This window comes from Betta splendens, chromosome 1 (genome assembly GCF_900634795.4).
Source record: "Betta splendens chromosome 1, fBetSpl5.4, whole genome shotgun sequence".
NCBI lineage: Eukaryota > Metazoa > Chordata > Actinopteri > Anabantiformes > Osphronemidae > Betta > Betta splendens.
Window position 1 is genome coordinate 14,717,560 of NC_040881.3, and position 102,427 is coordinate 14,819,986.

General features: G+C 45.3%; 12 protein-coding genes and 2 long non-coding RNA genes across 38 annotated transcripts; 7 read left to right on the top strand and 7 right to left on the bottom strand.

The window, feature by feature from the left end:
* Window positions 1–7,649: 7,649 nt before the first annotated feature.
* Window positions 7,650–18,303, bottom strand: LOC114860719 (myelin-oligodendrocyte glycoprotein-like). 4 transcript variants are annotated; one of them, XM_029159524.2, is made up of 5 exons: window positions 17,932–18,303; window positions 9,135–9,473; window positions 8,974–9,045; window positions 8,763–8,858; window positions 7,650–8,556 (listed from the first exon to the last, which is right to left on the bottom strand). In XM_029159524.2, the coding sequence occupies exons 1-5, from the start codon at window positions 17,981–17,983 to the stop codon at window positions 8,474–8,476; spliced, it is 642 nt and encodes a 213-aa protein (XP_029015357.1). In that variant the 5' UTR covers window positions 17,984–18,303; the 3' UTR covers window positions 7,650–8,473. The 4 variants fall into 4 exon arrangements, with proteins under 4 accessions (XP_029015357.1, XP_055367012.1, XP_029015349.1 ...); XM_055511037.1 differs by lacking the exon at window positions 17,932–18,303 and adding an exon at window positions 12,752–14,133; XM_029159516.2 differs by lacking the exon at window positions 17,932–18,303 and adding an exon at window positions 11,722–12,600.
* A 4,494-nt stretch (window positions 18,304–22,797) lies between these two features.
* Window positions 22,798–24,685, bottom strand: LOC114856836 (myelin-oligodendrocyte glycoprotein-like). The gene is made up of 5 exons (XM_029152629.3): window positions 24,554–24,685; window positions 23,481–23,819; window positions 23,320–23,391; window positions 23,109–23,204; window positions 22,798–22,921 (listed from the first exon to the last, which is right to left on the bottom strand). Exons 1-5 carry the CDS (start codon window positions 24,603–24,605, stop codon window positions 22,836–22,838), a joined length of 645 nt encoding a protein of 214 aa, XP_029008462.1. The 5' UTR covers window positions 24,606–24,685; the 3' UTR covers window positions 22,798–22,835.
* A 1,943-nt stretch (window positions 24,686–26,628) lies between these two features.
* LOC114860229 (prostaglandin F2-alpha receptor-like) lies at window positions 26,629–27,574 on the top strand. Its single transcript, XM_029158667.2, has 2 exons — window positions 26,629–26,979; window positions 27,265–27,574. Exons 1-2 carry the CDS (start codon window positions 26,803–26,805, stop codon window positions 27,340–27,342), a joined length of 255 nt encoding a protein of 84 aa, XP_029014500.1. The 5' UTR covers window positions 26,629–26,802; the 3' UTR covers window positions 27,343–27,574.
* Window positions 27,575–28,234: 660 nt separating this feature from the next.
* LOC114858595 (interleukin enhancer-binding factor 3-like) lies at window positions 28,235–36,569 on the top strand. Of its 4 annotated transcripts, none has more exons than XM_055510359.1 (20): window positions 28,235–28,310; window positions 28,823–28,968; window positions 29,407–29,518; window positions 29,783–29,976; window positions 30,058–30,253; window positions 30,367–30,520; window positions 32,258–32,352; window positions 32,806–32,901; window positions 33,037–33,148; window positions 33,225–33,322; window positions 33,393–33,501; window positions 33,591–33,731; window positions 33,958–34,148; window positions 34,321–34,440; window positions 34,577–34,708; window positions 34,982–35,137; window positions 35,246–35,366; window positions 35,440–35,478; window positions 35,578–35,928; window positions 36,054–36,569. In XM_055510359.1, exons 2-20 carry the CDS (start codon window positions 28,856–28,858, stop codon window positions 36,161–36,163), a joined length of 2,640 nt encoding a protein of 879 aa, XP_055366334.1. In that variant the 5' UTR covers window positions 28,235–28,310; window positions 28,823–28,855; the 3' UTR covers window positions 36,164–36,569. The 4 variants fall into 4 exon arrangements, with proteins under 4 accessions (XP_055366334.1, XP_055366333.1, XP_055366336.1 ...); XM_055510358.1 differs by having other exon boundaries at window positions 28,255–28,352; XM_055510361.1 differs by having other exon boundaries at window positions 28,255–28,352; window positions 32,261–32,352.
* A 1,131-nt stretch (window positions 36,570–37,700) lies between these two features.
* On the top strand, window positions 37,701–39,935 carry acp5a (acid phosphatase 5a, tartrate resistant). Of its 2 annotated transcripts, none has more exons than XM_029162345.3 (6): window positions 37,701–37,833; window positions 38,439–38,529; window positions 38,605–38,804; window positions 38,911–39,035; window positions 39,126–39,471; window positions 39,548–39,935. In XM_029162345.3, exons 2-6 carry the CDS (start codon window positions 38,439–38,441, stop codon window positions 39,785–39,787), a joined length of 1,002 nt encoding a protein of 333 aa, XP_029018178.1. In that variant the 5' UTR covers window positions 37,701–37,833; the 3' UTR covers window positions 39,788–39,935. The 2 variants fall into 2 exon arrangements, with proteins under 2 accessions (XP_029018178.1, XP_029018169.1); XM_029162336.3 differs by lacking the exon at window positions 37,701–37,833 and adding an exon at window positions 38,182–38,299.
* Window positions 39,936–45,514: 5,579 nt separating this feature from the next.
* Window positions 45,515–47,293, top strand: syce2 (synaptonemal complex central element protein 2). Its single transcript, XM_029159256.3, has 5 exons — window positions 45,515–45,554; window positions 46,002–46,097; window positions 46,289–46,386; window positions 46,505–46,619; window positions 46,792–47,293. Exons 2-5 carry the CDS (start codon window positions 46,020–46,022, stop codon window positions 46,993–46,995), a joined length of 495 nt encoding a protein of 164 aa, XP_029015089.1. The 5' UTR covers window positions 45,515–45,554; window positions 46,002–46,019; the 3' UTR covers window positions 46,996–47,293.
* gcdha (glutaryl-CoA dehydrogenase a) lies at window positions 47,214–50,842 on the bottom strand. 2 transcript variants are annotated; one of them, XM_029159238.3, is made up of 12 exons: window positions 50,532–50,842; window positions 50,229–50,337; window positions 50,078–50,110; window positions 49,822–49,962; window positions 49,572–49,634; window positions 49,316–49,486; window positions 49,092–49,221; window positions 48,790–49,006; window positions 48,580–48,683; window positions 48,272–48,397; window positions 48,035–48,195; window positions 47,214–47,818 (listed from the first exon to the last, which is right to left on the bottom strand). In XM_029159238.3, the coding sequence occupies exons 2-12, from the start codon at window positions 50,329–50,331 to the stop codon at window positions 47,745–47,747; spliced, it is 1,323 nt and encodes a 440-aa protein (XP_029015071.1). In that variant the 5' UTR covers window positions 50,332–50,337; window positions 50,532–50,842; the 3' UTR covers window positions 47,214–47,744. The 2 variants fall into 2 exon arrangements, with proteins under 2 accessions (XP_029015071.1, XP_029015080.1); XM_029159247.3 differs by having other exon boundaries at window positions 50,447–50,842.
* A 660-nt stretch (window positions 50,843–51,502) lies between these two features.
* slc44a2 (solute carrier family 44 member 2) lies at window positions 51,503–62,584 on the top strand. Of its 3 annotated transcripts, none has more exons than XM_029162170.2 (22): window positions 51,503–51,698; window positions 55,441–55,489; window positions 55,586–55,659; window positions 55,801–55,885; window positions 56,008–56,092; window positions 56,199–56,312; window positions 56,416–56,476; window positions 56,560–56,686; window positions 57,054–57,137; window positions 57,341–57,453; window positions 57,523–57,654; window positions 57,737–57,836; window positions 58,266–58,358; window positions 58,466–58,550; window positions 58,636–58,898; window positions 59,013–59,107; window positions 59,187–59,290; window positions 59,371–59,444; window positions 59,553–59,623; window positions 59,730–59,818; window positions 59,910–59,994; window positions 60,223–62,584. In XM_029162170.2, the coding sequence occupies exons 1-22, from the start codon at window positions 51,662–51,664 to the stop codon at window positions 60,726–60,728; spliced, it is 2,526 nt and encodes an 841-aa protein (XP_029018003.1). In that variant the 5' UTR covers window positions 51,503–51,661; the 3' UTR covers window positions 60,729–62,584. The 3 variants fall into 3 exon arrangements, with proteins under 3 accessions (XP_029018003.1, XP_029018182.1, XP_029018099.1); XM_029162349.3 differs by having other exon boundaries at window positions 51,504–51,698; window positions 62,005–62,584; XM_029162266.3 differs by lacking the exon at window positions 51,503–51,698 and adding an exon at window positions 53,887–54,338.
* A 123-nt stretch (window positions 62,585–62,707) lies between these two features.
* On the top strand, window positions 62,708–66,483 carry LOC114862472 (outer dynein arm-docking complex subunit 3-like). Of its 2 annotated transcripts, XM_029162838.3 has the most exons (12): window positions 62,708–62,925; window positions 63,141–63,253; window positions 63,340–63,417; window positions 63,550–63,726; window positions 63,797–63,898; window positions 64,054–64,179; window positions 64,303–64,422; window positions 64,505–64,644; window positions 64,713–64,869; window positions 64,966–65,091; window positions 66,068–66,140; window positions 66,270–66,483. In XM_029162838.3, exons 1-12 carry the CDS (start codon window positions 62,895–62,897, stop codon window positions 66,341–66,343), a joined length of 1,317 nt encoding a protein of 438 aa, XP_029018671.1. In that variant the 5' UTR covers window positions 62,708–62,894; the 3' UTR covers window positions 66,344–66,483. The 2 variants fall into 2 exon arrangements, with proteins under 2 accessions (XP_029018671.1, XP_029018765.1); XM_029162932.3 differs by lacking the exon at window positions 64,966–65,091.
* Window positions 66,484–67,872: 1,389 nt separating this feature from the next.
* Window positions 67,873–78,575, top strand: rgl3a (ral guanine nucleotide dissociation stimulator-like 3a). Of its 6 annotated transcripts, none has more exons than XM_055507522.1 (18): window positions 67,935–68,212; window positions 68,843–69,092; window positions 71,558–71,841; window positions 72,699–72,743; window positions 72,815–72,984; window positions 73,078–73,223; window positions 73,311–73,619; window positions 73,716–73,819; window positions 73,966–74,050; window positions 74,645–74,713; window positions 75,066–75,152; window positions 75,236–75,268; window positions 75,392–75,513; window positions 75,591–75,686; window positions 75,778–75,913; window positions 76,023–76,286; window positions 76,578–76,692; window positions 77,089–78,575. In XM_055507522.1, exons 2-18 carry the CDS (start codon window positions 68,910–68,912, stop codon window positions 77,250–77,252), a joined length of 2,412 nt encoding a protein of 803 aa, XP_055363497.1. In that variant the 5' UTR covers window positions 67,935–68,212; window positions 68,843–68,909; the 3' UTR covers window positions 77,253–78,575. The 6 variants fall into 6 exon arrangements, with proteins under 6 accessions (XP_055363492.1, XP_055363501.1, XP_029018304.1 ...); XM_055507521.1 differs by having other exon boundaries at window positions 67,940–68,212; window positions 72,815–72,993; XM_055507526.1 differs by lacking the exon at window positions 74,645–74,713 and having other exon boundaries at window positions 67,917–68,212.
* Window positions 70,908–71,604, bottom strand: LOC114862775 (uncharacterized). Its single transcript, XR_003787061.3, has 2 exons — window positions 71,464–71,604; window positions 70,908–71,267 (listed from the first exon to the last, which is right to left on the bottom strand). It is a non-coding gene; the product is annotated as an uncharacterized LOC114862775 (long non-coding RNA).
* Window positions 73,694–86,753, bottom strand: LOC114862557 (uncharacterized). Of its 8 annotated transcripts, XR_008694267.1 has the most exons (7): window positions 86,681–86,733; window positions 85,485–85,524; window positions 85,296–85,409; window positions 82,383–82,521; window positions 82,114–82,280; window positions 75,995–76,270; window positions 73,694–73,831 (listed from the first exon to the last, which is right to left on the bottom strand). It is a non-coding gene; the product is annotated as an uncharacterized LOC114862557 (long non-coding RNA). The 8 variants fall into 8 exon arrangements; XR_003787039.3 differs by lacking the exon at window positions 85,296–85,409 and having other exon boundaries at window positions 86,681–86,698; XR_008694264.1 differs by having other exon boundaries at window positions 85,296–85,524; window positions 86,681–86,694.
* A 1,554-nt stretch (window positions 86,754–88,307) lies between these two features.
* Window positions 88,308–97,029, bottom strand: nfil3-5 (nuclear factor, interleukin 3 regulated, member 5). Of its 2 annotated transcripts, none has more exons than XM_029155830.3 (2): window positions 96,345–97,029; window positions 88,308–92,183 (listed from the first exon to the last, which is right to left on the bottom strand). In XM_029155830.3, the coding sequence occupies exon 2, from the start codon at window positions 91,673–91,675 to the stop codon at window positions 89,828–89,830; it is 1,848 nt and encodes a 615-aa protein (XP_029011663.1). In that variant the 5' UTR covers window positions 91,676–92,183; window positions 96,345–97,029; the 3' UTR covers window positions 88,308–89,827. The 2 variants fall into 2 exon arrangements, with proteins under 2 accessions (XP_029011663.1, XP_029011673.1); XM_029155840.3 differs by lacking the exon at window positions 96,345–97,029 and adding an exon at window positions 95,672–95,916.
* A 2,317-nt stretch (window positions 97,030–99,346) lies between these two features.
* LOC114862188 (uncharacterized) lies at window positions 99,347–101,852 on the bottom strand. Its single transcript, XM_029162287.3, has 2 exons — window positions 101,694–101,852; window positions 99,347–101,145 (listed from the first exon to the last, which is right to left on the bottom strand). The coding sequence occupies exon 2, from the start codon at window positions 101,058–101,060 to the stop codon at window positions 99,825–99,827; it is 1,236 nt and encodes a 411-aa protein (XP_029018120.1). The 5' UTR covers window positions 101,061–101,145; window positions 101,694–101,852; the 3' UTR covers window positions 99,347–99,824.
* Between the last annotated feature and the right edge of the window lie 575 nt (window positions 101,853–102,427).

Below are 102,427 nucleotides of genomic sequence, written 5' to 3' on the forward strand. Positions count from 1 at the left end.
TTTTTCTTTTGGTTAAGTCTCTTATGCTCATTGCATTAAGAGAAAGACCTGAGTAGCATTGTGTTACTTACCCTACATGTCTTTGTTTTATACACGCGCAAAGTCCACTTTTTGCGCATTCTGCACAGCCGTCTATCGTAGACAGAAACGGGCTCCGGGACCACAGAGAGCTGAGCAGCTACTGCCGTGTTACAGAGTGCTGTGTGGCCTCAGGTTCTTTACAGTGTCACACTCTCCAGCTATAACCATGAGGTCCATTCACCGCCATTTTTTGGCTGTTAACAGAACATTAACAGGCTGTTAGCCGTTAGCCGCTAGCTTTAGCTAGACGTTACTAGCTTTAGCCCTGTGACGTCATACACGCTTCCACATAGAGGTGTGGTGATCAACTTCAGGTGCGACAGACTCCTAAAACAGCGTTTTTTCCAACAGGAGGCTGGAAATATACACTGACCACCGCGACGACGAACGGGAACCAGCGGCGTCCTCCTTGGACCACCGCGACGACAAACGGGAACCAGCGGCGTCCTCCTTGGACCACCGCGACGACAAACGGGAACCAGCGGCGTCCTCCTTGGACCACCGCGACGACAAACGGGAACCAGCGGCGTCCTCCTTGGACCACCGCGACGACAAACGGGAACCAGCGGCGTCCTCCTTGGACCACCGCGACGACAAACGGGAACCAGCGGCGTCCTCCTTGGACCACCGCGACGACGAACGGGAACCAGCGGCGTCCTCCTTGGACCACCGCGACGACGAACGGGAACCAGCGGCGCCCTCCTTGGACCACCGCGACGACGAACGGGAACCAGCGGCGCCTTCCATGGACCACCGCGACAAACAGGAACCAACGGCGTCCTCTTTGGACCACCGCGACGAAACGTGGCCTCCACTGGACCACCAGGAACCTCAAGGGTCAAACGTGGCTTGGCGACAGGAACCTTACGATGTGCTGCCCTCAGGGAAACAAGAAGCAGCCCCACCCTCAGAGAAGCGCCCTTCTTGGAGGGCAAACGTGGAGCCGGAACCGGAGCCAGAGACGAAACCAGACGTGAAGCCGAAACCAGAGACGAAACCAGACGTGGAGCCGGAACCAGAGACGAAACCAGACGTGGAGCCGGAACCAGAGACGAAACCAGACGTGGAGCCGGAACCAGAGATGAAACCCGACGTGGAGCCGGAACCAGAGACGAAACCAGACGTGGAGCCGGAACCGGAACCAGGAGTGAAGCCGTACCACGCAGATCGATTGGGCTGGGAGGCTGAAGAGCCGCCGCTCCCAACGATGAACCAGAAGAGTGGAGAGCCGCCGGGCTAGAAGGTGTAGCTGCGCCCGGCAGCGAGTCCTCCACTGCAAAAAAAGTCTCAGAAGTGGGCGTCTCGGCAGGCCAGCAAACAGAATCCAACTCCACAAACAAACACCCCATACCCGGGATTGAAACGAGCCCAGGAGTCTCCAAGATTAGGTCCATAGCTTCTAGACAAGCCCTTCGCTTGGTCTGCATGTTTTGACTGTCAGTAACCTCCATGACCAGCTCACGCAAATGAACCCAAACCATAGGGGAAATCGCCCTCATGTCACTGTCCAAACTCAGTTCAGGCAAAACAGGGTAATCACTAGGCACTGGCTCCGCAAAGCGGAGCACAGGAACATGAACCGGTTCAGCGATGCAGATCACAGGAACGGGAACCAGTTCTGCAACCCAGACCCCCGCAATGGGTACCAAACTTAACCTGCCTTCATCAGCTGGACTGCACTCAAGACCCGTTGTGGTGAGCTGAGCTGCTTCCCTGCTGTCACCATCCGGCACAAACTGCGGTACCTCAACCTTGATGCGGTGATCAGGGGCAACTGCAGCGCTCTGGGAGTTTACTGCCTTACCAGAAGCGAGCTCCAAACGCTGCGGACTACACGCCGCGAGCTCAAAGGCAAGCTTCTCCCTTAAAACAGGAAACCTGGTTACAGCCTCCGGTACCTCTGGAACAAGGAGGAATTCAGGAACGATTTTAATTCGATCCTTCAGCTTATTCAGCGCTACCAGTCTGACCAACGGATTCACACCCGTACCAATCCTGTCCAACAGTTCATATAATAAATCCACCCAACGAGGGTTAATTTCAGGAACAGCTGATCCCTCCTCGGCAAACTGGGCGGGACCCACTGCGCGCTCGGCCGTAGCGCTACCAACGGGCCGGGATTGTGACGCGGCCGTGATCGGCTGCTGCCCTTCCGTATCCGACGCCTCCTCCCATAGACGCCGTTGTAGAGGACTGTGAACGGCAGGGGTGGACTGCCGCATGACGCCGCACGGTGCTTCCGCCCCAAAGCACCGTGACACTGACCTGGACGCAGAGGTGACTATCCTCTGCGACGACGAGGCGCGCTCCCGTCTCCTGGAGCGCGAGGTCGATCTGTCCCCTGCAGCGCTGGCCTTCGGCTGACAGGCGGACTCCGACGCATGGTCCTCATCACTCCGTGGAGCAGCGTTCACCACACGCTGCGACTTCGGGCTCGGCACCTCCCTCGGGGAGAACCGCGAGCCCGTCTCCGCCGGAACGGGCACCACCCATTCACTTGCGGACTCCAGCACTTCGTCTGCGAAGCACCGGGCAGGGAGGATAAAGTCAGCTGTGTTCCCCAGCTGACTTCCCGCGAATCGCGCTCTCTTTTTAGAGCGCCGGCTTCTCGCGGTGTGAATTGCCATAACCCGGCCATGGCTCAGGTGAGCCTTGGTGTTTCAGCTCCTGCCAGATCTGTCGCGCCTCCTCCGACGACAGTCTAGTTTCCGGCTCGGACGAAGCGTCCCGTACCGGCGTTCCAACGCAGACGGGGCTATTAATTTGGGCGGTGAATGACGGCGGTGCCATCGTTGCTCCGACAAACAAAACAAACAGTCACAAGCACAAGACGATCGCAGACAGACACTTAACTACAATAAAACACACTGAGCTACACTAAACGGGCCGACTGGGTCCAAAGTGGTTGGTGCATTCTGTTACTGGCGAGGGTCAAACTAGACTGAACGGTTAAAACGAGCGTCGAACTGAACTGAAAGGTATTCTAAACCACGCTCCTAGAGCGGGGAGACAGACTACAATGACCTACAAACTGGAGGTAGGACCCAAATGCACGACCCATAGACAGGACTGACAAATAATGATTTAATATATTAAACATGTAGACAGAGGACAACACGAACTAAGGACGCTGCGTATGCAGGATAAGCCAGAAAACAAAACATGCAAACTAACACATAAAACTCACAGGTAAACTAAAGGTCGCTGCAGAGCAGGAAACTAAATAACTATCCTAAAACACAAAACATGCAAACAACAGTATCTAACGTAATCAGCAAACAAACACACAAACCTGGACAGAGCACGATGGCACGGTAACAGGTAACACATAATGTGACAAGTAACGAGTAATGCACCAACAAAGACTGTGCACCAACTGAGACCTTAAATACCAGACAAGACAGGTGAACCCAATCAAACTAATACAGGAAACACAACACAGGAAACAAGGACACAAAGCCAAAAGGGTGAAACCAGGCTGCCCCTGGTGGCGTGGAAGCCGAGTCACAACAGAATCAGTCTTATTCGCCAGCTTTGCACGAGGCAAACACGGAATTGCGTTCAGTCTGACTCCGTCTTTTCATACCCTTATACTGAACATTAATTATTAAGATATTAATTACATGCATTATTTGTATTAAAAAATAAAATAATGTGGTGGTTCACCAACAAGATATTAAAACTACACATCTGCGTATAAAACGCAGGTTATTAACCCCACATCTGTACAACACTAAGAAAACTCTGTTTAATGAGGCTGTTCGCCGCTGTCCAGCTGTCCTTTTTTATATTTGCATGAAGCCATCAGTCTATCTAATCAGTATAAAACACTGATTCCACGTTTGAAGAACAAATCATTTCAACTCACCCACTGCAGCCTCTGCTAAAAAGATCAGAACAAGCAGATGTACTAAGTGCATGCTTCAGCATGAGCGTTAGGACTGAACCTGAGCGGCTGCAAATCATGCAGACGGCTCTACTTGAGTTGACTTGACGCAGTGTGGCAAAAGGGTGTTAAGTTTTAAAGCTAGTGTGGGTGGTTAAGATAACAATGCTTTGTGGTTAAGTTATCTGGCTTGTTATGTGGCATACTGTACTCATAGCGAGATACTTTGCAGCGTGGGACTTTTTGAACTTTTTACTTGACTGCGGTTTTCTTTGTTTTTGATGAGCTGGGTATCTTGCGATCGCGACTATGCGTCTACTACGTGACTACACGAACGTACAACACAGAGACAGACAACCATGCACACGGGCGGATGGAGAGAAAGGCACCAGGGCCTGGTGGAATCGAACCCAGATGTGAGGCGACGGTGCTACCCATCTATGGGGTGCCAAATGTAAAAGTAGCACCTATAACTAGTTTTCTCACATTTAACTAAATGACACAACATGTTTCTCACATTTAGTTAAATATGCAAAAGTCTAAATGTAAATGTTAAATATAAATGTAAATGTTAAATGTTAAATCTAAATGTTAAATATTAAATGTTAAATGTAAATGTTAAATGTTAAATGTAAATGTTAAATGTAAATGTTAAATGTTAAATGTTAAATGTAAATGTTAAATGTTAAATGTTAAATGTTAAATGTAAATGTTAAATGTAAATGTTAAATGTTAAATGTTAAATGTTAAATGTAAATGTTAAATGTTAAATGTAAATGTTAAATGTTGGCCGAGTGTAAAACTGAATATTCATGAATGGGCAAGTAGTAGTAGTCTCAGATCAGAGACGCGAACTCAAACATGTCAAACAGTACGCATAGCTCCGCCCACATCTGACTCTGGATCGGTGCACGAAAATACTGGAGAGAAGCCTGAAGTCAAAGCCATCATGGCCGCCAGCTCCGACTCCCTCCCGTTGGGGGAGATTGAACGGGCTGTAACGGCAGGTGTGCGGGCTGAGGCTCTGCTTCAAACTGCCGTTCTGTCGTAAACACCATTAATGAGGAGTCAAGTAGGTTTAAAAAGAATATTTCTGTGGCGCCGGTGGAGAATTAGTTGGTTAACTATACTAGCTAGCCGAAGTTACGTCCAGGCTAAAAACAAAAGTTTCCAGATCAGATGTGGGCGGGGTTTGCGCGCACTGTTTGAGGTGATTGAGTTCGCGTCTCTGATCTGAGACCAGCGCTGTTTGAGGGTAGGGATGGAGTCTACTTGCCCATTCATGAATATTCAGTTTTACACTCGGCCAACATTTAACATTTACATTTAACATTTACATTTAACGTTTAACATTTAACATTTAACATTTACATTTAACATTTAACATTTAGCATTTAACATTTACATTTAACATTTACTTTTAACATTTAACATTTACATTTAACATTTAACATTTACATTTAACGTTTAACATTTAACATTTAACATTTACATTTACATTTAGCATTTAACATTTAGCATTTAGCATTTAAAATTTACATTTAACATTTACATTTAACATTTACATTTAACATTTACATTTAGACTTTTGCACATTTAACTAAATGTGAGAAAACATGTTGTGTCATTTAGTTAAATGTGAGAAAACTAGTTATAGGTGGTCCTTTTACATTTGGCACCCCATACCCATCGCACCACCTCTTGTGCCTCCTGCAGAACCACAGCAAGCTAATCAAATAACAACCCCTCCTCTCCAGCCGCATTCATGAATGGGAGCGTCTGGTCCCCTTTACGTCTTTCACATAATGGCATGAGTCTAGTTTCAGTCTCGCTCTTCTGTGCGTGTTTTTTTAACGGACCAATAGCAGCTGAAGATTGTCTACATTTACTGTATAGTTTAGGATTTAGTAGTATTTTAAAGTACCATTATTAAGGTTGTTTACGCAAAATCTACGACCACTAGATCCGCGTAGCGGGTAATATTTACTATTTATGGCAGTTTAAGCCCAAAGTAAGCAGCTGTAGTCCAGGACAAACCGAGCTAAACGCCTTAACGAGCGGTGCGCGCTCCCGCGTACGGCAGTCGACATCTGGCAGACACTCACTTTTTGGCACGACACCTGTCACCTGGTGTTTCATCAAAGTCCTCTGTGACACTGAGGAGGTGGACGTGGCTTTCGTGGCGCTGTTCTCTGGACTTGGAATGACCTGTCTCGCCGTGGCTCTGGTGTGTAACAACATCAGCGGGCTGACGCTGGTGCTGGCTCGGCTCAGGAGGCAGCCCGGCTCCAGCTGGTCGGCATCATGATCACCTCCTGCGTCTGCTGGTGCCCTCTGCTGGTCAGCATCGGTAGTTGCAGTGCATGTCTCCTACATACAGGGTCCATGACGACTGCTTGCCTCCGTGTGCTCACAATGTGTCATTGACAGCTTCAGATTGTAATCTAACTTGTTAGGGTGCAGATAGGCCGTTACACATCAGGATATTTAAGGTTTTTTCCAATTTTTGTAGAGATATTTAAACCAAATTGATTACAATGCTGACTGTGAGCACAAAATTGTATATTCATGATCAAAACCCACATTATTCCATTACCAATTACAAACAATTCGTGTAAGAGCTTTGTTAATTTTACATTACAAACTAACAAAATGTTTACACTGTGATATATTTTCAGAGTCTGAGACAGTGATCTCTTAACACGTTGATAAAAGGGTTTCACAGTACCGAGAAGAAAGAAGTCCATCAAGTGTGAAGAGTCTAATTGTGATCTTATTCTGCTGAACGTATTTTAGTTGTTGACATTTAAAGTAACTGTGGAGTTTACATGGTTTAATGCATGTAAACTCCAGCGCCACAAGGGGCTGTGCAGCTACCGCCGTGTTACAGGGTGCTGTGTGGCCTCAGGTCCTCTACAGTGTCACACTCTCCAGCTACAACCATGAGGTCCATTCACCGCCACCCGCCCGGTGTTATTTTATATGGCTAATGTCAACGGGCGCGCCGTTAGCCGCTAGCTTTAGCCAGACATCGGCAAGCTGGATACTGTGACCCCTATGACGTCATTCACATAGAGGTGGTGATCAACTTCAGGTGCGACAGACTCCTTAAACAGCGTTTTCCTCCAGGAGGCTGGAACTATACACTTCGATGCCTCAATAAGGAGTCTGTAAGTTTTCATTTCAAACAGCCCTGTAGCTCAAAGTACAATTCCTTGGCATTATTTGGCATTAAAAAAGCATGTGCTAGAACCTTTAAATTATATCCGGTTAATATGAAGAAGTTAGCTTTTACTACAAGTACTGAAGGTCATAGGTCTGTGAAGGTCGGCCTATGGAGGTGGGGCTCTGCAGTCTCATCCACTGTCCCACAGTAAAACACCCCTCATTTGCACCCATCCAGGACATTGGAACCTGCCTCCCTGGGCTACCAGTGGGTAGAGTCTACCTCAGGGTCTCTCATAGTTGAGCACATGAATGTAAAGGCTTGTCTCTTATGAGGTCCTGAAGAGGAGACCAGCTGTGATCTCACTCAGCAGCTGTAGTAGAGACGATCACACAATTTAAACTAGGTGATGCTATAATATCAAAGAAAAGCAGAACAACTACTGATTTCAGATCTTTGTTGTATTTATAATGTCATAATATTAACATGTGACAAGTAACTGACAAGATAAAAGGATGCAAAATGGAAAGATTTATTAAGTTAAAACAAAGTTTATACGAGGGTAAATACCCTGATTTACAAACATCATAACTTGTTATAGATTTGTATCGTTGTTCATAAGGACTTCAATAAAAAATAGTAAGTAAAATGCAGAGTGAATAAAACCTTCAGAGTCAGTTTGTTGTAATTCAGCAGTGAGTTCATAGTTTGACTCTGACTCAACCCAGTTAAAGCAGTTCTCTCTGATCACTGTTCCTGCTCTGCAGTGATGAGTGCAGTAGTTTCCTTTGTGATAATATTACTCAGCAGAGTAAATTATTACTAAGTAATAAAGCTGCTAAAGGATTCAGTGGTAAACAAACAGAGAAAACAACTCAATGACAGCTTAGCAATGAACCTAAACAGCATCAGATGCTAAAGAGAAAAAAAATAACGACAAAGAATCACTGAGGATTGAACACAGTTCAACACATCACACACGTTCTTCAAGGTGCAGTTATTTATTCTCACCAGCAGAGGGCGACAATAATACTGAAGCTGTACTTCAGTATTAGAGGCCTATTACCTGATCACTGAGCAGGTCAGCGTCAGTTCTGCCTTCACAGTAATAACACATTTACTGGAATTAAATTTGATGCAGTAACAACATTAATAATGACATTAATAAGAGCTACGACTCAGTCACTCACATCATCTGGAACCTGGACGTTTGGATAAAATTCATAACAAGCCATGGAACTAACTGATAACTGCTAAAGACTGTTGCCGTCACCTTGTTCCCAGTAGAGCCCACTTATCCTCACTGTGTAACACGTGTGATCCTGTTGGTTTAATAAAATCTATGGATTAAGTGATAAAACCACCACTTCGTGGTTTGCGTTCAGCATCTCTTCTCTTCTTCTGATTCTCCTTGAGCAGTGACCTGTATTAAAAAGAACCTCAGTTTGAGAAAGTGATCTGGTTATAAAAAAAACCACTGAGACCACAGCAGCAGTGTGGTCTCAGTGGTTTTGATCAAAGCTGATCCAGGATCAGTCTGCTTGTTTGTATCTGGTTACTCAGACATGAGGAGCAGATGTAAAAACCTCTGCTCTGTGGTTCCAAATGCAGGATTGATTAGTAACTTACGGACTGATCCACACGTTACCAGCGTCAGGACGACGGCAGCAGCGATGGAGACACAGATGACGACAGGGACCTGCACTGGTTCACCGGCCGACACACCTGAGGAGAGGAGGAGTTTAGGTTCACCTCAGGTGTTTTATCCTGGGACGTGCTTGTTTCTGATCCCATTTCCTGACGTGATGAATGACAGCACTGAACTGATCCTATTCATTACCAGGGGTGTGAGGCTCGGTGGTTTTTATTGGTGGAGCTTTGGTGGTGCTGGTACCGTCTTCATCTCGTTTCCCTGTTTCAGGAGGAAGACAAAGCTGTGGAGGTGTTCTGGAAGGTCAGAGGCCTTATTGGCCACTTTATTAGGTACAGCTGATGACTTACCCACAGTGACGGTCTGGGTGCAGCTCGCTGACAGTCTTGGGACATGGCATCTGTACTCTCCAGCGTCAGACAGGTGAAGTGAGGAAATGTGCAGGTCCAGGACTCCTCTGCTCAGGTTCTGATGGCTGAGCTCGGTCCGGGTTCTGTACTGCTCCATCTGTGGACCGGTGTCATCCTTCCTGTGTCTGTACAGATGGACCACCTGGTGGAGCTCCACTCTGGTCCAATCCACCGTGTAACCAGTCACATCGAAGGACGGACGCAGACGACAGCGTAGAGTTACATCATCACCTTCTACCACCTTCACTGGCTGCGTCTGGCAGACGGCGTCATGCTGAGCTGTAAACAAACAAACAAACAAACCAACAAACAATAGCTGTGTGATTTGCATTTTGGACTGTGTCAAACAATCAGTTCATTTAGTTCTGAAACGTTTATCTGCAGTGATTCAAACCTGAACTCTAAGATGTGGCTGTAAATTTTACATTTTGGCTCAACTTTTATCAACATTACGAAACACCTTTTTGCACAAAAGTAATAAGAATGAAGTACTTCTTATTTTTTTTTTAAATGAATACTTGCTTTTGAGTTGCACAGGTTCTGAGATTGAACGACAGGAGTAGCACAGCACAAACAGGACTTGAATAAAACTGAGGTTTTAATGATGACAACAACAGAGCAGGAGGCAACAGGATGGTCGGGCAGGCAGTGATCAAAACCAATAACCCAGAGATCCAGCAAAGGTAGAGACAGGGACACGGCAAGAACAAGATCAGAAAACAGGCACGAGTCAAAACCACTGACTTACTAGAATTGATAAACAAAACAACACCAACGGGAAAAAAAACAGGAAGTGGTCAAAATAATACGAGAAAAAAACCCAAACAAAAAATGGTGCTGGATCCGTGACAGAGGGCTGAGCTGACGGAGTGAGGACCGGAGGAGGGTCAGAGCCAAAAACAAGGCAAAACAAACAAGAACCAGACAACAAGATCAAAACTAACCAACAAGAGTCTAAGAGTCCATAGCTGGGAGACCAAACAGAGTCCAACACTTTATTCAAAGCGGGTGGAGGTGAGGAGAGGCTCTACCCAGCAGCCGCTGGGCCAAAACGGCACACTTAGTGCCCAGGAACCACCAAAGAGTTCTAGGAGGCCAGCTTCGAAAGGAGAAGCCTCAGAACGAGGACGGTCCAAGAGACTGGAGGGTCGAGGCGGCCGCCGGGAACAAAGCTAAGCTTGAACCGGGCACGATGAACCGTGCCTGGTCACTGTTTAACTCTATGAGCAGCAGGATGCTGGTTTTATGTTGCCACAAAGTTATCGAAGTCAATATCTGTTTAATGAAAGTGTCTTTTTCCCTTATTTTAAGTTCATGAAGCTCTGCTGGGTTATATTAACAGATATAATGAGTATCCAGTACATCTTATCACTTTGTATACCTGTTTAAGACCAGTTAAACCAGTAAAATGCTGAGTTCACATTGCCAAAAAGTGATTGATGCAAATACCTTTTAATGAGGAGCTTTTTTTCTGCCTCATTTTAACTTCACTGTCCTCTTCTGGGTTATAACAATGTGTATACCTGTTCAGAGATTATAATATATAGTGTATAACAATATATTATAGCGTCTGAACAATTACTGTACAATAACCCAACAAATGTACACTGAACATCAGAATTATTTTAAAAAATATAAAAAGGCATACCATAAGAAGCAACAAAGCTTAACAATTGCCCCCTGACAGGCTCTGGGTCAAATCCTCTCATTCGGTGGTGGACACTAGACTTCTGCTGCTTGTCAGCGGCAGGACGTGCTGCACGTGGGCTCTTTCCTCTACTTTGAGTGTGAGTAGAAGCTACACCGGCTGCTACTCGCAGCGGAACAAGTGTTGTCACCTTCAGCACTGGAAGCGTTTAGAAAACGAAGACATTTTTGTCTGATTTTCAGGCTGATGCGACATATTCTTTGACGCGCGGTCTCTGTCTCCTAGTAGGTGAGCGCGCGCACGTCTGTGTGCGCGCGCGCATCGGGGCAGAACTCCGCGGTGCGCGATACGGAGGAAAATTGTAAACGCACGAACGTGGAGACAGAAATTAGATGACTTCGTATAAATAACATAAGGCTTTTTAGTTTAATAAAAGAAAAAAAAGCACAGACTTGTTATATAGAAAAAATGATCTTAAATTACTTTTGTTGTTATTCTACAAAAACAAAATTAAATTACCTTGACCTTCAAGGGGGGGCGGGGCGACCCCCCAATATAATGGTACAGTAGTGGAAACCCTGGAGTTGACGCTATTATTTACGATCAGTAACGTAAAATAAAATCACCAATAAACTAACCTGTATCACGTTTAATGGGAGCCGTAATAATTTAAATGTGAACTATTTTAAACATCAATCCGTTGCTGGACACAGCATTTATTTCAGCCTGACGGAGTTTAAAATGGAAAATGCAAAGCCTTCAGCTCCACCACCTGTGGGTCAGTCATTACACACCGCAGTCTGAGCACCCGTTAACCGGTAGGTGTTGCTAAAAAAGACCTGCAAAATAATAAATAAATAAATGATGATTTCAACTCACCCACTGCAGCCTCTGCTACAAAGCTGAGTACAAAGAGAAAAATGAAGTTCATGCTTCAGCCTCAGAGTCAAGCTGCATCTGATAAGCAATGACAACTTTACGGAGTTGCCATAAGTTACATCCTCAGACCTCGCCCACATCCTGACAACGCTACAAAACCGATAGAGCAGTAACTTCCGCTATTTTACAGAACACTGAGCTCATCAAAAAAGTTACGTCATATTTTATTGTCATTGTTTCAGATATTGTGAAAGGGCAGGAACCTAATGAGACTGAGCTTAGCCTTTGTGTCCAGTTCTGTGAAGGACATATTAAATGTGCGGTCTGAGGAGCGGTGATCGGTAAATTTAGAGGACGCGCTCAAAGTAGAAGTAGGAGACGCACAGTGCACTCTAAGGGAATGGCTGCTGACATAAGCGGACTCTGAATGTGTAGGGGATTGCTGCGAAGCTCACGTTTGTTGGAGTGTGTTACACTTGTTAGGTACAGTAGTTCACTGCTTGATTACTATGTTTAAAATAGTTTTGAATGTGGATTATTGAATGTTCTGATAGTTTGGTTTATTCACAACAACCAAACGTTATCCTGTGAAATCTGTATTTTGTACAGCCACTGTACACTGTATAATAGCCCTATGTTATTATAGTATTGTACCGTCGCATTTTATTTTATTTTACCCTGAGTGTGGTTTATGCAGCTGTGCTTTGAGTTAATTTTTCTGTTTTCTTTTTATACTTTTGTAAATCATTTACTTTAAAGTGACCACCAGAATTAAATACGGGAAACAAAGACCCCACAATATTTTTGTACTGAAAGTCCTGTGTGCCATTTTATCCCGGCTTCAAAGTAACTCATCCACTGTTCCATCCAGAGCAAAACACCTCTCAGACTCAGACCCATCCAGGACCTTTGGAAGCTGCCTCCATGGGCTACCAGTGGATAGAGACCACTTCCTGGTGGCTGTCTGCTGGACCCCTCAGGGGGACGGGTGGTCTTCCAGTGTTTATCACATTTAAGCACATATACTCACATTTAGGGGAAAAGGGGAAAAAAGCTGTGGTCCCCTCCATCGGCCCTTGTAGAGATGGTCACACAGTTTTAACTAAACAATGAAAGAATAAGGAAAAGCAGGACAACTACAACACAGATTTCTGGTCTTAACATATGTGACAAGAATTAAAAAAAAAATATATGCAAAAAGTAAAGATTTATCAATTTAAAACAAAGTTTATAAAAGTGTAAAATCCCGATTTCAATCATTTTAACTTGTTACACTGATTTGTATCATTGCTCATAATGACTTCAAGTAGCAAATATAAAGAGTAAAATGCAAAATGAATAAAAGCTTCATAGTGAGTTTCTCATAATTCAGCAGTGAGTTCATAGTTTGACTCATTTGTCACATGGACACGTTCTTCAAGGTGTAGTTATTTATTTCAAACAGCGGAGCACGATAACCTTTCACTGGTTCACCGGCCGACACAGTCAAGGTGTAGTTTTGTAATCTAATCAGCAGAGGGCGATAACAAGCTGTACTTCAGTATTTAGAAACCTATTACCTGATCACTGAGCAGGTCAGCGTCAGTATCAGCCGTCACAGTGAAAATAACAACATTCTAGTTACCGGAATTTAATTTGGTGCAGTAACAAAATTAATAATGACGTTAATAAAAGCTACGACTCAGTCACTCAGATCATCTGGAACCTGGACGTTTGGGTAAAATTTATGACGAACCCAGCTTTTAACGTTAAGGTTAAGTGGCGAAACTACAACCTCGGTTTCGGGAGCGTAATGCACTAAGTACCAGACAGTTGATAAACTCTGTCCGCTCCACAACAGCTATGTGGTTCCACTTTAAATTGTGTCAGTTGCTGGAGTACGAAATGGGGATTTATTAGTTCAAGCCTGTCGGAATGTGAAAATGAAAATTATTTTCTGCACTAGGTCTTCGAGTTGTATACGACCGCCACTTGAGTCTGTCAGTCACGCACCGCAGTAACGTGAGCCGCCGATCGCTAGTTGAAAGTGCGCTATTCATACGATGTTTACGGTAACGGTGTTCAAAAAACGGGTTTTAGTGATGGGACAGGTGCCAAAAAGTGACTATCTGCCAGAAATTGATTTCCGCACGCGGGAGCGCGCACCGCCTCGTTAAGGCGTTTAGCTCGGTTTGTGTAGGACTATAGCTGCTTATTTCGGTTTCAAACGGCCATAACTTGTAAATATTATCCGCTACACGTTTTCTAGTGGACGTAGTGACGCCACGTCTTTTAGATTTTGTGTAAACGACGGAAATAATCATCGTAATTCTCTTTACAGCGATCGTCGACCGTGACTGTTTAACTCTATGACATGACGCTAGGACTCAGATCTACGACCCAAAATTGCTGCAACATGTCTGTTCTTCACATTTTGTGTCTGATTAAAACTGCACGAGTGACCACTGCGTTGTTTCACCACTTTTAACTTTCTGTATGGGACCAGTTATACCAGTAAGATGCTTTCGTGTCGCCACAAAGTGATTAAAGCCAATATCTGTTTACTGAAAGCTTCTTTCTCCCTTATTTTAAGTTCATGGAGCTCTGCTAGATTATAATAATAGATTTAAAGAGCATCCAGTACATCTTATCACTTTCCACACCTGTCTGAGACCAGTTAAATCAGTAAGATGCAGTGTTTACGTTGCCAAAAAGTGATTAAAGCCGATATCGTTTGATAAGAAGCTTATTTCTGCCTCATTTTTATCTTTATCAAACTCTTCTTGGTTATATTAACAGGTTTAATTAGCATCCAGCTCACTTGACCACTGTCTGTAACTGTCTGAGACCAGTACAACCAGTAAGAAGCTGTTTCCACGTTGCCAAAAAGTTATTCATGCCAATATTTTTTAATAAGAAGCCTATTTCTTCCTCATTTTAACTTCATTAAACTCTTCTTGGTTATATTAACAGATTTAATAAACATCCAGTTCACTTGACCTCTGTCTGTACCTCTCTGAGACCAGTACAACCAGTAAGAAGCTCCTTCCACGTTGCCAAAAAGTGATTCATGCCAATATCTTTTGACAAGAAGCTTATTTCTGTGTCATTTTATTTTTTTTTTTTCAATGGAGCTCCCCTTGTTAATATTAAGACATTTAATGAGCATCCAGCTCACTTGAACACTGTCTACACCTGTCTGAGACCAGTTAAACCAGTAAGATGCTGTCTTCACGTTGCCAAAAAGTGATTCATGCCAATATCTTTTGACAAGAAGCTCATTTCTTCCTCGTTTTAACTTCATCAAACTCTTCTTGGTTATATTAACAGGTTTACTGAACATCCTGCTCACTTGACCCCTGTCAGTACCTCTCTGAGACCAGTACAACCAGTAAAATGCTGTTTCCACGTTGCCAAAAAATGATTCATGCCAATATCTTTTGACAATAAGCTTATTTCTGTGTCATTTTAAGTCCACAGAGATCTTTTTGATTATATTAACAGGTTTAAGTTCACTTGACCACAGTCTGCACCTGTGAGATAGAATCACTTTTTGGCAACATATAACAAGCCTTTTCTTGGTTCTATTGATTTCAGACTGGTACAAGAAGTAATCAGATGGACTGGATGTTAACTAAATCTTCAGTTTGATCTAGTAGAACACATCTAAAGTTAAAATGAGGCACAAATAAATGTCTCATCAACACAGAGAGGCTTGAATCACTTTTTGGCATTGTGAAGACAGCATCTTACTGGTTCTACTGGCCTCAGACAGGTACAGATAGAGGTCAAGTTAACTTAAATCTGTTTAATATTAATAAGGAGAGCTCCACTGACTTAAAATGAGGCAGAAATAGGCTTCTTGTCAAAAGATATTGGCATGAATCACTTTTTGGCAACGTGGAAACAGTATTTTACTGGTTGTACTGGTCTCAGACAGGTACAGACAGCGGTCAAGTCATTTGAATGTTTTAATGTAAACAAGAAGAGCTCCACTGACTTAAAATGAGGCAGAAATAAGCGTCTTGTTAAAAGATATTGGCATGAATCATTTTTTGGCAACGTAAACACGGCATCTTACTGGTTGTACTGGTCTCAGACAGTTACAGACAGCTGTCAAGTGAGCTGGATGTTCATTAAACCTGTTAATATAACCAAGAAGAGTTTGATAAAGATAAAAATGAGGCAGAAATAAGCTTCTTATCAAACTATATTGGCTGTAATCACTTTTCGGCAATGTAAACACAGCATCTTACTGGTTTAACTGGTCTCAGACAGGTGTGGAAAGTGATAAGATGTACTGGATGCTCATTAAATCTATTATTATAATCCAGCAGAGCTCCATGAACTTAAAATAAGGGAGAAAGAAGCTTTCAGTGAACAGATATTGTCTTTAATCACTTTGTGGCAACATAAAACCAGCATGCTACTGGTTCTACTGGTCTTGGTGTATCACATCTGTAAATATAACAAAGCAGAGCTCAGTGTATATAAAACAAGACATAATTAAGCTTATGACCAAAAGCTTTGGCTCTAATAATCACGTTTTGGCAACATGAAAGCATCTTACTGGTTTAACTGGTCCCATACAGGGGTTAAAAGTGGTGAAACAACTCGGTGGTCACTCATGCAGTTTTAATCAGACACAAAATGTGAAGAACAGACATGTTGCAGCAATTTTGGGTCGTAGATCTGAGTCCTAGCGTCATGTCATAGAGTTAAACAGTCACGGTCGACGATCGCTGTAAAGAGAATTACGATGATTATTTCCGTCGTTTACACAAAATCTAAAAGACGTGGCGTCACTACGTCCACTAGAAAACGTGTAGCGGATAATATTTACAAGTTATGGCCGTTTGAAACCGAAATAAGCAGCTATAGTCCTACACAAACCGAGCTAAACGCCTTAACGAGGCGGTGCGCGCTCCCGCGTGCGGAAATCAATTTCTGGCAGACGGTCACTTTTTGGCACGACACCTGTCACACCGACGCGTCGGCGCCCGCGTCGAGCTCTTAGAGCGAAACACTGTGTCGGTGCGCGTATCGCGTTGGGAAAGCACGTGACCGATACAGTCCCTGAATCAGTCACTGTCTGACGCCAGACTGTGTTTATAAGGAAGCGCGTGTGTCAGGATGCATCTACCAAAAGGAATCCCTGAGCGTTTGCCGTTGATCTTCAAATTCATCTATAATTCATCTCATATCGGAAAAAGGTGCCTTTTTAATTTAATTTTATAATAAAGTGAAAGTGTATTAATAAAATAATTAATTAATTTAAAAAAAGTTTTCACTTGATCTATCTGAATTCAGATTAATTTCAAAGTGACTCTTTACTAATCATTATTTTATGCAGGTTAAATTTCGTATTTGTTCTACAGAACTTTCCTATTTAAACAAAACCACCTCAGTGTGTTGACCCCAGCAACACTTCTAGACCCCAGATTTAAATCACTCTGGTTCCGCAGTTCCTCCAAGTGCAACGAGGCCGTCAGTAGACTGCGGTCAGAACAGCAGCTGTCTGCACCCACTTCAGGCATGTTATTCAGCATTATTTGTTTCTTGTTGTTTGGAAATCGTGTACTAAAATGCCAGTGTGTTGTTTATAGATAACCTTGGCAAGATCTCTTCATTGCAGTGGGCAGAGAGACCAAATTTAAGGGGTTTCGACGACTGAGACAAGTTGAGAGAGTGTCTGTAGGGACCAACGGAAGCGATATTAGAGTAGTAACAATGTTGTAAACTGCAGAATTTATGAAATTTTGATATTCACTGTCTTTGGAAACATTCACCAGATGTATTAAAAACACATTTGGTCTCTATTCTAAAATTCTAAAACTTTGACTTTGAATAGAGCTTTACTGTTCTTCAAATTAGTACATCACCTTTAAAGTGTTTAGTAGTTCATAGACTACTACTACAGTAAATATGACCTCGGTTTACTGCATAGTTTTGGAGCAATTCAGTACACACGCCAGGAATCTGAGCGTAGTTACTGGTTGAGTGTTTCTATTAACTAAACCACTAACAAGATATTTAGACTACAGAACGCGTATTAACTCCACATCTTTACAGCCCTAATAGAATCCTTGTGTTTATGGGACTATTTACCGCTGTCCAGCTGATGTCACCGTCAATTAATTTTTTCCGTATTCACATGAAGTCCATTAGTTTATCCAATCAGTCCAAAACACTAATTCCAGGTTTGAAAAATAAATCATGATTTCAACTCACCCACTGCAGCCTCCGCTAAAAATATCAGTACAAAGAAATGTATGACGTTCATGCTTTGGCATGAGTTTACCTGGACTGCACCTGAGCGGTGAAACGCCACCAACCGAACAGATCTAAAGGACTGTGGGCGTCACTTTGATCGCGCACCACAACGTCCAGGGATTGGTGGCTCAGTTCGCATGTGGGCGTTACTTTAGGAGCGAAGTTTATTAACCCTTTCTCGTTGCGCGTGCTCACATACACTAATATCAGCTGTCTTTTCCACGCTGAAAGCCGGAATGTTTGTCAGTCCGGACGATGCCAGCAGCTACTGTAAATGGCCAAGGTGCGGTTTCGCAGAGACGCAGGGTGACGTCTCAACTCACTTGTCACACAGGTTATCGAGGCCACAGGTGGAGGAGTTTGGTTGCAGGAAATTGTTATAAAAATGTTATAAATCTTACATGACAACTTCGGTTGCTAACTGTGCTGTATATAAAACCACATGTGCATCATTGAAGAGCGGGGCGAGGCGTGCGTTCAACTCTGTTACCATTTAGTGTGTTTAATATTTGTATGTATTTTGACTCTTTAATAACTGCTTATTTCATGTGGTTTTGTGTCAGTTTCACGGTGCTATTGGTGCTCGAAGACACAGCCTGTCACAGTCTATCGGTGCTTAACGCACGTGTTTGCTGGACTGTTCCTGATGTGTCGTCAATAAAAACTCACTGCACCCCTCTAGAGACTTTCTGCTGATTTACAGGATGTCAAGGAGCAGCTACACAGATGACGACAGGGACCTGCACTGCTTCAGCGGCCGACACACCTGAGGAGAGGAGGAGTTTAGGTTCACCTCAGGTGTTTTATCCTGGGACGTGCTTGTTTCTGATCCCATTTCCTGACGTGATGAATGACAGCACTGAACTGATCCTATTCATTACCAGTGGTGTGAGGCTCGGTCGCAGCGTAGTTACATCATCACTTTCTATTACCGTCGTGCTGACCTGTAAACAAACAAACAGCTGTGTGATGTCCATTTTAGACTGTGTCAAATAATCTGTTGATTTAGTTCTGACACGTTTCTCTGCAGTGATGCAAACCATGAACTTTAAGATGTGAACTCAAACGAATGACTTATTTTTCTCTAAAATAATAAATATGCATACTACTTGCATTTGAGTTGTAACGGTTCTTTAGATTTGTTTATGTCAAAGTTTACCATTTGGTGAGTACTGTGTATCGGTGTGTAAGACATTATGACAGTGAACAGACCGGCCTGTGACGGGAAACGCCTTGCTCTTATCTGATCTCAGATCTGATGAGCTAATGCGTCTGCTAAACAACCTTTAAGCAAGGCTCTTCCTTTCCTAAAACAATTTATTCCGAATAGTCAATATTAAAAATGAAAATGTTTGAATTATCAGAAATTTAGCATTTTGAGCTACAAATTTCTTTCAGATTCCTAAAATAACATCTGCAAAGATGTTTCAACACAGACATTAAACGAGTAAAGAATTTACTCCTTCGTTTTTGTCTGGTCGTTTATAGCTTCATCAACAAACTCACCCGAGCCGTAATGCGTTTATAGTTAATTAAGTCAATCGAGTAGCACGTTCAAGTGCAAGTGTTTTGCAAGTGATTTGCAAGCAGTGCTAAATCAATATTATCCATTTTGGCGATTTTAACGGATTATCAGTCCATATTGGTTTAAGTGTTCTCCTGTAGCAGCTAAGCCTAATGTTCAAGTAACGTATTTCAATGTTGGGCTTCGCTCTAAAACGGCAGCTTTCACTGATTAATGTCAAAAAACGTTGTGTAGGTAAAATCTTTGCCCTATTTAAAAAGTCTAGTGCTGTGGTAAATTAAGGTTTTCATTGTGGTTCGTTTAATGTATTGTTGCCCGCAGCTAATCGACACCACTCCACTCACTACAAATAATGGCGTGTAGTCAGGTGTACATTAAATAGTGCAGACTTTATTACAATTTTCTTAAAAGACAGCGCCGTCTCCCTGTCACACATCCCCAGACATCTGATAGTTCCCGGCACCGTTGCTCCCTGTGCTGAAGGGTTCGCAAAGCCCTTAGTGGAACACCGCACACACAGTCACGCTAAGGGTTGAGGCGACGCAATGCAATTCACGCGTGATTAAATACACAGCCCGATCGGCCTTTCTGCACGATCAACGGGCCAGGGGAATGGCTAACAAAGTAAACACAAAAACAATAATAGAAAGAAAAAACGTGGTTAGTCCACCCTTACAGAATATGCTCCCGCATATGACAACAGGCCGTGCAAGGCCTAAGCAAAGAAACAGAACCTTAAATAAACACAAAAGGACATCAGGAAACAGCGAAAAATCAACGCTTAATTCAAACCTTAATAAATTTACCAATTTTAATATTCTACTTTAAAACCCCTCTAGTTATAAGTGCCTGCCCTGTCAATTATCGTATCCACGATCGTTGCGCGTCTCCGCTCTGGACGCCACCCCACTGACTGCGTGGCTGCCCCGCAGCTCCAGCGACACTACAGCATAAAACCACGAGACTTCAATTTGCTAAAACCATAACACTGCTAGCGCTCAAATCCATAATACCCTCCCCCCGTGCAGCGCTCACGCACGCTCCCACCGACACCAGCGTCCTTTCCTTCGTGAACCACCAGTACGGGGAACACCCGCAAGCTTTTATCCCCTCGCTTCCCAATCAGGGAGGCGCTCGCGTCACTCCCCAGGTGACGCCGGCTACAGTATGAATGTTATGACTGTCTAATTAATGCACTCTCCTCTATTGTCATGAATAAATTAACATGAGCGGTGACGGCCGCTACCGCACTGGAAACACACCTTGAGTCAAACCCAACTTTGTCTCTGAAATACTGCAGCCTGCACGTCACTTCAGAGGAAACGACGAGCAAACGGGCATAACTTACATTTTCCTGCACGCAACGGTGCAACCAGGTAAGCAGCAGCCATGCACAACGAAAGAGGCAGGAAGTGCCTACGGTCAGTACTGTACGTCGCCGCCGGCTCGTTCGCTTTAGTTGAATTGTGCGATTCGTGCAATACTTACGGTAATAATGTTGTCGCAGAGAAGATCCAAGAAACTAACTTTTGGGAGTTAATAGCAGAGCGCAGTACGCTTTGTTCGCTAGTGTGTGTTAGTAATTTGTGTAAATCTACTGCACATATACTTTACAGCTCTCATAGTGGTATTAAAAACTATCATTATTACGCATAACTAAAAAGACGTGGCATCACTACGACCACTGGAAAACGTGTACTGGATAATGTTTACAATTTATGGCAGTTTAAACCCGAAATAAGCAGCTGTAGTCCAAGACAAACCGAGCTAAACGCCTTAAAGAGCGATGCGCGCCCCCGCGTGCGGCAGTCGATTTCTGGCAGGCACTCACTTTTTGGCACGACACCTGTCTTTCCTCGTCTCCCACCGTAGTCACAGTGAAGCCGATCGCCCCCTACAGTTAGTAACAGTATTCTGATTTGTACAATGATTTGGGACAAATCAGAATACTATTACTAACTCAGTAGAATACCTGAAAATTGCTATGTGATTCTCACTATAGGGCAATAGCTGCTCTAATACTGAGGCTTTAGTTGCTATATTAGAGGACTATTACCTGATCACTCTGAGCAGGTCAGCGTCAGAAACAACCTTCTGCCACCATCACAGTAAAAGGAACATTATTGTCATCTCACTGCAGTGTGGTGGAGGAAGCACATCTTAATTGTCATGATCAAAATATTACTAAATCCTAAACTATACAGTAAAAGTACACAGGTCTTTTGGGGTGATACTACACTTCTAGTAGAACAAGGAGACAGTGGTCTGGTTCTGGCATTATGCACCAAAGTCATTGCATTTAAAACCAAACAAATATTTCTTCTATTAGATGCCAGTTTAAACTTATAAATCCTAAAATATACAGCAAAAGTACACAGATCTATTAGCCAAAAGCTTTTTCCATAAATGCAACAATTCTTTTGTAGTGGTCGATATTTGCAACAGATCAGACATATTTCTGATGAAAAGTAGACTTTTTAAGCTCTGCTGTAAACCGTATAATACGGGCGCAAAACGTTTTTGTAGCACGGCTGGAGACCCTCTGTGGTCTCCTCCTCCGGCCCTATAGAAACGATCACTATGATGCTATAGTAACAAGGGAAAGCAGATTAACTACACCACAAATTTCTGGTCTTTGTTGTGTTTATAATGTCATACTATTAACATATGTGACAAGTAATTGACAAAGTAAGAGGATGCAAAAAACAAAAAAGATTTATTCATGTAAAACAAAGTTTATAAAAGGTTAAATCCCCTGATTTACAATCATTATAACTTGTTACACTGATTTGTATCGTTGCTCATGACTAGTAAAATGCAGAATGAATTAAAGCTTCATAATGAGTTTGTTGTAATTCAGCAGCAAGTTCATAGTTTGACTCAGTGACTCAACACAGTTAAAGCACAGTTGTGTCTGATCACTGTTTCTGCTGTGCAGCGATGGTTTCATTCCAGGGCTAAACAAACACAAAAAAACAGTTCAATGACAGCGCAGAAATAAACGGAAACAGCAGCAGAAGCTAACGAAGAAATAACGACAGAGCATCAACGCCTGAGGAGTGAACACATTTATCACATGCACACGTTCTTCAAGGTGTAGTTTTTAATTATGACCAGCAGAGGGCGACAATTGCTCCAATACTGTTACAGTCACTTGGATTTAATTTGGTGCAGTAACATTATGACGTTAATAAAAGCTACGACTCAGTAACTTAGATTATCTGAAACCTGGATGTTTGGATAAAATTCATGACGAACCCTGGACCTAACTGATAATCGCTATAAACTGTTGCCGTCGCCTTATTTCTCACTGTGTAACGTTTGTGATCCTGTTGGTTTAATAAAATCTATGGATTAAGTGATAAAACCACCAGTTCCTGTTCAGCATCTCCTTCCTTCTTCTGAGCCTCTCTGAGCAGTGACCTGTGAGAAAAAACCTTAGTTTGAGAAAGTTCAAAACCAGTAAGACCACAGCATCAGTGTTGTCTCAGTGGTTTTGAAGCTGATCCAGGATCAGTCTGCTTGTTTGTATCTGGTTACTCAGACATGAGGAGCAGACGTAAAAACCTCTGCTCTGTGGTTCCAAATGCAGGATTGATTAGTAACTTACGGACTGATCCACACGTTACCAGCGTCAGGACGACGGCAGCAGCGATGGAGACACAGATGACGACAGGGACCTGCACTGGTTCACCAGCCGACACACCTGAGGAGAGGAGGAGTTTAGATCCACCTCAGGTGTTTTATCCTGGGAAGTGCTTGTTTCTGATCCCATTTCCTGACGTGATGAATGACAGCACTGAACTGATCCTATTCATTACCAGGGGTGTGAGGCTTGGTGGTTTTTATTGGTGGAGCTTTGGTGGTGCTGGTACCGTCTTCATCTCGTTTCCCTGTTTCAGGAGGAAGACAAAGCTGTGGAGGTGTTCTGGAAGGTCAGAGGCATTATTGGCCACTTTATTAGGTACAGCTGATGACTTACCCACAGTGACGGTCTGGGTGCAGCTCGCTGACAGTCTTGGGACGTTACATCTGTACTCTCCAGCGTCAGACAGGTGAAGTGAGGAAATGTGCAGGTCCAGGACTCCTCTGCTCAGGTTCTGATGGCTGAGCTCGGTCCGGGTTCTGTACTGCTCCATCTGTGGACCGGTGTCATCCTTCCTGTGTCTGTACAGATGGACCACCTGGTGGAGCTCCACTCTGGTCCAATCCACCGTGTAACCAGTCACATCGAAGGACGGACGCAGACGACAGCGTAGAGTTACATCATCACCTTCTACCACCTTCACTGGCTGCGTCTGGCAGACGGCGTCATGCTGAGCTGTAAACAAACAAACAAACAAACAAACAAACAATAGCTGTGTGCTTTCTATACGGTTTCAGTTGCTGGAATACACAATTGGATTTTATTAATTCAAGCCTGTCGGAATATGAAAAGGTCTTCGAGCTTTATACGACCGCCACTTGAGTCTGTCATTCACGCACTGCAGTAACGTGAGCCGCCGATCGCAAGTTGAATGTGCACTATTCATACAATGTTTACGGTAACGGTGTTCAAAAAACGTGTTTCTTTGAGAGAGTGACTGTAGGGACAAACGAAAGCGATATCAGAGCTACTGTAATTCAGTAAAGACGCCACGAATTACTCAGAATTAGGATCAGAACCAGAATCAGTTTTATTCGCCAATTTTGCACAACGCAAACACGAATCGCGTCTGACTCCTTCTTTTCATATCCTCATACCGAACATTAATTATTAAGATATTAATTACATACATACATTTTCATTAAAAGATAAACTAATGTGGTCGTTCTGGTGGGTAAAGCATTGACACACATTTACCACTAACAAGATATCAAAACCACAGATCTGCGTGTAAAAAGCAGATTATTAACTCCACATCTGTACAGCCCTAATAAGACTCTTGTGTTTGAGACTGTTCGTCGCTGTACAGCTGCTGTCATTATTTTTCCATGTTTACATGAAGCCATAAGTTTATCTAATCAGTATAAAACACTGATTCCACGTTTGAAGAACAAATCATTTCAACTCACCCACTGCAGCCTCTGCTAAAAAGATCAGAACAAGCAGATGTACTAAGTGCATGCTTCAGCATGAGCGTTAGGACTGAACCTGAGCGGCTGCAAATCAGACAGACGGCTCTACCTGAGTTGACTTGACGCAGTGTGGCAAAGAGTGTGATGCTGCGGCGGTTAAGATAGTGATAAATTACAGTAAAGGTAATGGTTAAGGTGACAATCAAATGTCAAATGTCGAGCACAGGAAGCTTTGTGGTTTTTGTACGGCGACGTTCTTTTTGTTACATATTTTTTTAATAATAACGAGATACTTTTCAGCATGCGAACACTCCGAGACAGACTGACAACTCCCTCTTTATCAGCGAAAGAATAAAAGTCACCTAAGTGTCATTATTTCTCCTGGGAGAGCCTCAAACTCACGAGAAACCCTCCGGATATAATGATGTCAGATGTGTGCAGTAAGCATGTGTCGTGCATGAAGTGAATGAAGTGCACGAGCGAAAGGAAAAAGTAACGTCTTCGCGTGGGTGAAGTATTCTTTAGTTTGGTTCCAAGAATGTTGTTTGAGCTATTATGAGAAGGTTCGTTCTCTCCTCCTGGTGCGTCGATCGTGGGTTCTCTGGCGTTTGTGGGGAAGACAATAACTCACAGAGTTAGTGGTCTCGACTCGCTTCTTTATTAAGGGCTCCAACATGTATATCGCCGGATCACACTGCACATTCTCGTTTTCCGCTTTTGCCTTCCTGTCTCTCCCCGCCCGCTGTTTTCCAATTTACCCCTCTACATACGTTCGTGTTTTCACAAAAGCCTTACTTTTATGCAGTTTTCTGTTTAAACAAATACAAAGTCACTACTGTTTCGCATTTAATCAAACCTTTAAACTAACAATTGAACAAGGAACCACTGCAAACTAATCAAATAATAACCTCTCCTCTCCAGCTGCATTCATGGATGGGCGTTTCTTTAATGTTGGAACGAGTTTATTGTTGACCCTGATCTGACAAATATTTTCATTTTATAAAGTCTACACTCAAGTTTGCCGTCTCCACTATCATTGAAATGCATATGTGGCTTCTTTTCGGTCATTTCTTCACTTTTTCTTGACGCGCTTGCTTTTAAATCTGGCTCCCCGTCTGTCTACCTGTGCTACTGTGGTGGAAATTTCCCATAAAGAGGCAGATGAGAGAGTTGTATTTTCTGTGATTTATTATAAAAATAAAAGGAAAATAAAAATAATGGGGAAAGCAAATCAAAAGCAAGGATGTTGGTCGTGCACATCAACAAACCAAAAACCAGCTGGGGAGATCAGTGCAGACGTTTAGACTTAATGTACGTCAGGGCGCAAGAGACTAGTTGTTTGTGTAAGAATGTTCCGTATTGCACCTAATCAGCACATGACGACTGCGTTGGAGAAGAAATTGCACAAGGGCACATTTTTCCATTACAGCTACACTCGCTGTTTTAGGAGCGTCTGACCCCCCTTACGTCTTTCACATAATGGTATGAGTCTAGTTTCAGTCTCGCTCCTCTGTGATTTTCAGCAGAGCGGGCATATAGCAGCTGAAGATTCGGCTTTTCCCGGTGGGAGTCGGCTCTTCTCGTTCGCTAAAAAGCGTCGACTCTTAGATCCGTTCGCTATAGTTGACGTGCGCGATTCGTGCGATACTTACGGTATACTTACGCTGTCACTGTTGCGATTAAAGAGAAGATCCGTGCTCTACAGGCGCAGCAATCGCTGGTCGCTTGACCCTGTTTTCATAATGAGACGGTACATCGGTTTTATTTGTGGAATACTATACATGAAATACTGCATATATGCACTGTACATTTTGTATTTCTAAAGTCACGTTACATTAAAACACAGTCTAAGATGTCAACTTTGATGGTAACGCGTCTTTTATGCATACTACCAGACCCAGAAGTGTATTATCACCCCACAAAGACCTGTCTACTTTTACTGTATAGTTTAGGATTTAGTAGTATTTTTAAGTCGCAAAATCTAAAAGACGTGGCGTCACTACGATCACTAGATCCGCGTAGTAGATAATATTTACAATTTATGGCAGTTTAAGCCCAAAGTAAGCAGCTGTAGTCCAGGACAAACCGAGCTAAACGCCTTAACGAGCGGTGCGCGCTCCCGCGTACGGCAGTCGACATCTGGCAGACACTTTGGCACAACACCTGTCACCTGGTGTTTCATCAAAGTCCTCTGTGACACTGAGGAGGTGGACGTGGCTTTCGTGGCGCTGTTCTCTGGACTTGGAATGACCTGTCTCGCCGTGGCTCTGGTGTGTAACACCATCAGCGGGCTGACGCTGGTGCTGGCTCGGCTCAGGAGGCAGCCCGGCTCCCATCACCCGGCCAAGTCCCACGACATAGAGATGGTGGTCCAGCTGGTCGGCATCATGATCACCTCCTGCATCTGCTGGAGCCCTCTGCTGGTCAGTATCAGTAGTTGCAGTGCATGTCTCCTACTGTACGTACTGTACAGTGTTCATGATGACCGCTTGCCTCCGTGATGATGTGATTTTGCACAAAATATACTAAACCAAGCAGTTTTCTTTGAATAAGTGAACATTCTTTATTGCCTGATTCATGCTCAAAGCAAACTTTGTAGGAAAACCATTTGTGGGGAACTGAAGCTTGTTAAATGTTATCTACCAACCTGATTTTCATCAGCTTTAAAAAATATAAAATAAATATAATTTTATACATTTGTCTTTCAGCGAGATACAAGGGAACCTAACATGACGGACCTGAATCAGCCCAACCATCAGAGGACACTCCAGCCTATGAAGTATTAAGAGTCTAATTGTGATCGGAAAATTATAAATAAATGTTGATATTTAAAGAAACAGTGGAGTTTACATATGTTAAACCAAAGTCAGCTTTCTATGTGTTTATAGAGCGCGTTTGTGAAATAATATGTGATAGTTAATACTTGAATTGAATTTTAGACTTGATTTTCTGAGGAAATGTAAAGAATTAATGTAAATAAAACCTTTATTCTGATATTTTGGATGTCCAGCAGTTTGAATTCCTAACATTTAAGCTTTATTATCTGTCCTCTTCTGTTCTCTTATTAACATCAATTTTCTCTCTTGTTCTCTGCAGGTTCACATTTCTAAAAAGAGTTTGATGTTTGTTCGTGTTACTCTCAGAGAAGGTCAGTTTATGATTGATGTAAAGATGTTCTTCATGGAGGGCAGGAGACAGTCAGTGATCCTCTCTGTCATAAAGAAACCCCTAAAAAGGCCTTCTTGTCTGGAATAGTACAGTCAGTGTACTGTACAGTCATACAATTTGCCAGCATACGCTTGATGTTGTTTGAGTTGTTGCGTGGTTTCAATAGGATCCGGGGTTTGGCGGTTCCTAAAATTTTGAAAGTGGAGAATTTCTCAAAATCATGCCCATAATGGAGGTTGGCACTGTATACTGTAAAATCTAAATGCTAGAGCAACGAAAACGGTTCCAGCATCACCAAAGCTCCACCAGAAAAAAATGATCATTTATGTATAATTATAATACATTTGTACTATTATGTAATGTTCATGTATCACGACCCTCTGAGGTCCCTGCTTCGGTAGATTTTCATTTCAGATCGTAGTCTTTTCAATTTACATAAAAAAAGTTAAACACCGTTAATTATTTCATAATAATGCAAATACAATCATAAATAAAAATACTGGTAGTAATATTTATCCCTTTTTGAAGATGTGCGATGACGTCATCTTTAGGCGACTGTAGTTGACAGCAACAAAAAGATAGTAAGGTTAGCGTGAATTATTCACTTGTTTGTTATTTCACTGACAAGGTAAGCGCCATATGTAAAACGCAACGTATATAAATATTAGTGCTACAGTAATAGAAACGTCACATTGTGGCAAATAGACAACAATAATAGTGAAATTCTGGCTGACGTTAGCTAGCTGGCTAGCATAACGGTAACGGCTAGAAACGTTACCCCAACAATCAGCTTAGCCAACGGCAATAATTCATTATTGCATTTTGTCCGGCTTTGTATGTGGGGTTATAAAGTATTGGACAGTTGTTTTGGAACCTACGTGTTTCGTTTCAGGTCTAATGCACACGCTTATTGTATAGCTTTCTAACGACTCCTACCTAAGCTGCTGAGAGTTAGCATGCTAACACTGGGGGCTTGCACAACATGAATGTGTATACCTACATCTCATTCATTACATTTGTTTAGATGCATCATATGCATTGCTAGCTATATTAATACCAGCTGCAGGCTGACTTGGAATGTGTGTTGTACTGATAAAGCAGGTGGAAGCCCCCCTCCGAAGTTCCGACAGCATGGCGGCCGCTGCAGCGCCAGTGTGGGATGAGCACCAGGCGTATGAGGAGCTGCTGTACTGGGACAGCCTGATCCAACAGGGCCACCGGCTTCTACCAGAGGACTTTGACAGGTAGGCGCGTTGTATGTGGCGTCCGGTTAACTACAAAACTCATAAATGTGAAATTCAGTCTAGTCAGCTTACATTGTATAAACAAACAGTAAACGTGACAGACAACACCAAGCAATGTAACAAACAGGTGTCTGAGATTCTCACACTTATTTGTTTATTAATCAGTCATTCATTTGCAAAAATACATTTTAATTTTTGGCACAGTTGTGTAAAGTAGAAGTCAATTTGCTAGAGAGTTAATAAATACTGTCTTGTCTACTAAAGTAAATGTAATTATTTACAAGTAGCATAAAAAGAAAGCATTTTAGGATCATGGTGTTGTCAGCTAGGCGTAAGTTGTTAAACTGCACAACATGTACTTGGATTTCTGTAATGTTCTAGAGCCTGTTAGAACTTAAGATGTGGGGCTTAACTTCAAAGTTTATGTGCTTTTTGCAGGTATGAGGAGCTGCGATATTGGTATGACTGCCTGTGCTATGAGGAGGAGCTTAGACAGTATCATGACTACATTGCTGCTATTGAGCAGATTCATGATAAACGGCATCACGAGGTTATTATTTCACCTGCTCAGATGATATTGCACAACATGCCAAAATACTCACCTCTTCATTCACATAGAGACTTAACTTTTAGTGTTTTTCATCAAAATTGTATTTCCCTTTGAAAATTTAAACACCTGCTCTGAAATGTAAACACTAATTTCAATTATTATTAATGTCCATCCATTAAACAATGGTTCAAATATACTATAGGTAGTTTTTTCCCTTTTTTCTTTGTCCTCTACAAATGTATTTTTTTATTTTGTTCTGTTAAGGAAGTTGCATCCTCACACGGGCACACAGGGCCATATGATCGTCACGTGATGGCTAAACACTCTGAAGTGTATCCCTCGATGGAGGAACTGGAGGCAGTGCAGAAGATTGTTTCACATGTAGAGTGTGCTTTGAAGACTGTGTCTGACCAGATGGATTCTCAAAAAGATGGCAAAGAAAATACAGAGGCAGAGGGGTAAGTAAGGTGTCTGACCACTGTCCCAATTATTTAATTACAATTGCATCTTTTTCTCTTACCCAAAGTAAATCTTTTAAGTGATCTTTTTACCACTCACAGTTCTAGTGGTGACTCAAAGGAGCGTGTGCTGCGTGGCGTTATGAGGGTGGGCCTGGTGGCCAAAGGACTCTTATTGAAGGGTGACAAGGACCTAGAGCTAGTGCTGCTTTGTTCCAACAAGCCAACAGTCACCCTGCTTATGCAGGTGGCTGAGAAGCTAAATGCACAATTAGAGGTAAACATTCATTTTTTTTTCATCACCTATATTGTACATTTTCTGGAGAATTAGTTTTTCAGAGTCTAACAGCATGTCTTAACCATCCTAATTTTTAAAAAAATTTCTCATAGGCCATCGCTGAAGGGACGTACACTGTAAGCCAGTGCCCAGGTGACGCAGCCATAGTTGTGACAAACACCAAGGACCTAATCCTGTCTCTCACAATTTACCTAACATCCCCTCTTGTTAGGACGGAGCAAGACAGTAAAGCTGCAGAAAGCGACGGTACGTGTGACAGCTGTCCGCAAGATGTCTGTGGCCACAGTCCTGGTCTGAGTGTTCTTGGCATGCAGACTCTGTACTGCTCCACCAATCTTTACCTTTGTTCTGGCTGTCCATACAGACCCCACTTTATTCCATGAAACCTCAGTGGAGCTTGCACAGTGACTGCCTCAAATCAAGGCCAGTGAACAACCAACTATTGTTGGCTCTTCACTCGTTCGTTGTCGTATTGTGTCAAATTGGCGATGGCAATCCCTGCCTTTTTTTGTAGTTGCTGATACATTGGTAACGGCAAAGCCTCAGTCACAAAATTGTTTATTCCTGTAGAAATGTTTTCATGTCAAAAGTGAAAGCTTTCCATTAATAATTAGTTAAAGCGCGCATTGCATGTACTTGATGCTGAATATGTACATATGGCACCAGCTGCAGCAAAACTGATCATCAGTGAGTGCGTGTCTGTGGCTTCTTTTGAGAATTTAAGGACAGGAAATGGTTGAAACAACGTAAATGGTTTATAAATGAATGTGTTGTTGGTAAAGGTTTTGTATTCAAAAGCACAAGCTATAATCACTTTCTAATGTAAAGCTACAATAAGGTAATTGAAAGAACACCATACCGGCCTCTGTGCGGTTTAGTCCATTTGCTGCACTCTACACTGCTACTGCACAATTAAAACCATACACAAACCATGATCATGATTTTAGCTTCCACAATGAGTCTCACCTAATTAGGTGACACTACATACTCGAGTTCAACAAATTAAGCACACTGGGAGCTGTCCAGCCAAGAGCTTAATAATGTACATTTTTATATAATTATAAATTTGCGCATGAGGTAAACCTAAACTATTAACACCAAACTATTAACACCAAATTTCCAGTGTTGATATTGGTCAGTTACTGTATTTTTCAATGCTAGCATTACTATGGTGACATAAACACTTTATGAAATTCAGTAGTTTGTTCCCTAAAAGAAGACTCATGATCTCTAGTTTAGTTCATTTTTGAGGTTATAATTTTCATTAGTATAGTGTAGCCTGGAGCCAGATTACTTTACTATTAGTCAATAATCATGAGCACTTCTGTTTTTCTGTGTCCTGTCATTCGTGCAGTTCATTGTGGAACGTGATGGAGATCAATGTGCCCTAGCCCACTCTGATACAAATGGACGGTTAAAGGTGTCTGTTATTGAACATTTCCTTCTGTGTTAGTTATGCAACCGAACACTTAACTGTGTACGGATGAACAGCAACTGTAGAAAATGAGCACAAACTTGCAAAGAGATGGTATGGCTCTTTGTGGTTGCGGTCATTGAGAAGGTCTTGTTTTGAAGCCACGTTTTAATCAGGGACTACATCAGTTTTGCTGCAACGTGGGGCAGACGTGAAGGTTCTAAATGCCTGTGATTCACAACTGATTTAGTTTGTTAAGTCTTTTTAGGAACGCTGGACCTTTGACCAACTGGAAACACTGTCTCAGGAGGGGGGAAAGCAGCAAACCCAAACTCAGTTGCTATGGGAAGGGGTTATTTATTGTTTTTGGCCTAATAAAACTCTTACATGTTAAATTTTCTAATATGTCATGGTGAGAGTCTTTTACTTTCACTTTCACACACTGAAAAAGTGGAACCTTCTCTCCCTGCTTCTGGTTGTTTGTGGCATGCTGCTACTCCCTGAGCTGCAAGACAGAGGTTGACCCCCTTGGTCAAACTGTACCTTTTCTTCTTACCCCACCTCGTCAGTAGATGCGCGAACAGTCAACGATCCGCCGGACGTTCTGGACAGGCAGAAATGCCTAACTGCCTTGGCGTCTCTCCGTCATGCCAAGTGGTTCCAGGTTTGCATTCACGTCCTTATTTGTACGTAAGGTTGAATTGTTTCTGTGAATGATCTCTGTTCTTTTATATTCTCTAATCTTTTAGAGAATGTACCAGTTTGTAGCTGTGCCCTGCACTTGGTTTAGTTCATATTCAACATGAAAGAGTTTGAGGAAAATTAAAGCAATCAGCTGGTTTATACCAATGACCGAACTGAACTTAACATTGGTATGGACTAGCATTAATTGGTCATAATCTTCTCTGCCAGACTGAGGTCTCGCCATTTCAACCCCAATGCGGTGCAAATAGCATATGGACATAAATATGTAATATGTGAAACACCGTTTTTGATTTGGGGCTGTTTCTACTGCTCTGACTGTTCTGTGCTTGGTTTGTATTAAGGGTTGTGTTGGGGAAACGCAAAAGGAGGAGAGTGCCCCTCTGACTAAACTAGCTTTTGATTGTGTCTCTAGGCCAAAGTCAGCAACTTAAGTTCTGCTGTTGTGGTGATCCGTATTATGAGGGACTTGTGTAAACGTGCTCCTACGTGGTGGCCACTCTTGGGATGGGTAAGGAAGCTGTTGCACATATTTTGGTTTCTTGTTTATTTTTTGGTGCTGTAATAAATACTTCCATCTTTTTTAATAAAACAGAATCTTCATGAATAATGTGTGTGCGCTATAATCAAGGTTTTCTTCAAATAGCCCCTCGAACTGTTGGTAGAAAAAGTAATTGTTACGTCCGAAAGACCAATGGGAGCGGGCGAGTCCTTCCGCAGGGTTTTAGAGTGTGTTGCCTCTGGAATTCTATTGGAAGGTGATTTTTTTTTTAAATTCATAGCGTCTACACATTTGTAAACTAGTAGTAACAATATTGTGCTTTCTTTGTAAAGACGGGCCTGGGATCAAAGATCCGTGTGAAAAAGAAACAGTGGACGCCATTGCCACTCTGACTTCACAGCAGCTTGAAGACATAACGCAAAGTGCTCAGGTAAAACAAGACCTCCTATGCACACAGGCAGAAATGGAAAAATAGGGAGCCTAACTTTTATATTCCTCAGTTTGCCTTGAGGATGTGTGCATTTGGACAGATGCACAAGGTGTTGGGAATGGAGTACAAACCCACAAAGCCACGGAAATCATTGGGAGCCGTCAGCAAGGATGCCACTGGTAAATAATCACATGCATCTTCCCTTTTTTCTGTTCATGTAACTGTTTTATTAAACGCGTTTTCTTTTTGTTTCCCTGTCTTCATGCAGCCCAGATCGGACCCGCTGGGCCTTTCAGCTTGGCAGCTAAGAGACCTTACACAGAGGTGGAGAAAGTGGACGACGAGCCTCATCTTAACAGCAAACAGAGGAAGTTTTTAAAGTTCCAGAAGCGTTTTCAAAGGAAATCATGTTAGTACTGGGTGTCAAAGCCCTTGGCGTAAGCTGAGCCTTTTCACAGTCAAATGATCCAGATTTACTATGGAGCAATGACCTGGCAGATTTAACTACACGAACAGTAGATTACACCGATTTCAATATGAATAGTTTGAACTCAACAAACCATGAAACGAATAGTATAATAAAGTTATATTGAAATGTGTGGCATACTTAGTCAGTTTTTTTCTTTTCCCTCTAGTTACTGATGATTTCACCATGAATGCTGTGATGCGTCTGAACCAATACAGACCTGGCCTGGAGTACCGGCTTACATCTCAGACTGGCCCGGTCCATGAACCTGTTTTCACAATGGCTGTGGACTTAAATGGAAAAACCTACGAGGCCACTGGGCCTTCCAAACGAGCTGCCAAACTTAATGTAGCCATCAAGGCAAGACTTGTATATCATAAGTTAATTTAACACACATGGCATTCAGCTGAATTTTTTTTACAGTTAATTTGATTTTGCTTGGAAATGTAGTGTTTTTGATTTGGCATTTTTTCGGCCATTAGAAGTCAAATGCATGAATGTCCCTGTCAGTTTTGGCTTTGGTGTTTTACAGGTCTTACAGGATCTCGGTCTTCCAACAGCCTCAGAGTCAAAAATGGATACCTGTAGCGACACTGGAGGAGGCCAGGAATCCGTAAATGCTTCTCCAGTAGCCTCCACTACATCAGAAGATGTATGTGCCAGAGTTCCCTCTGGGATTCCTGTACAAGCTGTCATTAAAGTTGTCATGACCATTCTGAGTGGACTAGAAAAGCATTCTACACTTATTTGTCTTTAACAGCCATTGTTTGTCCCCTTGTCATGGACAGAGTGGTCAGGGTCCCATCCTGACAAAAAATGGCAAGAACCCTGTGATGGAGCTGAATGAGAAGCGTCGCAGCCTGAAGTATGAGCTGTCTGCTGAGACTGGAGGCTCCCATGAAAAGTGCTTTGTCATGGAGGTGAGTCAGCAGCATCGAATGCGCAAAGCAACGGTAAGAGATTCTAAATGTGTTGGGACAGCTCCAGTTGCAGCTCTGCATACATTTCCTACATTGGCTCATCTTACATGCACTGACATGTACTCTCACTGGAGAAAGAGAATACAGTGGGGCCATTTATGAAAATGATAAAGCCCAATTTCTTGTACCTGGCTATGTGCTAGTAAAATGAGTAGTGTTTGGCTGGATGTTAAACAACTAAAGGCAATGTGTTCTGTCTCTGCGGTGTCTCAGGTGGAGGTGGATGGGCAGAAATTCAAAGGGAGAGGTTCAAATAAGAAAGAAGCAAAAGCCTACGCTGCCCTCTCAGCCTTGGAAAAGCTATTTCCTGACGATAGCGGAGTACAAAACAGGAATTCTTTAAAGAAGAAAGTCACCTACACTGACATGGTAACTTGTCCCACTACCTCTATATCTCTAAAAAGATGTGTTTTTGTGTTTTTGTTTTTGTTTTTTTAATTACAGCATTTTCGGTGCGTTTTCTTTGATCTTCTTCAGCACATCCCTGGGTTTGGCACTATTCGTGGCATTCCTTCAGACTCCGGGACCCGTGGCTGGGGTCCTAACAGAGGTCGAGGCCGCGGCAAACCGTTTCCTTCAGGACCTAGTTATAACCAAAGTAAAGAATGTCACAAAAACAAAATTATTTTGTTTGGAAATATACTAAACATTTCTTTCTTTTTCTTTAAAAGCGAACTACAGCTATGAGGGCAACACTGCCACAGGCTACCGTAAGTACAGCTCACCTGTTGGCATTAGCAAATAGTTCTTTATTTTTTATCGTTAAATTACCAGATAATTTTACATGGCAGACATGTTTTCTTTCTTAGATCAACTGTATGGTAGTAATCCAGCTAGCACCACAGACAGAGTCCCCGGCACCTCGGCCAGTAACATCGGCTATGGTACCTTCTACCCAGAGAGCACCACCACCACCACCACCACCACCTACTCCTCACCTCCTGTGTCCAGCACTGACACAAGCGCCACTAAAGTCGAGAGCTACCAGTCGATGCCACCTCCCACAGATCAGGAAAGCCCCTACAGCTACGGGTATGGAGATGAGAAAAAGAAGCTGCTCACCCAAGGATCTAACGAAGGACAGGGCCCTGGGGACTACTCTTTGTACAGCACAGCTTACCCCAGCTCAGTGACGGGGGGACAGGTGTATAATAATTATGGTGAGTAGAGCAAGATGTAACTTCTTGCTTTTTTATGTTGCTGAATTTGTGATCTAAATTTAAAGTTAAGATAATAACCGCCTCTAATTAATTAATTAATTAATCAATTTAATGTTTCTCTACAGGATGGGGAAACCAGTCAACCTGGGGGAGTCAGCAGGGATATAGTATGTACCAGGGGTTTGGAGGACAAAACCAGGCTTCATACTCTGGATACAGTGACATGCATTACTGATCATCACGCCGTGTACAGTCCTTCACCTCTCTGTGCTGTCTGATCCACCCTCAACAATGAACCTGGCTCACTACTTTGGAAAAGGAGGACGAACACTTGTGTTGTCCCAAAACTGTAAATTCAGCTATTTTTATTTTGTCACTCCTTCCATCTGTTCAATGAAACTCTTCCGTTACAGGTACATGTTTTTGACCATTGTTGCCATTTTAAAATGATTAAACAACACACATGTAGCTTGGTGGTTATGGTTATTTATGTTGTTTTTTTGTTTGAACATAGCGAGCTGTTACGGCATATGTTTGTTTCTTTTGTAGTTTTTGAACTAAAAAATGTTAATGTGTCACTTAACATGATCTAAATCATGAATAAATTTTGATTTAGGTTTTTGGATCAAAGTTCAAAGTTGTTTGAGTTGTTGTTTGAGTTTTTACATCTTATCTTTTCATTTATCTTGATAGAAGACCTGTAGTTCAGCTTGGGTAACAGTTTGTTACCTAAAGAATTACATCTTAAAGCTAACCCACAGTTATATTTATTATTATATTTGTAACTGTGGCACACATGGTGTTGACTTTATATCTGGCTCCCCAAAACTGTTTTATTCCAGAAGGTAGACACAACAACCCTGTGAAGGCAATGAAAACAGACCACGATTGCAAATGAAATGCAGTCAATACAGTCTACGGTGTATTTTCAGACTTGAGCAACCGTATTTAGCGGTGGCTGCACACTGAGCTGCAGACTTGAACACCGCGTCCTTCAAAGTCTACCCGAATCATTTAATTCTGCAGATTTAAAAGCATACTTAACAAGCTAAAGGTAAAATCCTACAATTCCTTAATGTAACTTCACTGCATCTTTTTCCTGCTCAGCCAATCACTCATTGCTCACTGCCTCACATCATAACAAATGCTTTCATATGAAACATACTAAATAGACACGGTGACATCTATGCATGACCTAAGTGCTTTCAACAGTGTGGGATTGCAGCAGCCAATTCCAATATTCACCCGATGAGAGGCGGGGTCTCATTCCATTAGGGTCATTCATGTAACAACCCAGATTAAAGCTCAGAATTATGTAAACCCCTCCAATCAAAATATTCCATTATTATCTGGAAAGTCAAGTAAAAAAGATTCCTTTAATGAAGTACGGAACATGAACTGGGTCCTGAACATATACTGAAAGCATAATAAGCATCAGTCTTACATCCAATCGTGTCTTACAGCCCGATGGAAGCTGTGACTACCTCAAGTTGGAAAAAGTAAATCTGCAGTCATTGATGAACTGACAAAAGGGAGATGAAATATAGCAATTCAACCGAATTAACCATTAACTAAGTAAATACACTCAACTGGCTGCGTATTTTTAGATTTTATTCCAAGATCTATCAAAACAATGGAAACAGGAAGGGAAACATACAGTAACACTGGAAAAAACAACTGAATGCTGGCTATAATAATGTGTGTTGATCACATGTGGCCCGGGTGACGCTCTGGTCCCGCGAGCGAGACGGGGTGTGAGCAATGATCACGCTCCTGGGACGTGCGCTGAGGCCGGTCCTCTTGGCGTCTTCCAGCCAGGAGCGCTGATAAAAGGCTGCGAGGAAGAGGAGCGAGAGGAGGGCGTCCTGGGGGCTCATCCTGAGTACACGTCACCCGTGATCAGCTGTGAGCGTTTTATCTTTGACATTGTTATCTCTGCACATTGATGCCTAGTCTTTACATGTTCAGCTCGTTTTTCTTGTCGGCCCGGTTTGTTTTCCTGTTATCTGGTAATAGCGAGCCTTTAGATTCTGCTTCACTTCTCTGATTGGCTTTAAGATGCCTGCGACGAAGCTCATTTAACTTGGGGGGTAACTTGATACGGGCCATTTCTTATTTAAAAGAAGCACAGTTGCATTGATTGGCTTACACCGACATGAAGCTGTGACCTCTGACCCACTCAGGCTGCTTTGATTAGTTTCTATTAGCTCCAGCCGGGTTGTGTCAGCCTCTGGCTGCAGCCAATCACGAGTCACCATTATGCATAAAAACAACGGCAGCGCGTTTTGCTGTTCAAGTGGAGGCGAGTGAGAGAGAAGGAGGAAGCACAGGCTCAAGATAATGTAGCTGTGGTTTGCTGCGCCTGCTTCAGGTTCCTGTATCAGCCACTTTCAGTTATGGCTCGGCGTCACGCTCATGCTTGAGCTGTGTTTACTGCTGCTGCCAAAGAGCTGATTTGACTTTTTTTTTAAAGAGATTTCTCTTGATTATTTTATTTTTGTCTTTAAAAGATGGCACTTACCCTCTTGACCGCTGTAGTCGCTGCCTTCTCTGTGGCCTGCTGCTATCCCACTGCCTTTCAGGAGCTGGGAAGAAGCCACAGTGAGTATTCAGGTTAATTTTCCTGTAAACGCTCTGGTTTTCTGATCTCATTTTAATCTACTTGTTAATTTACAGAGAACAGGACCTCCATTAAGTTCCTGGCTGTGGGCGACTGGGGTGGGCTGCCGTATCCCCCTTACGTCACCGCAGTGCAGAAAGCTACGGCTCGGGAGATGGGCATCGTGGCCGACCAGATGGGCGCTGACTTCATTCTGGCCCTCGGCGACAACTTCTACTACAAAGGTGTGGACAGCGTGGATTCCCCTCGGTTCCAGGTGAGTGGAGCGACTGTGTTCTGCTGATTGCCTGCGTGATTATAAAAGCCTCGTGCTGGATGTGAGTGCTTCAACATCCCTTTTTTGTATTTTTAATCTAAACCAGGAAACGTATGAGGCCGTGTTCACTGCCAAGTCCCTCCAAGTGCCCTGGTACGTGATTGCAGGCAATCACGATCACGCTGGTAACGTCCAGGCCCAGATTCAGTACAGCCAGAGGTCTAACCGATGGTAAGGAGCCACTCGATGTCACGTGTAGTCGTCTTCAAGGGTTAACGGAGAAATGTTAAGCTGACTTTTTGATTTTCTGCCTAATCTCAGGAAGTTCCCCTCCTATTATTACGAGCTGAACTTCCACATACCCAACACGGAGAGGACCCTCACCATAATCATGCTCGACACGGTGAAGCTGTGCGGCAACTCGCTGGACTACGCCGACGAGAAGCCCAGAGGCCCGCTGAGCCGGGCGGCCGCCAACCGGCAGCTGGTGTGGCTGCAGGAGCGGCTGGCGCGGTCCAAGGCCGACTTCCTGCTGGTGGCGGGCCACTACCCGGTGTGGTCCGTGTCGGAACACGGGCCCACACAGTGTCTGCTGCAGGACCTGCGACCTCTGCTCAACAAGTACAAGGCCACCGCCTACCTGTGCGGACATGACCACAACCTGCAGGTTGGTTCTCTGGAAATGGCTTATTTCAACATGCGTTTTTCTCCATTCTTAAATTTGCTTTTTCCTTTTTTTTCAGTATATTGAGGAGTCCGACGTCGGCTATGTGGTGAGTGGCGCTGGGAACTTCCTGGATCCAGACGTCCGTCACTGGAACCAGGTCCCAAAAGGCTCCGTGAAGTTCTTCACCGGGAAGGCGTCGACGCTGGGAGGCTTCGTCCACGCCGAGGTCACGAAAGACACTATGACGGTGACGTTCTTCCAGGCGAAGGGCACCTCTCTGTACCGCACTGTGCTGCCGCGGCGGGATTTCAATTAGGCCGCAACGCACGTGGTTGCCGTTTAGGATCAAAGTGCTTTTCTGTGATTTTTAAAGTTTGGCAACATTTCTTAGTGATTTTAATGGAATTGACTTGTTTTATTGTGTAAATCTTTTTATTGTTTGAATAAAGCGTTTGAAGAATCTGTCGAGTCAGCTTAGTTGTAGTCTTGTGACTTGTCTCATGATTTGCTTCGCGTGGCTTTGGGAGTGGGGAAACAACCTCTGAACCTGTTTGAAGTTTGGGCTGAATAAAAGTCTTGAGCTTTGGTCGGCGAATTCCTCCTTTCTGAAACGTAGGAAGTGTTGCATGCAACAGTCACATTGTTGCTGGAATGTTGTGGGTTTGTAACGTAAGCGTTTAAACTGATGGATCTAAAAATTTTAAAAAGTGCTGCAATCTTTAGGTCACATGGTGGTAATGCTATGATAAACATGAATGTAATGCAGTTATTAACAATCAGCAGAACGTTCTGCTGCTGGAAAGGTGATCAGGGTCAGGTTTTCCACTGTCACTGGTCATTTGTTCAGTACAGAACCACCTGGCCTGCCAACAGAGGATTAGACCGGGTGGCAGCTGATTGGCGGTGACTATGATCAGAATGAACCCAGCCAACCAATCGCTATTAACCCAGGAGCCGGTTTCTATTTTTTTCCCCTCTATCTCCACGTTGGTTTCACTGACTTAAAAGCCTGTATGACATAAGCAGGATTCTCACGATTTGATTCTGTTGACAGAAAATCAACGCAGGCAAACAAGCGCAGTGTTTGACTAAATCACCGGCTCCTCTTCAACAGCCAGTGTGCATGTGTTGAGCTGTGCTCCTTTACTCCTGCCCGGCCACGCTTTGCCTGCTACACTGTTGCAGCCTGTTGCCGAATGCAGAGCGGATCCCATTGGTGGAGTTACAGTGAGCTGGGGTCACGTAATGCGAGGCTGAGAGAAACAAGTCAGAGCCAGTAAAAGCCTGGACGAAGGCCGCGTGTCGCCTGAGGACAAAGGGCAGGTGAGGAGGTGTCCTCCACAGCAGCAAACAGCTGCTTCCAAATCCAAAGAATGGGACAAAACATGAATGAGAATAACTCAACACGCTGCTCTGTAGTCTGGATGTGTGAATAAGCAGTTGCTAAGGAGTTCAGTATGTGATAGATAAAGGTTGAGCTCAGTTCGTGTTTTCACTGACCCCAGATGGGAAAAAAACACCTTAATGTTTACATGTGATCTCAAAGAGCTGCAGACCGTCAGCTCAGTCAAAACACAGGATGTGGCTGTGAGGACGCTGAGTTGGCTGATTGAAGCTCTGGCCTCGTCGCTTTGTCGCTTCTGTTGTGTCACCTCTTCTCGGCCTGACCTCCTTCGAAGCCTGATCGGCTCCACCTTAAGCCCTGACCCCTGCGCTCCAGTTGGAGGGAACCGCGGCCATCGGCACATCTCCCACAGTGTGGCTCTGCAGCTTAAAGCTCTGAGATCTCCTTCCCGAGCAAATAGGATTAGCAAACCCTCCCTCCAGTCAAAACCCACACACCATTTTTAAAAAGGCTGAATTTAGTCGGTAACGTGAGCGCCTCAAATAAAATGCCTGGACATGTGCTTGTTAGAAACTACTTTTGATTGATAGACAATTAAATTAAAAATTAGACAAAAACACTCAACTAAGATCTTAAAGGAAAGTCAGACTGTGACTTTTTTGATGTTTGTCATTTACATACAGACACTAAGAGAAAAATGCTAATGCTTTTGATGACTCACGGCCTGAACTCGTTCAGCACGTTCACGCGACGACAGCGTGTCTGTTTGTAACAAACATTCATGTGAGTTCCTGGAGCATGCGCACGTTTACCCGTCACTTGGTTTCAGTGATGATTCATTTAGAGCACGTAACGACGACATAAATTCAACCCTTCTTCACCTGCTCCAGCTGCCTTTTCCTCCCTACAACCAGGACGCAGCACAGTTTAGCTGTAACACCAGTCCACCTCTGCTTCAGTTTCCCCTTCAGGATGCCATAAACTGTAACACAACAGCTACAACTCTCCAAATGTCTGAGGCTGATCCGCCAGGATTGCTCTGCTGCTCTCCATCCGATATCTAATTCAACAGCTCAAAAGTAATAACACTGTGTTGTATTAAAGGCTGAGCTGCTCGTCTAATCCTTTCTACCTAATCTCTGTCACTGAACGTGGACACTCTGCATTCCACAGATGGAATGAGCAATGCTGACTCACATAACTGATAAAAAAAACATTGCATGCTCTTCATACGTCACAGTAAGGGTTTTGACCAGCATAGATGGTAAAATTATGTGTGTGTGTGTGTGTGTGTGTGTGTGTGTGTGTGTGTGTGTGTGTGTGTGTGTGTGTGTGTGTGTGTGTGTGTGTGTGTCTGTGTCTGTGTGTGTGTGTGTGTGTGTGTGTCTGTGTGTGTGTCTGTGTGTGTCTGTGTGTGTGTCAGCTTTCATGTGCTCTAACATCCCCGGATTTCTGCATCTCTGCCAATATCCTGCTTAAAATGGACCCTGAAATCTGTCTTTTTGTGTTGTGTAACTGTGCATCAGCTCATGTGTTTCATGCCAACAAGCCAAAAAAGCACAGAACGGTCACACATTAACATTTTTAAGATCATATATTGCTCCGTATGTCATTCTTCTTCTACTAAACAAACTGTACAGTCGTACAAATAACACGATTTTGAGAATGCACCTTATTGTTAGAAGTGATTGTGCTGTAAAAGCACTGAAGGTTCCTGCATTGCAGTGGATTTATTAAAAGCTTTCACACTCACCTTAACTCAGTCACCTCCACTAACTGAATTAACTTCACCCTATTAGGCAGCATGTTAGGCCGATCCTTCTAAAGCCTGCAAATATATTTAGTGTCAGTATAAGACTAAGACGTGTGTGTTACCCAGCGTTACCTCAGGCAACTCCAGTATTCACCTTTATTTCACACATGAATTCAACACACACTTTTGCATGTACACTGTATATAAAACCACTTAGACTGACGGAGAAGATTGTATGTATATTGTGGAATTGTTTTTACATTATGCAGTCATGCTCATGTCCAGATCTGAAGTTATAGTGACTTTGGGTTACTCCGCTACATCTGACGTTTGCAAGACAACATCCTGCATCTGACCACAGCTTGGACGGACGTGAACATCTGGCAGAAGGAGAATAATCAAGATGCTGACTTGGCACAAATCCACTGAGAAAATGAACAAGTGAAGGCCATCCCACCGAGTGTCCCCAGCTCAGTCTGCACTCGGATCCTGGGGAGGTGTTGTTTGTCAAAGACAGACCAGTCACACCGAGAGATGTGAAGAGACGTGAATCCAGACTGGCCTTCATTGTTGTTTAAAGCTGAAATTCATGCTCAACATATGATGCTGTTGGATTTGTGATACTAACACTTTTTTAATGGAATCTTTCCCAACATCCTTTTCCAGTAGGTGAGTAAAGGTGCTTCAGAGGCAAAAACAGGGAGCTAAAGCTCAACCAAAGCGAGAAAGGGCCGAAAAAGAAGGATTACGGGTGCAGTATAGAAAACCGTCTCACACGCCTTCATTCATGAGTCACTCTCCCTTGGGATGGGATGATTGTGGGATGGACTGGCAATGCTGAGGGAGGTGGGGAAAAATGAAGGTATGTATGGGATGACTGCCATCAGAGGGCTCGTCTGTGGGCTCTCGTCCGGGGGAGTCATTGGGATGATGACGTCGTCCTGGTCCCACACGTGAAAGGCATTTGGGTGCGAGTGGCTGAGGGCGGGCGGCATGTGCAGAGGACTGACCCCCTCCATCTCTCGGTCTTTTCTCAGGTCCTCGTCAAGTGGGCCCAGCAAACAGTCTGTGGGTGGACAGAGGACGAGTAATTAACGTATTGAACACAACGGTCCATGCAACAACGGGCTTTCATTTAGCCCTGCTGATGCTGAGAACAATGAGTACCACAGAAAACGACCTTCTAAAGTCAGAGTAATAATAAGTTGCATTATAATATTAGCATAAGCAGCTCTTATTCGTGTTCGTAGAAGTGAATAATGAGGAAAAAAGTAGCTTTACATATATATACTATGTCAATATTTGAGTGTGTGTTTCATTTCATATATTTATGGAAGCAATCTGCTTGTTCCAGTCCAGAGTGTGGATCAAATAAAATCCCTCTAACATGACCCAAACCTCAAGGTGTCATTAACCAAACACTGATTTCAGATTGAGAACATACAACACAGATAATGGAATCAGCTGACAACTATAAGACATTTTAAGTACCTGTTATGTCCAGCATGAGATCTTTAATGAGGTGACCCACAATAGCATACGCCACAGCAACCACAACCAGGGCGGCCATCAGGAGGTAGATGACAGACCTGGGGAGCTGGATAAGGTCCCTGGGAGGAGGCTTGTACTCCTTATACAGAGGCTCCACGTTATGCACTAAATACTGGAATGGCTGCCCGCTGTTCGTGTAGTTGTTCATGTTTCCAGTGAATGTTACTTATTCCGATAAAGTCAAAGGGAAATAGTCCTGATTAAATGTTCCAATGTGGCGACATTTCACTCCCTAAAACACATAGAAGCATACTCATTGTTAGGTCTCTTACCATGATAAATAATTGTTGACTTAATACAGTTTTAAAATATGTTTAAATTGCTATTTAATTTATTGTAAAAGCTACAACATGTTATATTTATAGCAATTTACAAATGTTAAAATAAGTCATTGAATAAACGTACTCACCTGTCAGGTGCCAGGTCAGCAGCTTCCATGACAAACACATTTCAGTCTTTGCAGAGCCATGTTCTTACACAGCCACTAGTTATTGTCATTAGCGGCATTTTGTTCCCATCACACTCCACCGAACAGACATCAGGACATCTCATACAGCCCGTGTGCCGGGCTGGAATAATCCAGAGTGTGGGCGGTGTCACAGAGAGAGGAAAAGAGGGATTACACTTCCAATCACAGCAATTATCAATCAGCCCCTCATCCCATCTCCATCCAATCCCACACTTAATCCGCATCAATCTAAGTGCCCCCTCCCTTGATTAGATAAATGTCAGCCTCACACAGAAGAAACAAATACACCAAATAAAATAGGAATTGCACATAACCACATAACAAACTTATTGTTAGTGTTAATTATTCGTGTTTTTTTATTTATGTATCAGCGTTTTGTCTTAACAAGTGTTTATCTTACAATCAGCGATTAATAAGCAAACACACGTTTTTGGCATGTTGCGTCAAATAAATGCAAGGCTCCTAACTGCCGCTAGGGGGCAGACGAGTCATTTTCCTGGGTTGTGGGAGCAGAACTGCATTGGCCTAAATGCGCCATGTGTGCATTTAGGCCAATGCGACAAACGTATTGCTGTTCTAATGTGTTTACTCACTTCTACATCACTTATATTAAAGACACATATTACAGTATTTTCCCTTGCACATTCATTAGATACACTGGCCTCTCAGTTGCACCAGGGGCATCTAATTTAAAGCAGGTAGGTTCAGCTAGTTGTCACCCAGTTTTCTTTTATCACTTGTTCTTTTGCATTGTTAGGGAAACTCATGCAGTTATAGTTGTGTTCAGTGATGTTTTAATAATAAGACTAATAACTTGAACCATGTGGTGATTTTTTCATTCCATTATTATTATTATTATTATTATTATTATTATTATTATTATTATTATTATTATTATTATTATTATTATTATTCCATTACTGACCTGTGTACTTTACGTACATGAACCTTTGGGCGTTTTCGAGGTGAGGTCCGTGCGTGCAACTGTACTATGTTCTATTATATGTACGGTGGTCGTGCAGAAGCAAGGCCTGTTCACGGTGTGGAGGCCTGAGAGAAAACCATGAGGCTAACTACCAGCCATAAATAGTTAACTACATAGCTAATAGTAACGTAGTAGCTAATAATTAAATACAATTAGCTATAGCTGTACCTACGTATGTGGTATATTACTAACGTTAAACATCCTCAACACTAATTGAGCAAGTTAGAAATTTAAGTAAGTAATTTAACAAGAAATTTGCAGAATATAGTACATTCTATATTTATGTAATATTTATTTTGAAGAGTCAAATGCATTGCATCAAGGAGTCTAGCTAGCTAGCTAAAACCAAAGGTTACGTAGCTAACGTTAGCATAGCATGTGTGGCACTGTACCTTGTGATGTAACGCTTTTCATTTTGTCCCCCGAGGTTTCACTTCAAGTCATAATGGATTTTTTCTCAGAAGTGCCTTCACCATCCCCCGATCGGAGCAGTCACAGTATTGCGCATGAAGATTTACAGATGGTAAAATATCTTTTTACACAATTTGTGTAGTTGCACAGAAAGACAGCAATCCAGTTAAGATCCATGCGTTTGTGAATAATATTGGGTAGAACTGTACTGGAACAATCATCAAAGTAATTATCACGTATTAGGTTGTTTGGTTCTAGATGACTTATTTCAGCAAACTAATAATTGGTGTCTCGGTAAAACAGACAGAAGACACAGACGATGATTTATTAAGAGGGGCGTCTTCAAGTGGAAGCATGGCCGAGCTTCAAGGGCAGTGTAGCAGGTACAGAATCACCTGCAGGTTGTACAGACCACTCACCAAGTAATAATTATTTCACGTGTAACGTGCTATTAAACGCTAGAGTGCTTTAATGTTCCACAGTGACCTGCTTTATTCACATTTTTACTGTTATCTCTAGCTCTAAAATAGAGGTCATCAGCAGGACGGTGCAGGAACTGGTGCAGCAGATTAACAGCAGCCGCGCTAGCAATGAGAAGGTGATGGATGATTTTCAGGAGAAGCTAGTGGCAAAGGTTTGGAGGCATTTATACTGGTCGTTCTGCTACCAATTACAGGCTTATGTCTTTAATAGCCGATTCAAATAAACTTCATGCCATAAAGCAAAAGCAAGCTTTTAATGCGGTGATCAGTGTACATCAGACATCTCTGCCCACTAATGTTGTCATTGATCTCATCCGGTTGCAGGTGACAGAGAAGTGCCAGCTGTTGAAGGAGCGCATGTACATGGTCTATGAAAACAATAGTAATGAGATGGAGGTAAAAATGCAGGAGCTGTACGAGGTGCTTGAGCGCTGCACTAAGATCAACAACGAGCTTCTGGAGGCCAACCGGGCCCTGGCTAGTCTGAGAGAGGGTCTGCCCATTGGCCCGACATCACAATCCCCATGAGCTAGTTTCCTGTTTTGATGTTCATATTAATTTGAACTTGACTGTTTTCAAGAGTCTGCCACTGTTGTGTTGTTCACTACACAGATGTTTCCTTTGACAGTAAGATTACTCACTGTATGTTCCACTTTTTTTCTGCCTTCTTTTTCCAAGAAGCATCTTGGAACATTAGGTCATTTTACAGTTCACAACTCAGCTATGGGAAAAAATATATATAAACGCAAAATCCATGTTTTATTTAAATGCACAAAAGTCATTCTGGGTTGATTCGGTGAAATAAATCTGCAACAGCCAAACCAAATTAGTTTGAAGATGCTTACTGATTTCTTTTGCTTCAGCTGGTTTTATATTAAACTGTTACTTATTTCACTAGTGACCAACATGACATGATAACAATATAAAGGATATTGCATTATAATTACTTATAATAAAAGGTAGAAGGTGCTTGTAGGTACAGCGTGTATTGTCACATAAAATTGATCATTATATATTTACATCACTGAAAAATTCAACCAACTCAGAATTTGTCAGCCAAGTTAGACCCGATGCTTACTTTAGCTGACCTTTAAGAAAAGGCAGGAATAGATGTTTTTCATAAATCATGACAAAAATACCTAAATCTGATAGGTGTTTCTGCTGTAACCCATCAAGCAAAGATCCAGATATCCTCCAGGCGTGTTAGAGGACAGATGAACAGGTAGTGTCCCTTGTTCCACCTCAGCTCATTTGAAGTAAGACGAAATGCTTTAGCTTTACTTTCCAACAGTAAAGGACTGCAGCCCAGTAATTGCTCTACCCAGGATCAGGGCATGAATATCATGAGTTCCTATTAAAAAGAGAAACATAAAATAAGTTGTTTTTATCTGTCTAGATACTAGTAATCCTTAAAAAATGTAACTAGCCATTTTAGTACTTCTTATATGTGATTAGGTCTTAACATGTAGTATTGTGATGGGTGCACAGCTGACCTCTAGTGACAGAAAACTATAACTGCAGCTACATTTGAACTAAGGTTTTGTGCAACATATTTGTTATCGTCTACCTTCATATGTGTTGACAGCCTCCAGGTTCATGACGTGACGGATTATGTGGTACTCGTCTGCAATGCCGTTTCCTCCCAGCATGTCCCTGGCTTGTCTGGCGATATCTAAAGCCTTACCACAGCTGTTCCTCTTCAACATGGATATCATCTCGGGTGCCGCTCTATTATGATGAGAATCATTTTGTGGGTTAAAAAACGTTTTAGACAGAAATTTAAAATCCGCAATAAAATACTGACTTCTTCTGATCGATAAGTCTCCCCAGGGTCAGACAAGACTGCAGTCCCAGGGTGATCTCTGTCAGCATGTCGGCCATCTTCTTCTGCATCAGCTGGTTCCTGGCCAGTGGCACCCCAAACTGGAGCCTGATTGGAGAATAGAAGCCTATGAAAGCAGATCCTTCCCTAAAAGCTGAGACTGGAGTAGCACAATATCAGATATATAGTGTCATAACGCTAATGTTTACATCTTGCTCATTGGATAAGGATTTTTTTTAAACTCAGACCCTGACTTTGCCAACACACAAAGTTGACAGAATAGCACGTGCCTGTCCAGAGTGTACTGTCGAGCAGCATGGAAGCAGAATTCAGCCGCTCCCAGAGCTCCCCAAGCGATGCCATAACGAGCATTGTTGAGGCATCCAAACGGCCCCTGGCCACAGAGGTTAACGGAAGGTAACATACTGCAACATTATTGTAATATTAAAGTAATAACATTCTGGTTTTATTAAACGTGACCAAGGAGAACAACTACTTACAGCTAAACCAGAGACATTTGGCAAAAGGTTCTCCTCAGGAACCTCAACGTCGTCCATTAGGATCATTCCAGTGGCAGACGCTCTCAGGGAGAACTTGCCCTCGATCTTGGGGGTAGAAAAACCCTTCATTCCTCGCTCCAAGATAAAACCCCGCACCTTGCCATTGTCACACTTGGCCCAGACTATTGCAATGTCTGCTACAGGGGAGTTAGTGATCCTAGAAGAGAAATGTCTATTAGAAATAGATAAGTAGTTGAGACCATTCATTTTCCAGGACAGGACAGGGGTTTTGATAAAAGTACCAGGTTTTGGCTCCACTGATGGTAAAGGTACCACTAGATGAGTTGTACTTGGCTTTGGTTTCCATACTGCCAGGATCACTGCCGTGGTTTGGCTCTGTTAAGCCAAAGCAGCCCAGGATCTCCCCACGAGCTGCAAACACAAAACAGCACACAGCAACAAGACGGATTTAAAAGTCTGATTCTGTGACTTTTATAATGTCAGACGCATGAAACCTGGCTCTCACCCAGCCTGGGCAGGTACTTCTCCTTCTGGGCCTCTGTGCCGTAAGCGTTGATTGGATGCATGACCAATGAAGACTGTACACTCATGACTGAGCGATAACCACTGTCCACTCGCTCAACCTCCCTGGCAATCAGGCCATAAGCCACATAACTAGTGCCTGCACAACCGAACCCTGCAGGGTAAACAACTCTGTAAGATCAAGAGAAGTAAATAGTCTTCAAAACAGCTAAGTTTAAAGCTTCAAATAGTCTGTTTACCTTTAATAGTGGGGCCTAGGATGCCCAGCTCTCCCATCTCGGAGACAATCTCACGGTGGAAGTCTATTGCACATGGGAGAACAAAACTTTTATTTCATAAAACTTAACATTTCTTTAATACTCACACTCCTTTATATTTAGTGTTTTATTTGTATAATATAATAAAGATGAATCCAGCCTCCTCTAGGTGATTGGTTTTATAAATCAGCTCATTTATAAGCCCATGTGCTTTAATGCCTGTTGAACTCACGTTCGTGTCTGTTGGCCATGAGGATGCGGGGCATGAGCTTTTCCTGGCAGTAGTCGCGGAAGGAGTCCCGGATCATGACCTCCTCCTCCGTCAGCTGACCCTCCAGATCCAGAGCGTCCCGCCAGTCGAATGGCACCTTGGCTGTGAACGCACGTTACGCATCAGTGGTTGCGCCACTGTCGAGCTGTATGTGCAGTAACAGCACAAGTGACGCAATCTGGACAGATCGGTTTCACTCTGTCACAGCTTCACTTACCTGTCTTCGCTGGATTCTTGACCTGTTCAACATCTAAACGAAAAAAAAGTTTAACATTACGTTACACGGGGAGACTTATTTACTGTCTGAGACTGTCACTTCACAGTGACTCTATTACACTTAAATAGTGAATGAAGACATTGGAGCGTACCTTTGTTAGCTGAAGCAGCCGTGCTCTGGGCCCTGAACACTGTAACAGCAGCACATTTATGGCTGTTGGAGAGCAGACGGGAGACAGCACTTCTCAAAGCCATAGCTTACTGAAAGACATAGACAGACATAAACAAGTCACTGGCTGTTATGCAATCACACTAGGTGCTTGGCACGAGGCTATTTTTGAATGCTACAGCTTTGTAAACAGTCAACAACCTGTTGCTGTTGTCATGCAAGTGGAGCAGAGCAAGGTTAACGGACGAACGAAGGCCCTTATTGTGAACCCGCGGCTGTACAGTACCTTCGTCCCGTCGCCGTGTGTGTCTGATGATCCGATGACCCGCTGTCCCAGCAGCCCAGGTCGCTTCAAGCACTGCCTCTCCTGCTGTGACGTCACGCCCCGACGTGGGAGCTCGCCGCCACCATGACAGGTGAGTCAAAGCAGACTGCGCCGTCGCAATGCGGGGACATTGTGCACCTGTGTCATATGGCCAGCGGTAGGAAGGTAATTAGAGCTGTTTCCCGCACAGTTTTGTCGGTAGGAGCGCGTCATGTCATTTGTACGTGCATCAGTGAGAAGCTGCAAAGTTCTGCCACACTCAAAATGGCGTTGACGGGGCGCTCCGTGCCGGGGTGTGTCGAGGGTGTAGGTCCTGCCTTTACAGCTTATTGGCTGCTAAAATAAGGAGCCGGGGACAACGCAGAAAATAGACCTGTCACTTCACCCTGCGTGGGAAAAGGAACTTTAATGTGATCCAGATTACTTTAGGCTAGTTTGTTTAAGAAAACACACTGTCCCCTAAGTTAGAGGTAACTAAAAGTAGAAGTACACAACTTTGGATGGTTTATACAAAATAATGGGAGTATGTGTGATTGAGGTATCAATGGTAATACACAGATACACAATTTGAAACAGATATTTCAAATTGAACATTTCTGAAATGCTCAAGTAAAGTAAGTATAATGTGTCTGAGTTTCTTAGACCCAGTTTTCTTTCTTTCTGGCTGTTCTCACACAATTGCACATACCGCATTTAAATAACGATATAATATTTGCATTAAAAAAGCTATTATTAAACGTGGAAGTGATCCCGGTAATTTCAGGTTTTCCACATGTCTAAAGCCCACAAACATACAAATCCTCCCACATTCCATTAAAGTAGCGGTGAGATTGCTTTTGTTCCGTTAAAGTGACCTCCGATTGGGTGCGCCAGCTGCCTGTCACATGACCTTTCCTCTGATTGGTTGTCTCGCCTCTCGGTCAACCTGGAATGCGCCGTGCCTCGGTTTTGTTTGGGATGGTCTCCCTCTCCGCTCTGTAGCTCTCGCAGGCAGGCAGATACTGTTATTGGTGTTTTTCACCCCGACATTTCCATGGTAACTGTCCTGTCTGTGGCCTGATCACCAGTGAGAAATCGAGCGGCGTGTGAGAATGGATCTGGAGGAAAAGAACCCGGACCCCAAATACGGTAAGAAGAGGTTTATGGCTCTGCTTTACTGCTTTCCTCTGAACGGGCGAAGACATGGAAACAATGACTGCAATGGATGGATGGATGGATGGGTGTGGACCTCACGGGTCTATGGCAGATCTGGAGACGTCCACATCCTCCACATTCGTAATGTTTGACAGGGGCGTTCACATCATAAATCTCAGACTAGGGGCGCTCAGTTAGTCTTGATCTTTCATTACACGATACACTTAAGGCGACATTGTGTAAACGAGACCTGCATTTGGCTACTTTGACCCGTTCTCACCGTGGAGTTTAAACAGCCTGTGTCTGTTTTGCGACCATAAGATGATGGTCATAGACTGTTCAGTTCAACACAACCCTATTGCTGCCTGACGGACCTTTTCTATTTATTACAATATACGATGCTAAATATTCCCACAGCTCACACCCACAATGTTAATCCTCCTCCGTCACTCCACTGTGGAGCATTTTCATAGTGCTTTTCTGTTACCATGTCAACAGCTCTTCTTCTGTGGCTCCCAAAGTACAAAGGCTAAAAGGTCAAAAATCAAAGCCTTTCAAAACACAGGATAAAGGTTTGTCCAGCATCAGTGCTGAAATCCTATTATCTACAGCATTTCAACGCTGTTTGATTAGTGGAGTTTAAGCCATTGTCTCTCCCTGCTTGTCTGAGGTCGTCACTAATACATATTCCTCGTGTCTATTTCGACACGCGTGCACGCAGGCAGGCAGGCCGCAGCCTGTGCCGCCTGCGCCGTGCTCAGCCTCGCCTCTTCTGCCCACTCAGCAGTCACAGTCAAGGCACTTCCAGTCAGTCGATGCGTTGCAGTACCACACGCGCTGCGTGTACTCACACAGACACTCAAGGAGGGTTTCACCATGATGTCATTTGGCCTGTGGAAAGTGAGACAAACTGTTGCTGTTGGTTTCAAGCAGTGATCTGAGCTGGGCTTTGTCGCTTTTATCATTTAGCTTTTCTGGAGAATTTGTTTAAATGAAGAGCTTTCAAAACTGATATAGCAGTTTTTCTGTAATTCTGAGGCGCTCTGAATAGATAGACGTGTGTCGGAAATATAGTAAAGGAGTGCCAGTGTGCTCATACTGTCTCTCCTCACTGCACAGAACCACACTGGCCACAACCCCATTAGGTAGCCTAAGAAGATTTCATCTGATAACCCCTCTGGGTCCATTAGTAAGTCTCAGGAGTCATGACATCATTGCTTTCTGTTACATACCGTACACACGGTTATCGGAAGCAGAGACCCAATACTTCAAATTTAGCATTTTTAAACCATTCATGTTCAGCAAATAAATACATAAACAAATATACGCCATCTAGTGCGACAGAATGATATTAATAAACCATCATCACATTCATTTTGCCAAAACTATAACCCAAACAAAGCCATTTACAAGGTGTTTGGCAGCTCATGCACCAAAACAAATCTGCTGGAAGGCTTTTTCAGAATAATGGCTGTGGAATAATGGCTGTCTTGTGGCACAGCACACGCTAACAGAGACGTGTGTTTCACATTCACAGGCGGCGTGACACATGAAAGGCTGGAAATAAATTGCTATCAGTCATAATATCGCTGCATGGAAAAAACAATACAATACAATACACGGAACGGAAGCTGAAAGTACAAAGTCAAAAGACAAACCAACAGCTGCTAGTAACTGATCAGTGAGACATCAGTTGATATTTTGAGTGTTTTTCCTAATAGAAATATTTATATCTAATAATAATGATGCTAGTTCTAACAATATATTTTTCAGAGTAAATGTGCTTTGACACAGTTTTGGGAGGTTTACCACAGTGTCGTGTCAGACTACAGGAAGATACAGCTTCCTGTCATCTTCTTTGCGTTGTTTTTTGTTGTTGTTATTCTTGTTGTTATTCAATGTAAACAGGCATGAAAAAATATATAATCTACCAATACAAATCTTATCATCGGTTGTCTGGAGCTTTAATGGACAGACAGCATTAGTTTTCTCGCACTGTTGGGAGGACACATTAATCACTATTGTTCTCCTTTTTCTAAAAGCGTCTATTACGTCATTGCTAGTGCACTCACTTTACCGTTAGTCCTATCTAATTAATGCAACATCAGAGTTTGTCATCTTCCTTCTTTTGTTTACCTAAGCCCATGTTGTATGTCGTGTGGCTGAGGGAGATATTGTTGGGTCATGTGACTACTGTGAGGCGAGACTACAGCTGCTCTGTGTACAGTTTCACTTTGTAAAACAGCTGTGACACAGGTTATCACATTCAGTGGACTGATACATTTCTCAGAAATTAAAGGCTGCGCCGATGAGTCGCTCTTTAGTGGAACGGCCACTCACTGTGGCCACAGCGTATTATCCACACGTACAGCATGAGCGTAAACACAACCAGCACACTCTCAGGCGCCACAAGTCTCCTGTGGTGCCCTCTAGTCCCCCACCAATGGTGTTTTACTGCAATATCCCCCGACGAGCCGTCTGTCGAGGGAGGGCGTGCACTGAAATAAGGAAGGAAGGAGTCTGAGGTGAGAGGGCACAGACCTCGCAGAGAAAGAAGACGTCACAAAACAGCAGCGCGACACGCACGGGAGGTTACACTATAACTGTCCACGGCGGCTGAAATGGCAAAACAAGGTACTGAACATCTGCTCAGCTCGATCACATGGAGGGTTAATGATTAATGTCCTTTTGACTCCGCTGGTCAGATGGATTTCTACTGTACACTGAACAACGGCTTGTGGTTTACTAACAGTGAGGGCTAATGTAGGTGACAACATGCTACTATGCCTGTAAACTAGCACAGCAAGGCATTAAAAACAGTTTAGTTCAGTAATAACATAGCAGGGTATACTGTGTGTATGTGACTTACAGGATGTGGTTTAGGGAGGTTACATTTATTGTCACTTAGATTCCTCACGCAGCTGTTTCCTGTATTAAAGAATGTTTCAGTTTCTGTACCCAGTTTTCTGCTCATTGTTGTGGCCATGGACCTTTATACCTCGTCATGCTCTCGCTGATGGCAGATCAGACTCTGGTGATGTTAGCCCCCTGACGTGCCTGAGTCGTTTCCATGACAGCCGGTGATGTCCACAGAAAGCTCATCCCCGGCAGGGAGCCATTTTGTGTCTTTAAAGCTTGCTAAACATGACTCTCATGCAAGAATCGGCATCCTTGTCTAATTCATGGAGTTATTGTTTAGGGCTGTGGTCATTGTGTCTAAGCTTCAGTCTTTAAGCTTTGGTGTGCTGTCAGCTCAAAGAATACAACCATAGAATAGAACTATAGTGTCAGTTCTGATAAAGCAGTTTGTTTGCACAACTAATGTGACTCATGTCTCTTATATTTGAAGTTGCTGGTTTAGAGGTTAGAGTCTTTCTTTTTGCTTGTATGGATATGTTTTGGCGTATTTTAGATAGTTTTGGATGATTACAGTAGCAATTAAAAATGTAATTGTCAGACCCAAAGATGCTGCTGAAGGTAACGTGATTGAATGATACAACAAATTGCTTGTCAGTTATCGTCAGCAATAACCAAAGGTTTAGGCTGTTTCTGTAGTCATTCCTGCATATTTCCACCTTGTTGCACCAGGATTTGTCTAACATTGGACATGTTACTGCATTCAATGTGATGACATAGACAGTATATTGGCTGACAGGCACAAATAATAGCAAATAATAGAGCGTTATGATGCGTTTCAGATGTTGGCGTCATGTTGTTTGTGTCATGTTGTTCTCAGGGGAGTCCAGGAAGTTTGACCCAAACTTCAAGGGTCCGATCCACAACAGGTAAGAAATGATCTGTGTCTGTCCCTGATCATTTTGTGTCTCTCTGTAGTGCAACACGCAGTAACCCCCCCCCCCCCCCCCCCCCTCTTTCCTTAGGGGCTGCACAGATATTCTCTGCTGTATTCTTTTCATCATAGCCTTGTTTGGGTACTTTGCTGTGGGCATCCTTGGTAAGAAAATCTCCCATTACATTATAAGGCAATCGTTAAAACATGTGCTGTGCGCCTTTGATACCATTCCACACACACCAATTTTGAGATATGCGGTGTGTACTTAATAACGTGTCTTGTGTTGGTTCTGAATGACGGCAGCCTGGTCTCAGGGGGACCCTCGGAAGGTGATTTATCCTACAGACAGCAGGGGACAGTTCTGCGGTCAGGCTGGAACGCCTCTAGAGTGAGTCGTACAATATGAACATGTTGTCTTTGGGTTGAGAGAAAGAAAAGCTTCCATGCGCAGCTTATTGATTGTAGATTATTTCAGATCGTCACCATCTAATCCGTTTTGTTGCACGACAGGAAGAAGCCTTTTCTCTTCTACTTTAACATCCTGAAGTGTGCCAGTCCTCTGGTGCTGCTTGACTTTCAGTGTCCTACCACCCAGGTTAGAAACACAACCTGCTTATTTCTGCAATTTCACCACAGCTCCCAGCTGTTTTTCTAGTCCTTGTATTGATTTTTATCTTGCATGTGCTGTCGTTTTTGTGCAGCTGTGTGTGGAACGCTGTCCTGACAGGCATCTTACGCTTTTGAGGCTTGGAAGTCAGGCAGACCGTGACTACTATCAACAATACTGCAAGGACGGAGTCAATTTATCCACGAAAGTAAGTATTTTGATTATTTACACTGTGATTACATCATTGTTTTATTACAATGTTACAACAAGTGTTGGACAAACTACATGAAAAGCTGTTTTATATTATTCAGTCTGCTCCTGACATCCTGAAGGACAAATTGTGCCCAGCCATGATCATACCCAGTAAAGCCTGTGAGTGCGACACCTGTTCACCTTTATAGTTACGATGAAACAAAAACAGACGTGTCGAAAGTGATCACTTCCTCCTTCCACAGTCACGCGTCGCTGCCTTCCTGCCTTGGGGACCATGAAAGGCGGGGTGGTGGTGGTGGGCAACGAAACCACTTTCGATGATGGAGGAGGACACACGGTCAATGCCACAGACATACTAGCTGCATCGAAGTGAGTCCACTGCAGTGCGTTTAGATGCAGATAGTGGTTTCTCCACCAAGCTCAAGATGAGTGATAGTGAGCATTGTCACGGTCCCATTAGAAAATGTGTATTTGCTTCTACATTATACATTAGTTAACATTTACTTTAGAATTAAACATGAACTTCCTGAAAATGGAGTTTCTTTACAATTTACTGTAGTAATGTTATCATATGGTAAGAAAATATTATTGTGTCGTTTTTGTTCGACAAAAATGTCATAATGCATATTAGACATATTGAACCGTGGGTGATAGTTCCGCTTTAACATGCTACTGTAAGAAGTAATGAGTTAGATTTCCTGTAGTCTGAGCCTAATTTACTTTCCTCTTCACACAGGAAGTCTAATATTGTTATGGAAGCTCGCCAGGTGGCAATGAGAATCTTTGAAGACTATACTCAGTCTTGGCACTGGATACTTCTGTAAGTCTGTCTACCAGTTACTAGAAGGTTGTACCCATTATTAACGCTTCTTGTGTTTAGCCACCAGTCAGCAGTTTACCACAGTGAGATGGTTTCATAGTTATATGTGCATATTCTGAAACCGTGCACATGTCTAGACTGTTGTTGCCAGTTACGGTGTTGCATGTGTATAATCTAATGCATCATGTCTCCACCCACTCCAGAGGTTTGGTGATAGCCATGGTCGTCAGCTTGATTTTCATCTTCCTGCTGCGATTCCTGGCTGGTTTCATGGTCTGGGTCATCATCGTCTTGGTTATTCTAGTCGTCGGATATGGTGAGACACCCACATTGAATGAGTGCATTTGCTTCTGCTGACTTTTTCAATTTCTTGAAACACTTTTAGGTATTTTCCACTGTTACATGGAATATGACAGTCTGAAGAGCAGGCCAGGGTCTAATGTCACTATCCGTGACCTAGGCCTCCAGTTGGACTTCTCTGTCTACCTGCAGATCAGACAGACCTGGCTGGCCTTCAGTAAGCACACACTCACACTCATACGGTAACATCTTTCTATATGAAGTGTAGGTGAGTCTGTTTCATTTTCTTCGCCTGTCAGTGATCATCCTGGCTATTCTGGAGGTCATCATCATCTTGCTGCTCATCTTCCTCAGGAAGAGAATCCTCATCGCCATAGCGCTCATCAAAGAGGCTAGCAGGTGCGTCTCTGTTGGTTATTCATGTGGTATAGCCACTGGTGAATGATGTGGTCATAAGGCCGACTTTGCAGAGATCGCTAGCTGTACAAAAAATGATCTCTGGTTGTCTCAGACAGGTGTAAAAAGCTTGTGCTTTGTCCATCAGAACATCCTTATGCTTGTGCTCGGAGAAACTAATCTTCCAACACAATACGCTGAAGACAAAGTGCTTCCTTGAGTCGTACATCCATGAACGATTCTACCTTTCCAGGCTTGTCCTGAAGACAACAAATACGTACAAATACCCAAACTAGCATAAAAGGAACCTTTACAGGTTCTATTATTCATTATAATAGTATGGCGTAATATCTACAACTAGATATTAGCTAGTAAGCTTCATGTACATCTAAGCATGTTAACATGTTGCTTCTACCTTTTGTTTTGTTTCAGGACTATCCAGCATGTGATGTCATCTCTTTTCTACCCACTGCTGACCTTTGCCCTCCTGGCTGTGGTGATTGCGTACTGGGCTGTCACTGCTGTGTATCCTTTCTATTTTTTTGAAATAATAAAAAAGTATTCAGGATTAATTTTCTCCTGTTTACAGACTTTTCACCTTTTGTTGCATAATCCTTGATGCACTCGACCAGTTTCTTGTCCACTTCTAATGATCAGGTGTACAAAGTGTTTAATACGTCAGCGTGTGCATACGCTAGAGAGACCTGTGACCCCAAGGTATGTCTCCAAATGTCAACTAAAACTATTTTCAACATAGTCCTCTGTATGACACAGCATTCGCTGTCCTTCTGTCTTTCTCCAGACATTCAACACCTCCAATGCCTCAGCTCAGTGTCCCGATGCAGAGTGTCTGTTCGCCTTCTACGGTGGAGAGACCCTCTACCACAAGTATCTGATCCTGCTCCAGTTCTATAACGTCTTCCTCTTCTTCTGGTGCGCCAACTTTGTGACGGCCCTGGGTCAGGTCACTCTGGCCGGGGCCTTCGCCTCGTATTACTGGGCCTTCAAGAAGCCGGATGATATTCCCCCCAACCCCATCTTTTCCTCGCTGGGACGTGCCCTCAGGTTAAAAACTGCATGTTTTGATGACTTACTGCAGACTTTCAAGTCTGTGGGAGAGTTGTCCTACTAGAGAGTATTGCTGTTCACAGCTGGCATCTTTGTCCTCCTCTCCTATAGATACCACACTGGCTCCCTGGCCTTTGGCTCCTTGATCCTATCCATCGTCCAGGTCATCAAGGTCCTTCTGGAGTACATGGATCACAAATTAAAAGGTCCCAAACTAACCTACTAAATACATTGAATAGTAAACATAATGTCTGAGTTGTAGCGTTGACGCTCTGTGTCCTTCAGCTGCTCAGAATAAGTTTGCAAAGTTCCTTCTGAGCTGCATGAAGTGCTGCTTCTGGTGTCTGGAGAAGTGTATCAAGTTCCTAAACAGGAACGCCTACATCATGGTGAGTTCCTGCTACTGGATCCAGCTGCAGGGCAGCTGTTGTGTCCGCTCAGATGTGACGCCATGTTATTTCTTGTCCAGATTGCAATTTATGGAAAGAATTTCTGCACCTCGGCTCGAGATGCCTTTTTCCTGATCATGAGAAACATTGTCAGGTAGGATTTCATTAAATAACCCCAATATTCATTCATGAGTGTTGAACTACATTGTGTACTAGAGCATGTTCAGTGTTCCAGCTTCTCATGTTGTCTTTTTCCACACAGGGTCGCTGTTTTAGATAAAGTCACTGACTTCCTGCTGTTCCTTGGGAAACTTCTCATTGTTGGTATTGTTGGTAAGGGCGTTTGTTTTTATTTCTGGGATTGAAATGTCTTTGTTATACTCCACAGCTCAAAGCTCTGTCTGACCCCACGGTTTAAATTCATTTTTTTTCTGTACAGGCATTTTCTCTTTTTTCTTCTTCTCTGGAAGAATTAAAGCGGTGGAAAGTGCTGCTCCCTCATTAAATTACTACTGGGTTCCAATACTAGTAAGAAACTGTTTATCTTTTGAGGTTCATTTCCTAACACCGTACTGATCTGTAGACTTTGTTGTCTTAACGTGTGGTTTCATCCACTCAGACCTTGGTGGTGGGATCCTACCTCATCGCCCATGGATTCTTCAGCGTGTACGCGATGTGTGTGGACACACTCTTCCTCTGTTTCTGTGAGTAACTTTTACTATAACGTCAGAACTCTTTTCGTTCGCTGTTTCTGCGCTGAGCTTTTCTACTTCTTGCTGACGTGTGTCTCACCTTTTTCTTCTTTCTGTCTCATTTTTCTCATTGATTTCGCTTTACTTTGGTTTGTACACGTTGCCTTTATGTTTCCCCTAATTTTCCATTAACATTATCAAACTGCTACACACACATCCTTCCACACACACGCTCCAAAGGTGAGGATTTGGAAAGAAACGACGGGTCTCCTGAGAGACCTTACTTCATGTCCCCAGAGCTGCACGATATCCTCTCCAAAGCAACAAGGGCGGAGGACGATCGAGACGGCGTGGAGCCGTCCGACTCTGCCAAGCAGCTGGACGAGGTGAGACTGGAGGAAGAAACGCCTCTGCAGCAGCAGCAGGACGGGGAGATCCAGCTGAAACAGCAGGGGGTGCTCAAGCAGGACAACGAAGAGGAGCGACCGCTGCAGGCGAACGCCGACGCCGAGGAGCCGAAAGAGGAGAAGGCCGCGGGCGCCGAGACGAGTCAGGGGGAGGAAACCGAGAAGGAAGACGAAGCGGAGGTGAAGGAGCCCACAGAAAACCAGGAGCTGAAACCGGGGGAGAAGAAAGAGGAGGCGGCGCCTGCGGCTGCACAGGTGGAAAAGGAGGAGCCTGGTGAGAAGCAGGAGGCAGTAGAGGAGCCTAAGGAAGGAAGCGCTCCGTCTGCACCACAGCAGTAGACGAACAGCCGAACAGCGAGGCCTGGTAAACCTCATGGAGCTGTGACGTGGACCTGCTCAATGTACAGCGTAGGGCAAAATAAAAGGACGGGCGACGGGCGGCGCGGGAGGACGAAGGCCGACGCAGGTGAAAAGCCCAGTGCATCTCTGTAGCTTGAGAACAAACGCTCCGTTGTGTTGGTTTTAGAACAGTGTTGTGAAGGTCTGTAGAACACATTGTAGAGTGCTGACCCCGTGCCTGATTGCTGTCACTAATCTTTGTCGTCTTAATGCTGTCGATGGACGCGCTACAGAACCACTCACATGTTCACCGTGTTTACAGTCGGAACAAACGCATCTCAGTCAATGGTGAATCTCTCCCACTGTTTACAATAAAACCAGCTGACGCCAAATCTTACAGACATATTTAATATTAGATATGTTTTTCCTATGGAACTTTTGTGTATGTATTCAGTAGTGGATGTCCGTTGTGTATTTTTTTTTTGCTTCAGTACAACTCACAGAGTTGGGATCCAGGTATTGTATAGCCACCTCCTTGCCTTGGTATTTCAGACTGTTTTAAGTGCTGTGATTGTGTCACCGTGACGCAACCGTTGTGATCTCCTCCGCGGACGCTCCAGTTGTCTCCTGAACCTTCCCACCCGGCTCTGTCCCTATCCTCCCCTTGTCCAGCTCTCCTTCTCTAAGTGCTGCATGGTGTTGACATGGCCTTCTGAATGCTTGCAACTAACCTCTTACATCTATGGATGCTTTTGTACCTTTTTCATGTTCGTCACCTTGTGAAGATGTAAGTTGGTTTTTCCACTGAGTTTACTGATGACATTCCATATTTACTGGATGTAACGCTTCATTAAAGGTGATTGTATTTAATCACTGTAGTTCTATTAATGTGTAAATGGGGTTCAGCAGCTGGGAACAGGTGAGTGTTCATGTTAAAAGCCAGAAAGAACATACTTTCCTCCTCAGTGGGTTTGTTGAAGAAGGGTTTTTAAAATATAAGCGCACAAAAGCACTAGAGAGGAGTCAGATTAGTAAATCTATATTTGTAAAGGACACATGCATTGATTTGCTACTCGTGTCTTAATAACCTGACACTCACGCAGCAAAATGATGCTTTTCACCCTGATGCAAAATGAATCTAAACTAAATTGCTCGTTCAACTGTTCATTTTTAATGAACTGATCTGAAAGACAGTGCTGCAGTGTAATAGTTTAGTGTCACCACGCTGTCGGAACTTCAGTCTGTTGTTGCTCAAATCTTTCTGCTCATGTCACAGTGGAGGACTCTGAGCGCAACGATGGATCATCAGGGAGGCCGGTTTTCATGTCACAGAACCTGCGAGACCTCCTATATAAGTCCAAGAAGGAGCCCACACCTGCAAACTAAGCGTGTGTGTGCCTGCGTGTGTGTGTGTGACTTTACAATAACAGGGATTCATTGACGCTTGTAAATTATTGAACCCTTCACACCCAAGGGACCATTTTGTATTGTACATTGTACTTGTTCTTTGTGTATATTCCATAATCAGCCTTAGTGGCAGTTCTGAATATCTTTGAATGAATCTCTTTTATGGTAGACGTAGAGGAGCATTGCTCAGTATCAGCATCAGAGCAGTTGAACTAAGCATATTGCACTGTATCAAACTTCACCAAAGCAAAGCTAAAACGCTTGGACATAGTCGACGCCTTAAGAGATTTCACAGAACCCAGGTTGATTAACTTGGTTGGTATTTGTATGGTTTGTGTATTTGTGTGTCCACTGGACGGATCCACAATTAATGTACTTTGAGTTGGTTTTTTCAAGTTTTGCATTGCCCTTGTTTTGTTTAAAACTAATAAAACTTTGTGTACTCGTAACTTGTGTAGGGGCGAGATGTTTATGATACTGGTAGATTATTTGATAGTTAATAATAGTTTAAAAGTTAACATTTAACATAAAAACCAAATTTTTCAACATTCTATTATTTTTTTACATACTGGCATTGAAATAATTTAGGATGTGAATTTATGAAGTCAAAGTTAAGTGAGATACAGGCCCGTTATAACAGCCCATATACCCTCGTACACGTTGCTAGGCAACACTGAACGCTAAAAGAGACCTAGGCTTGAATAAGGTCAAACCGACAACTGTATTTATTATAACTGACGGAAAAAGATTTGCTGCCAGATGGCGGAGACGCAGCGCAGCATCCACCTGGGTAAGTTACTGTACTTTACGCATGTTTTATAAGGACTTATTTAACGCTAGCATTAGCTTGCTAGCCGCCGTGGCTAAATGGTTTTGAGTGGCATGCGCTAAAGTGGTTAGTAAATTGGAAAAGAAGGGAAATAATACATAAATGTAGCTCTTATCGGTAAATACACCCGCCGTGACGTGTGAAATGTTGGCGTAATTAGTACTTGTGTCCACCAGAGGGCGACACACACACATGCTCTCAGGCCTCCATCAAACAGAACAGGGACGCCATCCTGCAGCTGAGGCTCGAGAACAAGAGGCTGCACAGAGAACTGGCCGAGGCTCAGACAGTAAGTCAAGCGTGGGTTCCACCATCAACTGACACCTAACTTCATAATAAACTTCATTTATAACCTAGTGGGATCCTGACTCTTAGGGTGATGAGCAAGTCATCAAGGAGGCCTTTCATAACAGAGGCATGGAGAAGGATGCCTACCGCAACATGTCAGTAAAGGTGAGAAGAAGGAGTCATAGGTGAATAATAAATAAAGCAAGAGGCAGTGAACTATACAACGGAATACTATTCTCAGCCTAGTTTCTAACTAGTGGACCGGTCTATACTAACACTTTTCCTGGCTTTTTTCAGGAGGCCCAGGCAGCGCTCGACAGGAGAGTGCTGTCCAGCGTAAAGCGTCTCAATGCGCTAAGGCACATCACTGGGACCTACCAGCAGCACCTGGAGCAGCTGCATGCGGAGTACGGGAGAATGAGCTGGGAGGGCAGCAGTGATGCTCACGCTCGGAGAGAGGAGGAGGCCGCCACGGTAGGTGCGGTACGACTCCAGCAGGCCAGGAAGCAGTGACTCAGCCAGTAACACCGGCGCCTGTCTTCAGAGCCTGCGAGCGCTTGAGATCGGTCTGGTGAAGATGTGCTTTAAAAGCCACGGGGCCGAGAACATCACGACGAGCTATCTGAAAATAAGAAGTCACTTGAAGGTTTGTTCAATAGGCACATTGCACCCAGTGAGGTGTTTTTATAGTCCAGTCATCACTGCTTTAGGATTCCAGTGTAGTATATAATAAAAACCTACTCAGCCTCATTTTCTGCCTCATGTTATCTGTTCCTCTCTCCTCCGCCGCCACCATTTCAGGAGGAGAGGAGGACTTTTCAGGGCCAGTTGGACAGTCTGGAAACAGAAATCCTGAAGCATAAAGAACAGCTTCGCCGGCTGCAGGTCAAAAACAACGATGCCCAGCGCCTTAAAGACGTTACCAAGGTAACCTGCATCCTCCTCTGTTACTGATGAAAAGAGTTCATTACATCCTTTTCATGTTGATGCATACAACTTGAAACTGCAGTGCTGTGTTCCATTACTCTCTCCCTTCCTTCTTTGTGCCAGACCCAATTAGAACAGCAGGACAAGCTGCTCCACAAGGAGCTCATAGAGAGAAAGAGTATTGTAGCCAGCTTCAGGAGGAAGGTGGAAGAGGACACGTCCAAGGCCGAACGGATTGATACGGTGAAATCTACTGTACACACACCATCAGACCATGCACATTAATAGATGCTTATTCATTATCAATGCAATGTTTGCGGGTAAGGAGACACTGGAGACACATATAGGGTTGGAGAAGATGAAGGCGATGAATGAGACGGTCCTGCAGCAGCTGAACGAGCAGATGGAGCTTCTGAGCCGACGGCTCCAGGACATGAAGGGTTCCAGAGAGGCCACACTCTCCAGGTGAGACGGGCAGAGGACCAGCGTCGGACGTCTGTTCTCTGTCAACATCTGTGTCCGTGGCTTCGCAGAGTCCAGCAGCAGCTGGATGCGCGTGAGCAGCGACTGCAGGCCCATCAGCAGAGGCGTGACGCCGCCAAACGGCGGCTGGACTGGCTCGTCAGAGCCCTCGGCGCCGCCCGAGCCAGGCTCCAGCGTCTGGCGGGCAGACTGGGCCACATCACCCAGGTAAACGCAACCTCAGCCCTCACCGCTCCGTTCGCCTCCCGTTTCCCGGCAACGGCCGGTCCCCGGGCTGTGCCCCACACTCCCGTCTGTCTCCAGAGCGACGACGCAGAGGCCGAGACAGACGGGTCTGTCGTGGAGCTGGTGAGCCGGTGCGACGCGAGGCTGCGGCTGCTGTGGGAGGAGGTGAAAGGGAAGGCTGCTGTTGGGACGGAGGCGGAGGAGGTGAGAGCAGGAGCTGATTCACTCCAAGCACAGGTTGTGAGCGTGGACAGAGTGCAGGTTGATTTAGGTGAATCACAGCGCGTCTCCGTGACACGTGAGGCAGCATCAGGTGTCGCGCAGACGCCTCACGTGGGCGTCGTCGACAGGGAAGTGTTTAAGAATTCATTCGAGTGTCAGCTTGAACCCCGTCAATTAAAAGATTTCCTTCAGTTCATTAAGTCAATAAGTATGTTGCCATGGTACATTTTTACATCAAGCAGCTGCTGACTGGTTCTGACACATTTCTATCAGAACCAGCATTAGCTTCTACAGTCTCCTGTCACCGCTCATGCTGTAACTTGTGGTCTGAGTGAACTGTACTGTAGGAAACAACCACGCAGCAGCTTCAGCTGCAGCAAACTACTTACGGCTAAATTGTATCACATCTATCAAACATTATGATGTTATGGGTTCTAGCCTGCATCGTGTTCGCGGGCTCTCCTTAGTGCTGTAATTGTCTGTGAGGTGTCTGTTACTACACTACTCACTGACCTACATCACGCAGCTGAATGGACCCGACAGCGATGCTGAGCATGCGCAGTGCGTTCACGTTTGCTGCCAGGCTCGCATGGTGTCAGCCTGAAAGCGCTGCCTGAAGTGTTTGCCCTTGATTACCAACGCCCGCTGCACCTGCTCTGTTTGAGAACATACAATATCAGATTGTCCAATCCGGCGGCCATTCGCTAACGACTTTGACCCCCTTCGCTCGTAATCGGTGCCATTGACGTAACGCCGAGCTGATAACGTGGACGTTGGTCCTGCCTTGTCTGGGGCAGGTTCCACCTGAGCTAAGAAAGGAGAATGTTAATGTCTCCTTAAAAATTAATCGTTGGTTAAATAGAAGCCTACAATAGAGTGAGTAGTGTTTTGTTAACAGATATGAGTTAATGTCATTTTAAGGTGTCAGTCACTGATTGTGGTCTGTTGCTCTGAGCAGTTCTGTGTCAGGACTGAGGGAGAACCGTCAACTTCCTCAGGGAGCAAACTCTGCGAGGACCCGTTTGATGAAGGTCTTTCTTGCGCACACACACACACACACACACACACACACACACACACACACACACACACACACACACACACACACACACACACACACACACAGTCTAATCTGTCCTGTTGTCTTAAACGTGTCTCAGAGGAGAAGACTGAGGACCATGTTAAGGCCGATCTCGTCTCCCTGGAGGCCTCTGTAGGCGTCAGTCTCAGCTGATGCTCGGGTTCGAGTACAGAAAATGGGGGAAGGGAAGTTTGTAGTTGACACAACAACGTCAGGGCTTTGAATAAAAGTTTAACAAAACCTCAAGTTGCTTTTAAGAATAAATACATACAGTATTTCACACACAAAACAACAGCGCTCAGATAACACTCATCCATTGAAGCTGGTTTCTTGCTGGTTTCTTTCAACCCAGCGCTCAGATGTCAGGCCCACGTCACTCTTGCGCCAGCGCTCATTTGTTTCACCCATGTCTCACATTTCACAGCTCCACCCTTCCTCCCCAAAAACAACAACCACAACAATGCTGTCACATTTAAACTGCCCTTTTTTTAAACGACAAACGTCTTCCCAGTACCGTACTGTTACGTGGGAGAACCAGGGAACCTGTGCCCCGTGGGTTGTCGGCCATTGTCCCGATGATCACAACCCACCCACTGTTGATCTAACGGGTTTTATTTTACAGACATGATACACTGCAACCCAACGCTTGTCGCATAGAAAGCGTTTATTCTTCTCTGTCTCACATCTGAACTTAAGATGCGGCTGTTTTGTCCCAGTATAATGCACGTACATGAATCCACCCATGTAACCAACACCTAACTATCTCAGCTATGTTCAGCATCTGAGAAATGACTCCTGTTCGCTCGCGGACTGACTTCCAATGGCGTCGAATGGCACCAGAATAAGTCACGCCTGAACGTCAGAGGGAAACCTCAGCGATGCGCTCTCTTTTCGATTGTCTGACACGGGATGCACGGTTCCCAAGGCAGCAGCCACTTATTGGATGTAACCAAACAACAACAGACAACCTCAGTCCGTCAACACAAAGCACTGGAGCACACCAGCCAGTAGCCATGGTTGCAGATGGGCTCAAGCCAGAGATTTATTTGGTTTTCCTTTCAAAATCCAATTCATCTTTTGAACAAAAAGTGAAATAAAATACTCATTTTTATCAATTACCAGTTTTTTAAACCACTTTAGCCATTTATTTACTACAGTTTATTCGACATATAATCAAACTGCTCCTACACTAACAAACTGCACAATAACCAGTTTAATAGAAGGCAGGATCTCTTAACACCTTTGAATGAAGTGACCTTACTGTACATGCCATAAAGAAAATTATTATTGAATATATACTGCCCATATGTATTTCATCTTCAGTAATACAGCACGCAAAGAAAGTTTTTTATTATGGGCCTGTGGGATCTGAGCGGACGTGAGCATCCGGAGGCGCTGCGCTTCCTGGTGAAGGGTTTGAATCGCTGCCAGCTTGAATGCGTTTCCTCGCCGTCTCCACTTTCACTTTTACCATTCACGTGCTGGATTTGCGTCCATTTCTATGAAATGAAAGGATATGTATCCGTAGTTGACAGGTGATTGACAGGTGATCAGCCAGTGTTGGAGCTCATCAATCACCTGATTCAGACCAAAATGGCACAGCGCGCGCACTGAGTCGTGCGTTTTCCAAGATCGTTATTCAAATCCTTGTTTTTAGCATCTATATCTCTGCCTCTGCGCTAAAAGGTGAAAGTGAGACCAGAGTTTATTCTAATGAGGAGGCAGTGGCCTGGAATGATGGCACGTAAAATGCAGTCAGACTGGCGCGATTGCGCATCACTGAGCCAAGCGGGGAGGAGGGCATTCCAACACACACTCACGTCCAAACATGCAGGCGGCGCATCATCCACCCACAAACACAAAGAACAATCAGCTCTAGGTTTTAAAATGCCAGAGTCTCCGCAGCCAAGTTTCACACGGGCTCTGAGTGGATATTCCAGCTGGACACGCACATGAACATGACTCTGAACACGGGCTCCTCCAGGATTCACGACATGACGAGCGAAGAGAAGCACAGTTACAGTTAAGTGGCTATTTCTTTATGTTTATGATTTAGCTTTATGACTATAGTCTTTTATTATAATGACTATGATCACTTTGTGATTATAATGTGATTTGGGGAAGACGTAAAGGAAACACTGGTTGACTGTATGCAGTTGTGATTCTTTGGGTTTTACTGTATGTACGTAAAATGAATTTATGGCTGAAATGAACATTCAGCCGATGGTCATATTCTCACATATTTCACTGTGTGAAACTTTATGAAGACTAGCTGCTCTGCACGTATGCACTTGTTTTAGCATAGAACACTATATTTGTGTATAAAATGAACTATGTATATGTGTTTTATGTAATTGTGACAATTTAAATTTAATGGTTTCACACTGAACAGTAAACGGTTATTTGAATTGCTTATGGCACATGTTTTCATGCTGCTGCTTTGGAAAGGTCTGATCCTGTATTGTAAAACTAATGAAAATGTTCATGGTCATATTTTTTATATTTTTAACTGGTTTACATTGAATGTACTGGACACAGAATGTTTTATATTGCTAATATCTATAGCTGAACTATTTTGACGGGACCATTAAATAACCAAATCCATGAAAACAGTTGAGTGGCTGCTTGTTCACGCTCCCCTCTGTGCCACAGATGAGGCAGCAGGTGTGGGAGCGATCTGACGAGGCGCGTGGGCCCGTAGCGTGACACACAGCGCGAGATGAGGACCACTCTCCCCGTGTGTGGAGGCAGCGATGCAGGGAGGTCCCACAGCCTCCGCAGCAGCGTGGGCCGCATGAGGAAGCTGCTCAGGCCAAGTCACTGCGTGGACGTCCACATGGACACGGAGCCGGGCGTGTGGCTGCGGAGCTTCCAGCTGCTGGACACTGATGGACAGTGTAAGGTGGGTTAGAAAGACTTTGCTTATTTTCACACACTGCTGATAACCATGCGCTGCAGTGATTCGTTTTTAATTATCTTTACATTTTAAATATTTAATATGTGCAATATTTAGTCATTTAAATCTACAAAATGTCCATTTTGGTGGGCACAGTAAACAAGCACACAAATCATTTTGATTATTTTACATGTTTGAGAGGCAGCAGTGACATTTTCAGCCTCTACCTCTACAGAAATGTTTGACAGCTGAGGAATTTTACATATTTGAACACTCACACTTATGCATGTGAGTGTTTAAATACATTTGTTCATGAGTGGTTGTGCATTAGAGAGCTGTTTTCCTATGTTTTTAATGGATAACTACAGTCATTTATACCTCACACATTATCTTTTTCCAGATAAACTGTGAGATTTTTGGTTTTCTGTGGGTGTAGGTGTGATGAATTATTAGAATTATTGGGGCTGATTTGACTACAGGTGATTTATACGCATACTGTACACACACTGTATCTGTCATGAAAAAATAACTACAGTACACATCCAGGAAGTAAACTGTATCATATTGGAGTGGTTTTCAACTAAACGAAGGCCTTTGTTCTTTGAGGAAACACCTTCAGCCATTGTGTTTGTGCGTCATCCTCCACGTATACTTCCCCCTTGTTGTGTTCCTGCCACCTCATCATCCATTCACGCGACTAATCAGCCCTAATTGAGAGCTGGTCTGGCACTGTTTGTTTCCCTGCTCTTTGGTCCAGACTCTATGCAAAGATGGAGGCTGTGATGGCAGGTTTCTCATTAGTGGAACAAACGGATGCTTATTCGGTTTGCGATGAAAGGGCAGTGGGTGGTCCGTCAGAAGACATCTTCTCTGCTCGTCTGTCCCCCCAATGCATGTGTGGCATCCACTGCGTTCGAGTGGGAAAAAAGTTGAGCTATTTTAGGAACGCAACAGACCTGTTTCATGTGGTATGTCCCACCACACCCCTGACACCACCGCTAGGAATTTATGTAGAGGCTCTTGAGGTAAAACTGTCCTGACTGGATTCTTAAGCGCATGACGATATTAGCTTTAACCTGATAAAAATCTTCCCTCTGGTTTTGTGTATTTAATGTCTTCCTGGTAAAGTATGAGTGATGTCTTTGAAAACTGAAAATAACAATTTCCCGAGGAGCTTGTTTCTTTGTGTAGAAAAACAACTTTAGGGAAATTGTTTTTTGTTTGGCCACAAAAATAATTAATAATTAATTGTATCAACACCCAGCAAACCCAACACACGTTACTGATTGAGCCACAGCGTTCATCTAACTGGGAATACTGGCTTTGCTTGACCAACAGACACCACAGTGATTAATGACAAACCATCTTATACTCAGTATCACTGAATGGCAGACTACTGAACTATACAGTATATTCCACATTCATTTTACTTCCAAATATTTAGCTGTGTTTGTTTGTTGTGTTTGTTATGTTTAAAAGCTGCTCACCCGCTGGCGCGATTTTGTTGTCTTTTTCTAATTGGTCAGTATTGTAAGTCCCGCCCACACCTGTGTAATTAGCCACGCCCAGGCAGAACTCTCGGTCCCTCTCCTCCTCTCGTTCACACACGAGTCTGTCGGCGGTCGACGCGTGGACTGCGCTTCCACTTGTTCCTATTTTTAAGTGACTGTAGAACAGAATGCAAAGGCTGGAATTAAGACTGAAGCGAACCGTCTGACAGCGAAGTTAAACCTTTTGTTGTTTTGCGCGGCGCTGCTCACCGACGGACAAACATGGGAAAGTGGCAGCTATCGATGGTGAGTTAGGTGACGTGACGATCACTTGTGATGATGCTGCGTTAAATCAGTTTTTTTATTGATATTATAATTTGTAATATGCATGTGTTTGGAGCGCTGTCTCCGTCACCTGGACCAACATGACATAATGGCTTCATTCACTTCACCGCAGGCTGTTGCTCCAGCTCTGTGTCATTGTTGTCTGGAAGGCAACACTGGTTTTAGTCAGAGTTTCTGTCATGTGAGATCCGTTGTTTGTGCAGATTCTATTGTTACAGATGTGGTGTTAAAATGACACTGGGCTCCAGGCAGCGCGTGGACACTTTGTGCCACAGGGCTGTGTCCAGGGGCTCGGCAGGCTTCGTTTTCACTTTGACTGTGGCTCCGTAGCACAAAACCTTGATTCCTGAGAATGCAAACACCATGAATCAGTTATGCAAAGTGTGAAACCCGGTTCAGGGGAGGACCTGATCTCTTCTCACCACTGTTAAAGCGTAGAAGCGTTGTGTAGCTGGAAACAACCTGCTGTGTCAACGGTTTCACTCCTCAATAAACTATCCCTGTGATTTTGGACCCTAAAGGTCTGGAACCTCCTTTCTGACCTCATTCAGTGCTGGGCCGTGAGCGGAGACTCCACAATGCGTTGGAAGCTTCCCTCTCGCCGCATCCTGACGGCCTTGCGTCTCCTTCCCGCAGGACCCCGTGCAGGAGTGGGGGGACGAGGAGGAGGACGGGGCGGTGTTCGGGGTCACGCTGCGCCGGGAGCCCGTCCTGTCGGACGCGTGCGAGCTGCCCGGGGCGTTCAGCTTCGTCCAGTACCACACGGTGAAGACGCGCAGGCTGAAGGCGGCGACCCTGGAGCGACTGGTCACACACCTACTGGACCCAGAGCACCAGGAGGCCGACTTCCCTAGGATATTCCTGTCCACCTACAGGTCCTTCACCTCCACCGGCACCCTCATCGAGCTGCTGTTTCAGAGGTGAGAAACATTCATGTTTAGTGGACACAAAAACAATCAGGGCTCAGTCAGCAGGTCTGTAAATATGAGAGCTTTGTTTCTATCTGAGGGTTTTACTCAGTCTGGCATGAAAGATTTATCCTGATGAGGTTCCTGTTTTCAAAGAAACAGATTATGGGAAATGAAATTTTTGCTTAGCCTCAGGATTTAAAATTACCTAGAATAATTTATAATGTTATTTATAATTATAATAAATTATAATTTATATAATGTATAATGTCAGCGTGTCCTACTTTTAAAGACGCCGCGGCTGCGTGCGAATGAATAATCGGGGTTAACAATGCGAGGTGACGAAAGGCAGCTTTGGAGCGCTCGCTCTGCTCACGGAGCCGACCTGCGCTGACGCCAGCCCGGTTTCTCTGACAGGCCTCCGCGTCAGCAGCTGAACAAAGGAGTGGAGAGTTTTGTTCCACTGCTAAGTGGTCATGACTACGCCCTCCACGCCCAGCGAGCCGAAGCTCGCTGCTCCGAGGCTTCGTTTGCCCAAGGACCTACCTGCAGAAACGCCTCCTATAACGCTTTTTATTTGGTGCTTCAGTGGTCAAGTCATGGAAATTAGTGAGTCTTTCTGGTTAGATTTGAAGACAAGTAACTAAGAATTATAATAGCAAAAGCACCTGAAGCTAACATTTGCCCCTGAGGGAAGCCCTTGTGTGTTTGCGCTGTCTGTACCAAGGACACCGTGTCTCTGCAGAGTGTTGTAGGACATTTCCCCAGGATGAGCCCTCGCCAAGGTTGAGCCCTGTGTATGTTTACAGGATGTTCATCAGGGTTTGTGTTGTTCACGCGTGTGGTGACAGGTGTTGTCTGTTTTACAGGGACGACTCGCTGGCCGCCCTGGATAACGGCGTGTGCCCTCGCAGGTGAGGCTCTCTGCTCGCCTTTATGCCAGTCGATCCGCGTTCGGTGTGTAACTGTGCTCCCTTTGGCTCAGTCCCCTGCACGGCGTGATGCGCCTGTGGCTGGAGGAGTACAGCGAGGACTTCCAGGAGCCCCGGCAGACGCAGGCTCTCCGGCTGCTGTGCGTCCACCTGCGGCACCGCCTCTGCTACAGGCGCCTGGCCAAGACGGCCGAGACGCTGCTCAAGAGGCTCCAGGACCGAGGTCCACTCGGTAGGCCGCACGCCATGCTCGCTGCTCGTCCGTCGGACAGATGGAAGCGAGTGTGCGTTTTATCCAACTGGCTGTGCTCCGCAGACGGCGGCCGGTGCGAGTCGGAGCCGAGCGGCGCGGCGCTGCAGCAGCGGGGTGACTGTCAGACGCCCGTCGAGGAGGACGACAGGCGCAGCTTCCTGGACTTCCCTGTGAGAGAAGCGGCGGAGCAGCTGACCCGCCTGGACGCTGTAGGTTTGACAGATGCCCGTGTGGTGCCGGGGTCGCACGCCAGCCTCTGACACCCCCCCCCCCCCCCTGTGCCGCGTCTTCCTCAGGAGCTGTTCGTCCGCGTGCTGCCCTTCCACTGCCTCGGCTGCATCTGGTCCCAGCGGGACAAGAAGGAGAACCGGCACCTGGCGCCGTCCGTGCGCGCCACCATCTGCCAGTTCAACGCCGTCACCAACTGCGTCATCGGCTCGCTCCTGCGCCCGTCCTCCCCCGGCCCCTCCGCCTCCTCGCCCGTCCTGTCGCCCGCCGCCTCCTCCGCCTTCCCGTACCCCCCCGCCGCGCCCGGCTCGCCCTCCTGCTCCTCCAGCCCCACGCACAGGGCGCGCATCATCGAGAGGTGGATCGCCGTCGCCCAGGTCAGAGTCAGAATGACAGCAGAATGTGATGGTGTCGGCATCGTACAGTACTCACCCTGTGTGTGTGTGTGTGTGTGTGTGCGTGCGCCTCTGCAGGAGTGCAGGCAGCTGAAGAACTTCTCTTCTCTGAGGGCCGTCCTTTCAGCCCTTCAGTCCAACGCTGTGTATCGCCTCAAGAAGACCTGGGCGCTGGTCAGCAGGTATGCAAATCACTGGAGGGAAATAAGAGACTGTTTTATCCATCATTCATTCAGAAGCACTTGGTTGGCGAGACTATAATTCATAGGTCATAATTCTTCATAGTTCTGTTTTGAAGCCGTCCTAACAGACTGCACTCTGGTTTCAGGGAGAGTCTGGCTGCTTTCGACAACCTGTGTGAGACGTTCCCCGACGAGAACTGTGTGCTGAGCAGCAGGGAGATCCTGGTGGAGGTAACTACACTGGACACACACACACACACACACACACACACACACACACACACACACACACACGGGTGTGATGTCAGCTCTGCTGAATGGGAATATTAAATCAATGTTTGAATGCACGGCCAAACATGCGCCGCCCTGTTCCCTGAACAAGAGGTCACTCCCTCCCGGCACAGATTCACAGATTCACTTATTAAGTGTATTGTGTGCCTGTTGTCATTAATACGAATAAATATTTGGTCTCCACCTCGCCTGCATCTCCGTCACCCTCAGTCGTTCACTGCACAAAGCAGACGATACGCGTGTGTGTTTAGCGATAGCGCTGTTATCGGCGCCCTGGTTTCTATACGGCCACTTATCTGCATGCGTCGCTGTAGACACAGTCCACTGCGCTCCAGCTCACACACCTGAGGGCAAACAGCCGACTGTGGCCACAATAAGCAGACGTGAGCGCACCGTTGTCACACAGGCCTGTCAGCAGGTGCTTAACGCTCAAAAGAACAGTTACATAACGCGCACTCGTGGCCTCACGCCCTCACGTCGACATCCTGAGTGTGAGTCCTGGCTGAAGGTGCTGTTGTTGTTGCTCTCCTGCAGGATGGGAGTCACCCTGACAGCGCTGCAACCCCGGCCTCTAAATCCCCCCAGGCCTCCTCCCGACCGCCGGTGAGTCTGTCCAGTCACAGACGCTAAAATAACCCTTTAGTTTCCCAATGTTGGGGTTTGACCACCAAAATAAAGGGAGTGAGTCAGCTGTGGTCCTGAGTAAAAATGAAGAGGTTTGTTTTCCTCTGCATCATCAGTTTTGCTTCCCTACAAGTCACATGTTTTCAAAATGACATGCCCTTCTACAATTAGCACCAAGTCTGCACTTCTGCTCTCAGTGAACACACTAGATAGAAATGTTGTTCCTGTGAACTCAGTGGAAATGTATCCTGTATGTAAAATGTTATGAATTTTAGATATGTATGACGCTGGCTGCCACAGTCTGAAGTCGTGCCTTGTCTTTCGTCCTCAGAGCGGCAGCGGCGGTGTTGTACCGTACCTGGGCACTTACCTGACTGTCCTCACTATGCTGGACACAGCTCTGCCGGACACTGTGGAGGTGAGGACATCATTGGCATAATGCTCTAGTTCACTTGCAGTTTAACGCCTTGTAACACTGGCTAACATGTGACAAATCAACAGGGCGGACTCATCAACTTTGAGAAACGCAGACGGGTAAGTGTCGCCCCCTAGTGGAGGCTTGTGCAAATTACTGGTTTAAATTTTGCCCTTTGTGCTGACTTACTTTGGGGCTATGTTTTATGCACCTGGAGTTTACCATTATGTCTTTTCTTGTAGGAATTTGAAATTCTTTCCCAGATTCGCCAGCTTCAGTCTTCGTGTTCCGACTACTGTCTACCAGTAAACCCTAATTTCACGTCATGGCTGCAGACACACACACTGCTCACAGACCAGGAGAGGTGAGACGCACACTGACGCCTCTGCAGTACAATGTATTAAAGCCATCATCGTATCTCATAAGTCTCTTCTTTTGTAGCTATGAGCTGTCTCGTGACCTGGAGCCTCCGGTTGACCCGTGTCCCACCTCGCCCAACACATGGAGCAGTCGCCTGCTCACTAAGAAGCTCAGCTCGTAAGTCCACAAACACCTCTACCAGAAGACTTTAAAAATGGACTTTAGTGAAAAAGTGCTCAACTTAAACTCTGTGTGTGTGTGCGTGCAGGTTGCGGACAGGTTCTGACAGCTGTGTCAGGAGGACACACGCTGACCAGATCAGCGTCTCGTCAGGCTCCAGTGGTTCAGACATGGAGGACCTCTCCGGCCCTCAGCCCCTCTGCCCCATCAGGCTCAAAGTCAAGGTAACGAGGCCGGACGTGTGAAGGCCAGCGAGGACGGCTGACGCTACCAACAGGAACCAGCATTGTTTGTTTTTTTTTGACCTCTGTTTTCTCCCTCTCTTGCCTGCAGTCTCTCTCGGGCTCACTTCACAACGTAGCCGAGGACGGCTCCTCCAGCGCCGCCACCTCCTCTCCCAGTCTCTCCAGCTCCTCCTGCAGCTCCTCTCATCCAGACCTCAGCCCCTCCTCGCTGGCGCTGAGCCCCGACGGGTCGTCTTCCAGCTGCTCTCCTCAGGCCGTGCTGCCCGTCTACAACAAACAGATGGCGGATCTGTGCATCATCCGGGTCAGCGTGGAGAGCGTCAGCAATGGAAATGTCTACAAGAGCATATTGGTACGAATGAGAGTTTAGCTTGAACTCATTTGAACAGACTAAGTCTTATTATATTTATTTATAAATAAATATTATTTTGTTGTTTGTTTCATTCAAGGTTAGTTCAGAAAATTCTACACATTGCACATGTTCAGCCTGTGAATAAGTTCTGCTTCTCATTATTCATGTGATTCGAAGCATTAGTGAAAATGTTAATTGATGATTTTCCATTCTTGTCTCAAGAAATGTGACAAATAAATGCAGATGTGAAGGATTGTTTTTTAAAATAACACCCTGTTGTTGTTTCACCAGCTGAACAGTCAGGACCGCACACCTCAGGTGATCCAAAGGGCCCTTGAAAAACACAACATGGAGGATATCAGCTGCCATGACTTCAGCCTTTGGCAGATGCTCAACAATGGGAAAGGTAATTATCTCCCCTACGTCAGCCCATAATCTGCCTTCCTGTAAGGCATATTTTTGTTATGACTACTTTTCTTTAAGGGATGATTCACTGAAAAAGTATCAGTTGGAGCAAAGTATACATTGGCTAAATAGTATTTAGTATGAGCATGTTTGGCCTCTTTAGCACGACAGCAGTAAATGGGTCTGTATTGAAAATGATTTATGTCACCGACTATTAAACTCAAATTTGGATAAAATGTCTATTATAATTATTTATCAGACATTTATTCAGACATTTATCAGACAAATAATACATCCGATAAGTCTGAGAATGTTGAATATGAAAATAAAGAGGAGGTAAAAATCGACAAACTTAACTAAATAAATAACAACCGCTTCTTTCCTTCTTTTGCCTCAGAGCTCCAGATTCCCGATAAAGCCAACGTGTATTATGCCATGTGCACAACGGCCAACTATGACTTTGTGCTGCGCCAGCGCTGGAGGATCCACGGGGGTTCGTGCAGTGCTTCCAGCCCCAGGTCTCAGGCCAAGTCTAAAACATCCGTCCTGACTGAGGGTTAGAGTCACACGCCTCCATGTCTCCTCAAGCCCACTGAGCACGATGAGACTGTGACTGGGCAGCAGGTACAAGCTGCCATGTGGAGACATGACGACTCCAGCACTTTAACTGGAAAGTGCGAAACGTTCTGACTGTGAGAACCGTATCGCACCAAAAGTTAGCTCTGGATCACTTCGAGACAGGAAGATGTCAAAGTATTCAGAAACTGGACCAACCCGTCACTTTGATCTTTAAATCCATCATCCTGTGGATAAATGAACAACATCTACCCTGTTTCTTATTACATCAACATATTGTATTCCTTTGTGGATTATTGTGCAACATGGGTCCAGGTCCGAACCTGGAAGATTTCACAGCAGCTACGTACAAATGCAAAACATTCCCGTGTCATAAACACTACAGTAGGATTACGCAGTTTCCAGCTGTGGCTTTGTTTTTTCCCCCAGATGTTCGCCTTTTATTTATTTATTTTTTTAATTCGTCTTGTTTATCTGAATAGGAGGTGCTGCTGATTCCTTTAACCACACAGAACTTTTTGGGGTTGGGTTTAGCCGCGCTGCATGTGCCAAGCTGACTGAAAAACACTGACACCAAGTCAAACGGTGTTGGTGCCGGGCCGGTTCCTCCTGACGTAGAGATTTTATGTGTTTATTTAGTCGTTGTCTAGTCACACATTTAAATGTTTTTATGTACCAATGAATTATTTAAAGCAGTTCAGTATTATTAGTTTTAGTAGTAGTGGCTTCATAGTTTCTTTTTGTTTTCTTTTTGTTTCAGTCTTTTCTGTCGTGCCTGATTTTCTGTGGTTTCCCATAAGCTCTGCTTAAGTTTGCACACTTTGAATGCAGGCAGCACATTTGGTTGGTTGCTTTTACATGAAGGACACTTTGTATGTGAGCGGACAGTAAGGTGCACAATGTAAATGTTTGTAGTGAGCAGTCCTACGCGGACTGTGGCTGAAGGTTCGAGGAGGAGGCATAACGGTCACGTGATGTGATTCACACACGTGTGTAATCCAGAGAAACTTGACTCCACCTGCTACATTCCGCGATTAACGTGAAGAACGACTCCTGTATGTGGAAATGAAGTGAGTTCAGTCTTAAAAGCTACTGTGGTTTGGTGAAAGAGGTGTGACGGCAGCAAGACGTGAAGATCCACAATGTCTTTACACATCTGTTCTCTCCCTTTATTGTTAGAAATGCGTATGAAACTTTGCACGTTGGAAGTGAACTCTTTGTATTTATCCTAATATTTTTTAAGTTTAACCTAAGCACTTGTTTATATTTAGTATTTAATGTTGACAATAAAGTCAATTTAGAATTTAGCATCTTCTCTTGTCTTTGTTATGTGAGTATAAATTATTGTGTTGCTACTGGGATCTGCTGGAGCCTCTCTCCCAGTTTGGGAGTTACAGCCCCCAGTGTTCCCATCACCACGTGTACCACTTGTGCCCTCACCCTCTTTTTTCAGCCCTTGGTACTTCTCAACCTTCACATGCTCCTTCTACCTGATGTTGCTCACCTGGGATTGCTACATCTATCACTACAGCCTCCTTCTCTTGTTTGCCCACCACTACGTCGGGTTGGTTGGCCATTACCAGTTTGTCAGACTGTGACACAGGATTTTAGCTCTGTCATTCTCAACCACCTTTGGAGGTGTGTCCCATTTGGACTGTGGGACTTCCAGCCTGTACTACAGATGTTCCTGTACACCTGATCATGGCGTTGCATGTGTGCCCTGCCTGCTAGCATCTTGTATCCTGCTGTTATGTGCTGGATGTCTTAGGGGCATCTTTGCACAGCCTGCACCTGGGGTCCTGTCTGTTGTGGTAGATCCCAGCCTCTGTTGATGTGGTACTCAGAGCCTGCTCGTGTGCTGCTACAGTAGGATCAGTGCCTCTATGCTGTCTTTCAGCCCAGTTTTGTTCAGCCAATGGTAGGATTTGTCGATATCAGCCACTTCTTCTATCTACCGGTGGTACATACCGTGCAGGGGTTTGTCCTTCCATGAGGGTTCCTCCTCTGGTTTCTGCTGCCTAAGCTATTCACTGAGCACGCCATCTGTTGGAGCCATCTTTCTGATGTATTCATGTATCTTGGTTGTTTCATCCTGGATCGTGGCTTTAACACTCACTAATCCTCGGCCTCCTTCCTTCCGCTCAGCGTACAGTCTTAGGGTGCTGGATTTGGGGTGAAACCCTTCATGCATTGTAAGAAGCTTTCTTGTCTTTATGTCAGGGGCATCCATCTCCTCTTTTGGCCAGCTTTTTATGCCAGCTGGGTACCAGATGGAGGGTGTAGGTGTTGATGGCCCGGACTTTGTTCTTCCCATTCAGCTGACTTCTCAGGACGTGCCTCACCCTTTGTAGGTACTTAGTGGTTGCTGTTTTCCTTGTGGCCTCTTCAGGGTTTCCGTTGCCTGTGGTTTCCAAGGTATTTGTAGCTGCCCTCCACATCTGCTATCTTGCCCTCTGGTAGTTCTATGCCCTCAGTCCTGACTACTTTTCCTCTCCTTGCTACCATCAATCACACTTATACAGCCTGAATGATATTCTGATGTCCTGGCTGTATATCCTGGTGGTACAGTATGTATCAGCGAGTCCATATCTTGTTCACTTTTAGTATATACAGTAGCTTGATGTCATCCATGTAGAGGAGGTGGCTGATGGTTGCATTATTTCGTAATCGATAACCGTAACCAGTCTTGGTGATGATCTGGCTGAGGTGGTTCAGACCTAAGCAGAATAGCAATGAGGACAGAGCATCTCCTTGGTATATGCCACACTTGATGTTGACTTGGGCGATCGGCTTGAGGTTTGCCTTTAGGCTTGTTTTCCACTTTCCCATTGAGTTCTGGATGAAGGTTCTTAGAGTCCTGTTGATCTTGTATAGTTCCAAGCATTTCACGATCCATGTGTGAAGCATTGAGTCATAGGCTTTCTTGTAGTCAATCCAGGCTGTGCACAGGTTGGTATGTCTGGTTTTACAGTCTCGGGTGACTGCTTTGTCTACTAGTAGTTGGTGTTTTGCTCCCCTGGTGTTACTACCAATTTCTTTCTGAGTGCTGCTCATGTATTGATTCATGTGTCTGCTCATCTTAGCTGTTACGATGCCTGACAGGAGCTTCCATGTTGTGCAGAGGCAGGTTATTGGGTGGTAGTTGGATATGACTGCTCCCTTCTGGGGGTCTTTCAGGATCAGAACTCAGGATCAGGACTCGGGGAACAAGTAACTAATCAGGGTGAGTTTCATCCATTAGTAGCTGGTCCATTTGCGCCGCCAGGCGCTCATGGAGTGAGGTTAGCTTCTTTAACCAGTAGTCATGGATCATGTCAGGGCCTGGTGCCGTCCAGTTCTTCATACCTGAGACCTTCTCTTGGAGGTCAGTCATTCTGATGGTTACTAGATCTTGTTCAGAAAGGTTTCTGTGGTCTGCTCTCAAGTGCCTCTGTTATGTGATGCCTCCTTCTCCCATATGCATTTCTAGTATTCTTCAGCCTCCAGCCTCGGTGGGTCTGTTATTACCCTGCTACTGTGAGTGAACCTTGGAAGGCTCAGTGGAGAACATCCTGTTTATTCTCCTGGTTTCAACTCCTCTGGTGTATCTCTTCAGCCGGGTAGCCAGGGCTGTGGGTCTTTGATTAGCAGTCTCCAAGGCCTCAGGTATGGTCATGTTGCCGTACTTCTTCATCATGTCTTTCTGTAATTCTGATAGTTGGCTAACCTCCTTCCGTGTTGCCTCCATCTTAGCCTCCAACCTTCGTTTCCATGGGGGATACTGCACCTTATGGGTTGTATTGATTTTGCCTTCCTAACTATTAGAAACCAGTAAGACCGGTATGAACTCATCATAGCACCCGTTTGACACTCCACAAAAATCTTCAATTTGCTATCAGTCCTTAAAAATGGTACCAGGTCTGTGTTGTTCTTAACCAGCATGGATGGAGGGGGTCTAAAGCAGCAAATGTATTTTCTGTAATATTCACAATATTTCAGTTTTCTGCCACAGTTTGGAAAATGAATGTCATGGATTCAATAAATCAAAGCAAAAATAAAAAAAATAGCTTTTATGCAATTGTTTGCATAATGTTTTAATTCCACATGTGTTCATTCATAGTTTTGATGCCCTTTTTCATAGTCATGAAAAGAAAGAATAATTCTTTGAATGAGAAGTTGTGGTCTGTACTGTATATATACTGTATGTATGTATATATAATATATAGCATAGGGGCCACTGTTGTGGTTTACTGTATATAAACGTCGGAATAGAAAATGGCTTAGTAATACTGACAAAAATCAAAGGATGTGGCAAAATGTCTGAATACATTTAATCCACCCGGCCACTAGGTGGCGCTCCATACATATATATGCAGAAGCACAGACATGAGATCGTTTGACCTGTTCAACTGGATTCCATTTAATGGCAAACTACTGATTGATCCTTTAGTCAAACATCAAAGCATTTTTGCAGTAACCTAAATTTGAGCCAGGGTCAAAGCCAGTTCAGAGAAAATTTCTTCAGGGAAGCAACAAACTGTTGCTGAAGTGCAGCTAAAACTGAATGAGGAATGGTGAACAAGGCCAAGCTCCCTCCTCTGCAGCCTAAACCACACTTATGTAGGTCAAAGGTCACAGTGTGACAGATGTGTGTGGTGACCTCTCGTTTGACCTCTAATTTCCATATTTTGAACTTGGGTCACTTTAACAGCTGGAGCGTGTAGCCTACTGTTGTCTGCTAGTCTCCTATCATCCTTTTTATACCTGCCGTCAAGCTGCACTAGTGTCAGTGTTCAGCAGACTGCTTGGATTTCTATTAAGTCATAGTTCACAATTATATACAGAAAAACCAAGCTGTGATGGTTACCGTGGGCAGAGCACTTCCCTTTTCCTCACTGGTGGTTTGGTTTCACGATGCTCCTCTGCTGATGTTCCTAAGTCTCCCTTCACAGGCAATGAGTATAATGAAAAAGCTAAATAATAACCCCAAGCTGAATAATACCCCAAGATGACCCACCAAAGTTCCACCAAGGGCTGCAACAACAAGGAAAACACAGATTTGCTATTGCAATAGTTTAGATTGTGATGCAATGGATGGATAAATGGGTCAACAGCATCAGCGATGGCTGCACGAACCTGCACAATGTTCTACATCTGGTAGTTACCACCTTCTGATTGTGGCGATGGTGGCATCCGCAGAGCATTTTGGTTCCCGGCACCCTTCTGGCCACATCCCTTGTGGGCGCAGCTCCACGAGACCTAATGGAACCGAGGGCTACACAAAATTGCCATGAAATGAGGCACAACAAAACCATAATGATGTAAAACAACCTCCAAGATCAACTAGGACCTGAAATGACCCGAGGAGAGACACAGAACAAACAAAACCAGATGCAAAGTGACCAAAAACGGATGGAAACATGACTAAAAACTTAGTATGACTAACACATGAAACACATGGATTTCCCTTCACTCTGCCCAGATATGTCCCTGCCTTTTCATCTGGTGCAGGAAGATTGTGTTTGCTTAGTCTCAAGATAAATGTGCCAAAGTTCACAAGTTACAGAGACGGAACAGTTTGATCTGGCACCACTGATCCGTGAAACGCTGCCAAACTCACAAGAGTCGAACATTTTGTAATCCATTAACTCAGTAATCATGTGAAACATAAAGTTGTCACATATAATTAATAAAATCCAGGAGAGAGGATAAATGTAGGGTTTTGCTACTTAGTGCCGTTCATGCCAGGAACTCATTTTACCGTCGGGCTTCTTTAAAAACTTCTTAATTGCTGCATCTGAAGTCACACGTCACAAACTGCACCTCGCCGTGTCAGCGCTGTGCACAACGCTGTTCCATCCCAGAATATTATCCAACGACTAATCGTAGATTAGACCATGCGTGCGTATGTGCGGACGAGGTCGCCGCGCGCGAGCGTGTCCGCGTTACGTACCGGCACACGTGACGCGCGAGCACCGGTGGCGCGTGGTGCATGTGTGTCAGTGGGTCAGCGGACGAAGAGTTTTTTTTTCACGTAATCACTCGTCTGATTCCTCTTTTGTTGCGCTTTTCTGCGGTGGCTGCGCCGTAACAGGCGTGTGGCGTGGCCGCAGACAGATGGGACGAATGGCTGAGACTAATCTAAACGGGTTAATCCACTTAGGAGCGGCCACGGAGACCTGCAGGTTGCCTCGATCACCACAGCTCTGACGTGTTTTCAAAAAACGGGCCTTGCGATATTATGAAGATATTTCACTGAGCCACCAGCCCATATCAAAAGCGTGATGAGTGACTCATATCAGTAACTGAACTCATATGAGGCTTTTCCAGCACATTGCATGATGATCTTCTATTAATATTTACTATTCTGGTGCTATAAACAATGGATTCTGATTCCATCCATGCTAATGGATGATGTGTTGCTTCGTGCACTGCTGGGTGCAGCGCTGGCCAGCGTGTAGCTGTGGGTGCAGGCACATACATGTTATCTAGGTGGGCGTTGACTAGACTGGTTATAAACACGATGACTTGTGTAGAAAATGAGCCAAACGCTAGACAACACACGAATAAAGCAGCAAAACGCCTCCCATCAACAAATGACTTATTAATAATGCAGTGTTTTATTAGACACCGTGTGTAAAACCTTATTGCCTCGCTGTGAAGTTCCCTTTAAAGCCACCTCCTCACTGTGTTTAATTAACTGTATTGATCTCCTGTGATGTTCTGCTAAAAAAATGTTTATGGGACCGGTGTAATGTGCCTGGGAGCTGATGTGCTCCACGGCCGTTAGGGCTCCTCTGATGTCGGTGAAATTAGCACGCCGCTTCACAAGCTTAACGAACGGGAGTCCGTTTCATGCACCTGAGTCAGAGCACTCAGCTCTGTGGGAAACGGTGTCTCCACTGAATCAGCAGATTAACATCAGCGCGCACGAAAAAGCTCCTCTTTAGAAGGAAACTGAAAACGTTGACTGAAAAGCTTTGCCAAAAGTACAGCAGCGTAAATAAAAGGCAGTGAATATGAAAACATTCACGTAACACTTAGGAGTGGCGTTATGACTAACTGCCCTTCTGATATCTGTTACATGGAAAAGTACTACAGTGCAGGCAGATTTTCAAAAATCATAATTTTATTTGGACCAAATCAGACTGAGATAGCAGGCATCCTGTGTTGACCCTGTTATTACAGTGGCAATAGTTGGAAAATAAGTGACGATTCAGTTGAAATACACACACACACACACACACACACACACACACACACACACACACACACACACACACACACACACACACACACACACACACACACACACACACACAAGTGCATTTTTACATCCTCGTGGAGACATACCATTGACATAATGCCTTCCCTAGCCCCTTACCCAAACCCTAACCATTAGAAATAAAGGCAGATGTCTAAACCTTTGCTTTAATCAAACCTCAATTCTCAATTCTAACCTCAGCACTAAAATTACATCCTTACCCTCAAAAAAGCCTTCAAACGTCCCCATGTCGTCAACATGACCTCACCTTAATAGCAAAAACATGGTTTGTGGCCCCCATGTTGCAGGAACAACAAGTACACACACACACACACACATACACACACACACACATACTGGTTGGTTTCCTTCTGCAGCATAAGGGCGCGAGACATGGTAACGAGGCCCAAGGGTGGTTCAGCATTGCATAACATGGAGCTGATTCATCACTCATACACAGGCATGCACATACACAGGCTATTCCAAGTGGCCTACTTTCGTTTCCAAAGCACACAACTTGCTTGGCCTATTTTCACTGCGATGTATGCATTAGTGTGTGTGTGTGTGTGTGTGTGTGTGTGTGTGTGTGTGTGTGTGTTTACAGTGTTACACACATGTGTACTGTGCAACAAAGTTTTAAGGATTTAAGAACTGCCACTGTCCTTGGCACAGCAAGACACACACGCACGCACGCACGCACACACACACACACACACACACACACACACACACACACACACACACACACACACACACACACACACACACAAAGCCAGTTTACTGACCTATTTTGCAGCGTTGCGTAGGACCGTACTTAGCTTATACGTGCACTCTTATTCACCAGAGGAGATTCACAGAAGGTGATCCAAGAGCTTAGACACTCATTCACACTAGCACAGCTGCCATCACACAAAATGAAGTATTAAATTAAAACAATGCACCTGAAGGTTATTAATAGCTCCAATAAAACTCACCACGGGAACTTTCTCCATGCTCGATTAGAACCGGTTCAGCCTGAAAAGTGTTTAATAATTGATTACCTGCATGCCAGAGGCTTGTTCTTTAACTAGGGAACATGTCGGCGCCCTCACACAGTCAAGATTAAAAAAATAGCTCAAGGTCACCTATAAAAATACATTACAGCTCGATTTAAGATTCACACAAATTGTTTCTATAATTACGATATTCTGTCTTTTTACAAGATTCAACATGTAAAATAAAGTAAAGCTAAAAGAATTAGATTTTCTGTGGAAACTTTTAATTTTTACTTGCTAAACTTTTATATAAAAGTTTTAACTCTGCATTGTTTTTATGCTAATAACATGAAACAGTGGCAATTTTAAATCTTTATGAGAGATATTTTTTTACAGTGCAGCCCCAAGAACCTCATGATTTCCTTCCCTCCTGCTGTAAACTTTTTTCAGCTTCTGCAGCGCGACTGATAGGAAAAGCAGTAAATGCAGGATGTGCGTGGACGACCAGAACCTGCACCGCTCCGACGCTGAATCGTCGGCTTCTTCCTCCTTACCCCATCGCTGGCCCTCCCTGTGCTGCTGACCTACATTCTGCAGCATCCTGGTTACATAACGATCCCGGACTGCGGATCACTGCGGGCGGTGCGGGGCCGACACCCCCCCTCACCCGTGCACACGCGAACACGCACGCTCCCCTGGCTCCTTAAGCACCAATCGAGCGCTTTCATCGCCCGTTGGTCGTACGTGAACTGTTATGCACACATGTTATGAACATGTTACGCCTGAAGGACAGAGGGATTCAGACGGTGTGTGATCAAACATAGACGCAGAAACTCGAATGAGGTCAAACTGAACTGTTCTGAGTTTAGTTTCTAAAGGAAAGCTGTCATGACTCACGGTCATAGACTCAAAGACACGTTCTCCTTGCAAACTAAAAAAATTAAATATCTTAAATATCTGACAGGAGGTCAGTCCACCGACTGCTGATTACAATAATAATCTAATCAAATGGAAATCGCATGCAGCGCTTATTACATAATCCCATAAGCTCTGTGGAAATAATCAGGCTGCGTGTGTATTTATTTTAAAATGTCAACTTAATGTAATGTCAAATGGATTTGCCCATGTAAGTCGTGTGCGTGTGTGTGTGTGTGTGTGTGTGTGTGTGTGTGTGTGTGTGTGTGTGTGCTACTGACCCGCTCCCTCCGGCAACAACAAGAGAGCTTCTTTCTGAGTAGTTTGCTCAAGTTTACAGTGCAGAGGCATGTGATGTAACCCTCCTCCCTCCCTCCCTCCTTTCGCTCTCTCTCTCTCTCTCTCTCTCTCTGCCCTCCACTCTGAATAACCCCTCTCTCTTTCTCTCTCTCCTCACCCCCTCCTTTCCTCCTACCTCTCTTCCATCCTGCCCTCTCCCTCCTCACTGACCTACTTTTACTCTCCTGGCCTGTTTTCAGGAGCCTCTGCACAATACAAAGCAGCTTTTGCTGCTCAAAGACCAGTTGAGGGGAGGGGGAAGGGGGGGCTAAGTGAGGGAGAAAACAGGAGGGGGGGGGGGTGTAAGTAAGAATGAGGAAAGCATAGTGCATTGCAAAACTCTGCGGTTTTCTCAGGAATGCTGCCTTCGTGAAGCTGGCTGGGAATTGGTATGAGGTGCAGAAGTGAGAACACATAAGCGTTTCATACTTCTGACTAGAAACGGCTCCGTGGGCCGACGCCCTCCGTACATGTGAAGCTCAGGAACCTCCACAGATAAACGGCGCAGTGGACGCGTGTGGCGCTAATGTGCGTCACGGGTCCGTCCAGGGTCGGACTCTCCGGTCGCAGCCTCGCAGGACGTTCGCTGCGTCTGCGTCGTCCGTCTCGAGCTGCTTCGCGAACCGGAGCGTCCGCACCACCGCTGCACCGCAGCCGCCGCGCCTCTTATGTAACCGCGGCCGCTCAGCTCAGCATCAGCCGCTGTTCCGCCTGCGGGAGGCTCAGCCGCGCTCCAGTCTGACGCACTTTCATCCCAAGACAATTGTGCAACATGTTTTCGCTGCTCGAACTCTGACGCGTCCTGCGAACGTCTCTTCCCCCCGATTATTGCGGCTGAAGGAAATCGGACAAGTTACCGATTCGTAACGTTGAGCAATTCTATTAGAAGCAGGTGGCAAATGGATGCAGCTTGGAAACCCCGCTTCGTTTGTAGGTTTGAGGTTGGCTTTGGTTTCACACTAGCGTTTTTCGCTGTGATATTAATCTCACCTCGACTTCAAGACTTCTGAGTTTAAAGCGAGATTAAAGATGTTTTGGCCAAATTCCCCAGAACGCTGATATCACCAAGCAGATACCTGATCATGTTTCATCTCTTTCCTTGTTAAGTGATTTTAAATGTTGCTGTATATATTTAAACATGTTTCCTACTGATCAGTTATTTTTAACTTTTTTAACTTTTAATATTTTGTCCACTCAACAGAGAGGAGAGGCGGTTCCTTGTGTCTCATATGGTTTATGTTGAGCCGTGTGTATATGGTGACTGTCACTATTAACACCAGGCCTGCGTTTTCAGACTGAGGTCTGGGTTGTTGAACAGGTTTCCTTCTGTGCGGCTGCGCCACAGTCTGTGTTGTTCCACTTTTATTTTTCAGCGCTTCTCCGCCGGCAGTAATGTCACGGTGGACCAGTGATTTTTCTGACTCACACTGAACTGTACTGCCAGACGGAAACGATACAGCTTGTGAATCAGCTACTTTGTCTTCTGCCTTATGAGAATAATAAAAAAAACTGTCCTGGATGTGAACACATTTCACAAGAGAGACTCAAAAAAAGTGTGACAGACACGTGCAAATTCAACAACCTTTTATTTTGTTCCCCACTTTAAATCTTTCACATTTTAAAATGGGCGTGTTTTGTAACCATCTCCCATATCCCCGTGAAGTATAAGCGATACATGACCACGTCCTCATGAACCTTAGTCAAATTTTTTTCAACATTTTTTTTTTCCATTTTTGGAAAACCTTTCGGCAAACAACAAAGATTATACAGTAACACAGAGTACAAATGGTAAATGGGCAAAGGGGCAGTATGGCTAAATACACAGCACGACCAGGAAGAGCAAAGATCAAATGACACAACAGGGTAGCCCAAGTAATAACTGAATATAATAGAAAATAATATTAATAAAATAATAATAAAATAATGACAGCAGTATACAAGAGATAGAGACAACTTTACATTTATACATAGTGGCCATCGGCAGGCACCAGGAAGTGAAACAGTTCAACTTGTACAGACTGTATGATCTACGGCAACTACTGGAGCTAAAACAACGCTGGTTGGAGGCGAGTGGCCAATGAAGGGATGAGGGACAACACAATAAAGAGGCACCTTATGAAGAAGAGCAGCTTTGCTGGTTGCGACTGGGGAGCCATGGCATTTATTAGACAGACAATTTCTTTTTTTTTGTCTGGAAGAGGGAAAAACTGACTGATCTCAGGTCACCTTGTGCTTGTCAGGGTTCTCTCCTCAGCAGCGGGACTGCGCAGCCTCGACTGATATGCAGAAAACTGGCCTCGGCGGTTTTGACCCATTCTGAGTGTCGCGGGGAACATGGCTCACCTGAATACGTTTTTTTTTCTTTTTAATAATAAAGCAGTGGCTCCTACCTATTAGCTGAAAGAAAATTTGAGGCATTTTTGTCGATAACGAGGGACTGTACAAAGGTGTCTCAACAAAACAACAAACCAATCGCTTTTAAGCCTACAATTTCCACATCCCACTGATTTATTTTTTGTTGTTTTTGCCGCATTTTCTTCTTAAAATATATATTCCATATATGCAAATTTATATGTCACAGTAATATACAGTCTAAGTGCTTCAAAAGTGAAAGGGACTCGTGTGCAGGTGGTGAGAGGGTCGAATGGTACAGATGTGTTCAGAGGGAGCGAGAATGCAACTCTTTTCCGAAAAGGGAGACGCTGGAGGAGGGATGTGTTTCTTTGGTCAAAGGAATCTTCGTAGAATGCCACAGTAAACAGTTGCCAGCCACCAAGGCAGTTTACACTGAATGAATAATCAAAGGTTTGAGTTTTCCACGAGGGAGAAAATATCCTAGACTCCAGCTCTGGAGAGTTTCATTCTGTCCCCTTCCTCATTTAGAGATTTCAGTCGGGATTGTGTGTGTGTGTGTGTGTGTGTGTGTGTGTGTGTGTGTGTGTGTGTGTGTGTGTGTGTGTGTTGGGGGGGGGTAATAAAGAAAAGGGGAACAGGTGACACAGTGAAATTTTGATGGTGAACTCACACTAACTACACCCCACACCCATCACCAGGTAGTGACGTGACTCTGTCGGCTGCACAGGACGGGGCTACTCCCGCCTCTTGTTGCGGCCGCCCCTCCCGCTGCCGGATGCCTTTTTCCCCCCGTCCTTCTTAGACCCCGGCCTCTCGCTCAGCTGAGGTTTGACCTCATCTGCGTACTCAGTCTCAGTCTCTCTGCTCTCGCCGTGGGCCTGGCTGATGTGGTTGCTGGGTAGTGCTAGGTAGGGATGCTGGGGCAGGGTGGGGGACGGGGACATGGAGGCGCCTGTGCCGTCCGCCTGTGCTCCTGCAGCGCCGTTGGACAGGGCTCTGTACTTGAGGCGCAGCTTGTGCGGCAGGGCGGTGGCCTTGACCTCAGACTGGCACTCGTTGGCGCCGGCAGCCCCTGCTGCCTTCTGGTGGTAGGTGCTGATGTCTGAGGAGGACGAAGAGGGGGACTCGTCATCCGTGGAGCCCTCCTTGTCAGAGCTACGAGGATCCCCATCACTGGATGAAGTGTCTTTGGTGGAGGAGTTCTCCTGGTAGAAGCCATCAGCTCTGGGGCCTCCCTCATAGGTGAGCAGCGGGGGCTCTTCGTCCAGTGTGTTGAGGTAGCCGTTGTGCTGTGTGAAGGAGGACTTGCCTTCCTCAGTGTTGTGGATCAAGTCGGGGGCAAAGGGGTTCTGGTGGCTCTCTGCATCGTCAAGACCGCTCTCCGGACCCTCATACCTGTAGCGATGATGGCTGCCGTGCTGCTGTTGCCCAGCGGGGCTGTACTGCTGCTGCAGCTCCTCTGCGGACTCGTGGCCGGGACTGTAGTCATACTGCGGCGAGTCCAGGGTCTTCGTCCGTTCGAGCTTCTCGGCGACCTCCGTGATCGTCGCTGAGCAGTCGGAGAACTTGGGGGCGGGGGCGTGCTGGCCGTGCTGCGGCGGCCTGCCCTGCTGGGGCTGCTGGTCCTCCGGCCTCTGGCTCTCCACGGGGTAACAGCCGCTGCTGGAGCGGTACAGGATGACGCTCCTCTGTGCAGAGGTGGCCTGGGGAGCGGGGCTGGAGGGCTCCACGTGGGACTGCGCCTGCTGTTGGTGGTGCTGGTAGTCCATGGCACTCTCAGGCAACTGGCTGCTCTGCTGGTGGGGGGTAGCGAGGGCATTGACATGGTAACCCCCATTGATCATGCCACTGGGCATCCCATTAGAGATGCCACTGGGAATCCCGCTGCCGTCCAGCCTGGTCATCTCCATACTCTGGGGCTCCTTCTTTATGCTGTAGCCCATTGGTTCTGGACTATCTCTGGAGGAGCCGTCGGACATGTCGGACACAGAGCCGCGCGGGGAGTACTTGGAGAGCGCGTGGCGCTCGCCGCGGCTCGACTGCTCCGTCTCGGACGAGTCCGAATTCAGCATCACCTGCGAGGCGCTGGAGTAGCCGCTGCTGGAGAGGTAGGCGCTACTCGGGTTGCCGCCGGCGCAGCCGCCGTTGCTGCCGCCGTCGCCGCCCGCGGCGCTGCTGGAGATCTGCTGGCTCTTCTCCATGTACGAGGCGGTGCTGATGAGGCCGAAGCGCAGCTTGAGCTGCAGCAGCTCCGTCTTGAGGCGCACGTTCTCCTCGTTCAGCGCCATGACGCGGTTCTCCAGCACCATGTCGTTGAGGCGGCGCTTTTCCCGCGAGCGCTTGGCCGCCTCGTTGTTCTTCCGCCGCTTCTCCCAGTACGAAGCGTCCTTCTTCTCGTCAGAAATGAACTCTCGCTTGCGACGGGACGTCACCGTAGGCTTGCTACCTTTGGCCTGGCGGATGACCCGCGCTCCACCTTCAGCACCAGGAGACGGGAGGCTCCCATTATAGGAAGAAAAATTGTCTACCTCCATTGCATTCTTGTTGCTGGTGGATGGGATGTGTATACTGAGACTTTCCATTTTATCCCAGCTAGGGGCCAGAGCGTGACTCTGGCAAAGGGCAAAGGGGGGAAGGGAATGAATGTAAAACTATACGAGCCTTTCTACTCTGTTACTGCGACCTATGTCACAGGATCTGCTGAAAACTTCTGAATGAGGTATTTGTGCTCTTTGAAGAGGTTGCCTCATTGATGTCTGTTGCTTTATTCAAGATCAAGATGGTCAAGTGTCCAAATTAGCCAGGAAGATTAAAAAGAGGTGGAACTCCACAAAAACCTCAGACATTGAACTAGTGTTCTGAAGAGAAATCCTGAAAAAATCCTAAAAAGAGATGAGATGTTGTGTTTTTTTTTGTGTTTCGTCTTCTCCTGGATTCTCAGTGCTGTGTTTATTACGGTCGTCCTCGATCTTCAGCGGAGCCGAGATAACTCAGTATGTCAGATAGATGTAGGTCAGTGTGTCTCCTTCTCCGAAGAAGACTCCGCTTCACTGTTGATGTTTGCCGGCCACTAACTGGATTATGGAGAAACTGGAAGAAACAAAAGGAGACGAAGGAGAGGGAGTTAGGCCGACGACAACACCACAGCACCACAGCATAGCTTCACTTTACACAGATCTGCGATACAAATAGTTGACCTGACATGTCTTTGTTCTCTGACTTTGGTGGATCAGTGGAATCTAAGTATAGACACAGACACACTCACACGTTTGGACAGGACTGAACATATGCGCTCCTGCTGCTCAGCTCGAGTAAGTCAAAGCGAGGCAGCTGACCTGGCGCCAGCTGTGCAGACGGAGGCATTTCACCACACTCCTGCTACGTATGTGACAGTGCCTTATACGAAATACGTCCAATGTACGAAATATTTTGACCGCTGCATCGAATTCGCTGAGTAAATAGGCCGGCGCGAGTCATCGGAGCCACCGGCACATCTGGTTGGGCTGCGCATCCCTGTTAGCTGAGACGCCGTCTGAAATTACACAACGCCGCGAGCAACAGCACGGGAACTTCCTGATGTTGTGTCAGCGCCGCAGCGCAACAGGAAGCTTTCCCCACCCAGCGCATATTACAGCACCAGCCCAACAGCAACGCAGCACGGAGGGGGGGGGGGTGTTGACGGCAACGGCAAGTCGCTGTTATGTAATAACTGGCCCTGTTCTTGTTTGAAACCTGCCTCATGATCACTACTGGCTCCACCGCTGATAAGCACCGCGCAGTTGATACGTGCTAATTAATACCGCCCCTTTGCAGCCAGTTACAAAGTCCATCACGAATGTGAAAAACAAACCACACACACACACACACACACACACACACACACACACACACACACACACACACACACACACACACACACAAAGGAATGCGTTAATCTAGGTCACCGAGCCGTGCGTAACACTGACCCCTCTGGTGTCGCTTTTCATCCAAAGACTAGAATTCAACATAGCACATAATCAGAGACACTTTGTGCCTTTCAGATCGCCACATTTTCATCACATGATGAAAATGAACGGCTGAAGCCCGAATGCGTCACATCCCGCCGCCGCAGTTTCTCCTTCTACACCAGGCGCTCGGAAAAGCGCTGGAGCAACGCTGCGCTAAAACAGAAAGAGACGTGAGCCGCGCGTGAGGTCAGCCACTCCCCTTCCCAACCGCAAATCATTTTCATAAAGTCCAACATGGGAGGGAGGGAGCGAAACAAAGGCGGGCGGAAAAGGAAGAGCGCATACGTCTGCGCTGTCCCACTGACCTAGAAACAGCGCTAAGCAGTAAACACTCCTCTTCCACGGTGCGCCATAAAATAGGTCAGTGGGACTGCAAGGGAGGGAGAGCGGGAGAGAGACGGGGAGTATTAGAGTGCACGCTAAAAATAGAGCGGCAGAAAGAGGTGAAGGAGGGGGGAGGCGGGGGGAGAGTGGGGTGACACGAGGGGATCAGTCGGTGGAAACTGCAGCAGCGGGAAGAGAGAAAATGGGAGCGAACGCGTCCGCGTTACGAAAAGGGAAAAAAAAAACCGCGGCGGCGCGTTTTACGCAACGCTAAGTCGCGCTCGCGCCAGAAAACGCGGTGACACGCAACGCCGCGCGCAACAATACGCGGCAGCGGCGGAGGGAGCTGGCCTTGACGTCAGCGCACACACCCATCGCCGCAGCCCAACTGGCACAGAACAGGCGCTCTCCCAGGACCGCATGGGGAGGGGCCGCTGTTGTTGCTTGTAACGTACGTGCTCTGAATGCCTCTTGTTTGCGGAGCGGCGCTTGTGTAACGCACGCATATTACATAGCAACAGAAGCGGCGTGTTATTGGCTGCGAGTGCCCCCCCCCCCGCCCGCATTCCCCGCTTCCACCGTCCACTGTGTCCGCGTTAGACCTTGGATGAGGTCCAAGACTGGAGCCGGGACAGAAAGCTGATTTCCCCGTTTTACACAACGACTCGCCGCAGCTGTTTGCACAGCGCGGGTTTTGTTCCGGGGCCGAGGCGCACGCAGTTCCCAGGCACTTGCCGCTCCGGGTGGAATGCGTCACCTCTGACCCCGTCTGAGGCAAAGTGTGAGTAAAGCGTACGACATCCTCTTCCCCTCCTCCATAGTTTAGATGATCCCACACCGCACACATGGAGGGGCCCCGGTTTATGAGCCTCCATTTTGTCCCGTGTTTTTTTTTTCTGTCAAGGAACAAAACTAGCAGACAGGAATCCAGACATCACAGGTCAACCGGTGACACTGGCCTGGACAACGTGTCATGTAACACTTCCTGAAAGAAATATAGGACTTCTACTAGAAAAAAACGACTAAATCATGTTCTTAAGGGAAGTTAGGAATTTGGTCAGGAATGATTACATGCGCCTTTTATTTGTTGCTTTTAATCCTACTTGGTCACTTGGTAACATGTGACCTTTATCTTTTTCAACAGCTCAACCTAATTTCCTGCACAATAATTTCAAGTTAGAAATATATAGAGGATTTAGCAGATCCGCAAAGTAAAATAACTAAAAGCACCAAAGAGAACAAACATTCTGATTCATTCTTTACTCTCAGTCCCCTGAGAAGCGACTGGTCAACTCTGTGCCTCCTCACCCACACTCAGGTCTGACCTACATTCAGAGGATTGGATTGGACGCAGCGCTGCAGACAGTTCTGAAGCCGTCCAGCTGGCAGCGGACAAACAAAGAACTCTGAACCAGAACTCTGTCTGACAAAGGCACACGGAGGTTTCCACGCATTGCATCACATCCTGGACGCCGGCTTGTTATTCTAATTTCACAACAACGGCTGCCAGGAGCTCGGGAGATGAACTTTGCGGCAACGCAGAGAGACCCGTTACATCTGCTTCAGGCGCCGCTTCTGCTCTTTCTGTCCCACGTTTTGTCTTGGAGGAGAACGATTGAGCTAAGTTAAAAATAGCTTGCCGACGCCGAGCAGCTGGGTTACATCACTGATGAAAGCCTTTTCTAAAACGCAGTTTCCACTGTGCTGACTCGCTAAATATCCATCTGCTTCGGAAGCCGGCGGCTTCAGCCGCGATCCGGGTGAGAATGATGGGAAAGAGAGCACGGGGGTATGAACGGGAATCAATTACAGGCCTCTCTGTCCCAGGAGAGAGCTGCTGTTTATTGCTTCTCCCCGCTGTGTGCTGGTTATGTCATACCCTCCAACTCCCTCAAAGCGAAGCTCTGTGCTTCACTTAACACACCTTACAAGTAAAAACAATCAGCCGGGGTCACGAGCCTGAGCAGAAATCGGGCATTTCGTGCTCGTTTCGTCCTGTGAACTTGAACATTTGAACGTGTCACAGTGACTCGACGTCAAAACAAGCACACACTCAGCGTCTATGACAACATAAAGGTTAAAAGCGGAATAAGAACAGACATCTTTGAGTAAACAGGAGACCACGTTACTATTACCTCCTTTATTAGACATGGTTATTACATAGTAATAATAAACAACATCTACCCTTATAACCTGTTGTTCAACATTTCCTATATATCCTCCTTTAACAATTCCTCATGTACTTACATATGATCTCCCAACCATTTACAGCGTGGTCCTAAAGAAAAGAACCCCCGCAGTGATCCAGTGCACCGGTAATGTTCGCCTCAGCTGGGCCGCCAGACAGATAAACGAGCACCCGATCCACTAATGTGATCCAGTGACCTACATAGAAACAGCGTACCTTACAAAGAGCAGCATTCCACGTGCTGCGGCTAATATAAGCTAGTAGCTGCGTAAGTGCGTCTGGATTGAACCAGACAACGCATCCCGATCCCAGCAGCTGCCCCCCCATTCCCTGGAAAACACCACCATGAGGGAAATTACCTCGCCTTGACATTGAACACACAACGTGGGACCGAGTCGGACTCCAGCCACGCGTTTGATGCGAATAACAAAGGATATCGTAACAAAGTATCTCAATTAAAAGTACATTTTAAAAAATCTAATGAAAAATGAACTGCAGCGAACGTCTCAAAGTCACGGACGGAGCGGACACGCGGGTTTACCGGCAGCGAGTCGCCATGTGAACGAGAACCGGCCATAAAGCGTCACGCTATTGTCTCAACGCAGCCTCACACACACACACGTAGGGACACAAATGGCCAACGCGCAAACGCAGCGAACGGAGAATAATTAACAAAAAAAAAAAAACACACGAGCGGCCACGGACAAAAGCCCGATCGCAGTCAAAACATACCTTCCCGTGTCCTGGAGGAGGGGGAAAGATTCAGGCTTCCCCGACACAAAAGCTGTCTCGCTCCCGTTTCCTCCGCCTCCCGTTCCGTCAGTGCAGCGCCAACAAAAGGATCCAAAGAAATAAAAATGTCAAACTTAGTTGCGCTCTCGGCTCCCGGCGGGCGGCTGTGGGCTCGGCTGCGGCTGCGGCGGGCTCCGTGGCTCGGTCGGATGCTGTTCCCCTCTCTTGGCTCCGGCTGCCTGTGCGTTGCGCGCTACCGGACACTTTGCTCCAGTTTTCCGGCTCCCTTTCTAGAAATATGTGTTAGTAGGTCAGCGGTTGCATAACAGCTCTTCGGCTGCCTAGTCACGTTTTTGTCCTCTACCTCTCCCTCCGCGCGACAGTCTGCGCGTGTTATTAACCCCCTCTCCTCACAGTCCCTCCCCGATCCGTCCTCCGGCGTCCGGGCCAGCGCCGGTTCTTTTACGGGAGTGGTTAAGTTTGTAACGAGGGCACGGACGGCGTCTGCTCAGACTCCGGCTGCGCTGCCGAGAGGTCGCGGCGCGTCCTTCAGCGGCGGCGGCGGCGCTGTTATTGGTCGTTATTGCAGATCTTCACCTGCGAAGAAAGCAAATGTTGCGAGTGGGAACGGGAAGGACTTGGCGAATCACAGTTTGGAACTGGCCAAGGCTCGTGTTCAGAGGCTAAATGATTCATGCAGTGGCTTCTACCCGACACTGGGTCGTTAACGCGGCTCGCTGTTACGTCACCATAAGAACCTTTGCATAAAAGTCACTGCAGCGTGAAGGCTATATGGGAATTCAGGGCAATGACACACTTAACACCAGATGTCACGAGCAGCTCGAGCGCTGCACCTAGGCTTAGTTTTAGGTAGTTGTACTTTATGAGGTGTTTTGTTATTTTTATTTTCACCCTTTTTCACCCACTATACATGTTTTTTTTGCTCTGTTTAAACACAAAGTTTCCATAGCAACACACAGATTATATCCACACACACACACACACACACACATATATATATATATATATATATATATAGAGAGAATGTTATATATGTCAAATAAATATTAATACTCAAAATGACTTTAAGCCCTTATATGAGAAATGATTAGGACTAAACGTTAGGTTAAAATATGTAGAACTGTTGCTTGGAGTTATGTAAACATCACAACAGTCCAGCGATAAAAATACAGTATACACATGAATAGCGCTCAGCCACACTCACTCTCACCCCTGAGTCTACTTGTAGACCGTTGATCAGATAATTGATGCAGGACCCAGTCCAACCGTTTCAGGATTTATTTCAGAAGGTCAAATCTGAATTAGATCCTTTTATATAATTCAGATGTTGTTTTTAGTGACAACCAGAGGAGATTAATCCCATGTTTACACATAGGATTGCTTTATTATTATTGTGTTGTTACCAAAATATTAGTTGTTATGTTTTAATGCTAAATTCTATATTTTACAACAACAATATATACTGAACCAAGATATTATATACTGATAAAACAATCACATTCTACTACTAATAATAATATATGTTTTTTTTTCACCACTATACTTTCAAAAAACGTTTTCATCCTGACACAAAATGGACGTGTGTTATCATTTTAGGACCTTTTACCTTATTCCTCAAAGCCTCACCACCATCATAGCCCATGTGTGGTTACGTCAGCCCTGTTTCACATCAGACACACGTCCACTTCCAACCCACTTTCTCACTCACATCCCTTCCCCCTGCTTTGTCTCTGAACGCACATGTAGGCTTGGAGCACGCGCACCCGTCATCGTCGCCATTAGACCGCGATGGGGAGACGGCAGCCTTGAACTTGTCTAGCTCCTCCCCCACCAGTCCTGTTTTAGAACCACCAACCCCCAACATATTCCTCCATCTCTCCAGCTGCCTCTGCATGCAGGCATTCCCTTGGCAACTGTGTTGGTGTGGTGGTGCCTGCCTAGCAACCGAAAGGCTCCTGCTCCTTCATATATGGTTCATAGTGTTGGAGGGGGTTGCAGACTGGTCTGGATGAAGATTAATCACACACAAAAGGCCTCATGTGTATCTTCTCTTTGTGGAGAAGCGAGGTCAAGCTCTTAGGAATGGGTCACTGGAGCTGGATAGGACTGGTGTGAACCTTTCATCTGACCCGTTAGCATCCCATCACATTTGTGGCGGGTTTATTTTTTCAAAGCTCCTGTCTCATACTTGACGTGGTTCGTATACAACATAAAAAACGTAAAGGTGAACGTTTTCTGCTTATGACTCTGAATCACATTGTTCTCTAACGCAGCATGTGCTACAATAGTAAACACAATGGAGAAGACAACCTCTGTAGTAGTGCTGCTGTGTATGAATGAATGAATGAATGAGACCATAAGCCAAAGTAATAAGGACACCTGGCGCCACCTGCTGTTCACTGACAGCATTGCGGCATGACAGAATACTGAAAATTCAAGCTTTCTGTTTTGAAATGTGTTCTTATACAATGAAGTGAATTATAGTGTATGACAATAATTAATAATCAGCAGCTCTCAGGGTTCCCTGGTATCTGACTGCCTGCAGGTTTGCACTCTTTGCCAGGATTAATGGATTCTGAACCTGCATCCTTCACTTCCATTTGGGCCAATCGGTCTCCAGCACAGCTGCCTCAAAGCTAAAAATAGCTTTCATACTGCTGACGCGATAGATGACTCATGCTACGTCTCACTCCTCTCCCTGCGTGTACCCGTCTCCTCCCGGCAGCGTCTGACACCCCACCGTTCACCCCGGCCTGGCGAGTTTGGTGTAGCGCAGACGGGCCGAGACGGAGGAAAAACATAACTGCTGCCATGTTGGTCCTCTTGCGCAGCCCTTCTCCCCGCTTCGAGGCCACACTTACCATCCAAGTGTGATGTCATGGAGTTTGTATATATGTGCCTTTACGTGCGATAATATTCAGGAGTGACTGGAATGTTTGCATGTTCTTTTGTTTGGGAAATATTTGTTGGTCATAAAAGGATCATTTATGCAGAATATAGTTTTATTTACAAAGACAACTTAGTGCAGATACAGTTCTCCACAGTGATAATGCCAGTGTTTGGCTGTTTGCTTGCTGTGATTAGATGAACCAAGTTAACAGACAGTGAAACGAGACGAAACCACAGGACGCTCACTTCTTCTTAACGGACGCTGGACCACAGATTGTCGCGCTGTTTCGATGCTAACAGTATGTCGGTGTAGAACAGTAATTGTGTCTTCCTTCGTGCCCACCGCGGCCTTCCAGTGTTTCTGACTGACCCGTTTTCAGAGTTGCTTAGTGTAAAATCAGCGGAAGCACACGAAACACCTATAGATTTGCAGTTGCTGAGCATCATTTGACCACGGTCAAGTGTTTTACCAGTAGTGAGGTGCTGATTATCATAGAACCAATAAATCCCCACTGAAAGTCTGACACGTCGAACAGCAGCTTATTTACACTCTGCATTAGTCTTTGTCTCCTACATCGTCTTGGACTGCAGCTGCTGTGCAAACAGCCTCTTTAGCTGAGCCACTTCCTGAGTCAGACAGCTGAGCTGGGACCGGAGACTCGCGTCCTCCGCCACGTACTTGGGGTCTCTGGGCGTCTGCGGCGTGGTGGGATACCCACAGCCGTGGTGCTGTGGGCCCGGCCCGCCGCACGCCTCCTGGCTCTCTGATTGGCTGTCACACCTCACCTGCTGCAGGTTCCGCATCTGGATGTTGGGTCCCACTGTGGCCACGGGGGGTCCACAGTGTCTGGCATCAGACGGACACATGTCCCCTCCATCACCGCTCCCACAGGGGCCTTTGAAGCGCAGCTTGTGTGGGAGGCTCCTCACGCCTTCCAGGGAGTCCTGCCTGTTCATGCACGGGGCCTCGGGGGCCTCTGGCGGGCAGACGTGGGAGCCGTAGCCCTGCTGCTCCTCCAGGAGCCCCCTGGGAGACGGGCCGCCGCGGTCGCTCAGCGCGTCCTCGAAAAACACGGGGCTGCCCACGTCGGAGCTGCAGGAAGTGGAAACGCCGGACTCCTCGGACACACTGTGGACAGACAGCGGAGCCACTCCCCTGTGTCCGTAGGCGGCGCCCTGCTGTGGAGGGTGGGGGTGGATGTGCTGGGTGCCGGCAGCCATCTGCGCGCTGAGGTACGGCTGAGGCCCGTCGCCGTGAGGCTGGTAGTAGTGTGTGGTACCGGCTGGTGGCTGGGTGCAGAAGGACCCGGACAGCGGCAGGATGGACACGTCGGACGGGTCCTTGACGAGGCCGAAGCGGAACTTCAGGGCCAGCAGCTCTGCCCTCAGGCGGGCGTTCTCCTCCAGCAGGCCCAGCACCCGCCTCTCCAGCACCATGTCGTTGGCCCGCCGCTTCTCCCTGGAGCGTTTGGCCGCCTCGTTGTTTTTCCGCCGCTTGTCCCAGTACCCCTCATCCTTCTTCTCGTTGGGGATGAACTCTCGCTTGCTGCGCGCGCCGTTGTTTTTGTCCTCGTCGCAGCTGCTGCAGGCCCTAGCTTCGACGCCGGTGAGGTTGTCTTTGTGTTTCAGGGCGAAGGTGCGACCCAGAAGGGTTCGGGCCAGCTGGCTTGTGGACGTCAGGATGGACACAGCCTCATCGGTGAAGGACACGGCCCCACCATTAGGCCTGGACTCCAGTCCCTCCTGGTCGGGAAGCGAGGGCCCCGACATGTCCTGGATGACTGCTCCTACAGTCTGAGCTGTCATACTCAATCACTTCGGAGCTGCTGGGTCTGTTAGAAACTCACCGACAGCTGAACATTCAGGGTGAACTACGCTGTAAGGGCGCCACCTAGTGGTGAAAAGCACAAACACGCTCGCGCAATGAGCGGGGGATTGGATTACGTTCCAAAACATGTAAACGTCACTATTCTGCTGACTGTTGAATGCTGAAGAACCTCCTAACACAAAAATAGACTACACTGGAAAAGATCTACACGAATAGACTAATTATATTTTATCCATATTCTATTTATGATTGAAGATCAATTCTTAGCACTAACAAACAATCATTATAGTGAGTAAGGTATATTAAATGTTACCACAATAAAACATCAAAACACGGTTTGAAGCATCTAAAAGGACGGTTCAACCCCCCCCATAAAATAACTAGTTCGTGTTTTCCTTAAAATCCTGCACAAATAACCGATGAGTCCTAATAATTTGTCTGTCAATATAAAGGTACTGTAGAGTATAATCCCCGTGCTGCTGATTGCATGATGTGATGTAATACACAAAAAAATTATAGTAAACTAAATAAATAGGCAAATGATATTCCCTAACACAATCGACGATAAAAATCGATGAAAATATAAATACATTATCGATAGTCACACTTACAAGACAACAGCGGCTGGAATCTCGGATCAAAGTCGCGTCAGTCACACGGAGCCTCGCAGATCGTCTGGATGAGCGTGCTCCTCCTCAAACGCTCCGCATCCCTCTATGACTCCTTCCCCCGCTCATCGGTTCAAACAGGGTCGGATCCTCACCCCGGCTGACCCCCCGCCTCTCCCCCCCCCCCTGCCAACGGGAAGGCGGTTGAGTCACAAGAGGGGAGACGCGCGGGATAAACAGGAAAAATCCGACGCTACTTTCCAAATAGAGCCCAGCAGGTTGTCTCAGGGATTGTCCTCATGGGGACAGAATAAGAAATGGTACGTGAGCTCAACTGTGAGATGAAAGTCGACGAATAACCGTAGATCTTTGCTGGGACTGGCACAGCAGCACCTCTAGCTGTCAAACGGGTCCTGTGACGTGTCACGCACGGTCAGACTCAGCCAATCACGGATCACCGTCAGGGGTGAATACCTGATCCAGCCCACTGTCACTGGCCCCAACTGGCCCCTGGAGATCCAGTTTAGCTGAGGGTCGCACCAGTTACAAGATAACAGATGGCCGGGTTATAATATGGAGCTGTTTACGTAACGCATGCTAAGCAAACACACTTGCGTATCTGAGGATCACTAAATTGGATTCATCTATAAAAATACACCAGTCTGGGTAGATTGAATGTTACAGAGGATCAGGGAAAATGCTGATTCTTCCTTGACACCAGCTCCTGAGGGTCCTGT

Coding starts and splice junctions, on each gene's coding strand:
- LOC114860719 (XM_029159524.2), bottom strand. CDS start 17,983: ATGAACGTCATACATTTCTTTGTACTGATATTTTTAGCGGAGGCTGCA. Junction 9,474..17,931: donor TTTAGCGGAGGCTGCAGTGG/GTGAGTTGAAAT, acceptor GTTTGTTTACAG/CTCAGCATGACGCCGTCTGC. Junction 8,557..8,762: donor GGTAACGTGTGGATCAGTCC/GTAAGTTACTAA, acceptor TTTTTAATACAG/GTCACTGCTCAAGGAGAATC.
- LOC114856836 (XM_029152629.3), bottom strand. CDS start 24,605: ATGCACTTAGTACATCTGCTTGTTCTGATCTTTTTAGCAGAGGCTGCA. Junction 23,820..24,553: donor TTTAGCAGAGGCTGCAGTGG/GTGAGTTGAAAT, acceptor GTTTGTTTACAG/CTCAGCATGACGCCGTCTGC. Junction 23,392..23,480: donor CACCCAGACCGTCACTGTGG/GTAAGTCATCAG, acceptor CTCCTGAAACAG/GGAAACGAGATGAAGACGGT.
- LOC114860229 (XM_029158667.2), top strand. CDS start 26,803: ATGACCTGTCTCGCCGTGGCTCTGGTGTGTAACACCATCAGCGGGCTG. Junction 26,980..27,264: donor TCTGCTGGAGCCCTCTGCTG/GTCAGTATCAGT, acceptor TTTGTCTTTCAG/CGAGATACAAGGGAACCTAA.
- LOC114858595 (XM_055510359.1), top strand. CDS start 28,856: ATGGCGGCCGCTGCAGCGCCAGTGTGGGATGAGCACCAGGCGTATGAG. Junction 30,254..30,366: donor AGCTAAATGCACAATTAGAG/GTAAACATTCAT, acceptor AATTTCTCATAG/GCCATCGCTGAAGGGACGTA. Junction 30,521..32,257: donor TAAAGCTGCAGAAAGCGACG/GTACGTGTGACA, acceptor CCACCTCGTCAG/TAGATGCGCGAACAGTCAAC.
- acp5a (XM_029162345.3), top strand. CDS start 38,439: ATGGCACTTACCCTCTTGACCGCTGTAGTCGCTGCCTTCTCTGTGGCC. Junction 38,530..38,604: donor GGAGCTGGGAAGAAGCCACA/GTGAGTATTCAG, acceptor GTTAATTTACAG/AGAACAGGACCTCCATTAAG. Junction 39,472..39,547: donor GACATGACCACAACCTGCAG/GTTGGTTCTCTG, acceptor CTTTTTTTTCAG/TATATTGAGGAGTCCGACGT.
- syce2 (XM_029159256.3), top strand. CDS start 46,020: ATGGATTTTTTCTCAGAAGTGCCTTCACCATCCCCCGATCGGAGCAGT. Junction 46,098..46,288: donor CGCATGAAGATTTACAGATG/GTAAAATATCTT, acceptor TCGGTAAAACAG/ACAGAAGACACAGACGATGA. Junction 46,387..46,504: donor AGGTACAGAATCACCTGCAG/GTTGTACAGACC, acceptor TGTTATCTCTAG/CTCTAAAATAGAGGTCATCA.
- gcdha (XM_029159238.3), bottom strand. CDS start 50,331: ATGGCTTTGAGAAGTGCTGTCTCCCGTCTGCTCTCCAACAGCCATAAA. Junction 49,635..49,821: donor CATGGCCAACAGACACGAAC/GTGAGTTCAACA, acceptor CATGTGCAATAG/ACTTCCACCGTGAGATTGTC. Junction 48,398..48,579: donor CGACAGTACACTCTGGACAG/GCACGTGCTATT, acceptor TTCTCCAATCAG/GCTCCAGTTTGGGGTGCCAC.
- slc44a2 (XM_029162170.2), top strand. CDS start 51,662: ATGGATCTGGAGGAAAAGAACCCGGACCCCAAATACG. Junction 51,699..55,440: donor GAACCCGGACCCCAAATACG/GTAAGAAGAGGT, acceptor TGTTGTTCTCAG/GGGAGTCCAGGAAGTTTGAC. Junction 57,655..57,736: donor ACAGACCTGGCTGGCCTTCA/GTAAGCACACAC, acceptor TTCGCCTGTCAG/TGATCATCCTGGCTATTCTG.
- LOC114862472 (XM_029162838.3), top strand. CDS start 62,895: ATGGCGGAGACGCAGCGCAGCATCCACCTGG. Junction 63,899..64,053: donor AAATAAGAAGTCACTTGAAG/GTTTGTTCAATA, acceptor CCACCATTTCAG/GAGGAGAGGAGGACTTTTCA. Junction 64,423..64,504: donor AGGCCGAACGGATTGATACG/GTGAAATCTACT, acceptor TTTGCGGGTAAG/GAGACACTGGAGACACATAT.
- rgl3a (XM_029162471.3), top strand. CDS start 68,910: ATGAGGACCACTCTCCCCGTGTGTGGAGGCAGCGATGCAGGGAGGTCC. Junction 69,093..71,557: donor ACACTGATGGACAGTGTAAG/GTGGGTTAGAAA, acceptor TCCTTCCCGCAG/GACCCCGTGCAGGAGTGGGG. Junction 72,744..72,814: donor AACGGCGTGTGCCCTCGCAG/GTGAGGCTCTCT, acceptor CCTTTGGCTCAG/TCCCCTGCACGGCGTGATGC.
- nfil3-5 (XM_029155830.3), bottom strand. CDS start 91,675: ATGGAAAGTCTCAGTATACACATCCCATCCACCAGCAACAAGAATGCA.
- LOC114862188 (XM_029162287.3), bottom strand. CDS start 101,060: ATGACAGCTCAGACTGTAGGAGCAGTCATCCAGGACATGTCGGGGCCC.